The sequence below is a fragment of the Dromaius novaehollandiae genome, chromosome 3, assembly GCF_036370855.1.
Source record: "Dromaius novaehollandiae isolate bDroNov1 chromosome 3, bDroNov1.hap1, whole genome shotgun sequence".
NCBI classification, from domain to species: Eukaryota; Metazoa; Chordata; class Aves; order Casuariiformes; family Dromaiidae; genus Dromaius; species Dromaius novaehollandiae.
The window spans coordinates 63376364-63502908 of NC_088100.1; the positions used below are offsets into that span (position 1 = coordinate 63376364).

General features: G+C 37.9%; 2 protein-coding genes and 1 long non-coding RNA gene across 11 annotated transcripts in view; 1 reads left to right on the forward strand and 2 right to left on the reverse strand.

Moving 5' to 3' along the window:
• The window catches only part of LOC135328028 (uncharacterized), a 6456-nt gene extending 1078 nt beyond the window's left edge, over positions 1 to 5378 (forward strand). The window contains exons 3-4 of the long non-coding RNA XR_010388755.1: positions 4660 to 4731; positions 5282 to 5378. This is a non-coding gene — a long non-coding RNA (uncharacterized LOC135328028). The remainder of the gene's footprint in view (positions 1 to 4659; positions 4732 to 5281) is intronic.
• A 27981-nt stretch (positions 5379 to 33359) lies between these two features.
• On the reverse strand, positions 33360 to 50381 carry ALDH8A1 (aldehyde dehydrogenase 8 family member A1). 5 transcript variants are annotated; one of them, XM_026120742.2, is made up of 7 exons: positions 49768 to 50092; positions 45340 to 45487; positions 44753 to 44908; positions 43205 to 43354; positions 42287 to 42543; positions 41612 to 41824; positions 33360 to 40256 (listed from the first exon to the last, which is right to left on the reverse strand). In XM_026120742.2, the coding sequence occupies exons 1-7, from the start codon at positions 49930 to 49932 to the stop codon at positions 39804 to 39806; spliced, it is 1542 nt and encodes a 513-aa protein (XP_025976527.1). In that variant the 5' UTR covers positions 49933 to 50092; the 3' UTR covers positions 33360 to 39803. The 5 variants fall into 5 exon arrangements, with proteins under 5 accessions (XP_025976527.1, XP_025976548.1, XP_025976538.1 ...); XM_026120763.2 differs by having other exon boundaries at positions 38961 to 40256; positions 44753 to 44881; positions 49768 to 50381; XM_026120753.2 differs by having other exon boundaries at positions 38961 to 40256; positions 49795 to 50088.
• A 2102-nt stretch (positions 50382 to 52483) lies between these two features.
• Positions 52484 to 118468, reverse strand: HBS1L (HBS1 like translational GTPase). 5 transcript variants are annotated; one of them, XM_026119727.2, is made up of 18 exons: positions 118241 to 118435; positions 114134 to 114199; positions 112046 to 112183; positions 109164 to 109358; positions 79178 to 79286; positions 70976 to 71232; positions 70388 to 70553; positions 67989 to 68106; positions 65079 to 65225; positions 64335 to 64409; positions 63445 to 63562; positions 63187 to 63255; positions 59827 to 59931; positions 57727 to 57817; positions 56034 to 56142; positions 55332 to 55432; positions 54215 to 54359; positions 52484 to 53130 (listed from the first exon to the last, which is right to left on the reverse strand). In XM_026119727.2, the coding sequence occupies exons 1-18, from the start codon at positions 118281 to 118283 to the stop codon at positions 53119 to 53121; spliced, it is 2064 nt and encodes a 687-aa protein (XP_025975512.1). In that variant the 5' UTR covers positions 118284 to 118435; the 3' UTR covers positions 52484 to 53118. The 5 variants fall into 5 exon arrangements, with proteins under 5 accessions (XP_025975512.1, XP_025975530.1, XP_064365077.1 ...); XM_026119745.2 differs by lacking the exon at positions 118241 to 118435 and adding an exon at positions 115927 to 116012; XM_064509007.1 differs by lacking the exons at positions 112046 to 112183; positions 114134 to 114199; positions 118241 to 118435 and adding an exon at positions 109859 to 109920.
• Between the last annotated feature and the right edge of the window lie 8077 nt (positions 118469 to 126545).

A 126545-nucleotide genomic window follows, 5' to 3' on the forward strand; every position in this document is an offset into this window, starting at 1 on the left:
CGGGGATGAGCTCTGGTGATCTATGAGTGCAACGTATCATTTTCCCTGTAACTGATGATACCTCCATTCCTTTAAAGAATAGTTTTATTCGCATGTCTGTCTGCCCCAGTGGCTGATACTGGTGCAGCAAGTGCAGGTGCATGAAGGGAGGAGGACTAGAAGTACAACAAAGGGGACTACAGAACAGACCATCTCTACGTGGCCCTTGGCATCTCTACATGGCACTGTGTAAAGGGTAAAATCTAGGTGTCTAAAAAAGTCAAAGGGAGTCAGATAAGTGCACTGCTCTTTCAATGTCCTTTGCCACACGGGCTGAATAGGAGCAGAGATGTGCGTAACTAATGCATGTGCAAGTATTTGTCATGAACCAGCACATCAGATCATTTCATTCCAAGTACGTGATCTGTGGGAGTCATTAGGGGTGTGTTTGCATGAGCCTATCTCAAAGAGAAAGTCTTATCTCAAAGAGAAATGCTTATCTTCTGAGAAACTGGAAGCCCCGTGAGCTGGTAGACACCAGGACACATTTCCTCTCAAAATCAGCACTGTCAGCTGCAAACTAGATCAGGTCAATAACCTTCAGTGCAGTGTCAGTCTACATCATGGTCAGACTAGGTTGGGCAGTCTTGCTAAATTTGCTAAACTGCTTTTTCATGTCTGCTCTGGCATCTAATTTCCATGTTAACCCCTTGCTCGCCACAGTTAAATGATGCCTAAAACACTCACTTTTTCTGGTTTGATTGAATCCTGTATCCTCCATCCCTTATCTATTATAATGACATGTTGTTAAACATGCAAAGATTCAGACCTAATGAAGTTACAGAGATGGGAATGTTTCCAGGGAGTACATCTGTTTGTTTATTGCGCAATAATTGGACCACTGATATAGTAGCAATTAGACTGTTAGGTATATCATGGACAGGCTAATGTTCTTCAATGCATGCTCAACCTATAGTCTCATTAGGTATAATCTACCATTATGCCCAATAACAGCTGTGCAAATGCTTGGGTAAAAAGTCTGAGTGTCCTTCAAAAGTGACAAGAGAATTTGGCCTCTGTTATGCTCCTACCTTCTCATGCACCCTTTCTGGAAATATTCAACCATCTGTTTAATTAGGTCAAAAGATCTGCAGAAGGTGAAGTTTATGCTTACATGTTCAAGAATTTTATATTTTATCTTTATTCACATTTATTTATGTTTACTCCTACCAGGGATCTGGTAGTAGTTATATTCCTGCATATAAGTGCAAAGGACCAGAATCTCCCTGATCCGGGATTTCAGCCCTGAGCTTGCATTTTGCATTTTCAACTCTGAAAATGCAGGGTCAACAAAAGTTGGGAACAAGTTTATGAAATCATTTTGATTGGTGATTATAAGCTTGTTTGCAGCCCATTGCTTCATGAAGCACACGAAGTATCAGTGGGAGGTGTTTCTAAGGGTATGAGTCAATGCTAGTACTTTCAACAATGAAAAGTGTCCACAAAAAAGAGGCATAAGTATCACTAACAGTGTTCTTGACCCATATCACAGAAAAATATTTCTCCAGGATAACACTAGATGTACAGGATATTCTGAGGAACCTGCTGGCAGTCAGGAAACCCAAATGTTTATTTGGGTGTGGTGATTACAGGGTTCAGCTCTAATATACTCTGACATGAGCAGGGGCACACACATCATCTGCCTTTAATTCTTCACATGCTAAATGCCACATTGACACTGGTGACACTACTCCTTGAGATAAGTCTGAAAGCAAAAAGTGACATAAGTCTGTGTCATCATGAGATGTCTAGAGGTCCATTAAGTTCTGCTCCTAATAGGTTAGCAAGCCCTTAAGAAACAAATCATAAGTCTCCACTCAACTCCTATAGCTCCTGAAAAGATCAGTTGAGCAAAATGTCCCATCATCTTGCCTGTGTTTCCTTCCAGCTCTTGCTTTCTAATGACCTGGCACAATTTTTCGGCATGATTGTCTTGGCAAAATTCAGTATTTTCAAATACTTGCAACAGACCCACAGTCTTTTCCATCATATCCACATTTGCACACAGATACCTTTCATTTTCTCTTAAGGATGGATTGTAGGTGTTATCTTTATTCATGGTTAAAGACTTGAAAGACACATTCAGGTGTCTTTTGCCTAGAGATACCCCCCATCCAAATAAATGCACAGCTTTGAATGAAATATTGGGCGTTACCATATGTTTTAGGTGTATATGCCTGCTCAAGACTTTCACCTTCAGCATGGAATATCCATTGGCTCAGTTACCTTCAGCCGTGCTTAGCAAATAATTCAGCAGGTAGAAACCCATACCCCTCAGTGAAGACTGAGTGCTCCATATTGGTTCCTGAAGTATTCATCTTGACAATGGTCTTGTCTGCCCAGGTTTTGAACAGAGATGATCAGATTAAATACAGTACATACTGTATTGGCTTTAAGCCAGAGTAGCTCTTCCAGCTAAAATATGATAGCTAGAAAGACTTATCTGCCAAAAAATGGTCCATCTGGAATGATGTAACGTCAATTCTAGTCTGCCAGTACCCACCCATATGAAATATATGTGTCAACCACCTTTGGATTTACTGAAAGTGGATTTGCCACAGCTGTTTATAAAGGATCCACTAAATGAAAAGTCCATTCATTATAGTACAGCCTTAATTCATTTCAGGCTCTTTCCTGCCCTGTCATGTTATGGGTGTTCCTATTTCACAATCCAAACAACCAAAACAAAACAATCCATTCTTTGGTTTGCCAAAACATTCACATGAGCTGATGACAAATATCCCACATGGAAGAAGTAAGAGTTTTCACACGGTGCCAAAAAAAGAAATGTTAAAATGGAGACAAGTTAATAAACAATTTTAACTATTTTGGACAAGTATTGGCACTCATCAGGAAATAAAACACCCATTTTGTTTTTCAGCTACTCATGAGAAACAACAACAACAAAAAAAAAGAGTTTATGAGAATTCAGAAATACCACCAACTCCCTTCTTTCCCCTGAAGTTTGTAAATTGTCTGCAGCAAGTGTCCCACATATACTGTACAAAAATGCTTATCACTGCCAAAAATAAGACAAACTGTACTACAGAGAAAGACTTAGACTGAAGAGGAGGGAACTGACTCTTCCATCATACACTGTCTGAAAGAGGACTGCTGCTGATTCCCGAAGAGACAGAGCGGGACCAAAGAACAGCTTTCCCTGATTCTTGGAGCAAGGGGCATGTGGCATTGCTTCTTTCTCTGTATTTCTTTTCGAGTGAACAGTTGGAGTGTGAGGAGCATGTCACTCTGTGCTGCTCCAGGAGCCATGCAGCAGACTCTCATCACTCCACATGGAGTGATTCAGAAATGCAAGATAATAAATAGTTAACAAGAGTACTGATGAAAGCCTAAGGTGCTTTTAGAGCCTTTTAGGAAGTGTCTGCTCTCATCATGTATCTCCTTTTTCCTTTCTTAATTTCCAGATGGAATTTTCCCTGGTGCTAACAGTTTTGGGGGTTGAATTTTTAAACTCTGCACAGGGTGTTTTACGCTTTCCCTTCTAAGTTCGGCCAGATGTCTTAAGGAGTTCAGCCTTGAGGGCATCACCTGTACACTGCAGTGCACCAATATCTATGTTGAGAGGGAATCTCTGTATTACAAAGCTGTACACAATACATCTTTAATTTCATATTTATTCCACTGCTGAGCTCTCAATATTTTCCTTTAAAATCTTCTTTTTCCTTTAATTTGGCTCACAATAAGCTAATCTGTATTTAAAAGCCATTGGCAACAAGGAAGCTAGAGCAGAAGTACAGTAAACAAATACAAGAACAGGAGAAGTGCCTTGGTACATTTTTTGGTCCTTATCTTGAAGAAGCTTTACAACATACTTTGAAGTCAGCAGAAGGGTATTTATTAATCAGATTGGACAGTGATACTTAAGCAAAACAACTGATCTTATATTCATTTTTACTTTGACTCATAACAATTACTATGGAAACTTTGAAATAAACTCTGCTTGGCCTGACTCACTCTTTGAACGGACTAAAAAACAGAGCGAGGGACTGCTTTACCACAAAGCAGTACAAAAGTCAGATAAGCCATTGCAGAGACAGCAGGATTACCCAGTATATGTCCCTTTTGAGGACATGCCACACTTGTGCTCCCCGCTAGAGTCATTTCTGTTGAACTACCTGCAGAAGATGACACAGAGGATGCCTCTCTGATGTCCTCAGTCCACACATCTGACTTGCAACTTGACATTCTTCACTCATCAATCAACTACAGAGTTACATCATGGGAAAGGGACCACACAGTATGGAAAAGACTGTGTGGCATAAGCAGGATGGAAAGAACTGTCTAACAGACTCGAGTCTGAATCTCTGAGGGGAGAGAGAGTCTCAGTTCTTCAATTCAATTCACTAGGGATGAATGAGAAAATGACTTCAACCACTTCTTTGGGTAGGGATTTCAGTAATTACCTAAGGCAGGAAGCACTGGACCACAGGGAGCCTAGATTTGTTAAGGGATGGGTATGAATTTAAAACTAGGGGAAGTCAGGAAGAAAAGTAAACATGAGTTGCACAGACTGAATGAAGGTCTTTCAGCAACAGTATCATTCTTTCCCTCTCTCTCAACACTCCTGCTGTCCCTCATCTCTTTTTTCCTTGCTATTAGGTCACCTAGAAATGGAAGCAAAGCAAAGCTTACAACACTCCAGAAACCCATACTGCTGCTGCCAGCAATGAGGTAGGAAGAAAAATGCAGTTATGTAACTTTATGAGCATTTTGCTTACACATGAAATTTAATCAGTAAAGACACAGTGTACTTTAGGACTTCCTAAATAGCAACTTTATCTATAAAAGGAATGAATGCTATTACATTAATTCCCCTTCTGAAGGTGGAAGTATGGAAGTATATTTCATGTCTATTGCCTCCTCTACATGCCTATAAACACTGCAGTATTTATGGGCAATGAGCTCCAGGTCTACCAGTCACAGAATATTTTATTTGGGTAGCTCTTAAACTCTTAAGCTCTTCTGAACGCTGTGTGTTGAGTGACTCAAGAGGTGAGTTTTAATGCCTCCTTAACAGAGGCAGCTCCTTTTTTACCCATGGATTCTCCAAGTCACCAATTGCACTCTAGCTTTGGTAATGTGGCTGCTGCCTTCTTTGCTATCACTTGCAAAGTTTATTTGTTACCTGCGCTATCCTGAAATCTCTACTATTCCAGAGTTACACAACTACGAATCACATTACAAGTCTGAAGTAACAAAGTCTTCCGCTGTTTTGCTCCAGGTTGCAGCATCCTCGACATTGCCCAGGCCCCAGCTCCATTTGATGCAGAAGAGAGAGGAGGCAAAGCTGTGGTCATCTGTTCTTTGGAAAGATATTTAGACAGTGTTTAAGTCCATGCTGTTTTCTCAGTTTTCCACCCATTCAGGGGAGTCATGAGAAAAAAAAATAAAGCAGAAGCTGTAATAAGGCAATGTATCCTGTATTAGATTTTTCTCTGAGGCTTTTCCACAGCCAATTTCCTGGAGAGTTCCTCAGGCAGCTCCAGGTTTCTGACATACAGGAACTAAGTAGCTTCTTAGCATGTCTTATGGCACTCCGCAGGTACCAGATGCTTTACTGTGAAAATTAAGGTATGGGAAAGATAGCTTATGTTACTTCATTGCTAGGCATCTTTTTAATTATGGCCTAAATCAGCATTTTTAACTTTCTGCACTTACTTAAAAAGAAACGAACTGATAAATGAATCTTCTGAACATGCTTCTTTATAAGAGTCAGCCTCTACAGGAAGTGCATATAGTGTTTGAACATGAGCCTTTGCTACACGCATACCCATATGTGTATAGAGCTATGCACAGAATGGCAAACTCATTTTATGTATGCAAAATGAGTTTCAGCTTGGTAAAAAAAAAAAATCATTCCTGTTCCTGATGATCCATCTCTGGCATTACACCCCTGCTGTCTTCATTTTCAGGACATTCTTTTCAGAGTCAATTCCACTTGCTTATCATACATTTCTCTTCACCTAGCTCACTTTATTTTGAAGGATATTTACATAAAGACAGATGAGACTTGCTTAGCCCCTTGCATTATTAATTGATAGGTTATTAATCATCAGCCATTACACCTGTACAGTTCTGTGACTGGTACTACAGTTGGCATTTTACACTTCATGCAAAAGTCTATGTAATTAAAAAACAAAGAAAATGCAATTGGAAAGACTAAAAAGACATTGGGACAGAATCATTCAACAGAACTGCATTCAATGGAGTCTGCAACTTCAATAATAATATTGACATCCTTCAGGCAAAGTTTGTATGTAGCCTTTTCTAGATGTACTCAGTCCTTTTATCCACTCGGCACAGGTTATTACTGGTTGTCACTAGTTCATATATAACCATGTCAACAATTCAGTATGGATTTTATAATACTTACTTGAGAATTTCCCAACAAAACAGATTTTTATTGGAAAATACTGATTGGTCAAAACCAAGAAGTTTTGGCCTAGGTCTAAGGAAACACAGTCAGGCATCCATCAGGAATTTGATTACTTTCCTGACATTTTTCCTACTGGTCACCTAAAGATATCAAAGATTCCAAAGTCTCAGACACTGGAGCATTTTACCATAATAAGCACTAACTCACATACCCACCAGCTCTCAAGCTCTGAAGCTCCTTGCCGTAAACTTGGGAGCCTAAGGACTTCTCAGCTCCCAGTTCCCTATCAATTTTTCCTTCTTTGTGCATTTTCCTTGCATATTTCCTGCACTAAGCTAGCCCAGATGACCAGATCAACTTATTTTATATTACATTTCACATCTTCCAGTCTCCTTTTCAGTTTCAAGAACAAAGTATGTTGCTAAAAATAATGGAGATGCCACAATACATATAAAGCAGCAAGCTTTCCACTTGAGAGCAAGTTACCTCCCAAGACAGCACAACACTGAAATTGAGCACATTTCTCATTTTGCCTTATGCCAGTATAATCATTGTTACAAAGATCAGAGGAGACAAGTTCTGCTTCTCTGGATGAAAATTAAAATGTGATGGGCAATATGCTGGTCAAAATAAAACTACACAGTCATGCTGCATACTCGTAAGGCAAACAAGCTCTATTTGTTAGACATGCTGTTGAAAGAAACAGATTTAGAATTAGTTGAAAGTGTTTGAGAACATCACCTCAGGGTTAAAAAGAATAAGTTCATTGAATGTAACTTGTGCTATGAGAAATACAGCACCAGTGCCCTACCAGCAGTTACATTAGTAGAGCACCAGTAAATGAAAGCAATACTATGCTGGGGCACCACAGATGAAACAGACCAAATGAAGAGCACATAAATGACATCTATGTAATTGATCATTAATCTAAAAAGATAGGAGCAATATTCATCAAACCTTCAACTTATGCCATTAAAATAAATCAATGCTTTCATGAGCTTGACATCTCTGGAGAAGAAAACATTGTGTATTTAAACAGAGAAATCCCACAGATTCCAATCCCACACATGTTAATGAGCTACAGAGAACAAATGCAAGTCTTTGAGGCCCTAAGAATAAGAATAAATAAAAGTCACGAGGGAGATCACTGGGAAAAGCAGGGATGGCTTGAACAGTCTTAATTGCTTTTAGATTACACTAGAGGAGAAGAGAAGTCCAGATTTTGATCTTAATCAAAAATTGGCAACTTTGCCCTTATATATATATATATATATATATATATATTATTATTATTATTATTATTATTATTATTATTCCTGTTCTTGGGTGTTGATATAAAACTGAAAGAGAAAAAAAGGAAATAAAAGTAACAATCTTGGAATCAAGAAAGAATTTACTGTGTGTTACTATACTACAGATACAACTGTGACACAATAAAAATCACATCCTTAATATGTAAGGATATGCAAAACTTTGTAAAAAAGGGTGACCACAATGCTTTTGGTGATCTTTCTGAGAATTTTTTAGTTCTTTTAACATCAACTGTTAAGATGTGAAAGGCAAAGATACGAACAAAAGCTCTTAACTAGACTCCCACTGATTTGTCAGGTGGCATTAAATAAATAATAAACAGTTCAGGTGAATTTCCATTTTAGAAAGGAATATCAGTGTGAAGAAAGACACACTGGATTTTTTATTTTTTTAAAAAACCAGCCAACTCTGACTTTAGTGGGGGGTGGCATAAAAAAAGGAAATGAAAGTTTTAAAATTTCGACATTTGAATACAGGTTTGTCATAAAAAGTAGTTCTAGCTAGAACAAAATGTTTCCTTTCCAAAAGCTGCAGAATGAAAGTGATTTTGACTTTTTTTTTTTTTTTTTTTTTGAGTAGAAAGAGGTAGATCCTATTTTCAAGATAGCTGTAGTGTTACAGTGCTTTCACTGGCAGAGACCATTTATTGTACTGCTGTGAGTTTATTGAACCTAGCTAATTATAAGGCCCTCAACACACACCTCAGAGCACCTCACGATCTTTTAATCTATTTATCATTACGGCACCCCTAGGGAATAATGAAGTGCTGTCATCCCCATCTGTTAGGTGAGCCGAGGTGCAGGAGCCAGGCCCTTGCCTTTGGGCGCCATTTGCCATGTTGTGCACCTGAGCTCCCAGCACAGCAGCACAGACAGACTCCATGTTGCTGCTCAACAGCTGCACAAACCACATGTGTCTCCAGTGTCGCTGGTGCTCGCTTGAGTATTCATAACCTGGGCCATGGTTCTCCAAGAGTATACCCAAGGCATAGCTCTTGCTCTGGCCTCTCCTGGCGATTGCACCAGAGCAAAGCTCTGAGCAGCCGAAAGTCCAAGAGCAGGGTGGTGCCACCCAGAAAAGTGGCAGGGAAATGTCATCCCTAGGATGAGGGAGGCCTAGAGTCTTTGTTCCTGATTAAGCCGAGGGAAGAAATGAATTCCTCTCTCCATCATCTCAGATGTTTTAAATGCAGCTTATCGACACCTCATGAACCTGGCCCACTATCACAGCCCTGCATTTGAGCAGCTGAGCCATTTCAGAAGGACAGTTCCTGGGACACGTTCACAGATAAGAGTCTTGTGAAATAAGTACGTATCTCTGAGCAGGCATGTTAAGCTGGCACGTAAAACTTTTCTGCGCATTTCACTCATGACTACCTCTCTGTAGACAACTGCTTCTTCCTCCACACATTATAGGAAGCCTGCACCTTGAACTCAGTGCTTGGGGTGACCACGCAGGAGGTATGCTTTGCAGTCCTGAGGGGAGGACCTGAGTCCAAGCACCTTTGAGCATCCAGGCCTCAGCAGTTTGCCAGTGATAATAGAAAAAAGGTAGAGAAGATGAAGCAGGAACATAAATTCAGGCATTCCTGAATTTATTTATAAATTCTAATGTTCCAGTTGCTGGACTATCCTCATTTCTGGGCCATATAGATTTTTTAAATGGAGATGAGAAACATTCCTGCCCTGACAGTCCAGGACTGTTTCTATCCAGCAATACGTTCAAAATCTCTTCTCTCAACCATCTGGCAGCAAGATGAGCACACATGGGATGGGAATGTTAATCCATGACATTAGCTTCCTTCACCTCATCCAACTGATATAACCTGAGTTTACAGTATGAGGGAAGGATTTCTGTGGAAAGATTAAAATCATTAAATGTGTTTAGCTTGGCCAAACAACTTCTAAAATGGGAGGTGTCTATAAATGTTAAGTAATTTGAGAGGCATAAAAATGGAGTAAGGAAATTAACTAAGTAGGATAATCTAAATTGGGTGGAAATTGTTCTGAATAGTGTTTAGGTACTATAGGTTTTTATACTGGATTAGCACAGAGATTTTTATTGCAAAAGCCCTATTTTCACTTAAAGCTACCTCAAGGCATGTATTGCTACCGTGAGGTAAACTTTTCTCAGTTTCAGTAAATGTCAGGCTCACAAAGTGCATAACTAAAGGGCAAGTGTATGTTGGTGAGGAAGGGATTCCTCTTACATACCACTATACTAAACTATTAAAGACCCAAGCTACTGCCCACGCCTTTTCTATTGAAAGGCAAAATGGACTGCGTTCATCCCCACTGCCACTTCGCCTCATCTCACAGAGCTGCAACACAGTGCAATTTGACCAAACCCCAAAGGTACTCCTTTTGCCTTCACACTGATAAAAACATCTTCATGAACAAGCAGCAACAGCTCCTAGCAATCCCACCACCCTATTAATATATTTTCTTTTTCACTTCTTTGATTCTGCATGCCTTTCCCTAGTTTCCTGTTGTGTTTACACTGTGTGAGACCTTCAATCAGCAGTAGAGGAAAGCCTAAAATAAAGCCAATATATATCCTAGGAGGTAAGAGAGTGACACTTCCAGGCAAATGATCATTTGTATTGCAGATGTGTTTAGAGGGTCCAGCTGCTATGTGCTTCACATGTAGCAAACAACTATCCAGCTCAAACAAACTTCACTATTAGCTGTGTCACTGAGCTTGATTCCCATTATGCTCGGTTTAGAAAATACAGTTAATGAAAGAAGAGCTGTCCCTTTGAAACCCACTTGAGATCTGAGGTAATCACAGTGGAAGCTACCTCTCTGCCCTGTGGTCTAAGCAGACAATATGGACAACGATGAAAAAGGAAAGACAAGAGTAGGAAGAGATATGCCTCACATCTTCCAGGAGGACAGTGGCATGGAAAGCAGGTGAGCTTCAAGTAGCCTGCTCCTAGGTCAATGCCTTGTGCTTTACCCTAGCCGCCTGGATCTCCCCATCTGAATTCTTGCGCTGCCTATCCCAAACCCTCTTTCTTTCAAACTTGGTAAAAATGATTCTATAAGTAGGAAAGACCATTACTTCTCTCTAAAATATAGCTATAAATAAGCATTCCAGGCACAGACACATCCTCATTATGAATAGCTCTGTGAATACACACTGAAAGAGCTTTTACAAAGATTGGTCTGAAAAATCATGTTTAGTGCATCTGGAGGCCTCTCTACTGAATCTTAGGCCACAACAGGCCACAGGTTTCAGTCAGTTTTCTGCATGATACACACTGCTTCATTATAAAGGTCTGACTGATGAAGCATGCTTCCAGGGCGTTAGAAGCACATTAGCAGTAGGTTTTATACCTGGGTGCAGGCCTTGGCTGTAAGGAACATACAAACCTAACAGAATCAACAGTGATCTCACAATCAATTAGCTGTTTACTAAAATACCCACCAATTATTTACTTGTTTAGATCTGAGGTTCCCAATCTGTGGTGCGTATGGCACAAGCGGTAAGAAAAACTCCTCCAGGTGGGATGTGCGAGGCAGGTGGCAGCAGTTCTTGATGATGGCTGCATGGAGGTTTCCACAGGAACTACTGGGTAAATCCCTCATGATCCCACAGGGGAATCAGGAGCTGACACAATTAACTCCCAACTCAACTATACCTGTAATTCCAGCTCGAAGGGAGAAACCTGGCAGAACAATGTAGGAGCCCTAGACTGAGATGGAAGAAAGGCTAGACCTGAGGTCCTGCTACCAAGCAACCAAGAAGGAAGAGGTATAGGAATGGAGTCCTTGTAGTGGCAGGTGAAGGTATATAGGAAAGGAGAGGCAAAAGTAAGAACCAAGGAGTGAATCGCAGCTTATGAAAGGTGTGTAGAAAGAAGCAAGGAGCTTGAATTTGGGAAGGGAAAGTGAGTAGGAGTGGAGTCCTGGTTTGGGAAACAAGAAGGTACATGCAACCTGCCCTGAAAGCTAGCATCCATTGCTGCCTCGAGTAATGATTCCCAAACAGCTAAGCCTGGAAACCCTATTTCCAACAAGTTTAGCTTGGGTCAAATGAGAATATAAAGTGAATTTCAGAACAAAGGGGTCATCACAGGCAACTCCCTACCCACTCTCCCCTCCCTTTTTTTTTAATTATAGGAAGAGGAGTCAAGAGAAGGGTCCAGCTCTGGAAATGTGGCTCAGCTCCCAGCTCATTTAGTGTCAGAAGTAACACCCTAAATTTTACCCGCGGGACCAGTGGGAGCCAGAGCAGCTCATAGAACAGGGGTATACCACACTCCCTCTCCAGCAGGCTGCTTACTGACATGCTGTTTTTAGATTGAGACTTAACTGCTGAGACAATATCGTGGTTTAGCTTCTTGGTCTCTATATGCAGAGCAATCATTGTAAAAAGGAAAAAAAAAACAACCCACAATTCTGTGTATCTACTTGGAAATGATGCTAGGGAAGAGCAGTCATGAAAAATCAGTATATGTACTTTTTTTTCCATTGGCTGCTAATGGACAATATGAGGATTTGGTGTCACCTAAGAAGAGCTGGCCCCTCATCCCACACTTAGATGCATTTTGATCTAGTTAAGCTGACAGCTACTAGTCCTGTCTTCAATAGAAATCAATACTTAACATTAAGTTCATCCATAAGCACTTGCAGAATCACTGTCTGTGTCCCCGTAGTTAGCTTATTCAAATACAGTTCAGAATACTGCTAGAGAATTGTGTTTAAAAGTAGTATGGCCAGTCTATCTAGCTGGTAACTCCTATACCTCGGGATACATAATTGCAAAAAAACTATTGCTTAAGACTTGTTTTCCTGATCCACAGTTGTTCTGGTCATCTGCTTTCTTTTTCCTAGTTTACTGGTCACAATTTAATTCATTAAACAGAAGCTACTTTCATTTTCTTTACGTTTACATCCATCAGGCTTGCTTTGCTCAATTCCATATGCGTATTATTTATGATATGCATGTTTGGAAACATATGAGCAATACTCTCACTAGGGATAGAAGTTATCAGCTTCAAAGGCTGTCTGCAAAGCTCCAAGTATGTTAAAAAGCTCCAAATGCTGTCCGTTCCATTATCTGGGTTCATCAGCAGAAATCTCATTAATGAACTCTATTCTAATACACAGCCAAGTAAGCAATCTTATTACCTTGTAATGGGAGCTGATTTTTCCTTATCTAAATCTCCATTAATTCTGTCATCTCATTTTTAGTCATTTCCCTCTTATAGATGCTTTTATGTTAAATTTCTCCAGGCAGACAAGAGAACATAATGCTTGCTTGATATCTGTTGCAAAGCCTTTTAACTGGAATGGAAATAAGTGTACAAAAGCTAGAGTAAGGTTTTGGATCACCACGCACCCGAAGTATATATATTCTACCTTGCAGATTCCTTCCAATGAAGGATCAGAAACAATCCCAATTCCAAAGCCAGGGATTAGCAAAATAAGATGCAGGCTCAGAAAAACTTTTTATTTGAAATTTTATTATTGCTAATAATAATAGCAAAAAAGCTTCAGAAAGGCTTTGCAGGTTCTTTTCAGCTGAATGGGAATCCACAGATCTGATGTAACATTACCATCCTAGAGTTCCCTCCTACGCACACGTAGAGATTTCTTGCTCTAACACACCTATGAATCTCAGCTCTGTTTGTGTTATTGAGATACATTTCCTGGAATCTATTTCTCATCAGAAGCTTGTTAAAGATATAGCTGTACAACCAAACCTGGATGAAATGCAACTTGCATTTGGCAAGTGCAGATCAAGCTAGACTAACCCAGCCATCTTTCTCTGATTGTCTAAAAAAATTGATCATAATTAAGCATAGTGATAAGTGATACAAAGTCTAGCTAGAGACCAGTCACTAGTGGTGTACTCCAGGGGTCAATAGTGGGAGTAAAGAAGACAGACTCTTCTCAGTGGTGCCCTGTGAAAGGACAAGGGGCAATGGGCACAAACTGAAATACAAGAAATTCTATTTAAACATAAGGAAACAAAACGTTCTACTATGTAGGTGGTCAAGCAACGAAACTGGTTGCTCAGAGAGGTTGTGGAGTCTCCATCCCTGGAGATATTCAAAACCCAACTGCACTCAGCCCTGAGCAACTGCTCTAGGTGGTCCTGCTGTGAGCAAGGGGTTGGACTAGATGATCTCCAGAGGTGCCTTTCCATCTCAGTGATGTTGTGGTTCTGTAAATTGCATTGGATCTACTTTAGCAAAGCATTTGATACAGTAGCACACTGAAGATCAGTGGTTCAGCTGGAGAAGACGAGAGTTACTACATTGATAAGGAACCTGTATGTGCCTATAGACAGCACAGGAAGAGACATCTTGAGCCAGAGTAAAGTTTTTAATTCAATTTCTGATCTTTGAACAAATCTTTCCTTACTATTTTTTCATTGACCTTGATAGCAAAAAATAAGAATAGAGGAAAGAAATTCACTGCTAGCAAAGTTGGGAGATACTGTTAGTACAGAGGAGCACCAGAATATCTTCAAGGAGAGACTGAGTGCCCTTGAAGAGTGGAGAAACGGAAATAGGATAAGTAATAGTACAAATACAAACTAATAATCACACTCTTGCTATCACAGTTGGAAAATGATCATTTGGAAACAACTGAAAAAATAGAAGACCTGGATGTTTTAGTTAATCACAGAATTACCATAAAGCCTATCCAAAAAAAAAAAAAAAAAAAGTAATCTTGAGCAGCATAAATCAAGAGGTTTCCAAAAAAAAAAGCAGAGATGTATTAATATTAACAGCACTGTACAAGGCACTACAATGCTGTGTATGATATTGTATTCCAGTAACCTACATACAAAAAAATGTTCTCTGCATCAAATGGGAAATGGGGTCAGGGGTGGGGGGGCTAAACTAATGAGGCAAATGGAAAGCCCACTTCACAAAAGAAGACAAGGACAGCTTAGTTTACTTTAGCTTAGCAAATTAAAGGCTAAAAAAAACCTGTTTAAGCTAAGGAATAGTGTTGGCAAAAAAACAAAGGGCTTTGAATAAACTTAATCTGGAAAACAGCAGGTCTCTAACCAGCAGATCAGTGAGGTCCTAGAAAGTTCAAAGAACTCAGGAGAAATTAAGGAGAAGATATTCAGCTAGGTTTAAGGTGAAGGCTGAACAGTCTGTGAAAAAGACTATTGACATGGCTGTCTGTGGTAGCAAGGGACCGGAATCAGCAAACCAAGAGCTCCCTTTTAGCTCTCCATTTATCTAGTTCATGGTCCCAGTTCTAACATCAGGGCTCTGGTCCACATCCTACCCTGAACTACAGCACAGGGGCCAGCTCTGCAATGCTCTAAGATTAAGTGTATAAAGGATAAAAATCACCAAGTTCCATGTTTCATCCTAGACTGGGAGATTGGATAGACCATGCTAAGAAAAAGCAGTGGAGTAATTGCTATCTTAAAGCAAGTCTCTTTCACATATAGATACATAGATATATCTGTGGAGAGGGAGTGATCTGAGAAGCTCTTAAGCTAAGGCGGCCACCCTGAGCTGAAAATATTGATATTGATCTGTTCACCAGCTGTTTGATTTTTTTCTCATTACCAGCAACAATATGATTTAATTTTTTAACTTAACCTCAGATTGTGTGGTGGCGAGATATGCTGAATAAAATCAAGAGCCATTTCTTTATTTAGATCTAATTTTTTAAAAAATTAGAGGTGCCCAATTTAGAGCAGTAATATTCAGTAATATTCACAACAGCTAAAAAAGTACAGCCACCAGTGCTATGAACAGGCTTGGTACTGCTCCACACTCCTCCAAAATCAGCTTCTGGGTATCTCACGGTAGGCAGACAAAGGGAATGGAGGCATTTGAAAGCATGGTCATTAGCCTTTCTTTAATTAAAGAATAAGTCCAATCACTGTATGATGTTGCAGAATAAGAGAGCGTGTATGACTCAGATAAGCACACCTCTGGGTTCAGAGATTCAAAAGAGAAGGGTTTTTGTGCTAACAGGTTAGAAAATGAACTAACAATTGTGTCATGACAAGTATTTTAGAAGGAAAAGATTAACTGCCATAGTGAGCTAAGTGTTCATTTAAGCAATATTGCAGATAGAGGTATTAGTTCCTTGCTGAGTTTTTAACGATTCAAGGAAGACAAAATGGCATCTAGTTAAACACCAGAAGTGTTTGACCCTGACATCCAGCTCTTGTTGTGTTCACCAGAAACAGCCCTGGTTATGTCTACACCACCAATCTGGTTCAGAGCAGTAGTGCAATTTTGAAGAAAATGTCCTGATCATCCCAATTTCCCATGTGTCAGTTTAGTTTGTAGCATGTTTTTAGCACGTTCAGAATAGATTCTCTTAGGAGAGAACTCATCCAGCTCTCCTCCATCCACACATGCAATAAATTCACTCCAGTCCATAATGGAGACAATAAATGGCTGAACCAGCGACCTCAAGATGACCTTCAGTGACCTTCAGGTGGCCTCAAACCACATGTGAGATGAGGATATCGGAGGGCAGGATAAATCTAGTCCAGAGTAAAATGCCCAAACCATCAATAATTTAAATATATTAGTTGGGGATCCATCTGCCTCAGTCTACTGATCTGCTCTTTTCACATAGAATTACTTGCTGATGTAAACATGGCCTCAAAGACAAGAACATTATTTCTCCAGGTAAAGGTTATATGTCAACATCTCCATAAGATCTCTCACTGCCACTGTGGGGCTTTTTAGACAATGATGAAAAGATACTCACATGTACCAAAATGAAGGGATAATCAAGGTACCTTCTTTCTAGCAGACGTATATGTGACTGAGATTCGATTAATGTGGATTACTGGTCGGATGTCAGTTCCCTAGCAGAAACCAGTGCTAACAGAGAGCACAATGACAGCACTGCTTCTTATTCCAGCAATTGAAATGGATGTTCAGAAGAATTGCTTTGCATGTTATGATCCTATTGCTCAGTAGACGCTGTTCAGAATATGTGAAACGTCATGCCTCAGATCAGCAGAAAAATATTCCCACCTCTCAGTTATTGAGACTGCTGTGGGAATGAAAAGATCCTGTTAACAAGACTTACAGGCACCAGAGATTAGGTTTAGAGTTCCCCACCCCAGTTTCCATGGTGTTATGACACAGCAAGGCAGATGTTCAGAAGCGTAAATCGCATTTTGGCCTTGAAAATCACCCTCAGTGTCCCTATTACAAAACCCTAATGCATACCTCCATTTCATCTGTCTAGCACTACTATAATTTTATGCCTAAACGTGCCCGGGTTTTCTCCCTCAACAGTCAGTCTAGAATTACTTTCACAATACTGCAAAGTTGGCTCATTTTCTATTCTTGTTTCATCTTGTCCATTTTAGTTGTAGCAATCAATCATGTGAACTTCAAACCATATAATTGTTTCTCCACCTGTAAGGTAAGGAGACTTACAAGCTATATGAAGTGTAATCCAAAAGGGGTTCCCTAACATCAAGGTACTCCTGCACCAAGGAATCTGGACACCTCTCCTCCTTCACAATGCCCTTCTTCCCATTACATCTCTAGCCCCGCTGATCTCTCCCTGAACCCCAACCTGATGAAAATGAATTTACTTTACCACCGAACAAAGCCAATATTTGTTCTGCCTTTTCTGGCCCTTGACCTCCTCCTTCTCTTCCAGACAATTCAACCTTCTCTCCAGCATCCCCTTTTTCTCCAAAGCACTTCACTTAGACTGCCTTCACCCAGACTCTCTCAGTCATGGACCTAGAGCATGGCTCAAAACAAACTCCTCACTGCTATGGGGAACCACCATAGCATACCTGAAATAATTACATGGACCTGGAACATGGGGCTGTGGATCGCAGAATAGTGCCTAAAATCAGGACATCCAAACTGATAGCCTCTAATAAAACCTGTAGCAGATCCAGGGGCCCCTCTAGGTTCAGTAACCACTGAGTAACTTGTTTCACAATACCTCCTGGCTGCAGCACTCAGTACTGTCCTAGGAGGCATCATGCACGGGATCTATTCAGGTGAGGATAATGTACCATTGTGTAGGGCAGCTGCCTTCCTGTGCAGGCTAGGCTGCACTGGTGTCTGACCCATTTGCAGTTGCTATAGAAAGAATAAAGTGTAGTGAAGTATCACCTCCTCTAGTTGCGACAAGATCTTGTAGAATTAAATAACTAGTTGTGTATTTAAAGTGGCAATACAATAAAGTAATTATGAAAATCTGTGTCTAGTGACTGCTGGTAAACATGAACTACCTGACAAAGCCACCATCCTTTACTATCAGTTGGTTACAGCTCTGAACTAAGCAACACCCTTAGAGGACACTGTGCACAGCTGTGGCACCTCTACTTTCAAGCTTTCTCTTTTAAAGTTGAAATACTTGTAGTTTCAGTGGTGTTGCAACACAAACATGGATTAAACTAGCGGTAAGCCAAAAGTCACATATTCATGTGTGATGCAATTTCTCACAGACTTTATAAATAAGCTTGTCTCCCTCCCAGCAATGAAATTTCTGCCCATAGTAATTGTGCTGAAGCTACATCAGCACAATGGTAAGACTGATTCTCTGACATTGCAAAGAAGAGCTCAAACACCCACTCCTTCCAAGTGCTACTACTTGGCAATGTTTCCTGAAGACAGAAATAGTAGTATATTAAGATTTGTTGAACAGATAGGAAATGACCAAAACCTTTTCATTTGGGACTCCAACCAAAGTAAACACTTTAAGGATTTTCAAATGTTTTTTTCAATCACTTTACTCTCCCTTTCTGCCAAACTATGAATTTATAGATCCTGCCTAGTCATAGAAATGTTAAATTACTACAAGAAAGCCTGTAGTCATGAGACTTTCAGCCCAATTTCATAGGCTTGGTGATTGAAATTAATTTTGGTCAAGCCTCTGATTAAAGATACTTCTACTGAAAGCCATTTGCAGCTCATTATAGCAATAATTTATTGAAACTACAGCTTGGTGAACAATGCTATCTCTACTCATGTGTCAGTGGATGACTCTCTGTTAGTCTTTTATGTGCTAAGTACATCCATTTATTTTTATTTTCATTTGTTTTATGAACTTAGAAGCCCAAACAACATGCACTTGGGGGAATGTAGTCTTAAACTAAATATCCAAACCCACCTCTTCCACTGCACCTTCCAAGCCTCTTGTACTGGGGACAACAGGTAGATGGAAACCAGCAAGAAGAACAAACTAAGAGATCAGGTCATATAAAGTCTATTATTCTAATAGAAAGTCCCATGGACAAATGATTCAGGGCTAGCACTCCTAAGACTAGAGAGGGAAACTGCACTAAAGCACCTTTTAATAACAGATACGGGTTTGGGGGGGGTGGGGTTGTTTTGTTTTGTTTTTTGTTCCTGGTAAATACTGAAAGCAAACATCTGAAGAACAAAGAAGTAGGTAATGCTGCCTACATTCATTCCAGAGACAGGGCAAGGTGGTTTGTCCTACAGTGATGCACTGCCATCTAGTGATTCCTCTAACAGAGCCCACATCTTCTTTCACGAAAAAAAAAGATTTAAAAAAAAAACAAAAAACAAAAAACCTCTCCAGGTAGGTAGGGGAGAGTCTGGTCGGCAGCCTGTCCCCACAGTGGGGTGTGGGTGTGAACAGGTCCCCTCCTCGCAGGAACTGGCTGCCCAGGAGCTTTGACTCAAAAGTCACTGACCCCTTGGCCAGGCTCTGACAAGCAGGGCATCCAGGGTGTGACAGTGGCCTGAGCCCCCCCCTTTGGGGCAAGCTAGCTGGCAGCGGCTCTCCCCCGTGCCTTGCCAGCTTCAGGCAAGCCAGCAAGTAACTGTGCTCCAGTTTTAAGGGTCCCAGAGTCCTGTGCGAAAAGCAGCACAGCTCTGGCCTCTGGCAGATATAGTTGAAGTTCGCTTAACCAGCACTTTGCTTCCCAGGGTTTGATTAGGTGCTGTCACACTAAATAACAGCTCCCAAGATGCAGCGACACATCAACATGGTTAAAAGCTGGTGTCTGAGAGATCATGAAGAAAAGCTGCAGCTCAGTGTTAGAAAGAGCATTGCCACCGTGAAGCAGTTAAAAGGACTTCCTTCCCCTCCCCACCCCACCCCCATTCCTACCCAGGCCTTCTCGAGCTGTGAGGTGGGCTTAGAAATATGGGCTCTTTTAAAGAGCAGAAATTGAGGTCTTGTTCTTTGCTTTCTGGGCTCCTGCTCCTTTGGTGTGAAATTTGTTCATGTTCTCAGATTTTTTTTCTGTCAAATCACGAGAACAGGTTTGTTTGTTTGTTTGTAATAAAAGCAGCAACTCAGTCATTACTGCACAGTTGCAAAGCCTTGGAGAAAAGTATCAAATATTGCCAACTCTTCTGATTTTTGTCATGAGCCTTGCAGTATTGAAGCATATTTGCTTCAGCTACATATAGAAAAGAGGTATTTTATTCCAAAAGACTTATTTCACAGGTGTGGAAAATTATAGAAATGGGAAAGCAGGGTTTTGTTTTGGTTTGGTTTTGTTAATACAGGAAAGGAAAGAAGAAACTTCTCAGCATAGAAGACTTCACGAACACAGAGTGATCTCTGGATGCTGGCAGTTGTTCAAAAGCTGATTTATGCCAGTCCTTGTGAATAGAGATTCAAGTGTTGGTGTGGGTGCCCTCCAGAAGCCACACGTTCTCCTGAATTAAGCGCAGGGCTGGGTGCCAAGGAATGCCACATATTTCTGTTTCTGCATCCATCTAGCCTGAAGAAAGCCTTCCCTTGTTATGCTGCACAGCCACCCCAGGCCTAGAGACCAATGCACAGGGTGCAGGCAGGGGTGCAGTTGCATGGTCTCACCACTGGCACCTGACCACGTGCATCCACTGTGGCAGCAGATGCAGAGAGAGACCACTACCTCTCCCTCATCAGTAAACCTTCATCTCATCTTCCTTATTCCTACCTGACAGGAAAACTAGCTGGCCATCTCAGGATTTAGGAGTGCCCGATACCACTGCCTGCCCTGCCACAGACCATGGTGACCTTGGGTTTTCCCAAGCATGTGGGGCACAGGAGGGCAGCTCAGCTGCCAGGTACAAACACACACTTCATTTCCCATTCTCCACACACTGGTTTCCCCACAAAAAAAGTCCAGGGCACCTAGGAGGGACCAGAGCAAGTGACTAGAAGGCACAAGAAGGCAAGTACCCCTGCAGTACTAGTCTAGGCTTTTATTCTAGGCTTGAGTGCTTAATCTTGAAGTTGAAGTAAGTAGAGATGTAATGAGGACTCTAGGCAAAGAAAGCAGGCAAATTCCAAGGTAGAGTACAAGCTTGATTTTGACTTCAGCCTTGCATGGATGGTCTCAAGGCTGCTACCTCATCACATCTTTGTCTTTGAGACGAGGAAAGTTAAAAACATTGTTTCATTTTACAGATGAGAAAAATGAGGACTGGAATTAAAAGACAGTCATTCAAGAAAATAAGGTAACCAAATGGCAATCAAGACCTTCAGGCAATAAGTCTGTCTCAACACTGGCAGACAGCTGTGCCTCCCATCTAGTGGTACCTATCCCATATAGTGGTACCTTTGGCACATCAAGAATAGTTACGTGATATATAACATACATATATATACACATATTATATATATAACCTGATATATATTTACCTGAGATATATATGTATATATACGTATACGTGTGTGTGTATATATATATATAAATATATATATAAAATAAGGTACAGTCTGCATTTTCAACCAGTGTTTTCCTTCTTAGAATTCAAGAAGTATCAAACTACCCCTTCCCTCTGGGTTTCCAGCTGCAAAAGAAAGGAAGCTGTTGAGGAGAACTCATTCTGTCAGTCTTTGTATCCCATGGTGAAGATGTACTCAGCATGCAACTGGCATGGGAAGGGAGGCAGTGCCACCAGTTAGATATAATCAGGATCAGCACAGGATTGTTTATCTTTGCTCATTTGTGCCCAATGTACTGTTCCAAATAGCACTGTCTCTATCACAGCTTGTCTAATGGCACTATAAAAAACAAAAACGGGTAATAGAAATTTCTTGACAACTGCATGAACTGAAAATTACTGTTTAGAGGAGCAAATAATATGCATGTCAACAATTTCATGATTCACATAGAAAAGCTTAGCTTTACATTTGGAGATAAAAATTAATGGGAGCACACTAAAATGCTTAACATTAAACAATGTATCACCTTTCAAAACCATCAGGAATATTCAAGAATACTAGTAGTACCATTTACTATCACCTTAACAACACTGTTTCAAGTGTGAAATGTTGTAGTGAAAGTCAAAGTACTGACTAGAGCATTACTAGGACTTGCTAATACAGCACCAATGTAAATGGAGGAGGAAGGAATCCTTACAAATGCAAAGACTCAATCTGAGAAAAATGTTCTAACAAGGCTGACGTATTTTTATTTCCTGTGTGAGGATTTCAGGATTAAGCCAATACTGGGGACTTGGGGGGCCCTCCCACAGAAACATAGTTTTCTTTCTCCACATTGTAAAGTTCTGGTGAGGAGAGATTATATTTATGAAAGGATTGCCAGTAACAGTTCTCCTGTGTCCTTTTAGTGAGAAATCAAAACATCACAGTATAAGTCAAACTCCTGATGCAGAACCAGATAGAAACCAGTGCACATTTTGTGTTTGAGCTAATTTTTCCTCACTGATACAGTATTTACCTTTTCCCACTGCTACCATTTTTCCCTTCAGCAGGAGTCACTTCCCTGAAAAATATATTTTCTTTATTGGGCCATAGAAACTACACTGCTATACAGAACTGGAGAAGGTCTATTGAAAACAGTGCAGAAAAGACTTCTCAGACATAGAGAAACTGGTCCTAAGGGCTGTAATATGTCAGACATATTACATATATCAGTGATTATATATCTGGTCAGCAATACCATGCAAATATCATACTAAGACATACAAGCAGGATTAGTTTCCATGCGACACACAAAGTACTCCTTTGTCCTATTCTGTACTGGCAAGGCCCCATTTGGGTACTGCAGCCAGGATTGGGTACTACCTTTATGAAGGATGTGAAGCAATCCAGTGGAGAGCAGTGCGCAACACGAGTGATCGAGAAAACATGACATGAGGAAGAATTGCACATTGTAAAAATTATCTAGCAACATATAAAAAGCTACTGAAAAGTGGAAAGAAGGAAGATGATCTTCCCAACCATCGTGCATGGGAGGAAGATATGATGACCTTCGTTTATAGTAAGAAGAAATCAGGCTGCTTATTAGCAAAAAACATTTTAGCAGTACAGGTAGTGACACACTGGAATAGAGTGCCTGAGAGATTGTGGAGCGTCCACTATCAGAAGTTCTTAAGGACAAATTTAGTAAATATATAGGTCTACTTACTCTGGCCTTAAGCAGAAGCAAAGTTCATGAGGTTCTTCAAGCCCTGTTGTTCTATGGGCCTCTGATATTAAAACTCTAGCCTAGAGAAAATGAGCTTCCTTCCAACCGTATACACAGAATCAAATTATAAATACAGCCTGATTTTACACATATCAGTGTAAATCAGGAGTTACTCAGCCAAAGGCAGTAGAATTATGTTCCTGTAAAGTCCATAAAGATGACATTCAAAATCATTAAGCTAATGGATTGTAATGCAACACATGGCAATTTCAAAATATGTATTGTACCCATAATAGCTTCTCTGTTCTGTCCTATCCTGTTTTTTATAACAGTAACACTATAATCACCTCATTACCTTGGTATGTGAGTAATTAAGTAGGGTGGAAAATAACATTAACCAGGAGAGAAATAAGCTAATTTGATGCATCTACTCCAAGTTTAGAAACCTACTGGTGAAAGGTTTGGAGATCAATACATTCTTTAAATAACTCTGTTTAATAAAACAGTCTGTCTGACTTCTGTAGCTGACATGGTTCCACATAGCTTTTTTCTTTTTTTTTTTTTTTTTTTTTTAAGCTGGCTAATTTTGTACGTGATAAGTGTATTAATTAAACACAGAGTCAAATGGCTTAGCTAAATCTTTGATCACTGTGCCCCTGTTTTCCCTATCTGTAACATGCGGGTCATATTTTTCTCCCTCCAGAAGTCTGCTGGATGATTTGTTCATTAACATTTGTAGGGTGCTTTGCACATCCCCAAGTTATGAAATTAGATCATAGCAGATATTTCAAAACTATTTGTTGGACTTTTGATGGGAGACTGGGAGATCTGGTTTCTATTCCTAAATCTACATTGCCATCCTTGCTGAAAACAACTAACAAGTCTCCTCATGGGCTCAGTGGGAACAGGATCAGCTCACACTTTGTCTCCAGGATGCCTGACATCTACCAACACACCTGGCACCCTCCTATTCCTTCACTTCTGTGTTTGCATCCTGTCCCAGGAGAATTCCCTTGTTTTTCACCTTCTAAAATGCTAGGCATTGCCTTTGTGCATCTGCAGGCAGCTTTCTTTTCATACAGGGGCATTTAAATGTTCCTCCTATTTAGCATGAAGGGCAATGTAGTCAGTAAAACATCACAGGTGAGTCACAGATGTGATCATGTTAGTAATTTTTTTTTTTAATAACTGCCTTATTGATAATGATCAGCCTAATCATCTAGTGCCCAGCAGAATACACCTATCAAATTTAGGCATGGCCTAAAGCGCACTATGCAGGAGCAAAGTGGATGCATGACCTGCTTAGCCACAAAAACACCACAGAGTATCAAAAGTAGGGGCTTGATTATATTTTCTTAACTCTCCATGTGTGGACATTCTTATCCTAGAAATAACAAGGGCCTTTTCCTGTTTAGCCCACTTCTGAAGATAAAGTTTGAATGCGAGTTAACTAGGCAGGAAGAAGACTCTCATATGCCAGGAGCTAATAAGAGGAAAGTTTATCAGGGTCAACGTGAAGACAAGGCAGGGATGAGGTGAGAGATATCTGAAGCTATGGACATCAAGGCATGAACAAATCACCTTACAACAGTTGCCCACATTTGAGTAGACTCTGTATTAGAAAGTAGATATTTGAAGGTGTGAGGCAACGGCCCTTAATTCGCCAACAGTATCTGGGACAGGGTTTCATCACTTTTAACTGTTAATGGTTTAGACTCAGGACAGTTTGACCTATCATGCATAAGGTTATTCATACACCTGTGGTTGACAGGATACCAAACAAGGACAACTTTCCACTGAACACAACAACAATGTTATTACTTGAATGGTGCAATAACTTTGTGATTTCATGCATTATTTGACAATTGTGTGCTTATTTTTCTATTCTAGCACAGCTCCTGATTTCCCACTGTTTCTGAATATAATATAAAACTGATATAGGCACTCATTAACTTCAGGTTATTAACCATGAATGCTAGATTATGGTTTCCATTGTTTATTGCCACAACAGACTATTAAAGAAGCACCCCTACTCAGCTAAATTTAAGCTTGTCTTCATGCATAATAATAATTCTGAGACGTGCTTGACTCCAAGAAGATATTTAAGCATATACTTAAATTTAAGCATGCAAGTTGCCCTTTGAAGTCAGTCAGAATTTTATATGTTTAAAAATAAATCCATGGTTAACTGTGTAATCAGCCTTTTCTTTCAATACAATACAGCTGCTATAGCAACAATCAGTAGCATAGTGCTTGTGGTAAAAGGCAATGTGTTTGGATTATTAAAGGAAGATTCAGACCTTCAGAAGCAAACTTTTACTAACAGCTAAAGTCCTTCCTATTTGCTCAACAGTCTTTATTAGCTCTGATAAGCATGCACCAAGACAATGCTTCTACAACATGCTCTAACAGACAACTTAGTATTGCAGAATAAAAAGGAGACTCACTCACTGTGCAACAGCCCAAAGGTGACTCTATTGAACAGATATTTACTCTACAAGGGAATTATCTTTTCACTGGTAAGAAAATCATTTTCCTTCCACTCCTCAAAACATAATACCTAATGGACTCCATTATGCAAATGCTAATCAGGATCAAAGCAGGCATAAGGAGGAATATCCACTCCACGATCACAGATCTATAGTTTTATTGTGTATGCACAATACACATCCACTTTCTGTCAGAGCCTTACAGAACAAAGAACAGATACAGGATCAGCTTGTCTACTAAATGCAGAGAAACTTCCACAACTGACAAAAAGAAAAAATAGATATGTGGTAAAGAATATCAAAAGTAAGAAATACCAAATTATCAAAAAAAAATTCAAAATATTGATGAAGACAGAATAAGAAGGGAGCAATTATTGTCTGCTCGAGGGTCACAAACAAGTTTATACGAATTTCTGGAACTACTTTGCTGTGTTGAAAACCTCAGACTTCCTAAACTGCCTGCCTTTAGGAGATGTTCTCCAGATTGGGCCTGGACTACCTTTTGGGGAGTCCAGGAGGAAAACTCAGTTCTCCACAGTGCCCCCGTGACACAGTTAACTGAAACATGGTTGGGCTTTTGCAGCTTCCAGATCCCATCTGTGCTTTCAGTGACCATGCCTGGTATAAAAATGTCAGATGTCTTTCCTTCACTCACCCTAGGGTCATCCCTACCCAGGATGCTGATATCACCTACCAGAAATGCAGACGGGATTCATATGCAATCTGAATACAGGTTGCTGCAAAAGACAACATTGAGAGCACCAGTCAGGGGTCACGGGTGTCTTGAACCCAGCACACTCTGATGACCTTTCAAAAAGGTACAGTACAGACAATATCCCTGAAATTCAACTCAAATACACCTCCGATGGCACAAGGCATACACTAAGTCTCCGTGAGTATAGCTGGACAAAAATGTAAGTGCTTTTCCTTGCATATTCCTAAAGAAACCACTATTTATTCTGACAGTTTGCATGTAAAGGAACAGTCTTTTGTTAATCAAAGAAAATAAATACAAAGACTGAACAGTGTTAGTAAGTTCTACTTCACACTGGTTGCAAAAAGCTCACTTTGACTCTGCTCAACTAAGTTAGTTTTGAAATGTGAACATGCAGGTGGAAAATTCTTTTGGCTCTGCCACCTATTTTTGGACTTGTCACGGTTTCTCATAAAATTGGTAATATCACCTAGTCTTTTCCCATTTTCAGCTGATAAAATATTTATTGCTTTCCACCACATACTTCTTTCATATTGCTATACTTCTTCAGTCACAGTAACAGAGCTTGCCTTACTTCAGCCCAACTGTGCTTTGTAAACCTGTTGTCTGTAGTCCATAATATTAGAGTCAGATCTTGTCACACAACTGTGAATACCATATACCCTTCCACTTAAAAGACACCAGCCTGGCCAGGGGAAGCTGAAGAAAAGAACATAATAGAAATACTAGCTGCCACTAGAGATGAAGGGCTCTTACATTTACACAGGCACAGATTCACTCTAATTGTAGGCAAATTTCCAAAGATTTGATGTTTCAATGAATATCACATCTGGATTTTCTCTATAATCAATCTAAATCTTTGAGACAAGGGTCCTCACAGCAGTAACCTTCCTGCTATATTTTCAGTGCTTTGGCCTTTTGCTGCTCAGTACTTCAAATCTGCAGAGGCAAAGGTAAAGCAGACAAGAACAATGCTGTGATAAAGAGCTAAGAACAAATGTTTGGGTTGCCAGAAACAAAGTCTGGTTCAAAAAATTGGTGTACCTCAGGTAACTACTTATTTTAAATTCTTATTCATGACTATTAAACATCATCAGTGTCATTTGCTATCTTCAATGCTAGACACAAACCCCAGAGATCTGGTAAAGATCAATGGCCTATGAGATGGAGACCAGTGTCTCCTCCTTGCCCTGGGGAAAGTTGAAGAGAACTTCTTGTGAGGGAAACCCTCTTTGATAGGGATGTAGCAAAGGCTCCGAACATTGTTCTTCGCAAACCCTGGATCTTCTCCTCAAAACTAGGGAGGCCCTTTAGCCATATAGAAATGGCCTTAAAAAGTTATATGGGACCACTGTGAGCACTTATCTTCCCCCCCCCCCCACCCCGCCTTTTCTTTTATATTAGTCAGCATTTGCAGAAGCAGCACCACTGTTTCATCTATTCTCTTTTAATACATACAGATGTTAGGTTTTATATATATAGTGTCAGTCATGTTGTACTTCTAAAATTCCAGTTGCTACACAACTGAAATACAATTTCATGTAAGACTGAAAAAAGCTTGGTGAGAGAGTACAGGAAAGAACTAAGAGAACTTTCCTCTCTAATAAAGGATTAGTCAGGTAAGTTTTCCATAAGCTGTTAACAGTACTGGTTCAGGAAGACCTCTCTTTGTAGTTCAACAGTATTAAAATACACCATACTTAGTCCTCCCTGCTATTTGTTCCCAAAGAGGCTTATAAATATCAGAATATATGTTTGCTCTAGCAAAAGTCATGAACACATACAGTACTGGAAATGATTTTATTGGTAAAATTCCTTGCAGTGTCTGCGAAGAGAGACCCTGGATGGTCTTAATTCTGCAGACTACGGCAAACTGTACATTTAATAAACTGCATCCAGGCAGAAAGGAAAATTCATTCCTTGGGTCAAAAGTTTTTAATGTTTAGAAGTGGAAGGGATCATTACAGGCCGGGGGAGTTCCTTAGCTTCCTCCTATTCCATACAAATCAGTCAGCACTACAGTCCTACACGCCCTTCTGTGCTGCTTTATATTTAGAACTTAATAAAGAATAAAAAATAGCAAATCATACACCCACTCTGCTTTACAGAAACAAATGTGCTAGTCAACGGAAGATATAAATAATCACACGGTAACACAATGAAACGTCTCATCCGGTGGCTGCAGTGCAAACTGCTGTCCACTGTCCAGCAGAGCTGCTGAATGTACTTCATTAATCTCTTCTCTGAAGTTGTGGATTCTTTTTTTGGGAACTAGCCCAGTTCACTGAGGAGTCATTTTTTCCTCCATCAGCTGAGATCAGTCACCAGTAACTCACCACTTCTAATCCAGCCTGTGTTCTTCACTTGTAACTGAGACTCTCCAGCAACAATATTGCAACCGGCTTGCAGGAAACACCTCCGAACTCCCTATTCATAGCCTGGGCAGGGCAGAGGAAGGCGAGAACAGGCAATCAGATACAAAGTGATAGGAAAAGTGTGATCTTCCTTTCCCTTGATAATTACACCAGTGTCTCCTCTCAGCTTTAACCTTTCAAAATCATGCAAGCACATAGTCTCAACGCAATCTAGGCACAGTAATTCCAAACTTTTCTGTGCCTCTTTCCAAAACAAGCCCCATAGACCTGGGCATAGATGAATAGGCCAGAGAAAGTGAACAGGGCCAAATTGTTAACCAGTGTAAACCAAACTGCCAAAAAGTACCAGCTGATGATTCAAGTCTTACCCTGAACGTGACTGGAGGTGCACAGAGATAAAATAAGAAAAAAATATATATGCTGGGTTTATAGGAAAGGGAACTGGCATATTCACTGCTCTCCAGTGCAGTGGAGAACAGTGAAAAAAAAAAGAGCACTTGTATGGCTGACCTGTGCTGCTCTTAGTGAGCTCCTCAGTGGGGCGAAAAAAGTCTGGGAGTTTAATTTACTTGCTCAGTTGTTCCTTCTGGCCTTTAACGGGAGCAAAAGCAGCATGAAATGAGGGACAGGCTGCTCTGGAAAACCATCAGATGATGGGAATTAGGGAACAGAACGTGTGTTTATATACACAGCTCAGCAGTTAACCACTCTCCTAAGCCCTGGAAAAAAGACATGCTAGTGCTTCAGTCATTAAAGCAGAGTTATTCTCAGAAGAGAGACTAAAAAGACCCTAGTGCAATCCTACTGCACAGATCTGGTACGTGTCTGCATAGGTGTGTAGACACCCCCTGGTCATGGTGGCAAAACCACATTTTTATTACATCTGACAAGATACCTCAGAGCCAAGCATAAGCTGCAGGGCCCTTTGCTAGCTGGGCTGTTGCCTCAGTCCTGGATCAAGCTGGTGTAGCAGCTCAAAAGCTAATGCTGTCTGATGCCTTTTTGATTAGCAGCACAAAGTGAATTGGTTAGACCCAGCCCTAGGCAATAAGATGATTTCTGGCACCTTCCTTGGCAGTTTCTGACCATATTGAGAATGAGTTTCTTCTTTTCATTCATAGCAGGGCAGAAATGAGGCCCTTCAGCAGAATTTTTTACCTAATCTGCCTCTATTTGTAAAGAAGGAAACTTAAGTCTTGTGGGCTGCTAATTCTACCAGCATTTCTTCATAGCACTAAATTTGCCTCAGAATTGGGGGTGGAGGAGACAAGTCCACATAACCCCCATGCAAACATTTTACAGTAGATAGAAGGTACCACCCTAAAAACGGTGCAGAGCCATAATTTTAAATTATGCAGAGCAAGAGGAATGCCCCATTGGAAACTGTAATTTCAAGGTAATGAGGGTGTTGCTGAGGAAGCAGCGTGTGAGCCTGCCCATTTTTCTTCTCAAGAATAGACAGGAAGGTATCACAAATAGGCTGTTTCAAGCAGGAGCCACTCCTCATTCCCGGATGGTGCGGTGCAGTCTGCCTTACAACAATGGGACAAAACGTGGCCCCCGCTGCCAACACTCGCTTCAAGGAGCTCACAGCCCTTTTATCATCATGAACCTGTGGCAGGCAGATGGCAGTGCCAAACGGCAGAAATAGAAGCACGTCTTTTATCACCCCAGGCGGAGCATGCTTCATGCCACACAATGTGGTGGCAAAAGGTTCCTGGGCAGGGTAGGAAGATTCCCCTCACCTTTCATACAACTCATCACTTAGTTCTGACATTTACAAGAAGCGTGGGGAGAGGTTTCTCATTTCCCTGTGTGGCAATGTGACCCTAATCTCATAGTTCAGGACGTGGTCTTTATAAAGATTACACTGCCGTGGATACATCCTGAGGAAAGGGTGCAGTATCACTCTTCATGACCGCTGTCTAAGAACATGAACTACATTAACCTTCGGGGGGGTTTGTGGAGGGAAAGGGGGAAAAGGGGACAGCCACTAATCCAGGATATACAGCCACCTTTTAAACAATACTTCGGTCACATAACCTAATGACTGTCTCTTTACCTTTGCCCCCCATCCCACTCCAGTGGATAACTGTAGCTCTAAGTGGAAAGCTTAGAGCTGGAACTACAGATTTAACCTGTGCTCGGCCAAACTTCCTATTGCAAGGACCCAAAGCAAACTAATCGCAATGGGCTGACTCCTCTCAATTCTGCAAAGCTGGTCTGAACACCAGAACTATGCTCCCCTGACCAGACCACAGCTGCCACTTGTTGTAAGGAGACACCCATTTATGCTGGAAGAACAAAATGCTGTGCTTTAAGTCCTTTCTCAGACTCATTTTCTTCATTCATTCTTTTACATTAGCAACATTTAAGGATGGAGCAGTCTCCCCGACAGACAAATAAAAGAACAGCTGCTTCCATTCCTGCTTTCTCAGATGTCATTAATGATTTGGATGGATATGTACAGGCTCAGAAATTAGGCCCATAGCTAGCAAATTGTTCAGAACCATATACAAAAAGACAAGAGATTTCACAGGTGGTTTGTGAAACCCTGGGCAACTTCCAGTTTAGATAACGCAGCACAATCCTGATTTCTCATGCCTAGTACTCCCACTGCTCTGACCATAGAGGGCTTAGTCCATGCAAGATCATGGCCTTGATCCTATTTTTTAAATGCAACTGGTAGAATAGCTGAGTGGTCCACACATGGAAAGAGAAATAATGCTGTGAGTTAATCACAAAAACGATCTGACCTAGCTTCAAGGAACAGAGCTTTTTCAAAAGACATCAAAGCTGATAATATCCCAATTGTAGTTCCATGAAGTACAAGTCCAGCCCATAATGTCTGCTTCCTTATACAAAAACACCTTCAGCTCCTATACTGCTAATGGCCCTGAAATCCAAATGAAATTTTAGTATAACCCAGAATACTACTGTAGATTTGTGAGATTTTTCTGGCTCATGCTTAGATGTCAGCCAGCATTCTTTTCCTCTCTGTGTGCAGGTAACACCCTACTGCATGATCTGAGTTCTCTCAAAAGCAGGAGCCATCCACACCTGTAAAAACTTTTTTTTTTTCAGAGCCTAGTTCTCACTTGTGTTCTGGCTTCTTTGCATCTCTGAATTGTCTTGTGATGTAAATACAATCTACTGGTACTGATACTTTAAGGGTTTTTTTTACAATTCAGAAGCATATAAATGCATCTACATGAGCCACCTATAGTGAAATAAAAGCTACCCCAGAGGGGCAGCCTGAATTACAGCAGTATGTCCTCCCACTAATGGGAAGACATAATGAGAGCATGTGAGGGCATAATGAGAGCTTTCTCTCTTAGTTCTCCTGCCTCAGCTCTGCTCTAGCTTATCCGTACTGGGCACAAAACAGCCAACACATTTTACCTGGCGTTCTGGCAGTGAGAGTTTTCTAGGATTCCTGGAGAATCCATGTAAACCACTTTGCTACCAAAGGAAGGAAGAGGCAAGAAAATAATTTCACCCAGGAACCTTCTGCTTCCCCTCTCCAAAGCTACTTTCTTCTTTGGCAAGGCCGTCCCTGTCCTTTAGGATATGACTGCACAAGGGGAAAAAAAAATCCTCAACTCCCTTTGAATAAAATATCTTGCAGGTATTAGATTATCTTCTGTCCATAAGTTACCTCAGCAGTAAAATGAAAAATGTTTCACACTTCCAGATGTAAGATGTGTGAAGGGGCTTAATTAGCTAAAGGCAATTTACTGCTTTGAAGATGGTAAGACCTCTGAATGAAGTACTAAGAACAGATAACCAGAACCCATCTTTTCTGGTATAAAAACAGAAAAAGCAGATTGATGTTGCACAGAAAATGTATACCAGTAAAATTGTCCAGTCATAGGATTATTCATCAAGCTTTTACTCAGAGCCTCAGAGATTCTTTAAAAAACTGATATTTTCAAGCTGTATCTCAATCAGAGATATGGTTTCACAATAGAGCTTTGACAGGGACATTAGAGTAAATATTGCTAAAACACTATGACATTTTCTTCAATATTCAGGGCTTACAATTTTGGTTTTTAAATATACGAGATTTCTGACAGCTCCCTCACAAAGTGATCTTTTTTTTTTATGTCTGTCCAAGTACACAGTGGCCCAGCCTCAAACGCTGTTTCTGAAGCACAGTGAATATTTCCACTAAATAATTCATACCACTGACTAACACTTGAGAAAAATGGAACCTAGGAGCAAAACAAGTGAATCTGAGTGCATGACAGCTCATTTCCAAATATTAATTAGGAGAGGAGGAAAGATTATATACATATTTAAAAACCAGACAGAAAGGCAACCTCTTGCTCAATTTTGTTCTTGGATAGAACATTCTCATCGTCACGTCCAAACTCCATAAATTGCAATAACCTAGCCAAATCTCCAAAAGAACTCCTGGAGATGCACTTTTTCCCCCAGTGGTAAAAGACAATGTCTCCCAAGCAACGAAACACAATATTCATTGGTAAACAAAGCATGTGCCTAAATTCACCACTGTCCATTCAGGAAATACGTTTTTTACTAGCTTAGTTCTACCCCCACTGGGGAAAGTCGCTTTGATTGGACCCTAGGAAGAAAGGAAAAGTGAGTCCAAGTCAAGATGACAGCAAAAACAACTGGACCAAACCACCAGCTGATCAAAAGTAGATACCAATTTATATCAGCTGAGAAGAATGCCACCTCCCTTGAACCTTTCTTCTTAAGATAAGGAAATTTTATTATTCAAGTGAATCCACAGTGCTAAACACTACAAACAAATAGCAGTCTATGCTTTAAAGTGCTCAGAAATCAAAATTATTTTTCTTTGAGGCTGTATTCTCCCCATCTTCATTCACAGGAAGAAACTGGACTGGGTGGTAAAGTCTCAAACCAGAGTGAAAGTCTCTTTGGAAGCAAATGGATTAATATCTCAGTTTACCCAGCTTCGAGCAATACCTTTTCACTGAGTAAAACTGGATAATCTCTAGTCATAGATTGACTATGAGATTTCTTTTAAGTAATTATTGTAACTGGAAGACAAGGTTTTGGAACAGGTATTTCTTTGTTAAAGCACCAAAGTATAAAATTACATATCTGAATACCAATACACGCATATACATATATTTTAAACATAAAGCAAAGGTTACAAAACATTTCCCCAACAAAGGAAGCAGCCTGAAGCTTCTCACAGGAACCAACCAATTTAGAAGAATCTCAGAGTAACACTAACAGCAAAATCTTATTTTAATTGACAACAAACTTTTGCGCACAGGGTTGTTGCAGGATGCCATTTTTAACCCCTGTGCCATATGACTCAAAGCCACAAGCAAACAAGTCTAAAGATACATCTGACACTCAAAAAAAAAATCCAAACTGTGCATTTGAGGAGGCCAAACTGACAGCTCTAAGAAAAATGATTAACTGTAGGAATATAATTATGGGCTACAAAAGTATCCTTTCCATTCTCAAACAGCATAGTTCTTTTCTGGGAGCAGAATAGCACAGGAAGGAGGTAATTTCCTAATCAAATTTCCATGACTATCTTATCATAGCTACTCAATGTCCTGTCCATGGTTAACTGGCTCCAGTATCTCCTTGGAAAAGGGTGAGTGAAATATAACCATTAAGCAAGAGTGAAATTATCCATTTTCAGCTAACAAGTACGTGAAAACATGGATAATTTAGCACAAGCTCCCAAACAGAACCCCAGACTGATGCCCGGTTATTTCCACCAAAAAATATTTTGGCATTCCTCCTGAGGACAAAAGCTTGCATTTTCAGCAGGTAAACACAGTTAATTCACTCAAGCCAAGTAACTGTAAACAAGTCCATTTAAAAAAATTAAGGCAAGATTAAGAAATGTTTCTTTTATTTCCTTTTTTAAACAAACCTTTGCAAATGCTATTTTACAGCTGCGGAAAGTGTGACTTTTGCCTGACTTTTGTGTTGGCTCAGCCAAACTTGGAGAAAAACAAGAAATCTCTCTGTAATACAGTGTAAACCCTCACTTCAGTAAGTACTGTTCCCAAAGGAACAGAAAATTCAATTACTAAAATGGCAGTACAATCTTTTTTTTTTCATTAATTCAGGAGTGCAGAATTAATTGGACGTGTTTAGTACTTAGCAAATGAATCTGTGTCCTTACTTCTCCATAATAAATGGTCTATAATTACTTATAACTCTTCTCTGGAACCAGGAGATAGCTCTTAGCATTGCTCTCAAAGAACCATTTTGCTCTCATGGGGACTTATATAGACCTCATCATTAGAGTATCTGAACACTTCACAATGCCTCTGGTATGTAGGGAAGCATTTTTATTTCTTCTAACACATAACCACCCAAAGGCCCTGCTTGCCTACATAACTGTAATAAAGTTACATGAGTACTTAACTGTTTTGCTTGGTGGTACACTCAGAAATGCCTCCCTACCAGCTCTCATTTAGCATCTGCCTCACACCTACCTTGTCCCACAGTGTCCCTCTTCTTACCCCAGCTGAACTGGGAGGCCCAGCAGATGTTCCCAAAGCTAAACACAAAGACTGAGTGGTCGCTGCCACATCTCCCTCTTTCATAAAGAGCATGTTCCTAACCCATAACATATTCTGGGCTAAAGGGTTCTTTTGCTCCCTTCTGTAGGAGCATTTCCATTTTCTGGGAAGCGATTAAATATAGCCTATGCCAGAGCAGGGCATCATAAGCCAGGCCCTAGCCTGGTTAAGACACTCCCCCAAGTGAGAGGAAGTCCATCAGATGCACTCCACCACCCACTGTGTTTAAGAATTCAAAATCTGCTCTTCCAAATGCCCTCCTAATATTGTGCATCCACCCCTCACCAACCTCTGTAACTCCTGTTCCCTCAAGTTGTCTTAGTAAAGCTGGTGTTTCAGAAGCCAAAGGACGTCACAGCAAAGGGACTGAGGTCTAAGCCCCATACTAAAAGAACTTTTTTCCAAACTGGGAATCATTTCAGTTACTCTTTCCTCTCTCTGCTCCACATCCTTTCAAAGATATGAGAAATAGATGCATGACGTGAGAGTAATCCTATGTACAAACATAAAGATTTTTTGCACTTCCAGCACACTTCTGTTCATCCCTTCCAAGATCATACTGGTTCCTTTCAGTTGCAATGATGTAGCAGAGCTCATGCTGAGTTCTCCTCGGTTGAGTTGGCTTTGGCTGAGCTGGTATTCTCATAGTGACCGTGCTTTTTCCCTCATGACCTCCAAATCTTTTGTAACTGCTCATTTTCAAGAGGTGGCAAGCACCACACATGGTTTCACGTGCAGGGTGCATAATTAACTTTCAGTTGCATTAAAATGCACCCAGTTTACCCAGCGATCCAATAAGCGTGCAGGACTGCCCTCTTTTCATCATTATTCAGCAGTCCTCACATAATCTATAAGTGCTGCCAATGAGGATTTTACATGTTTTAGATTAACAAAGCTAGTGCATTGAGGGCCCTAAGGACAAGCATCACCATCCAGGCAAAAATAGAGCTGAGACAGGTGTTGAGCAAACATCCTTCCAGACCGCCTTGAGGACAAGCCTGACAAAGATCCACATCCCGTAAGTCCTAAGCTCCCTTAGGATCCTATTTTCTTTTTTTTTTTTCCTTGTTGGAAGAGGAAAGTCTTAGAGGTGAGAGATCTGACTCAACCTGTGAAGGTATCTTAAGGTATTGCTTTTTAAGCTTTGGAAATTCCAAAAATGAGACAACATCCTAACTCTCATTCTGGTTCTGTACCTGTAAGTTAAGCGGGAAATCTCATTTGACCCAATAAGGCAAGAGTCTGAATTCTGTTTTCATCACTGGGAGTTAGGCAAAACAAGAAGCATTTGTAAAAGTTACAAACGCTGTGAGAACAGGGATGTAATTTGATTTGAACATAAACACTAGAACTGATCCATCTCCTCTGCAGGCTGTAGCTAGAATCTCCCTAAGCAAAAAGTATTTTCAAGCATTATACAATAGCTAGATACAGATGTAAACATACTAAGAAGTGATCTGAAAAAAGAACAAAAAACCTATACTAACTGTGAGCTGTAAACTATAGCAAATACATGACTACCTACCCACGTAAAGTAATCATCTCACGCCAGTGATGTAATCTTCTGGTGTTAAGTAGAACTGTACTTATTCTATCTGTAAGAATTAACAGATGGAGCAACTCTCCATGGTTTACCTAACAGTAATTAAACAAATCCTCACAATGGCCACATGATTTCACTCACAAGCCAGGGCAGCCTACAAAAAAAACCTTTGCTGCAGGGTTGGAAAATTCCAGGTTGCCCAGCCCAGACAGCTCCACAAGACCTGCCAGCCTACTGTCTGGGATCCACTTGCCTCATCCTTCAGGATATCCTCTTTGCTGCACACCGAGACAGAGAGCAGAAAATTTAGGAACAAAGCAGCCATAGTAGTGACCATCACTGTTTACAGAAATTTTTTTTTTTCACTTTGACAACTTAATCTGAAAAATAGAAGAGAAAGTTATCCATGGACCTTGCTCTACTAGAAGTCAATCTGAATAAAGAAAGTATGGGAAATTTCCTAAAATTTAGGATGTAGAGAGAATTCAGCAAACCTGCAGACAGGCCTCTGTTACAAGAAGCTGGCCTCTCTCACACGAGCTGCTTTACAGGTCACTTTGCTGCCACAAGCAGCAGCTGCTCTCGAGGGCAGGGACCTGAGGCTGGATGTGAACATGTGAAATAATTGAATTCCCCTTTTCTACAGGCACAAAAAGAATTCTCCCTGCTAGTTAACACACACAAACACATACATACACACACATACGTGTATACAGACATATGTAACTATTCAGCTAAAGGGCAAGACAGGAGAATAAACAAGACGCTTAAACTGCACCTTAAGCACAGATCAGAAGGAAGGAACCATTATAGATAGAAAAATGCAGATAGAGACGTTTGTATTCCCACAGGGATCTTCTTCCGCCCGAATATAAGCATTATCATTATTGCCAGAGGACCTCCTTTACCTGTCTGAGGCACTGGACATCACAGATGACCAAATAGGTTGCTCCAGGAGATCCTCTCTGAGAAAAACCCACAGAGCCATGCTAGATATGGAGCCACCAACTCCATATCCCTCACCCAAGGAGCTCAGAAAAACCCCATCCTCTCTCCACCTAGTACTCCACCTCTCTGTAAAATACCTCGGCTATCTTGGGCCAGAAACAGGCAGATGACACATGCACATACTTGTCTCTTGAATTTGGAATATGTACAGATATATCACACCTCATCTAATGCCAAGCCAAAATCAACACCTGAAAGAACAGTCAGCTCATTAGAACAGTCCAGGTAGGAGAAGGAATCCTTCAAAACCTATTACTTGTGTAATATCCCATCTGCTGCTGTTGCTGAAAACTCCTGCTCTCAAACTAATGAAGCACTTCACAGCTTTTGGGTTCTTTGCTCCTCCAAATAGGGTTTGTAGGAAAAAAAAAATGCAGAGTGGAGCCTACACTAATATAGCTCTTCATTTCCCTCCTAGTAGAATGAATGACTGAGGACTAAAAATCAAAGCAAGGGTTCTGCTGCCACCACATGGTTATAAACAGAGCTGGACAGAGTTTTAAGATAAAATAAAACATTTGTGCTTCTTCACAAGACAACAATTCATTGAGCCTATCATTTTTATCTATTTTCTTAACTCATTTCCAGTTGTGGGTATTCATACCAAATCTATCAGATAACTAGTTCCCAGCCCATCTGGCAAGTCTCCCCTGCAACCAAATTGGAGAAAAAAATTTCAAGGTTCTTCATGCTCTCAGATCTTTTATGGGGTACATTCACCAGGCAGCCAGCAATGCCAGAACTGCTCAGCTCCCTGCTGTCAAAGACACAGGAAATGTGGATTTGGCTTCTGGCTCCATCTCATGGAGCTTCTTGCCCGTCACGGGTGGAATTAGAACTGGAAATGTTTTTTCTTTCTTGGGGTGCAGAGGAGCAGCAGAACAATTTGCTACTCTATTCTTTCACGTGTCTAATCAGTAATAATTTTTGTCAGTCTTTGTGTATTTTAGAGGAGCAGTTTCTTTCTCAACAGCTCTTAAAAATACCCAAATGACTAGTTAGCCCTTCTCAGAATGCAGGCTTTTGTAAAACCCCATACAGCTCTTTCTACTGTGAAGTTCAGCTCAAAATCTGAAAAACAAATCACAGATGGCTGCTCTAAAAACTCAGCAGGAACACAGTCATCTTGGGTGAGGGGGTTGTCTATCCAGATTTATTTCTCTTTTTGTGGAATGTGAACAACTTTGTGAGATATTTGATTTAACAAAAAATCTGTAAATGAATCAGGGAAAATTTCCAGTATTTTTACTTTTTTGTGACAAATATTTCCAACAGTTAGTTCTCTTAGGAGTCACTTCCAGCCTTTATTAATAAAGAATGACATTGTCTATGTTCTAGCCAAATCATTGTTCAGGGAAGTGAAAAACACCATCATTGAGGCATAGAAGTGACAAAAGGTTGTAATTTCAAAATAATTAAAGAACAAGTCTCGTGATGATTCAGCTATATACCATAAAGCAGGTTATAATTAAAATATTTATTGTCTCTGTACGTCATGAGAATTTCATGACCCTATAGCTTTATACAACATGATAGATTAAAGATACTGCTTCAGGCATTTAGGAGGCTATAGCATTAGTCCTTGTCTGACATCAGTGAAGTGTAAAATGGATTAGTACATGGAACATACTATTTAAAGTGGAAATGGGCTGATTCCCATTACAATATCTACCTCACAATGTACTTGCCTCTTTGTCCCTCATAATTCACCAACCACATATACAGTTGTATATCATCCTGTCTCCAGCCTGCCTTCGAGGGAAAGATTCTTGAGATAGGATTATTGAAAAAACATTAGGATCTGTGAGATAACCAACTCATCTGGTTTGGGATGGGTTGGCTGTGGAGTCCACACTGAACTTCCTGTCTCACACGAAAGGCTACATTCAACATTATCATCTGGGGTGACTGTTTTCAGCTATCATTGATATCACCTGACCAGAGTTTAAGAAAAAGCTGGCCACAATAGTAGTCTGTATTCCAGAAAGACATTCATGGTAACACAAATAACTGTCACTTATTTCACCCTAAATCAGTTCCATTGACAGGTGTCAGTGCTTTATTGTGATAGTTTTGATCTCAGTGAAGAACTCATAGGAATCCTTTGCTCCTTCCCTTCCCACACCTGAGGCTTTCATCCCACCAAATGGCAAGTTCAGGTCTCTAACAAGCCAGCAGTTGGTCCACACCAATCCAGACTGTAGTCTTTGTGCCACCCGATGAACGCGACTCACATTGCTGGACCATACAGTGGCTGCCAAGCCATATTTGACACCGTTGGCTCTTTCAATCGCTTCCTCTTCTGTATCAAATGCTACCACACATGTTACAGGACCAAAGATCTCTTCTTGCATGCAGCAAGATTCATCCTTGATTTCTGTGATAACTGTGGGCAGCATGAAATATCCTTTCTGGTTGCCAGCTGAGAGAGCCAAGGAATCCACTCCCTCTCCACAGAGGATCCTGGCTCCTTCGGCCTGGGCTTTCTTCACATAGTTCCTTACCTGGGGAAGCAGCAGTAAAATGTCAGTGCTAAGACACAAAATTCTGAGATTTCATCTTTCCAACCTGGATAAACAAACAGGAGTCCAAGAATACATCCAACTGGGTCACGCCACCTTTTCTTCCCTCCTAAAGACAGAGTCATTCCCTAGCTTTTGTTGTTATATTTCTGTAAAAGTAAGGCCAGGTCTCTCTTGCTGTAAAAATAATTGTTCTTCCTCTAAACACTTATTAGCCTAGTAGGCAAAACTGTTGCCCCTTTTCTTCTTCTACACGTTCTCAAAAGGGTATGACCCCTGGTGAAAACAGAAGTGGGTCCCAGAGTACACCTTGCTTCTTCCAGGAGCTTGGGCAATTTGTCACATACTCTGGGCCATGGTCCACTCATTCATTTCAAGAGATCAGTTATATTTTTCTATCTCATAGGCAGGCTTGTTAAATGTTTACATGACAACAGGATGATGAAGCCATGAATACTATAGAAGATATCATCAACAAATAATTAAGGCTGTTTCCATGACTGCTGCTTGAATGGCATGCTACCTTGAACACACAGGACACGCTATTCATCTACTTCTGCTGGTTTGGAATCATTGGATAGTTTCTCTCCCTACAGAAACACCACAGATATATGACATCTTTCTGCTTCTCTTTTTCTTCTTTTTACTGCCTTGGTAAGTTCGACTCAAAAGTCCTCTGTGGTGCTACAGAATATGAGGAACTCAAGCAGTGGGTGTTTTTCTACCAAAATAGGCCTGGAGGACCAGCTTAGGCTTCAGACAAAGTTTTGGCTTCCTCTTTCACTCCGAGGTTTTTCAGTCTGCTTCTTGCTCATACTAATTGTGTCAGGTAGTTTTGGGATATGAGTATGTTCTCCTGGACTCTGGCTGAGTCCAAAAAAACTCATTCATATAAGCCACTAAAGCAAATTCTGTTTAGCTATGCATTGTCTGAGCTGCCCTCTAAATATATGCAATTCTGAATTCCTGCAAGCAGTCTTAGATAACTGTTTTTGTATTCTCCAGCATTTGCCAAAGAATAACACGTAAAAATGTTATATTCATTTCTCTTATCAGGCAAATAAGTGAGCACAGCAAATGCAATATCGAAATCCATGAAAATGCTGCAGTAAAATTGGTCAACTTAAGTTTAGAATTTAGACAATTGCTTCACAACTGCTGTCTGTTGTTTAAAATTATTTTCTCACACACAGTTGATTTTTTCCAGAGTAATTCTGTGATGCCATATTGGCAATGGAAACTTTACCAACAGGACACCTTATAACAGCTTTGAATCGTAAACCCACAAAGTTAACCTTTGAGGATATGTGGACCTTGTCCTCAACCTCTGAAATCACCTTTTGTAGCCCTCTAAATGATGAGGTCAGCTGAACTCCATGTAACGTCACCTTTTCTAGATGCTCTTTACTTATTAGTGCTCCCATGTCGACAGTAGGATCTGAAGGGCTTCCAACCTTCCACTTCTTAGTCTCTTCTACAAACCTCTTCAAAAACTCATTATATATGCCCTTCTGAACAAAGATCCTGGAAGTGCAGAGACAGATCTCACCCTACCGAAAAACAAGAAAAACAAAAGTATCTGTTCACATTACCCTGTGTTATTGATGATTACCAGTAGTTACTTCCCCAAAATGGGACTTGTGTGCTACATCCTCAGGAGGGTGTACCTCTTAATTTATTTCCAGCATATCAGCTTGCAGCTAGAATTGTAAAAAACCTACTTCCTTGAGGGAATATACAGTGTTATCTATATGAGAGGCTAATGACATTTTGTTACTTTCTAATGGCTTAGGAAGAGCATACTCTTTATTATTTTGTTTCCCTGTTTCTAGAAAAAGAAGATAATTTCATATTCTTCTATTTATGGCTTACTGACAAGACCAGATCTTAAAACAGACATTGACAATTTAGGATGTAGATTCAGAGGCATATGTGCACACACACACACACACATACACACACACACACATACCCCCTTCCTGCCGTAAGCACAGTTCTGAACAGGGAGGTACCTGGTTGGCAAAGCTGGACCTTACGGTGGCAGGGATGCATTGGTTCAAGTCAGCATCATCAAAGACGAGGGCAGGATTCTTGCCTCCCAGTTCCAGGGAAAGCTTTTTGCAGTGAGGAGCACTTTTCTCTGTGATACGCTGGGCTGTGAGTGTGCTTCCCGTGAAGGAGATCAGCGGCACATCGGGATGGCAGACAATAGCTTCTCCCGCCTTGGAGCCCGTACCAAACACCATGTTCACCACCCCATGGGATATTCCTTGTGAGAAGAAAGGCACAAAGTGACTATACCTCCTTCTTTGCTCTGGGGTATTCAATTCATTGTGTTTTGTCTTTGAAGTTATAAAGTTACTAATAATTCTAGAGTGACAATGATTAACCCTTAACTTACATAGTAGCTGAAACACATGATGTTTAATAACTTTGGAGGGCATGGGTTGAAAGAAAAAACAATTTCATTGATCTGTCACAGCTGCCTGATATCCATCATCAGAGGTTCAGTTTTTAGTTATTCTGTCTTGGGGCAAAAGCAGTTATCCTCCAAATTTTTCTTAATAGTTCCCATGGACCAAATACAATGTTGACACAGCGACCAAGAGCTGATTCTCACTCTCTCACTCTCCCATGGTCCCCTGTGCTGGCACCACGGATGCTGAAAATCTTTATGGGGAATGCAGGAGTGGGGAAGGAGACACACAAAGACTTTTCGCAAGATAGTGGGAAAAAATGGGAAATAGCTGGGGATGGGGAGATGGAATAGCATGAAGACAGGGACAGCATTTTTAGTTCTCCAATGCAATATTCAACTACAGTAACCATCTTCTCTCAATTCTTCGCATGCTTTCTGATTTCTACAACAAACATAGTGCACAAATAAGCAGACCCACCCTAACCACTATCCCTAACACAAAGGGACTTACCTGCTTTTTCAAAGAGCTTACACAGCATCCAAGCTGTGACAGATGTCATCTCACTTGGCTTGGCAACTACAGTATTTCCACATGCAATGGCAGGAGCTATTTTCCAGGTCAACAAGTATAGTGGCAAATTCCAAGGACTGATTAAACCAGCTGCATAGCAAAAGCACAAAAAACAAGAGTTCAGTCTTATTGCAACAGAAAATTTGATTCTCTAACCTCAAGTAATTATAAAACCAATTGAGATTTATGAGGGGAATTGAGCTATGGCTTTTATATCCATACAATTGTACAAGAAATCCACAGCTAAAACTATTTCTCATAAACAATGATTTAAAAAGATTTGTGTAAATGATTACCTGAAGGTGATCAACTGTACCCTCTAAGTGAGTTTTGCTGCTGTTTTGGAGCAGAATCTTATGTTCACAGTTTGTTTTTTAGTGTTTTCTAGGAACATTAACACAAGGCTAGCCACTCAAACTATTTACATCAATCAGTCTGTGGTAATATCCTGTGTGCACACACTTCGCCAACAGCAACGGTTAAGGCAGTGCGAGTTAGCTCAGCCCACTCTTTCTTCTGTTCCTCATAGTTTTTTTTCTGATTTAAATATTAAAAGAGCATCCATAACATACTGTGCATATTTTCCTGCTAAATTTTAGCCAAACCAATTCATGTAAAAATTCCTATTTCCACAAACTGCTGAATCACTAAAATTTGTTCAGTAGCTGCCTTTGGGAATATTTTTGCCCCACACATTTGTAGCAAATAGTGAAAAGCAAGCTGTGACTGACAGGTGTGGCTGCTCATAAAACTCAATTCCTTGATGTTTGACTGAGTGGACACAGGAATGGAGCTTCACTACTTGAGTGACTTTTTTTTTAATGGGAGTAATTATACCAAAAGTCCTCATGTTCTCCATTGCTCACAGAAACTGTTAAAAGGATCCTCTAGCTTAGCCAATTTTATTTTTAAGAATAATTCAAATATTAATTTGGAACATTCATATATAATTGTATAAAATATGTAATAACATAATCATGAATCCATTTCTGATGCTGAGCACAGTGACTTTATTTCTGAAGCAGTAGCAACATCTAGTGGCTGACTAGAGCAATTCCCCAACTAAAAAAGCCTCAAACATCTGTCTACATGTCAGACAGGCTGAAATGTCCAATTGCATACTGCTCCCCCAAAGCCAAGAAGGATTTAGCTATCCCAAGAGAAGTAGCAGCTAAGGGTTCTGAAAATCCCGTTGATCCACAGCAGTAATGCACACTTACATACACAGGCACATGTGTACAAAGTACAAGAGAAATTGTGAGGGTGGGAGCTATTGGGGATTTTTTATTTATTTTTTTTTTTAAGAAGAATTATCCAAATAGCATAAATTATTCTACATTAAGTTGTTCATGCTTTAGCTGACTGGTCATGTTTAGCATGAAATCCAGATATAGTAAAAGTTAGCTTTGGAAAAGTCCTCTTTCGTTGTTGAGCTCTCCTCAGGGTAGACACCCTGCCAATCTTATCAGCACTTCAGAAACGCCATACCAATTCCCACAGGTGTTCTTGAAGTGTAATGCAGATAACCCATGGCTGCCATCTCAGTGCACTCTGTCGTGTGATGAAGGATGGAAGAGGCAAAAAACCGGAAGTTGTACACTGCCCGAGGGATGTCCACTGTCCTAGCAAAAGTAATAGTTTTGCCTGAAACATGAACAAGCACACTGCTGTATTACCATGACCAGAAAATAGCCCATCTGAACACCACCGCAAACAGTGCTTTAAATTTTGCTCTGAAAACTATAGCTTGCATGTTTTGGGGGAACTGTCTTTTGTTCGGTGCCCAAGTAATCCCTGGCACAGCGTAGTCATATGTCATGACAACAGCTTCCCTGTACTACTGCATTACAAGTAGATAACAGTTGAAGTCAACATTTAGAAATTCCGAAAAGCAAGCCTTAGACTGCCACAGGAATACAAGAATCAGTGACAACTTCTACAAAATTAGTGCACATCAACTTAAAGTTGCACCAACAGTTCACACTATACTAAAAATGAGGATCAGACCCTCAATTTCAATAATCAACAAGGCACTCATTTTCTCAAAATTTGAGATCAACAATTGCAATTTTTACCCTGATCCTTTGACTCTGCTTGTGCAAACACTTCCAGATCATGTTCTATCAGGTCTGCCAGTTTGTTGAGGATCTGAGATCTTTCCAATGGACTTTTTGAGGACCAAATTGGGAACGCATCTTTGGCAGCTCTGACAGCAGCTTCCACCTAAAAAAGTGAAGCAGGGTTGGTAAATATTCATGGAGGGCTTTAGAGAGAGCCTCAAACAATCAGCATATTTGAGAGGTTACTAATGCAAAGCACATTGTTCAGACGACTAGCTTTTCAGAGTTGTGACTGCTTGTAGCTTCTCCATTTTCTTCTTCTCAAGACACTGTCAATAATGTTTGTTAGGTTATGGGACAGCATCTCTCTTCTTGATGCTCTGTTTCTCTAACTCTTGCTTTTCTCTCCTTTGCAGTAACTTGTGGGCAGTCCTCTAGGCCTGGAGTGGCCAGACGAGATGGGTCAGCTGGCACCAGCAAGTGCTACCAGTCCAACCCATTCAGAACTTTGTTTCTCACAGGGGGAGCACAGGAATCTGCTAGAGAGAGTATCCAGCCGCAGACCAGTCACAGTCAGGTCTTGCCCTATGGGACTTACTGGGCAACAATGAAAGTAAGGGGATGGAGAAGGAGGAGTAGACTATGCCCTGCTAACCTTTCACTTCCTCTCCACTTCCGCCCACTTAGTTCAAGAAAGGTCTGAGAATATGTTTATGGAATAACCACCCAGAAACATTTTTATTCTTACCCAATCACAGTTGGAAACCCACTCATGCCCTCACAGAATATATTCCTTTCTGAACTCTTGGAATTTAGATATTTATCTCATCAGATATCTAACAAAGTCTGCAGAGAAGAAAGATTATTATATGCATTTATATAGATGCATACCATCTACATCAATGCTGGTATTCTACCTGAGATGCATGTAACTTCTGCCTATTGCTGCCATGGTTCTTCAGCCTACCCTTACTGAACAGTGGCAGAATATCAGCGTTTCTCTGAAGCGGACTAGGCTTTCATGAATTAAAATTTACCAGAAAGTTCTCTCTCTGTCAATCAGTTCTTCTGGGCTCTTAAATGAAAGTTATCTGGATCTATTGATTTACAAACTGTTCCTTCTAGATGTTTACCAGTCTCTCAGATTACTGAAGGTTACTAACACCCTTCCATATTTTAATTAATTGCTCTATTTCCCTATTTTTGCTTCTTACATATCACTTCTTAACAACTTCCACTGTCTGACATATGCATCAAGGTGGGCTTTTAGTTTAAGCTGTTTTCCTACTTGGTTTCTCATAATTTTTTTCATAAATTTCTTCAGCCTTGGGAAATCTTCCCTGGTCAGTAACTAAGAGGACGTTGATGTAATATAAATTAGATGGTTCTGGCCTGTTACTAATGTTGTCACATCACTTGTTTCTATGCAATCACCACATATTCCTTTCCATAAGTTCCACAAATCTGAATTCCAAAATTGTTCCTTCACACTGTGACAAGTGCCACAAAAATCATCAGAACTATAGACACTCCAATAATGTTTTACTAAAGGGGGCACAAAAGCTCAAGTAGGTGGAAATCCTCAATTTTTTTCCCCCTGCACATCAGACTCTATAGTCTACATAAAAATAAGAGCCAGAGGTGGAAGGACAGAGAGATACTGGTATGGAGGCCAAGGCGGGAAATAAACCAACATACACAAGGTCACACAGACCGCTGGCCAAGCCCAGAAACCTAGACTCTACTCTTTTGACCACAGTTCAACAACCCACAGCTCAGCTGCCAAAGCCTGCAGGTCATCAGCTATTGAACAGCTGGAGCAGGGCCAAAGCTGGTCTGCAAAAGGGGACCTGCAGCATGTTGAGCGAGTCGGGTATGAATGGCAGGAGCTCCTGGAGTCTGGTATCCTCTGACTTCTACATGCAGCAAGAAGGAGAAGCTCCTACCTCATGTAGAGGCAAGAGGTGACTGGCTCACGCAGAGCTTCCCAGCTCTCAACAGAAACTCAGTGGAACACATATCTACAACCTTGTAAAGAAAAATATGATCTGGCACACTATCCTGAAAAGGTTCACCCTCTAAACATCTATACCTCCCCTACTCCTTAACTTGTTCTTCCACCCTTCTGTCATTAGGTGCCATTGTGGTGCTGCGTCTCATCTGCTTTCTTCTTTGTTATCTCTTCCACCTGGTGCTGCATGCTTCAAAAGAGGGCTGATGTGAAGTTAAGGCTATCTGCACTCTTTAACCCTCCAGCAAGTTTTGAAGCAACAGGAAAATGCAGCATTTTCATAGACAGCAGAAGACAAAATTAGCAGAGCAAGGAATGAAGTGGCAGTAGACTGATCCAAAAAAGTAAGAGGAAAAAGATAATTTGTACAGAAGGACTCAGAGGGAAGACAGGTTAAGCAGCTGCTCAGTTTGCCTAGCAAAAAGAAGCAAAGAAAGACACAAAGAAAACATGCATGAGAATTCAGCTATAAACTTGTGTGTCTGAAACACTTCCTCCTGCTTTCCTCTTTTGCACATGAAAGACCAAACACCAAAGAACATACAATTCAGAACCATCATAAAAGGTTGATACTAAAATATATTACACATTACACATTATACAATAGCATTCTCAGGGTATTCTGTTCATTTTTCTGCTGGATGATGCAGAGGAACAAGATTCTTTAAAGGGAGGTTTGCCATGCCTAATTCGCCGTCACAACCCTGCGTTTTGGACGTACAGGGCACCTACTTAGTCTGCTTTGGTGCTGGCTTTCTGCAGCTCAGGACATCTGTCTAAAATCCTGAAAAACTTTGTGCTGGTGTTCTATCACTGAAATGGCCAGCGCAGCTGACCTAGTTTTAAATTCTGGGGTCAGCAACAGATTCTGACTCATTCCTATTTTGCCTCCTACTTTCCACTGAAACCAACCAAAAAGGCCAACAGGATGCTGAGTCTTGCTAGAAACTAGCAGCCTGAGTGCTTTGTCGAATCTAGCCCTCAATGCTTATTTTGATTGTACTTCAGCATGTTCCATCAAGCATCTGTGGATATCAGCTCTGCAGAGCCCTCCCTTTTTGTGTGGCTGACTAAGGGTAGGAGTAAAGCACTTGCTAACTTCAGAGGGGTTTAAATTGAGTTCCAGATCCCTCGCATAACCACTAACTTAGAAAGCTAAAAGAAAAAAAAAATCATTCTTTATATACCTGTTACTTTAGGTATATTTGGACTATAGTCCAGAATGGCCAGCAGCCTACTTTTGTTAGGCTGTCCTGGCATTCTCACAAAACTCCCATTTTAATGCTTCTGCAAATGAATAAACAGGAAGATTTGCACCTGCACATCAAAGAAAAGCCTTTGCAGGCATAATTAGTGTTGGAATGAACTTACACAAATGTATTCTAGCAAATCCAGCCTGTTACACTTTAACCCTTGGTCATCAACAACCAGCAAATATTTACCCAACTGAAATTACAGTGCAAAGGTTTCTGCTGAAAGAAGCAAAAAGCAAGCGGTCAACAAGACTGAAACACAAGTGAAGGGAACAAATACACACAGTAGCAGCTTGTTTAAAAAGTATTTTGAAAATGAAACAATGCTGGACACTATTAGTCGACATTTTCCGAGCCGTTTGTATGATCTAGCCTTTTCCAGTCATTTCTCTCCACACTGAATCTGAAACACTATGTTAGATGCACATTTTTTGGTCACTTATAAGTAGCATCAATGAAACTGCAGTTCCCAAAAATGAGTGGCATGTTGCCCTATCTCACTTGAACACATATAAGGTACCAAGACACATTCATCCCACTAGGGAGCACAGGACTAAAAAACATTGCATGTCTGCTCCTATGGATTGATGAAGACAACAAGCTACATTATAAAGGAACGTACACTCATTGCAGCCAGTTCCTCACTCACACTTAATATCCAGCTGCTAATTTCAAAAACAGAAAGGACTGGAAGGTTTCGACCATACTTTAAGGAAGAGCCAGCAAGACAATATCCTTTTAAAGGACAACAACAAGCAATCGTGACACTAGGGCAGAACATGTTCGCTTGCATACAGCGGCTCTAAGTTTGTTCACAGAAGAGACCAATAAAACCCTTTTCTCTCTTCCTGAACTGTTTATACTTACTGCCAACACAAGTATTGTTGGTAACCTATGTACAAGACATCTCTTTCTTGTGTGAGCTGGAAGAGCTACACTAAAGTAACTCAAGCTCTGTTGATTTACACCAGCTTAGGACTCAGCCTGTAACTTTCTAATTGCAAAATGTAAAAAATTAGAGGTATTCGCTGCAGCAGCAATAAATCACCAGACATTATAATACAATCAAGAACTTATTCATTGAAATGCTAAGGGCTTAGATGTTTTTCTAGTCTCTCACCTTTTACTCTCTACCACTCCAGGCACTCACATTAACTGCATTTAACGTTTTCTTTTTACCTTTTTGTACATTTGGATAGTACTCACTTCTTCTTTGCCACTGTCCGGCACCCTGCAGTAGACATCTCCTGTTGATGGATTATAGGAGTCTATGTAGGAGGAACAAGGAACAAATTTGCCAGCTATAAAGTTTTCCAGCACTAAAAGAGTCTTTGAGGAAGACATTGTTAGCAGCTTGCTTTATCTATGATTATTTTTTCCTAAGAGGCGTCAGTTTAAGATTAGTAGTTTTGTATGTGTTTGCACTGCTAGTTTGAACTCCTCCCTCTCTCTCTCTCTCGTCTTCTCTGCGTCACTCACTCAAAAGTGGGAAGAAACCCCAGCAGCAACAGCAGAAACAAAGAGGAAAGGAGGAATAATTACTGTGTTTGTGATACTTGTTTTTTCTCGCAGTTTAAGCACAGAGGCAGAGTCAGCTAAGATCTTAAAAACCTGCTCTTTTGTGTGTGCAAAAAATAAAATATTAAAGAAGGGGGGAAAATAATGGTTTGACAGGTAAATTTCTCCCTGTCACAGTTTTTCAAGGTACAGAAAGCAGAAAGTCATTTTGCAACTATTATATCAAATAATTCAGTACCCTCAAGCCCAGTTTGGGACCTGCTCCTTACCATCAGACTATATATATATATATATATATATATATATATATATATATATATATATGTATATAATCTCACAGAGGCGCTTGGACTGGCATCTCTATAGCTCATGTTTACTGCTTTATCATCAATAATTTTGCTTGTAATGACAAAAAACAATAGTTCTCTTAAAAAATACATTTTGAAAAATAACAAATTATCTTTTTCAATGAAAATATCCCCCAAATATGGGATGCCCCAACCAGTACAAGAGGCTGAGTGGTCCTTCAGTTAAAAACTGTTGAGTTGTGAAGCACTATCCTACATGGTACCCTTTCTGGTATGCTGCTTAAATCTAGTTTTTAAAAAGAAGCTAAACAGGGGCTTTCATGCTTTCCTGTCCATGGATATTCCAGTAGAAAATTTCTTACTAGAGAAGCCTGCTACACGTAACTAAAGTTTTGCTTTAACTTCCCGAAAATCTGAAGCACCCCGTAACACAGTAGAACACACTAGAAGACATTTTTCTCCAACATATATTGTTTAGATTATCATTCATTGTTCTAAGACTATCCTTGCACTACCCATTTATTCCAACCACCACAGCCATTTTAAAGAGTAGTATTTTATCCCCAGGAGACTGTGAATATCTAAATCAGCAGTTTACAAATTAGACCCTACACCACTGTCAACCCACAAAACTTCTTGTGAATCAACATGCAACTGCATTTTGATTAAATAAAGGTGATATGGTTTTATTGCCCAACAACACATTTATTCATCAGCTATCTGGAGCCTCTGGGTAGAGCTCAGACCAGTGCTGAAAGGTAATGCAGCCATGTGTTGAAACTGGAATATTGGGAAATACCTCTGGCTATCCCAAGCTACAAACCAGGAAACCATGCAATAGCTTTTCTGCAGTCACAGAATATAGAGCCTTAAAATTTAATGCATCCATATGTGAAAGGGGTTACCAGAGATTCATTCTCAGAATCATGTTACCTTACACACAAGCAAAAAGGATTATACTGAAGTCTTAAAACTGAAGACACATGCTTCCACTTGTAGAATTTCAGCAGACTCCTGACTTGAAACCAACCTAAATATTTTCTAGGTTCGAAGGCAAGTTCAAGGGGAGCAGGTTCAACACAGGAGTTCGGCAGCATCAAGTTCTGGAATCCTACAAGCATGGAAATCTTTATGGCTGGCACCTAAGTATTGAGAAGTATTTAAATGAAATTTATGGACTACGGGAAGTCATAACAAACAGTGCATAATTCACAAGATAGCTTCAGTTTGGACAGTAACAGTTTTCAGATAATGTTCATTTGTAAGATTTGACATCAATTCATTTCAACATACATCATCATGGATACTTCTACAAACATGCACGCAGTCAACAGTACAATTTACGTATGTCAAGTGCGCATATGTGATGAATTGAGGCTAAGCATACAACTGCAAAAAAGTTACCTCTCACTAGTGTGGGAAGAATAGATATGGACAAGCACAATTACATGACTTTGCACTAAATAACGATCATAGTTTTCTGTATTCTTTACTGCTCAAGGCATGGCTTTACTTCAGTTAACCGAAGTAACTGATGCTTTGGAGCAAGTTCTTTCCCTGCACTATAAGCTAGGATCAAAATAATAGTCTTCTCCACACTGCATATGAGTGGTTCCTAAGATACTGGAGTCCTCTCCCAGTTCCTATAAAAAACTTTAAAGCTGTCATAAAATGTGCCTGTCCTGCATTTATGCTAGAGATGGCAGAAGGGCCCAAAAGAACTCATCTGTCAGGTGGTTTAGCTTGCCCTCTTACTGAAAAATGGGACAGAGTTACAGGCTTGAGCAAGCACAATAATCTGATTTTAGCATACATCCCAAGATTAACCTGCCAACTAGTGTTCAGAAGAGCACTAAATCTGGGTGAGAGAGAGATGTATATATTGGACAGTAGGTACACAGAGGAGTAACATAAGAAGAGCTGAAAATTAGTTCCACAGAAAGAAGTCAAAGGCCATTTTTGCATCTTAGCTTACTAATTTGTATTGAAACATATGAATTATGGAAATCAATAAATGATTTAACAAAATTTAGAAGTATTTAAACAACAAGAGATCAAGGAAGCAAAAATTATGCTCAGACAAAGCTATTTTATTATTCTTACATTTTAAAAAATAAAATTAGCCAAAGTTGGCACAGCTTCCACTACAAGCAAAAGAAACTTTAAATAAATTTTGGGAGAGGAAAACAATCCTGGGATAATACTACATGCCATTTTCTGAAAGTAAATAGTTCTTTTTTCCCTGAATATGCATTCAGCTCAAACCTCAAAATATATTAGACCGATTAAGTTACTTTACTGAATTAACGTGTGCAGCAAAAAAGCAAATCAAAGAAAATACGTAAACAATTTATGGCTGGAAGTAAGGCGTTTGTTTCGTGATGATTCATCATCTTATTCTCTAATTCAACTTTCTAAGCATGTTTCCATCAAGCTCTTTAAGGGGTTAATTCCACATGGAAAAATACATGGACTTCTGTGATGGGAAAGTGCAACATTAACAATTCCTTGTCAGTTGGCATCTTGTTCTGCAGTGGGAGGGACTGATGAAGGGCTCCCCAGAAGTCTAATACGATTTGACTTTCGTCATCATATTTTGCCCCCAGCTGATTGCACTTGTTGCTTCAACTGAAGTAACTGGATTCTTAAAAGTGTGGATATCTGATTGCATTTTGGTTGGATTGTGGAAGTTCTGGAAGCACTGTCATTCTTTAATCTATAAACAAAAGCAAATGGAAAAAACCTCTGGTGAAAAACAAAGTGCTAACTGTAAAGGTGAAAAACAAAGTGCTAACTGTAAAATGGTCATAAATTTTTCAACATGATACTGTGAACTGTGGGGGAAAAAAGTAATTCCTTCTGCTCTGAAATTCTCTGGAACAAGATCTCAAGTACTAAATAGTAATTCCCAGAGAATAGTCAGAGTTATTCAGTGCCCTGTTCTACAAACATCAAGTATCATAGATTTAAATAAGATCCTATTCACTTGAAGTTAAATTTAAGCATAAATGGGTGCAAGATTAAAGCCTAATTCTGGATCCTATTTAAGACTAGACAAGTTAAGAGCAGTAAAGCACCATAAGACACAGAGCTTCTGATAGACCTAGGACATTATTCCTATACACATTGGGAGAGGCCAGAAATTGTCAAGCTCTAGTTCCATTTTGACATTAAATGACTCAGCTCTGAGTCTCTGTATAAAAATGTGGTTCATGTCACTAAATTTCTCTCCATCAGACCTAAAATTTTAACTTAAGTTCTAATCCAAAAATGATAGCAAGATTTTGAAAATGACAGAAGGACCTTTGTATTTTATTCTCCTAATAGAAGGAGAAACATTTGTATTTACCTCCACAACCTGTGCTTTCACCCACTGAAATAGGATCAGAAAATGCCTACAGGTATCGGTAAGGATCAAATGCACAACTACCTTTAACATTCACAGAGTAAAATCTGGGACACAAACAAGCCAGAGTAAAAATGGCTAACACTTCTTATTTACAAATGACTTTTCATATATTTATACAGTCGGTTCGATTTCAGAAAGACAGATGCGTATTAAAATCCTGAGAGGTTATTTTTAACTGGAGAGAGGAAAAAACAACATTCACAAGTTCTAAACAAATGTTCCTTAATAAATTGAACAGAACTGTGGCAAATTTTCCTTACATCTTGCTGAAGAATTGTCTCTTTTTCAGAAGAATAAACTCATTTTTCAAGCCAAAGGGTGTAAAATCAAATCCTTAACAGTAAAATCAATTCCTTAACAGTACAGAAAGTCCATTATGAAAGCATCATACCTCTGTGATAACTCCGGCAGCAACAGTGGAACCACCGTAGCGTAACATAAACCTCCCAAGCTCTTTAAAATCTTTATACAACTCTAGAGCTACAGGTCTTTGAGTTTGTAGTTCTATTAAAGCATTCTGTCCTTTAGTCAGGAATCTGCAGGGTTAAATAAGCAGACAGTCCTATTGCTAATACATATATGCATTAATTAAAAGAGAACAATGAGTAAATGAAAAAATCATCCTGTAAAGCCAAAAGAAATTACAACCACCAAAGTCGATCTCAAATATAAAGAAGGCCACAAGACTGAAAACTCGTTTGCCTGCAGCATACCTTTTAAAAAGGCATTTCTGTTTGTTTCAAAAACTTCCAGGGAAGGGCATTCATCACAACATTTGGCAAATTGTTTCAAAGTTAATTATCCCATTTAATACCTACTTTTTACACCTAGTACAAATCTGTCTTGTTTCAAACCCAGTCCCAACAACTAAAGAGGATGTGGGGTTCATTTACTTCACCAGTTCATTATTCTGTAGAAGTCATGCTTTTTCTTCCATTACCTTTCAGCAACAATTTTAGCTGTGCATTTTCTGGTAAAGGATTATTCTGATGATGTCGTAGCTGTCAAACAACACTTCAACCCAAAGACAGCTTTAAATAACTAGGGGAATATTTCCATAGTTTAACTTAAGAATGGGAAGAAAACAGATTCAGAGAAACCTAAATCTGTTGTTCTTCTCCAATCCACTGCCTAGCACAGTTTATTTTAGGCAGTAACTCACTTCCAGAAGATCCCATCCTATTCCTATTTCAGGACAAAAAGGGATAATGTAAGAAATTTCTTTAAGTGCAGGGCTAGTGATCTGGAATTCACTCCTGACTCTGCAAGTGACCTCAGGCAAGTCATTTTCCTTCTTGGATGATCTGTACTTAGTACACAGGATTCAGAATTTCCACTTTATAAAGCACTCTGAAATCTAAATGAAACCACTACAAAAAGGAAAGTATATTTTTATGTCCTTATGAACACATTATTGCTTCATAACAGAACCTACTTAATTTGCCACATATTAACCAAAACTCAGTTGCCCATTCCTCATGTAATTATTAACTATTCAACACACTTACTTAGGTTTTTTCTTTGTCACTTCACCAGTGCTTTTGTGCAGGACGCTCAATAATCTTCTAATAGTAGCAGGTTCACTTACGGTTTGATAGTGTAAAAGCACCTAAAAGAGATTTATTTTTTCAGTTATTAAACTTTCTAAAATAAACAGAAATCCTAGTTGTCAATACTTGAAAACATTAACTTCTTTTCAGACTGATTTTGTAAACAAACATTCATAAAACTTCTCACAGGAATCTGTACCTCACATTCAATAACCTTTCTTATTACCTAATTTCTTTATCTCTGCAGATATGACAAAAAGGTCATGTATTATTTAATTATAAATACACTTTTCATTTTTTAAGTGTTTTGTTTGTGCCGTGTCAGTATAGCTCTGTAGCATGAATGATTTTTTCAGGTATCTTGCAACCAGGTGCATCACTATAATCTTATACATTGAGTGCCTTCTCAATGAACAGCCTAACCTGACTCTGATGAAACATCATGTTCTTTGAAATTGCTTAGCTACATATCAAAAGCCAGTATAAGTACGCATGAGCAGCCAGAATAGCACCTCACATCCTCTTCAAATTACAGAAGAATTAGGTATTTCAACCAGAGGGGAAAAAAAATTTTGGATGCCAAATGCATCCAAAATGTGGGAGAGAGGGGAAGGGGCTGAGTCACATATAATGAAAACAAGAACTTTCAAAGACACTCACAGGAAATCCTTTAGTGATCGGAACCTCAATATTAAAGATGAGAATCCGAGCTCTGAAACGAGTACAAACTTTAATGGGTTCCTTGGGATCACAAAATACACAGCCAACACTACAAGAGGGGAGAACAAAAGAAATTGATGCACATCATGACATAAAACTGTTAATCACTGCACTGAAAAAAGATAAATATTTAAGAGCAGAGACAACAACACTTCAATATAATTAAAAAAATATCAGAATATCTCATTAAAACCCATAGCCAAATTAATTCCTAGATAATGTCTATGGTATTTTGTGGGTATGCATGAAGAGGTTTGTCTAGTTCAATGAACAATTACATCCATTGCTAAACAGTTTCTAAAAATGTCATTGTTTCCTGTACTTAGGTGCTTTGAAGAATTAGACTTTCATTAGAGATTATTTGTTCCAGATCAACAGCACAAAATGCTGTGCGTTGCCCAAAACTGCAGTGTTACTGCCCACAATTCAACTGTTTGTTGAACAGAGGAATATCAGAACCAGGACTGTCAAAACTTAAGGTCTCTCATCAGCACTTACTTCCAAAAAATCTAATAAATCATGTCACGAGAAAGCTACTGCCTTTTACAAGTCAATAAGGCAGACCAGACACAGCTTTTTGAAAGCAGCTAATTTTCACCATCTAAAACAAAAGGAAAATTAATCCTACACAGAAAAACATGACCAAAGAGAACACACAGCACAAACCCGTAAGCCAGATGAAACGGAATTTCATCAGACGACTTAAAGCTTAGTACCTCTTGTTGACAAATCTAATGTACCCCCAGAAGACAAATGACATCAAAAGTAAAATATTGATCCAAGCCTCCATTCAACAAGTAGAACAGTATTTCTTTTCCTCATTTATCACAGAGAAACACACACCATTATGAAAAGGAAAGACAGAAAAAATCCTGTACTTTTTCCTCAAGAGAGCATAACTTCGCAGAACCATCAAAGCAAGGAGTTTTTCCAAACAGCAGCTTGAAAGCTTGATGTTTGAAGTCCGACTAATATATAGAAAAGCTATTCAACTTATGGATCCAACTATCTAGCCCGAACAACAATTGACAGACAGCAAATACGTACCCCTAAAGATTTGAGGCTATGCTTAGCATGAAACCTATAGACTAAAATATACACTAAAAGCTATTTGCTAAATGTCTTACTGAATACATTTAAAAAGGGTCAGCAAAACATTTACCAAAACAAAAAGAAGATAAGTGTGTTAAATAAACAGCTTCCCATCAGTTAATTTGTCCAGTTTTAAATACTGGTACGTAATGGCAGTTGTTTCGATAAGTATTGTTAGAATGATTATGATTTGATAAGCTCTTCAGAAATCTTTTGTTTCATTTAGCAACTAAGAGCTAACTAATTAAACAATTAAGGTATCTGAAGAGAACTCTTAAGGAAAAAGTTTTGGAAGGTTACCAACATCAGCACTAGGACCAAGTAAGAACACTAACAGCACTCTTCTGAAGTTGCCGTTGTACATATAGCAGATGTTTCCAACGTTTGTACATGCAAGCCAGGTGATATGCATCACTTTGGTTTTAAATATCCTGGTAGCCAAATCATTCTTCAAGTAAACCGCTGATTGTGAAGTGTAATAGTTATAAAGCATTTCATTAAAAACAAACCGTTACTTAGACTGAAACTCAGTTTTGCTCACTTGATTTTGATGATATCCATGCCGGTCAAAGTGAGACTAACGTGATCTCCTGCTGCAGCCCAATCAACTGGTTCATCATGCAGTGTAATTCCTGGAAATGAGTAAGAACAGAACCTCACAGTGAAGTACCTAGGTTCTGAGCTACAAACAAACAGCTCTGTTTGGGCCATTTGTGCTTCATCAACCATTACTCATCAATTTTCAATATGAATGGGTTGAGAGTAAAAGCTTTTTAACTGAGAACACTGAGGAAGCATTTTTTTTTTCCTTGGTGAGGACACACTATTCTCTCACCCCACCCTGCACAATAACATGGCTTTATTTAAGCCAGAAGAGGGGACTTGGCAGTGCGGATGACGCAGTCCCGAAAATACCACAGTACTAATATCTCTGTCTGCCCCACCCATCCTTTGATGCACACGCATGCCCTAGACCGCATCTTTCATATACTTTAATAGTACTGTGTCAACTTTCATTTACCTTAAGTGGGTTTGTTGACTCTTTCATAAAAAAGCGTAACAGACGCCTTTCGTTCACAACGAAATTGCATCTATGAGAAAGCACCTTTAAAAGTAATTTTATTCTGATTTTTAAGTGCATTCTAAATGCTTTAAAGATAATCTGGTTGATGGGTGAAGATAAAACTAATTGCTCCCGACTAAACATTCTGAAGTTTCCGGTAGATGCCAAGAAACACATTTCTCAGCAAGAAATCACATTTTATAAATACTGCACACATTTATAGGATCTAGTTCTATTTCATTGCAGATTGCATTTATTGATTTGCAAATCTGTTCCCAAGACCACCTGTCAAGATATGCCAGAAAACGTCAAATGTAAGCATGTTATGCACTGTTTTTTAAAACAGTGTTGATAATTACTTCACATGTGTCACATGTAATTATAAAGTTCAGCCTCTTGAAATGAAAAACTGGAATCCTAATGTGCACACTACCTTTAGTTAACATTGTATGATAAACTAAATTACCCCCTCTTTATACTACTAAAAGTACACGCTTAATGAACTAACTCTCAACCTTTATCTACATTTCAGCCATATGAGATGCACTACACATAAGAAAAATCACAGAACTGTATCATCAGGGGATTCTCAGAGAAAATATCTTTTTCCATGCCACTTCCCCCACTCCCACAGCTGATTGAGGGCTGTGACTACAGCAGTCCGATAACCCATACTCTAGTTATTGTAACATTTCCTTGCATTGTGAGCAATGTTTACAAAGGTATAATCCAGCATACCAAAGAGCTTCCCAAATTAGCACTGAGTAAACCAGTTTTCGAATCAGAACAGTATAGTTGCATCAGCACATTGCTGGATCCAGGCTAAACAGCTAGATTCACAAGCCCATTCATTTATTTGGAGGGCTTAATTGTTAATTGATTGGTCAATGTTGTAGGAAAATCATAATTTTACCTTTGATTTTGCATATGAAACAAAAAACTCCACAGTACAAAGACAGCAAGCTTAATTATGAAACAGCTAAACATTTAATATCCTGACTTAACTATTCCTCTTTCCATAAATCAAATGTGTTGATAGTGTTTTAAATCCAATTTTCTACCCCTTTTTAGCTGCTCAAGACAATTATACACTAAAAGTTCATATACTATAAAAGGTTCAGTGGCAAATATTATGAACAGCACAAACTTAATCCTCAAGTTTTTTGCATCTCATTTGTAAGATTAATTTCTAAATGTCATCCAACATCCTCATACTTTCTTACAGCAGTAACACTCCACAGCAAAGCTGAATATTAATGATTCCTGCACTGCATATTTTTATAGCCATGAACCGTGGAGCTCAGATGTTTTTATGGATTCTTCATGAAACAATGTAAAAGTCATGAGGCTATAACATTAGGAGTATCTGATGCTGTAAAAAAGGTAAAAAGCATGCAACATTTCACATACTCTTCACAGACATATTTATACAGACACAGTCACATCTAAAGAAATTCGTTTTATGCTTTCACATTTTATGTTTGACAGTTAGTATCAGTTTGACAATCTGTTACCGTTTCAGTAACTGTTTCTAGCCCTGTATTGACCTGAAAGTAAACATGCTTCTAAAGACTGTACCTTTTGCAGTGCAAGTTTCATTGGGAGGCATTGCCAGAAGTCGTTCTCCAACCTGAATATAGCCTGCTTCTATTTTACCAGTCACACAAAATCCCGATCCTTGGTCTGTAATAACAACGGTAACAATCTGAAATAACTTCATAGTAAGGTCAATTTCCCATCGTGAGTTAGCCCTTCAGCAATGTATGGACAGTTTTAAATATAATAAAGCCTTTCCCCCAGTAGCGAGTTCAGCACTTGCAAGTTAGCCAGCTGTGCCTCATAATGAAAATGAAACATTAAATTCAAAACCTCTAGATCTTTTATTTTTCAGAACTAATATCCTTCTTTAAACAAATGTAGGTGCATGAAGAAGTATGTTTTAGTTTTTCAGTATTAGATTAAGCTTTTTATTTTCTAGCAATTTTACTTATTTCAGCACTTTCTCATTACAACTAGAGACAAAAATATTTCGCAGACATCTTATAAAAATTCTCACAAAGACAGACCTAAATTCCTTGGCTCTTTACTGTTTAACTGACTCAGAATCCTGGAAGCTCCGTCTGCAAACTACTTCTACTCCTAGAAAGTCAAAGGTTGATTCTGTCCTATCTAACAGGAGAAGTTATTGTAACAATGGATGACTTGATATTTCCGAGTAAAAGATCTACATATGATTTTCTTCTTGAAAGTCCGTACACTTAACTAATACCCTATTCATTATTTTAATGATAAATTGGTTATTTTTTTAAAAATGTGCAATACAGACCCACTCTGTACTTCTCCTGCTACACACACACACATTTATACATACACAACTGAAGAAATGCCTCATCTCCTTAGCCCTCATCTGCAGATATGTTTGTACAGAGTCCTCTGAAGAGATTTTACAAAGATTTTCACTGTCATTCCAAACGGCAAGCAGACGTTTTGCTGAATATTAAGAATTCGGTGATAAGCATGCAACTTAGTATTTTGTGTGTCATATTAATCTTGAGCCACATACTACCAATTCCATCTTTTGCATTCATTAGAATTATTGATGAATACTTTTCCATCTATCTAGCTGGAAAAGTATTACCAGTATGCCTATAAGCTAATTTTCCTCTATTCATTCCAGCAAATGAGATGAACACACTCAATTAACAGATAACACAGGACATCAATAGAAAATTGGAGAAACAGAGACATGCTCAAAAAAAAAAAAAAAAAAGCTGCAAATTGTGGTACAAATACCACCTGGCTATTGTACACAAAAGAACCTGAAGCTGGCTCTGCAAGCATTTGCAGACAGTCATGAACTTGGTCCAGGTTCCCAACCATGCCCTGCTCTCACCCAGAAGGAATCAGGAACCAATTCTCCTTCCTTTAACACCATCAGTTCTGGCTTGGTAAACCCATATGTTGTCTAGTAAACCAGTATGTTGTCTAGGACCTCACTTTGTCACATGCTGACTACTTCCTGCAAAGTGAGAAGCTCCTTCAGCTCTCACAGCAAATGATTGCAAGCACAAATGTATAGGGGCAGACAGAACCAGGCCACAAAAAAAGGTCTGATTTTATACCCATCTTGATACTTAGGTTCTGCCAGGACATGGTTTTTGTCCACGATTTTTGGCTGCTGGACAAGGCTGTTCTAAAGTCAAGTCAAGTCATACCCTTGACTGCATTATATTTTAAGTGGGGACTGATACAGAGGTGAAGGTGCATGAATTTAGAGGGACCTCTTGGGTCAGGAGATAGTTTGACTGGAGAGAATACTAGGAGGGCTAAGGGGGACAGCAGCTAAAATGAGCCTGAGGTAGATGAATCACATGTAAGATAATGCATGTAAGATAACCTGAATAAAGGAAGGGGTTTTCCAAACTACGTAAGAGTAAGCTCAGCACTCTCACTTTTCATATACTTCTATGGACAGCTCCTCCTGAGTATGCGCACCTGTTGGTACAGGGCTGAGAGCCACTTTGCTTCACATACTGGTACCTGTAGCTACTTCACCAAGATTGGGGGAAGAGGGGGGATACAAAACTGAAAAACACCTAAAGGACACATAAAAGTGATAGACCTTATATTTGTAAATTGAGTTCCTTTCCAAAGCCATTATTTGTTTGCTTACTTTGGCCTATCAGACCTTTTCCCCAGAGTAGGTTTAGTCAAAATTGCTCATTTTGTGAAACTAAACTCAACACAAAAATGATTATTGCAACAAAAAAGTTGGAATATTATTTTGAAAGATCTTAATCAATAGCCTCAATGCAGTTTCCCACAGATCACAGGACTGAAAAAGAAAATACAGTGATAACCTTCATGAAGGAATTAGTGGTAACGTACTGGGGCAAGTTCTCACATAAGGTTTCAATATTTAACATCATAGCTTCAATACCCTAAGCTATCCTAGATCACACATGTCTAATCTCTTTCTGAAAGACCCTCATCAAAATTGCACAGAATTCCAACTATGATCAATATTTTGATCTGGCTTGTTGGTATATCTGCTGTAAAAGTCCAATATATAAAGTAAAATTTCTATTAAAATAGTTAATTTCAAATATCAAGTATTTAATTACAAATAGGCACAACATTTCAAATCATGCTCTCATTTAGTTTGCAGTGTTTCTTGGGGGAGTTACAGAAAGTTTAAAACAAGGTAAGAGTGTTACAAACCTTATTATTTTTTTCTAAATTAAACATAAATGTAAATGCATTTAGCTGAAAATAAGATCAAATTTACTACAAAAACCTTAACTGCTCACAGCAGTCTATTTCCTCCAGACAATGGGAATAAAGGCCGATTATAGTAACTGGCTGCCGCTATTCACAAAATTAGTTCTAGGGAACAGCTAGCTACCTTTAATTACATTCTTAGCTGGTTATAACAGCCTCAACACCACCACCCTTTTCTTCATCCCCCTAAAAAGCTGTAATATGAAAACGGAGGAATTTATCATCACTAAGAGCTACAACCACGAACATAAAAGCACTAAGTCAAACTCTGTCTAAATCTAGGAATGGAATATAAAAGAGCCCAAAGACACACTTGCAAAAAGTTGAGAAACATTCATCTAAGGAACAAGAACCAATTTTTTTTTTTAAAAAGTCCCAAATTCTGTCCCACAGAACCATCGACTCATTACACAGCCAATTAGCAAACCATCTACATTTTCTTCCTCAATTTCTTTTTCAGTGTGTTTCTTCAGTGGTACTATATAAAATCCCTCAAATAACAGTGTTTGAAGGCTTACTATTCCTGTTCAAGTATCCTGACATACAAAGCTTCTGTTTTAAAAATCATACTTTTACATCATTTTTCAATATATATCTGTTCATTCATGTGTTAAATATCAGTGAAATGATGGTAAAAATACTATAAATACAACCAACCTTTAAAAACATCAGCGACACACAACCTAAATGGTTTATCCACTGATCTTTGTGGTGGCTTGAAAGAATCTGCAAATAAATTGATAACACCTTTTAGAATTCCTGTATTCAATGACTATCTCAACAATTTCTTGTTTAAGGGCAAATCAACTATATTGCATTCCAAAGTCTTTGTCCCACTTCTTCCCCAAAAGTTCTGACATGCACGCACACAACTACAATGTTATATTAGTTTCAAATTAGAAAAATTGCACTCACCAATTTGCTCTAACAAGCATTTTCCTTTATACCACTTTGTGAGTTCATCTGACTGACCCCTTGCGACTAGATTTTCTCCACCAAGACCACTTGTTGGGATATAAGCCACATCAGACTCCTAATTAAGAAAACAAACAGAAGTTAAACATACATTATAACAACATCTTAAGAGAAGCAAGGGATGCATTTTTCAATATTACGCTTCCAACTTATGAAAGAACAGTTAGCACAGCTGTATTTCCCCTTATGGAAATGGTGAATTCTTTGGCCGATACATTTCCATTCTGTTCATCTCTTTGCTGGTCCTAGTGCTCTTTACCAAAGCAAGGAGTCAGATATATCTAAAAATGACGACTGAAACATTATTAACTAGAAGCTGAATTTGACTAAGAAACTCCAACTCCATATTTGACAGGCACATTCCAGATTGAGTTGCTGGTTCAAGCATAATAATTTCAGGAAGGCCACAACCTGTCCAAACAGATAGGAGTTTGAAACAAGGAAACATGATAACAATAATCAAGAATGACAAATAAAGAATGTTCTTACTAGCTCATAATTCACAATGAAACCTGCTCTGATACAAAACCATATACTGTAATTCATGTAATTCTGAACATCCAATGGACTACAAAATAGGTGAGTACAAAAGATTCAAAGGACGTAAACAAAAAGGAGGAAACATTACTAAAGAGTATCAAGAACTGACTAACCTTATCCGAGGCTCAATAAACACCCTACCAACAAGAAGGTAATCTGCTACACTACATGCACATATTACCAGCAGGAAAGTGACACAAAATAATAACCTGCCTGGTACAATATAAAAACCTCATCCTTTCCTCACCCCAAAGCCTGAACAAAGTAAAGACCTCAGAAATTTATGTTACCTTAAAGCCAGCTTGTTTAAGAAACTGGCCAAGCTTAGTGATAATTTCCTGAAATCTTTCCTGTTGCCAATTGACCTAAAATAGAACACAGATAATGAGAACAAAATTCTAGATTGTTAAAAATGCAGTTTTACATTAAGCTTGAGACTTGAACAAATAGCTGCATGCCATCAAATCAGTAGGTGTTCTTTACCCACGGCATCTAAGGATGTTATAAATGAGATTCTTCCAGGTGGGTCAACAGTGGAATGGAGCTAGACCATACCTATTAACACTTAGTGACAGCAAACAACACAACCTTTAATTTCAAAGTCAAATTCACACAAAATTCAGATTCAGCAAGATCATACGTGACACAGCAATAATCCAAAATGCAAACAACAGTATTTAACACTGTTTAAATGTCTGAAGAACGCTCTTGGGGCCTTGATCGGGATGACCACCCTTGCAGATGCACACAGTTAGTTGCTTATCTGAAATCTAGAAGGAGACTTTGACACACACAGGAGGGAATCCCCCTGCTCATTTCAGCATCCAAACTGCCCTTCCATGTGCTTTGAAAAATACACTGATGAACAGAAAGAAAAATATTGTAAAGTCTAAACACAAGTACTGCGAGAGCTGAGACTCAAAGACAGAAAGGAACAAACTTTTTTTTAGTTCTACAAGTACTGACCCTTAAACTTAAGGGACCACAATCCTGGAAGGAAGTCTTTCCATTAAACAGAAAAACTAAGCATGTACCTGGTCCATTTTATTGACTGCAACAGCTAGCTGTGTCACTCCAAGAGAACGCACTAGTAATCCATGTTCTCGAGTTTGCCCACCAGTCTCAAACCCTGCTTCAAACTCTCCTCTGCTAGCATCCACAACCAAAATTGCCACATCGGCCTAGATTAAAAAAATTAAAACTAGTTAAGAGGTAGAAATAATCCAGGTAAATATGTCAATCAGCAGCATTTCACACAAAACGTACTTTACACAAAAGGAATACTGATATGCTTCAAATGCAATTGCAACTGCTTATTTCTATCTGCCTGTTCCATGCTCGTATCAGTGAAGTTATGGCACTACATCATCTCATGCCATAAATCACAATTTTATGTTAAACAGTAGCCAACTTTTAGTTTGAGGAGCCTGCCTTCTTCAAAGTACCCACCATGGATGTCCACCACAGATTTCAAGTTAACACAAGTGGCCTGCACTCCACAAGCTTAAGAACGTATATGAGAAAAATATTCTGTTCTGCCTAGTGGGTATGCCCAAAACTCTGCCTAAGAAGCCTGAATATGGACACATTCATACCAAGCAGCAGCAAAAATAACAGATAAACCACATCATTGTACAGTTGTGATAGTGAGTCCACTCCATATTGGATGTGGACATTTCACAGTCTACTCAACACACTGGAGCATGCCAAACTCATGAGGTGGTAATCGTGGCTCACACCCCCAAAGCTCTCAAGAACACCAGATGAAAAGTGGAAAAGCTTAACTAGACTATTACATATTTTATCATCTAGGATAAATCTCTGCCAAGATATTAACAGCAAATAGGTATCATGCTGTCTACAGCACCGTACAAAAGCTGGCATGTAAGCATAGGAAAAAACAGAGATTGTGCAGACAGCCTTAAACGCTGCTAGTATTTCTATTTCATTAAATGCTGCTTATATTTCTATTTCAGTAGGTAACAGCTAGTTATACCATCATCACCTACCAAACAATGGCAACAAATATGAACAAGAAAAGCACTGGTGTCAAAAAAGATTCAAGACAGTCAATTTCACAGGACAGATGAGGTGGACATAATGGAAAGAGGGAAAAAAAAAGCAGTGCTGTCTCCCTTTCCTTATATACACATGCTTCTGGATACCAGGAGAAGAAACTAAACAGAGCATGTTGTCCTAGTTCTGAATTCCCCTCACCTCAGAGAGCCTGGGCAAGTGTGAGAACAGCAAAAGGATGAGGGATGAATTTCCCCACAACTCAATCTCAAATGTGCACTGTGGTAAACCCTTTCCTCAAAAAGGGACATCTGCATTTTCTAAATTGTAAAAAACATACCTAGGGACTAAAATGAACTAGCCATTTATCAATGCTATGAACCAGAGGCCAGATCCCAGCCCTGATAAGACTGATTTGCATTTTGCATCACAGCAGTTGGGGATTCACCTTGCAGTGGTGGAATTCCCAGCGATACAAAGGCATGAGGGTCATTTTCACATTTGCTTTCTTTCACCCATTTCCTCAGAGTGCTCAGGCTACTCTAACAGGCAGAGAACTTCCAAAGCTCCACTGATTCCCTTAACAGATGTCAGAATAGACTGGCCCCTCACAATCCTGAGAATTGAGGGAACACAGAGATATGTCAAGTCTTATTTGGCCAGCTTCATCTTCTGTTGAACTGATACAGCTGCTAGTAGATCTTCTCTTACACATGTTCTCTGTATTATTTATTTCGAAAGACAAACCAGTTTGAATTAAAATTGTAATGAAAACAGTGTGCCTAAGTCAACATTTTCCAGTGTTCTGAAACTACAAATCCATTTCTAATTAAAAAATCATGAGCTTCCTGTAACATGTGCTTCACAGTGCAGATGGTCATACAAGCCCTACACAATTTGAGAACCTCTGACTATCCTGTGGCCTAACCACTGAGCCACAAGATCCAAATTCTTACCCAGGCCCTGCTACAGACCTAGAGCACAATTTGGGGCAAATTGGTCTTCCTATAGCATAATTTCTCTATCTGTAAAACTGATAACCATACTTATCCAATTTTGCAAGGCATACTGAGATCTTAAGATAAAACTCTCATTTGAGACTGATAACAGCACACACAAAAGAACACCTCTAGACAGTAGCTTGCCTTAAGGGGAAAAAAACCAACACTTTCATCACACCAACTTTTCTACTTCTGAGAACCGATTCCACTATTTTAAAAAAGGGTGCCTTTTTAAATGGGAAAAACCACTCATTTTATTTCACATAACCAGATGGATTACGCACTCCATTTGATTTATTATCTGCATAAATTAAATAACTGATCTATATGAGAACGATAAATGCCATACTGAATACAATAGGTAGTGCCCAACACTTCAGACTTTACCCACAGTTCCCAAAGCAATAGTGGCATGCAGTCACTGTGAATGTCCTACTGAAGAATATATATGCACTCTGTATAAGCTGCATCTACATGACATTTAGTCATCCCATACAAAATACTTGCTTAAATCTGAGAGAGTCTTGTGTTTGACCTAGGCCAACCTTTTTCTGCTTAAGCTGAAAGCCACTTAAAATCTTCACCTAAAAAAAATTTTCACAGAATTTCTTGTTGACTAGAACTGCCACATTTGAATAGCTTTAAGAACTCGACTCTTTGATTTATCTAACTGTAACTTAGTATTCAAATTACTTCCCTAGTAAGTGTGAAACTCTCCTCCAAAGAGCTAACTTACCAAAAAAAGAGAAGTGACTGCCTTTAAAAAGTTTTAACACATTTTTTTTTTTTTAGAAAAACTCATGAAAACTTCAAAGCTATGTTAGTGCCAATGATTCTATTTCATCTTAGATTTAAAAGGAATAAAACTTTTTTTTTAATGTTTTATATAATAAAGCTATTGTAAAAAGAGTTTTAGAATATATCTACCTGTGCGGCTCCTGTGATCATATTTGGAATAAAGTCTTTATGGCCCGGAGCATCCATCAATGTAATTACTTTAGTCTTTGTCTCAAATTTGGTCATGCCCACATCCATTGTTACTCCCCTTAAAAGAAGCACACATGTAACACACCACTAAAACTGTTTTGAAAGCTTCATAGAAATACAAAGAAAGGTAACGCAGTCATGAAATTATACGCATTATAGCTTTAATCTCATTTAGCCTGCACCAAGAGATTGAATGGAACCTACTTGCATGAAAAGCAGACCTCTAGAGTTACCTCTAGGTAATTCTAATTAGGAAGAAAACAAACACCTAGAATTAACAATACTAACTCCACGCCAATGGACTATGACCCAAAAGCACAGTGAGAATATGAAGAGAAAACTTTACTGAGTATTTGAATCATTAATTTTATTTTTAATGCTTTGCTCTTCAGGCACCATACACTAGCAAAAGCATAGCCAAAGACAAACAAAAACAGAAGGCAGGGACTACAGAAATAAGGTTATAATATTTGCAAAGATCCACGCTCAGAACTACTAATTTTCAAGAAGGGATCACAGCTCTTGACTCATTTCCACATCTCAGTAACCACCCTGTTTTCTGCATGGCACAAAGGATGGATTCACCTAATCAAATGCAGACATCTGTCATGCACATGTTGGTATCTGAGCTAGTCACCTGCATCTCCCTTTACAGCCAATGAAGAGAAACAGGCACTTAAGTTGCAAATCGACTCATTTACCACAGATACTTAAAATATTCCACTTCCACAGACAAGAAACATTTAAAGATGGTTCCATAAAACTTTAAAAATGCAAAACTCCAGTAAGGAGAAAATAAAACCAAGCAGAATACCACTTCAGAATGCTTTTTCCTTAATAATTACAAATTATCTTCAGAAAAAAGGTGTGGTACCTAAATGCATAGCTTCATTGAATACTAAAAATTCCTTAAGTGATAACAATTTTATGGTCATTACAATTTTTCACAAAGCTTACCTTCCATTAACATTTTATTTTTCACAAGCAATAAATACTTGTCTCTGTCTCTGGTTTCACATGTTAATTACACCCTATCATAGGTAGCTTGTGCTAATAAAATAACATGTACTTAATTTGATGTTTGTTTATTCTATTACAGATCCGTGAAAAGAACTGAACTTCAAATTTTGTCCATTTTATGTCAAGCTATATCTACTGGTATAATAAAAATAGTTACCTCTCCCCACTAGCTTTTCCTCTGTAGCATCCTTAGACTATATGGTTACAACAACACTGCTACTGCAATACTATATGCCTTATCTGTTGCAAGGCCACTCCTAAATTCTGTTTATGTGCTTCTGGATTGTCCTTCCCCTCGCGCCCCAAACACAGGTTTGTATGTTCCTGGTGTAAATGAAAGTAGTGGCACATGCAAAAGTTTACTTACAAACATGGACCCTGCAAAAGTGCATCTGCCTTTAGAAACAGCAATAAAGTTACACTTTCTAGAGGCACTGCCTTACTCCATGTTCTTCAGCATCACTTGGCATTGTCAAGGTTATCTTTGCAACCATAGAGCTTATATGCTATGAAACCATCAGTGATGAGTGACTGTAAAAAATATCTATTATATTAGATAAATAAACTTGGCCCTGTGGTTTTAAATACACACAAGATAAGGAATTAAACACACTATGGTAAAACAGAAGAAAATGTGTTTACTATGTTGTAAACAAAGAATGTTATCTCTGTAATTATATATGATTTTCTTAAAAGCCCTAGAGCATTTTTTTAAACGCGCTTGACTGCATCCCCCTTATATACTTCTTCAGTATGATACAATTTAATTTTAAATTTGTTATTTCAAGTTAATAAGTTACAGGCAGTGATCAAAAAGTAACAATACAGTTAATTTATTAGGAATAGATTTGATATTTAATGCCATGTAAGTCACATGCAGCAAACCAAAATTTCACAGTGCCTAGCTTACAATCCTGCCACCCCTCATACAAAGGATGTTACCTAGACCTTTTTTAAAGGGAGATAACCCACCAGAAAGAAACTTGGCAGCAATGAATCAATAAGACAGCTTTAAATGTACTAACCTGGGTACTAGAAACATTCTATTTTGCAGCCCTACACTGCAGGCTACAACACAGAAATATTTGGAGAAAAACTCAACTTCTCAATCAGATTCTTATTATCAAAACAGGATATTACTTTTTTGGATAAGGTATGCTTCTATACATTACTATTAAAATATTTGTTAGTAAGTATTGAGTAAACAACATTAAACATTTACCGTACTTCTACCAAAGCACGATTAGTAGAATTATATTTACTAACAAATGCTTTTCTTTCAAAAAACAGTAATTTCCATTAAAAGGTAATATTTCTACCTTTCTCTCTCTTCCCCAGTTTCATCCAAGACCCATGCATAGGCAAACGAAGCTTTGCCAGCCTTCTTAGATTCCTGCTCATACTTGTGCATAGTTCTTTTGTTCACATTTCCCAAAAGGTAGAGCAGATGACCCATTAAAGTACTTTTACCTGCATCAACATGCCCTAAGGAGAGAAACAAACATTATATTAACCTTACTAATCTACAGATTTTAGAGAGTGCAACCTGAAATATACTGAAAATACATGTATTAATAATGCTTATTCAGTCCACAGGTAATTTGCCTGACAGCCACATGCACCTCCAAATTCATACTAAAAAAAGCTGCAAGAATGAAACCAACTCAAAGCACATTTTACTATACTTTTAAGACTAAGCACCCAGTCAACCTCATTCTAGTCAATGTAGTCTGAATGTGTCTCCCTCCAAAGAATAATGGTCAAGCAGACGTGCTTGAGAACAGTATGAGATCTCTCTTCCCTAAAGAGAAGACAGTTTCACTTCTGTATCACCTCCAGATTCAATCAACACAGTTTTTAATCTCTATACTTGGCCTAAAATGTAAATATGTAATTAACAGTATTACCTATTACCACCAAATTAAGCAGTTGCTTTCCGCCTTGTCTCTTCTCCAGCTCTGCTTTCACATCTATTTGTGGTTTTGTCTTGCTTGACTTTTTCACTGAAGTAGGCACCATACTCTGCTCTTCTGAAATCTGCACTATTTGGGGTGAAAAAGCAGATTTTGAGACTGCCTCAGGTACCCCAGAAGTTACACTGGCATCTTCAGTTAACAGTCCTTTCTGAGGTGTGTTAACATGGCCATTTTCTTCAGCAATAGCGCTAAGGGAAGCAAAGAAAACACATGGAATAGAAATGTCACAGAAGTTGTACAAACACAGGAGAAAAAACAGCGTTCTCTTTACTCTGATGTAAGCTCCAGACAGAGTATTTTGTATGTAACAACAAGCCTATTAAGGTGGAAATGATAAGCAACTGCACACAAACTACACAGATACCAGCTCTGAACTTGTCTAAAAAGTACTGTGTATAAAAGCAAGATAAGAAAGAATCCTGTATAACACATCAAATTCAGATAAACAAGAGCTTCTCACAGACCCTTCTTTTAACAGGGAGGGAAAGGACAGCTGTAAAGAACAGCTACTGAGAACTAGTCCTCTCTGAAACAAGAAGCCCATGTCAACTTCGAAGTATCAGTCCTAAAACAGCTTTCATTTACACTGGCAGTAATGCAGCTGAACATGGTGGTGTTCTATTGTGAGAACACCAGCAATAAGGTATAAAGAGTAGATACTAAGCATATCTGCAATGCAATTTAGGGTGCAATGTTTATACAGAGCTGTAACGGTCAAATTATGTTCATCAGGACAGAGAAATGTTCTATGCATAAAATAACAAGGCATCTAGGAGTAAGGAGATTTGGGTTTCCCAGATCCTCTCTTCTTCCACCCCATTCTATCACAGATCTACTGTACTAATCTTAATACTGAATAATCCTAAAAACATTATTCTCTCACACTCTCTCATGCTCTTCCTCTCTGATTTGTAAATGAGGGTATTTTCCTAATTCACATAAATGTTCTGAGAATAAATACGTGACACAATTTTTCACCTGCTGTGGCAAAGATGACCACTAAAAGCAATATCTGCAAAGAGTAAAAGCTTTCCTGCTGGCTGACAGACCTCCAAGGTAAGGCATTAATGTACACAGCAAGACAGGAACCGAAGTAGTTATTAAGGCATGACAACATTACACTATAGCATGCTTAAATATATAAGCCATTGACCATTACAATATTTTGAAAATTCCTACGAAATACAACATCTCCAATAAGAAGAGTCTCCTTCCTTGGAAAACGGGAAATCTTTTCCAACTGCAGCTACACTGTGCTATAGGCTTCTTTTTGTGAAACTTATTTCAAGCAGCCTCTCAGACTTAAGTGCTACAAAAGGAAACAGAATTGTCTTCCTGTCCCATAGTGAACTTTTCTGCCTCCACTTTTCATTTACTTAGAGTTTACTTCCCAGGTTTCCTCTCCAACTTTTATAATAAAAACTACTTATTTTGATACTTCAGAATCCCCTGTCATAACATCTCTGCTTTTATTTGATAGAAAATAAGTTTCATAGTGTTATCTGCTTCAGTCCTAGTAGGAGTATTTCCTTTGTATTAGTCCCTCCCCATTACACATCTCAAGAAACAATACAGCTCAAGCATGTTAGTCTAACAAACAAAGCAATTTAAGAATTATGATCTAAAAACTTAAACCTAGAAAATGTTCAGACCAAATGTAAAATAAGCCCATTATTGTACCAGTAAGCAACACTGGTATTTTACAGGTCTCATTTTTTTCCTCAGTTTTAGAGCCTGTCTAAATATCCAGTACTGTACCAGTGTGATATCCTGCCGATTGCGCCACCCTTTTGTTAAGATCCCGACTCAGGCTTTTGCTTGACCGCCAGTAGGACCCCAAAGTAGAAATGTGAGCATCTGTTTTTGGACTGCAGTTCCACAATCCAAGGCTGGCTCTTTCATCAAGGCCAGATACAAATCTCATTTCTGTCAAATTAGTAAAGCACAAAACTTAGTTTATACCAGCCAGGCTGGTTGCAGGGGGACAGATGATACCTGCTCTTCTGCATAAACTCTATTCACAAAAAGTTAACCTATCAACACTTTCAAAACCATCTGAAGGAACGAATGAGTTTATATCAAAATTACTCCATTGGGCCACAAAACCACGACATTTTTGATTTAATGCTCGGAAACCAGCCTTACTGCATCATCAAATACAGCCCTAGACAAGCTTCAGTATACAACATATATCTAGACAAGCTAAATTCCCTTTAAAGAAGGTACATTTAATTTCCTCAACTCCAAAATTAATAGTTCATCATCACTGTAGATGTAATTACACCTGAACCATTCCACAGAAGAACTAGTTATTTGCACTGTCCTTTACAGAAAACTTAAGTACCTTTCTATTATGCTGAACAGAAGTCTCCAGTTTTAAAACTTCTTTAAATAGCACATTAAGTTTAAGCTGAAAACCTATTCTAGAGTTGTGCAATAATTATCTTCTCCAAGATCTCCTCAGAGGCATTTTACCTCATAGAAGTTGACTGTAAACAACCAAGGTAATAGAAAGCAAATATGCACAGATCTGCAGTGACAAATCTTTCTACATATTGTAACAATATTTTTTAAAGCATCTGAATGTTATAAAGTACACCAGACCAGTTTGGCCTGAAGCCACATATTAAGAGTCATACGTATCCACAGTTTATTTGCATTAGACATCTTCCATCAAGATTAACACTCTTCTGGTCTTCCAAGTCATTTTTTTTTCCAGACAGATTTCACAGTGTTAATATAACATCTGTCACTTTCACACTGAAGTATTATGGCTATTGCTAACACGCAAAAGCCATACTGTAATGCAGATATGGTATTTTACACTGGTATCAAAAGCTTTTCCCTGAAATGCTGACACTTGAAGTTCTAGAAAGAAGTATTCATATAACAATATTTGTATTTGTATAGTGATATCAAAATAGCCTTTGAAGTTGGCAACCCAGTTTTTTCTCCCTTTCAATGTCTACACTATTTCCCAAACCAAATTTTCACAACCAAAAAAACTTAAAAAGACAACATTAGATGAAACTGGAATAAATGTAAACCAAAAACTTAACTCATGTTTTTCTACAGCTTTCCAAAATCCTCAAAGACTGTCACATCAAGCCTATCAAAAGACAAAAAAAAGTATCCTGAAAGACAGACTACTAGTAAGCTTCTAAATTCTACTTGTTTAGCTAGGTAATGATTTTTTTCTAGTCTTAGATTCTCTTGCAAGTCAAAGCATACTTCAGTAAGGATTCCATAAAGCAGGATGGATGCTGAGTTGCAGAATCCACACAGATTACAACATCTCAGAGAATCAACGTTACTGCCAGATAAATAATTGCTCTCTCACACTAGTAGCTTTTATTGTGAATACAATATGGCTGCCAAGTAGTTTCTATTTTGGGCAGTCCAAAGAAAAAGTGCTAGAAATAATGACTGAAACTAAGTCTACCAATCACAAAATTAGGCCTTGCTGCTATTTCAAGGGTACAATATTTGAAAAGTTAAGATTGCTCCATTTAGTGTTTTCCAGGTTTCAGAAACTACCACGTTTTGGAAGCCTGAAAACAGTCTATGCCATGATCAAGCAAGACTAGCTGTTTCAGCGGAGAAACATACTAATAACGGAGAGAGTGTATTATCTACTTACAGATCCTCTTTGATGAGAGGATTCAGCTTTCCGATCAGCCATGTTAGGGGAAGAAGAGAGGGAGTTTATTGATAAGTACCATTATACAGTCCCTCTCTTCTAGATAGGGAGATCGGCTAGTGAAATGTACAATTTGAGTCTCGCAAAAGCATGCCTAGAGAGATCTAGCCTAGAGAGATCTAACAAATAAGACCCTGATGGTTATATAACCCTCATGGCAACCAGATGAGTAATTTATTGAACAGCTTGGTAACAGCTCAAAGAAGTTCAAACGGATGTTAAGGAGCTTCATCTTTAAGTGTTGATGAAAAATGAATGACACTGAAAATGTTTTTCAGTAAGTCTTCTCCACCGAGATTTTTCAAAATTACTTGATGCTATTGAACAATTTGCCAGAAGACAGAGCATACAGGAGAGCACACTAGTACCTAGTATGCTCCTACCGTACTTCCCAATCAACTGTTTTTTCCTTCATAAGAGAACTACATAGAAGTGCCAAGAGCAGTCTCAGTGAGCAGTGTTCTATTAGCCAGCATTTGTGCCTAGCACACCTGCCAAGTCACTGCTAGCTGCTGCTGCACTGCCGTTGAATTCATCAACTTCCAACTTCTTTCAAAAGACAGAACTATTAAGTACCTCACATGTGCACTGAGGTCAGGTACCAAGAAAGCTTGACCACCAGCTACTCAGTCCTAGAGGACAAAAAAGCTTACCATAGCTTTTTGTTAGCAAATCAGAAGAGACATACAAAAGTCTGACAAGGACGAAGACTTAGTCAAAATTAGACCTGCCACATCAGAAACTTCCTACATTCTGTCTTGCTGACAAGGATAAGAGTAAACTCAATAAAATATTATGGTTACATCACCATTTTCTGGGAGAACCAGGAGATAGAAGAACATAGCACATGCTGTTAAAAGCAATGCTAAAAGTCACTCATCCTCACAGAAGCGTGTTCAACGAAGTTCACACTAGCATGCATTCAAAGAAGAACCTGAAAAGTTTATCTGGTGCAGACTAACTCTGCATAATTTAGCTTTTAAGCATTATTTTCAATCTTCTAGTCTGCATGCTTAGTGAATTATTTTTATACAACCGACTCTTTCGGAGTACTTACAGTCATTACAGAAATGTCTACATTTATTTCCCCTTTCAAAATTATTAATTACACAATATTGGTCAGGCTGGTTAAAATAATCACCCTTTTTTGCTAATATCTTTTCCTGACTTCCTTCATGACTAAACAGGAAGAAAAAGCCTGGTCATTAGTTTTGCTAGAGTATCAGAAAAACAATTTTTCAGAGTCGAACAAACCACATTTTCCATAGACAATCCTATTAAGAATACCTAGCGTTGGCATCAAAGGCAATCAATACTCACAGCAATTCATGACTCCTAATAATCCATTCATATTTTAAGAAAGATTCACTTAAGGAAGGGTCATGCCTCATAACAAGACTGAACTGTACAGACTGTATAGCTAGTCAAAGAAGGGTTATTTTTGTTAATGTTAGCCCACTGTTTTAAAAACACAGTCCATGAATTAAGATCCCATAAAAGGTGACTACAAAAGCTAGTTCATATATACTATGTAATCTCTTGCAGTTGTTAAGTTTCTTATGGTGTCTGCACCAATGCCGCACAAATATTGAGATGAGGGAGGAGGCAGCAAACTGAAAAAGCTGATAATTTATTACAGGTGCTTTAGAATCCAAATTTCTTATAGCTGCTATGAAAAATTTGTAATCCTGTGCGTTTGGTCAGATCTACACTGCATAATCAAGAGATCTTTATTGTCTACAAACCCTTTGCAGTACAGTTACCAACACAACACCAATGAAAACGCGGACTGAAAAATGTTTAGTAGAAATAGCCTTAGATGTTACTAAACACAGATTCATTCTGTTCCCTGACAACTCACTCTTATGCTGCCAAATTTCCAGGAAATAGCTACAGAATTAAAAACCACTGGTACTCAAGGGGTTGGGGAGAGGGGTTAATGTTCTGCTTCCTCAGATTCAGAAGTGGATATGTAACAGCTACAAAATCATGCTAAGCTTGTAAGAGAACACTAGTGTTCAGCTAACCATACCATATTTAGCACATCAGCAAGACTTCACACAAAAAGGGTGGAAAGGAGCCTATAGGTAAGTAAGGAATCAGGCAAAGTCCACTACCCTGCAGCAGGGAGAGGAATAGTTCAGTGCAAACACTATCAAGGCCTCTTCCCCCAAAACATGCAGATTCAGAACTGTGTAAGAGCAAAACCACAGTTGTGCCTTGGTAGTGCCTCCACAGTGGCTGAGGATGAAAGAGCAAAGGAGACTATTACAGATTCCTTGAAGCAGGGGTCTTTAGACATGCAGATAACTTTCTAGTTTCAGTTGGACTTCCTTCCATATTGATTAGCTGTGCTCCAAATCGCATACTCTTCTTTTACAAACTGTTCCACTTCATTCCTAGTCTTCCTAGCTTGAAGCTAATGCCAACCCCTATGACAACTCCTCTTCCATTATTTTCCACTCATCTAACCCCTCCTAAATCTACATCCCTAATGTGGCTAACATGGCATTTGCAACCATCATGCTGTTCATGCCATACTACCCTGTGCTCTTTCCTTATTTTATCTAATCTAACTGAAAATTGTATAGGATAAGGACTGCTACTATGTTCATCCGATTTCTAGAGCAATAGAGGCTTGGCAATAGGGAGTTTAAACTACCTTCACAATGATGAGGATTTATACTCAGAGGGATTACCAGCAGGTCCTCAAGAGTTAATCTTTTCTGTCAGAAAACCACATGTCACTAAAATGAAAGTAAGCACAATGCTAACTGTATTTCAGGGTCCCTGAAGAGAAGGAGAGTGGCTAAGAACCATGTTAGAACCAACCATTTTTCTCAAAGCCTAAGTGATCGCCCTAGCCTATCAAGGAATTATAATAGCTTACAGATGGGGAAGCATTCTTCTTACCTCCTCCTTCCCTGAGGAGTGGGCCCACATATATAAGATGTAGCAGTCACTAAGTACTGGGCATGCAAAATTCTTTTTTAAAAAACATTTTAAATGGTGATCATTACAGCCAAAATATTCTATCACTACCATCCCCACTGCACATTTCAAGGCCTAGCCTGCAAATCCTTTTCACTCCTTTGAGATTGTTTTTTATAAACTTTTATTCAAGTGTTTTTAATCCACTGAGAACCCAATGAAAAACTCCAGCTTATAAAAGGTTTAACAGAAACACTAGGGATGAATTTTCAGGAATGTACTGATCAAGTTCTGCTGTCCTTTCCAGAGTTGCTAACTGGGGGGGAGGGAATCTATGCTCTCTCTTCTGTATCACGAATCTCAAATACCACAGAAAGTCGATTTTGAAAGGCTGAAAAACTTTTCACTTGGAGTTTATTGCATCTAGGTAGCTAAGAGACATCACTTTCATTCAGCAATTGCATTTGGCAGGTTTAAGGAAGTAACATCAGCCTCACACCTATCAAATACGCTTAAATACTAAGTAGATATAACTGCTTGCCTTCCATGCAGTTTCATTAAGGATGAACAAAACACAGTAAAATAGAGACCATGATACCCTCTTGCTCCTAAAAATGCCTTCCAAATAAGAACTGCAAGTACTGTGGGACTAGGAGGGGAAGTATGCAGTGCTTATGCTTGCTCATCTTTTTCCTGTGGATGAACTGTGGAATTTCTTGACACAGACACACTGGCTATCACAAGACGGGGTTCGAAAACAAAACAGCACATCCAAGTAAAAAAAACAAATAGAAACACCCTAATCCAAAAGAGGATGCATACACCACAGAATGCCACATGCAATGGTATTTCACAGAATGTATTCCCAGCACACTTGACCTGTCCTTATCTATATGTTACGTACTGTTGGCTACTGCTGAAGGTGGACCCCAACCCAGCATGTCTTTTTATGCTCTTACAAGATACATCCTAACTTGGAACTGTTGAATAGTATTTCTAATTTTCTAAGAAGGACCAATTTCTTCTCTACAACAGTTGTACCCTGGCCACCTGTTAAAGTTAATAAAAGCTGCAGAGGAAGGCAAAATTTAGCAATAAGCGATCATTTTCCCCATAAATTATTCTTAAATGTATTACTTCCTTTGAAGAACAAGCAATTACAGTTAAGATTTATTGATTTCGTAATTCCACTTAGAGAACTAAATTTAAAATAAACGAACCCCAAGAAAGTTCAGTATTCTATGAAGCGGATGTTTAAACAATCTGACTAGCTGATATCTCTCTGTACTATTCATAGTGAAAGGATTTGTTAAACTCAAAACGTGAGGTACCATCTTCTGAAAGTAATTATGAGTCAAACAAGAAGCTGAGATGGTTAGTTCTGGAGAGTGACACTAAAACTGCTGTAAAAATAGAAAAAAAGAAGAAGAAAACTTGCTACAGGTGCATCAGTCTGAAAGAAGGGCTGCTGATGTACCTTGATGTATGAGGGCTTGGCTTACCATGGAACTTCAAATCCCATAGACTGTTTCTTCCCAGACACTGTCATTTTGGTAACTTTTGGAACAATTTCAGATTCCATTCTGGCTGACTGGGAATCCCTTGATTTTCCTAGTAATAGACAAAAAGTAAGTTTGAACTTATGGTTGAGACTAAATATGCAGTTTAACAAGTTACATTCCTTCTCTTCAACCCAACGATACCAGTCTGTGATAGTAATGAACCCTCACAGTTTTCTTACTTGCATTTATTACATATTTATTCAAGTTAATCTCAAACATTTTTTGTGAAAATCTCATCTGTTTCTCCAACCATTCAGATGACAGCTATACCATTCAAGAGCTTTACTATTTGATAGGAGTTCTGCAGAATTCCAGTAGTACTTTATGCAAGATAAGGAAGATGAAGAAAGGTTTTGCAGCTGCTCACTAGCTGATTAGGTTAGTTCTCATTTAGAGTTCTGCTTTTACCTTAACATCACTGAGCCTCTAGGCTACTGCATGGTAAAACGTCTAGCTCACGTACTGCTAACAGCAGCACAGAGCTAAGTGTGGGCTACCAAGTTTCCCTGAAAGCTGGGAACAAATAGTTGTCTCATACTGAATTATGTCAAAGTAGCCAAGCAATTCCCGAGCTGACTAATTTAAAGGTAATTTAGGAGCAATTATCAGAGTTGAAAAACTTAATTCCCTTATAGGTACAAATTTTTACTGTAGCTTAAATGAAAACACAATTACAGTAAGGTTTTCTTTTTGAAATTACATTCAGACCTAATAGTGCAGTTTCTTGGAAATCTGTGAAAAAGTGATTTACCTTGGGGGAGGGGGGGGGGGCGCGCAGAGGTAAACTAGCTCTTACCTTTCCACAATTCCCTCTTTAATATCTCATGATCCCTCCTCCATTTAAGAAAAAAAAATCTAGCTTTACAGCATGAATGACAACTTTGCCTTGTGTTCTAAATGATGTTATGTACACAGAAAAGCAAAACAGAATAATCTGAATTCAAAATTAAATTGTAATTTTTAAGCATTCTTCACCTATTGATGAATCTGAAAAGAAAACTGGAAAAATGCAGCTACCCTTCAAATAATCCGGTGATTCTGATAGCCATAATCACATGAATATTTTGAATACCAAATTAATATTTTAAGTGTTTTAGATCACTACTCTAAGATGAGCTGTTGCAGTCATTTGATCCTACTCATGTAGGTTAACTCTACTGTGATCTAAAATACGAGAGCTATACCTTAAAAACCACATAATCATATTGCTAGACAGGTTACGTATAAAGTTGTGGTCAAGACTGTTGAAGATATGTTTCAGGTAAGGAAACAGAATACCACAGACAGGTCTATAATAGACAGCACACCAAAATAGCTGAGGTTTTTGTTTTTTGGTTTTTTTTTAAAGAATCTCACAATAGATTGAGACATTGTTATTTAATTGATTACTTAGTCTTCATCTTCCTCATTTGTTTCATCTGCTGTTTCTCATATTTTATTTGTATGCCACCTGAAGATCCATGGAAAAATTAATCTGTAGGGGTATTCTTAACAGTTGCATACAAAGTACACTGCAAATAAGGAATAACAGTAACAAAAAATATAAAGGCAATAGCACAAATTATGTTTTACAAAATCACAAATCCTGTAGCTGACAAAAAAATAGCCAGGATTAAAAAAACTCAAGTCACTGGACAAGGATCACCAGTTAAATACGAGGTTCTCATTCCATCTTCAAGTTCCTAAACAGGTCACCTACAGCATTTCTTAAGTTAATCACTTGAATTACATTAAAAATTACACCGTTTTTGTTGCCAACTTAGTTTGTTTCTTTCCACTTCAATTCTAACAACTTTCAGTCAGCCATCTCCTTCAGCTGCTAGTTAAACATGAATCCTTAAATGTCATTTCAAAGCTAAATTGCAGATAATTCTCAGAAAATACGCTGTTTGAAATCTGGCTGTTTGGAATTAAAAATGACAAAAACAATTATGAAATTGAAATGAGATTAGTTGAAAGAAACCAAGGTAACAATTGGTATCACATAACTCGGAATCTATTAGCAATATTTGTTACATATGATCCAAAAATTAAGTGCTAGAGGTTTTGCAAAACACATTTTCTCTAAATGATTTAGAACTTCAGCTTCACTCTGTACAGCAATCATTGGGGTGTCTGACACTGATCCAAAGTTAAATGTACAAGGAGACTGAAATACATTCAACGTATTAAGTACTTGACATGTGTTTGAAGGAAAGCAAAATAATAATCCTCAAAAGTATTACACTTCTCATTTTCCAGATAAAATCCACAACAATAGACAATTCATTAAAACTACATGACTGAGACAATCATTTATTTCTTTACCATGCAACAAGCATCTGAGATAATGCACATTGAAGAAACATATTTTATACCACTGTACAGTAATCAAATGATGCTGTTATGAGAGAAAGTTCCACATGCAAAATACCTAACAAGGTTAAGAAAACAGGGTTTGAAAAACAAAAAACAACAAAAAATGAAGCCTAGAACATTCACAGTATGCAACATACGACAGCGCAGAAACCTAAACCTATAGATTAGGAAAATAGTAAAAGTTGTCAGAAGGTGCAAAAAAAAAAAAAATTAATATGAAGCTCAGGACAAAATAAAACTGTCCATTGACAGCACTGAGTGATTTTGTTTGTTTGTTTTTAAGCACTAACACTTCAATATAGGGTGGAGCAAGGAGGCAGACCAGGAGCATAAAATGGCAAACCAAACCACTAGAAGATAGGTCTCAAAGAGTAGCATCCAAGTAGATGCAAAGACAGTACAAGAATTATCAGTAAACTTGCTGACAGAAGGAAGCATCTAACAGCACTTCTGACTTCTGTGTTTTTGTAACCAAGCACAATAAAATCAAGCAATGCTACTCACTTAAGGACCAAGCCCGTTTTTCGAAGAACTTTGTGCACTGCAGACACCATTAAAGATTATTACCATTATCAAGAAAACGTTACTCCATATAAATAAAGTCTTCAAATTCACAATCCTTTTCAATGGCAAGATGGGAGGACAAACCAACTGTCCTTGTTTTGTCCTCCTAAGTTCAATAATTATGAGCTTCAGTGTGAGGGATAGAAGTCCAGGAAAGGAATATACTTTACTATCTACTCTATAGGGCACTGCAGAGAAGTGAATGATAAATTCTTATCTGCTTTAGCAGACAAGGCCAAAACTAAATAGCACTTAACAGATCAAATGCAAATCCTTAAATTGTACCTTGGAACTCAATGGAACTCAACACACAACACTGGTACAATTCTTAACAGAAGTACTTCTTAATCATGAAGCAGAGCATACTATGGCAACTAAAGTGTACTGCACCCCTGGAAAAGGTCCGGTAGCAGTAATCCCAATATAATTAGGACAAGAGCAGCTGTGATAATACCAGCCTCTGAAGGGAAAGGATAAGCTTTTTGCCAAGAAAGTCTTTATAAACATCCTTCAGACCTACTGTCATTTGGGCATCCTTAGGCACAAAAGTAAGTAACTAAAGGACAGTATGTTTCCTAAATCAAGAAGATACATGAAATAAAAACAAAAAGGGCATACTGACAATTGCATCTTTATTAAACTTATTATTATTCATACTTTTGCCTCCTAAGCAAGCCCCAATGCCTCCTTGCTACATTTAGCTGAGTCAAGCATTACAAAAAACAAAAACGAGAGGATCACATACATACAAAATACATACACTAATTTGCCAATCTGAAAAATTCGAGAGCAAGAGATTTTACTGAAAAGGAGATTCCATAAAAATGCTGCCAATTAACTAACTTAATACTAGGAAACATAAAGAAGTCTTCCATCTATGAAAATAGAAAGCATACATTTGTAAATTATAAAAATAAGTGCTTGTTGGTATGACATTTATCACAGTTCAAAATGTTTAAAAACCAAACTTCTAGCCCTTCCTATTTCAAGAACAGTATTTTTCAGACAAATACTTACTATTGAGACTATACTGACATCAGCATAGCTGGACTACAGCATATCATATCTACAAGATAACCACTACTACAAAACAAAACATCCACTAGTACACTTTCCTCAGTATTACATTAGGAGGAGCCTAATACCAAAGGGAATAAATAGACCTGTACTGACTTTACTCCAGTACAACTACGGCAGTACTGACAATTTGACAGACAAGGAACTTTTCCCTTTATTAATCTTCTCTTTGTTTGCTTTTACCTCTCCTGTGACTGCCCTTTGGTCTTCTGATTGAAAAGCTTTTTGATTTGGTCAGACATGATTATATAACAGTACCAGCTCTAACTCCAAACTTATTATGACTACAACCCTGAAATCTGACTGTGCAATAAAGTATTTGCAGATTGAATAATAAGAAGTTTCACACAGAAATACATATACAGGAAGCAAACAAAACATAGGGACAGTGCTTAAAAATGAACACCCAGAGAAACTTTTCAAGCTAGAATAGCAGAACTATATGGATATAATCAACCACATTCCTTTACCATAAGCAACTCCCTAGATTCTGGATTTCCTTTGTAAAAATGATTTTAAAGGTTACCTGCAAAAATTTTTTTTACCAAAAAAAAAAATAAAAAGTTGGGGGGGGGGCGCTTCTTTATCACACATAACAGGCTTGAGAAGTTCTTCTTTCCAGGGTGGGTGGGTGTGTGTATACACACACATGTGTGCGCAAACACATATATATACATACATACACACACACACACACCCAACAGGTAGGTAAATACCAGTCTTTTCTCTAATTTTGTTGGAAGTAGGAGATGCAGCTATTTTTTCAGTGCTTGGAACAGTCAATTGCTAGTCTACTTTATTCCCAGGTAGTTTAGAGGTACATAAAAATAACAGGAGTCTGCTAAACAGTGACCAGCTCAGGTGACAAATTTTGATACCAAATAGAGAGCAACAAAGGGGTTTGCTGGCATATTCAGAGAAACACAAACTAGCACTGAGTATTCAAATCTACTCTTAGTTCAGATGACTGCATCTTTTGACCAGAAAAACAAAATGCCACTGATTTCTATTCCTACTCTTACACAACAAATTCTCATACATCTCCTTCCAAATTGTATTCCTCTCAGTAAATTGTACCATGGAACTGGAACTTCCAGTCAACTCCACCATTACACAGAGAGGCTGCTTCTGATAAGACAAAGTACAATTTTTATCATGCCAGAGTTCAGTTTGCAAAACAAGAAGGGAAGAATACCAAGGTGTTAGGCATGTCTTGAATCCACGCTTTCTCACATGGCAAACTCATATTAGTAAGTCCCATCTACTCTCCACAGGGCACCCATCTGCAGTTAAAAAAATACTTGGTGTTTGTTTGTTTGGGGAGGTTTTACTTTATTTCAGCAATTCTTTTTCAGTATATTTCCCAACAGTTGGCATTGCTACAACTGGGAGGGTAGTAAAGCACCAAGTAATCTCTAAACCTAGTTTTGTCAGGGAAAAAGACAGTGTATCAAAAGAAGATACCCATACAAAATAACTAGCAGTGTATTAGCACTGGCAAAGGAGTGCACATAGAGTTATTAGCTCCTTTAGTTCTATTAGCAACCAAAAACTTCTTCCACTTTTTCTGACAGACATTTCTGTACTGAAAGCTAAATATTCCTAAGAAACCCCATTGAATTCAAATTCATTTCTGTGACAAAGACAAATATCTATTCTAATACTAGAGATAATCCAATTATCATTTTTCTGTGCAGCACAATCTCATTGCTGGAATGACAGTATGATTTTTCAGTACAAAACTTTTTTCCAATATATTTTTCTAGTGGTGTTCAATAGTAAAAATTTGTATTAAACACTAATATTTATCCCTCAAACTAGAAGCTCTATTTAATAAGCTTCTTATGAATTGCAGTAAACTGCACTCCAGTCTAGATAAATCACACTTAAAAACAACATAAGCAAACAAAAAAAAGTATAACCAGCACCACCATGAAAAACATATGCATGTAACCATGCCTTCTGATCTGGAAGATACCGTTTGCATCCCTTGCTCTGCTACAGACTTTCTATATAACCACAAACAAGTCACTTACACCTTTGTCTACCCATTATGCAGCAACATCCACCAATTAAATAGAAGATAAAAGACAGCGCACTGGTTTTGTGCTTATACCACTGTGTCATGAGCTTGTTCCAACTATGTTTTGTGACTCACTTATTTAGAAAAAGAAAAATCTGTTTTGCTTACGCTACTGGCAATGTTCAACTGTTGAGTGTATTAGTAATAATGGAAGCACACTCAAGATATAATTCTGGCTGAAAAGCAGACAATAATCAAAATCTATGTCAAGATAATATTTCCCTTGCTATGTGCTGTGCTATCATTTAGAACTAATTTTAAGGCATTACAATTGTGAAAATCTTCTAAATATGGACAACGCATGAGACAACAGATGCAGAGATGCCAGCCTGACCACATGCAACTTCACACTCGCAAGCATTTATCTACGACCTGTTTGCCCACATATATGGCAAACATTTTTACATTAACATCTAATTACACACATCCATCATTGTAACCAGCTATTTTGAAATGCTGACCAAAACCTACCCAGCTGACATGCTTCAAACTGTTTACATACTTACATATATGCCATAAAACTCAACAGTTCTAACCTAAACAAAACCCTTTATTCTCCTTAAGAGTACAGCAGTATCTTTCCACTTCAAAATTTCACAGTGCATAAGAAAAAGAACGCTAAGATATATAAAGTACGTTAAATTAAAAGGAAATACAGTACTGAATATGATCATTTTTTGTATAATTTAAACCAATTACGCGAAACTATCACAAATTCTACACAACACTCTTTAGTGAAGCTTTTCAAAGAGCAGATGGGATCTTCAGTGGCAGTTATCTGTATTACTAACTCACAACATACAAATATCTTGGCAAGAGACTCTTATGGTATAGAGAGTTAGCAATATCAACACATGACAGTGCTGGGAATATAGTTCAGAAGTTCAGGATTCTCAACCATATGCTACCACCACAGAATTTAGAACTTCCCAAATTTCCTGAATTTACACAGTTTGCTAACCTTTAAAAGATTCTGCCTACAGGTAATTCACAATGTACTCATCCCTATATCCCAGCATTTAAACGTCTTGATTAAAAGCAAAAGCTTAGTGACAGTCTGCTGCACATGTGAGAAGCAAGAAGTTCAAAATAAAGAAATCCTTTTTCTTGTAAATATATAAAGCAATACAGGATAATGGGAAAAGGAAAACTTTAATGATTTTTAGAAGTCTCTCCCATTCTTCTGTTATTCTAGGAATGTCAGCAGCTCTCTAAAGAGCATCTCAGATAGCAAAGAAACACCACTTAGCTCTAATCAATATTGTTGTTTAAAAAAAGTAACATATTACTCTCTTGTATCTAAATTCTACCAACTCAAAACACCTACTTTTAGGAACAGACATGATAACCAAATATATTATTATGAACTGCAATATACAATTAATGCTACTGAATATCCAGCACATTTAAATGTAACATAACAGTCCAAAATAAAAAAGTTAGCATGCTAAATCACCCCACAGTATTGAGACACAACCACCCAAAAGGTATTATTAAAAACAATTCCCCAAACAAGAACATTTAAGTTTTTCTTTTTAAAAGAAAGGTTATTTCCTAATAGAAACCACAGTCAGGGGTTTTCCAGGTAACTTCATCTTGTTGTTATAAGTATTACCTTCTCTGCAAAGTTTCAGAAGGTGATTTTTTTTTCATGAAATTGGGAGTAGGCATTTTCACTGAAAATAAAAACATTTACTAGTACCTGACTACAAGGTATTTTTAAGGTTTTGATACATTGAGGCGATACAGCAGGCTACTGAGTGATTTTCTTAAGTACCACCAACATGGGCCAAATTCTCTGTGGAACACAACATCCCAACAATTTACCACCCCAAGACTGGAGTTCCAAAAGAGTTTCCTTAACTACTTCCAGTTCCAGAAAACTTCCAGTTGCAAAAACTGAATATGCAGTAGGCACAGTCAGAAGGGCCAGCAGCCTAGCCTGTTACAGTTAGTCAGCACTTTTCATTGTTAAGGCTTTGCTTTCAACACATTAACACATTTCAACACATTCAACATTTGGCAAGTTGAACTCCTTAGTTCAAACATTTATTTGTCCAAGTGAAATGCCTATCTGAGGCTGAATTTTCTTTTTTCAAGAAGGGGAGAATAGGGAAACTGCCATCAGACAGAATGGTTCATTTCCAAAAATGGCATCTGGAAAAAAATAATTTGCATAAATTAAATCCTTCTAGTCAACTTTCCATCTTCTAAAAATCCACCCAAATTTGGCCTTAGAAAACTGCTTGCACATTCTCATATGACTTCCTAAAATTTAACAGCTAAGTTTCCCAAAGACTTCATTGATATTAAGTACGCAGCTTCTGCACAGATTTGGGGATTGGGTTTTGCAAGTGCAGCTATTCTTGGCCAGGCCGAACTAAGTCCTCTTACCTAAACCAAGAGCAGATCCTGCCTCTCCTGTGGTCTCAGTAATTTCTTGCTGCATCAGAAAATTGAAGGTGAGAATCTGCCTGGGGTAAACAAAAAGTAAACAAGACTGGGGGGCAAGGATAGGTGGCATGCAGGGCCCAAACTGGATGCTTGATTCAAACACAATGAAATAAGAAGGTGAACAGAGTAGAGAAAGATACTGGAAGCTAGTAAGCAGAAACCAACATTAAAGTAAATGTTGGCAAGGAGCAAGACAAACAGATTAGCAAGGACAGTCAAGGACTGCAGGAATCAATAAAGTAGAGAAGACAGCACGAGAGATGTAACAAGGAAAAAGAACTTGATCATATCAGTCACAGACTAACACATGAAACTTGGAGAAAAACCATGTGGAAGGAAAAATAGAAAACAAGAGGACACATACTTCAGTGTGTGACAAATTACTGCAGAAGCTAAACATGAACAAAGGAAGCAAAAGAGAATCAGAGCTGAAGATGAATGCAAACTATGGGTAGAAGAAAGTGAACAGGCAAAAAACCCATGGCCAATGATTGGAAATTAGAGAGGAAACTGGGAATGGCTAAGCAAGGAGTTTGGAGCAATAAAGCAAAAAGCAAAAAACAAAAAACAAAAAAAAACCACTGCAACAAAAAATTTGGAGTAAAACACAACAGAATGTTGTGTTTAGAGCAAAAAATAGGAACTAAATGAAAAACTGAGAACATAACTAAATAAAATAGAGGAATAGGCTTGTTGAGGAGGAGGATATGAGAAAGACAGAGGTACTAACATAAGTTCAAGTTGGAATGGAAGGGGCACAATGAGTTATAACTAGGCAACAGCACATTTTCTTTCCTGTCCAGAACTTAGCCAGAGTTTTCAGAGTTTTACCATTCCTCTTGCCATTAACATTTCCACCCCAACCAAAGCCAGATGATACAGAAAATAGCAGTCAGCTACTGCAGCATTCTCTTGCTCTTGTTAGCTGAAACAAAGACTTTTCAATGGAACTGTTTGGGCCATCAGGGCTTTTTTTAATTAATCAAATCATATGTATTCAAATACTCAAACATTATAGAATTAAGACTGCCTATGAAATCTATTTTTCACTATGACCCTTTATCGTACTCATTCCATTGAGTGGTATTCATCTAATGAGCTACCAGTATTTCCTTTTTTCTCATTCATTCTATCATTACACAGTAGCCAATCCTTACTCTAGGACACCAAACAGTTCGTGTTTTCATGGATTTTTCTTTTCTACTCATCACTACAGTATCTGCAGGCTTCACAATCAACATTTTCACCACTTCATCTTCTCACATGAGGTAAAGACATTGTGATAAAAAAATACTAATTTGGAATATCTGATGTCCTACATGAACATGATGTCTTAGAATAGCATAATACTTTTTTTTTAATATCGAATTTCTTACTGACCTCTGTTACAGTTGTAAGTATTCCATTTTTGAGCAAATTAGAATTTGTTATGTCTCAAGTTCCAGATGCTTAATATAACACTCCAATCATCAACCACCTTAAAGAAGTTATATTGAAACAACATTTGTCAACAAAGGAACCCATATGTTAGCTCTGTATATAGACCACTTGTATGGTCTATCCACAAACATGGATAATTAGTCTGGCTTACATTCACAGTTAATATATTAGAGGAAAGAAAGGCACTGTTATTGGAGTAAAACTCTCATTTCAGAATTTCCAGTTTCATCAAAGCAACACCTAGTGTGAAAGAAGGGAGGTCTACTGTACAGAAAGATGGACTGTGGGGTGTTTGTTTTTTCTAGAGATTACACAAATATCAGCTGTCCCCCTTTGATGTTTCTGATACGTAAAAATTTAAAGGTCCAACAGGAATACACAACAATCAAAACAGTGACTTACTCATCCGTCAATTTTGTGACAAGAATGTCCCTGTGGTATTTCTCATACCTGCTGTTTATAGTTAATGGACTAAAATCCAATCTTTCACATGAATATAACTCAGTACAACTCATTCTGTAACTACTGAAACTTTATTTGTGGGAGGTGTACTTCTTTGCACTACTCTCTAGCAATGCCAAGGTCCCTTCTCAATCCGTTACTGAAGTTATGATTTGCTGTAAAAATAACTTATGTATTAGACATTTGCAGTCGTTTTGTAACAGTGCCCTTACTCTCCCACAGACGTACAACTGTGAGTCGTTGGTGGTGTTTTCTAATTCAACGAATTTTTCTTAAATGACTGTGAATTGTCTTTCACTGAGATTTAGAAAAAGCTCGGTCTGATATTTCTGAAGTGCAGCTTCCTACCATAAATGGTCATGTAAAGAGCAGAGTCAGCACTGTGTGCAGAATAGCCCTAAAAAGATATATCCATTAGCTAGCCACTTAATTGAACAGAATGCATGTAGTCCATGCAAATTAACAGAATTTCTGTTAAGACTTTGGCCCAAAATGAGTATGTAAAACTGAAAGTACAATATGTACATTCTATTACAACTATATTCAATTTCCAAAAATAACAGACAGCAATTTCAGATTTAATCTTTAACTGGTATTACAGTACCAGAGGATGGTGCTATTTGCCTGCACACCATCCAGGTAATTTAGAAACAGAAACATGAGTTTTATATACGTACCGACCTTAATTACGCAGGCATATTCCAAGCATATGTGCAAGCATGTATGTTGATTGTATTACAGGAGTGCAAGGCATTTTCAGCCTTCCTAATCCACAAATTCTACTTACACACCAAAATCCTTCAGTAAGAAAGAGAAGTTAGATCACACAGTAGGTTTAAAGTAAAAAGAACCGTGAACAAGAAAAGCACACTGGCTGTTAGTAAACAAAAAGTAAAATCTTCTTATATCTGTTCAACTCCTCCAAATTTATTTAATAAAGTTTCTTCAGAAACACAATGAGGTGGCCTTTCTCAGTTGCAGAAGAATACATGTCTCTACTAGTCCTACATAAATATGTATGTTGAAACTGTAAGTAAATAGCTGGTAATTTCAGCTTTTACATATTCAGGAAAATTGTATTTTGTCAGCTAGATTCCAGTGCAGTCAGAACACTAACGTAAGATTAGTTTAAGCCTTATTTAATTTAGGTTCTCTGAACTTCCAACTCCCCCACCACTCTGCTTGTGAAATTACAACCACATTAGATTCTGACTGGGTCAGAGCCGACATCTGTGAGAGAATTCATCAATGTTTTCTTAAAGACAGCCAAATTTGACAGTTTTTACTTTTCCATACATTTGCTTTTCTGTTTCTCTGCAAAGTTAGCTTTCTATAAGAAAGATACATTTACCTGATGTCCCTCCACGTTTTCCATGATTTAAAGAATGGCAGTAGATTGCAATGTCACAGCATAGCGTGCATCAAGGTATTTCAGAGTGGAAGATTTGTGACTTCAGAGGACCAAAAGAATAACCTAATCATACACCAAGAATTCATTAACTACTAAGAGCAGCAGTGTCAGGTCTTATCATATAAGGCATTATTGCAAAGAACCAGCAATCTTCATGAATAGATGGGAGTATGGTTAAAAAAGGTTACGGTCAAGCAGTATAGTAATAATTGAAAACATTACATACAGATATATAAAGTGAGAGAGAGAGAGAGAGAGAGACAGAGAGAGAGAGAGAGAGAGAGAGAGAGAGAGAGAGACAGAGTGTGTACACACACATCTTAGTAAATCGAAAAAATGTATTTAATCATAAAAACAGGAATCATACATGAGTACAAAGGAGATAGGCTTACTAACTGGCATTGACTCTGCATTTTCTGCTTGCAAGGTTATGCTAATTTAATAGCAAATTCTCACCACCGCCCCCTTTTAGTTTGTGTATTTTTCTTTAAAAAGACAAAGATAGACATACTCTACTTACATATTTTACAAAGAGCCAGCAACAGACTCCAATTTTGAAAGCTTTACCTATAACGAAGATGAAAGGAAATGACAGTATGCGTTAGAATTTCATTAGTGGTGAAGCCAGAGATGGTAGGAATGGTGGTACTGGTTCTGCCAAGAGAAATGGTGTTGATGAGAAGGGAGCGCGTTATATGGAATATAAGTTCACACAGTACTTCAGCGTTTTACTTTGTATCATCACAAAACTGTCTTCTTGATTATCCTCACTGCCTCTCCCACCCAAGAGAGACAGAGAGACATCTTCCCAAACCAGTAGTTAAGGTATTTCTCTGGAATCTGGTAAAACAAGGCACAAAGTCCTTACCATACCTGACAGAGACTCTTGACAGACCTTTTTTTGTGTGTGTTTTGGTAAGCTATCACCTTCCAATAAAGAATTATTTCAGTATAGACTCCTAACAACCATCACTGTGTGGAATGTTCAGTACTTGTTCATATTAGTAACTTACAGCAGACTGATCTTGCATTTTTAATACAAATTTTTAAATGCTCATTAAATTCCTCAGTCTATAACCATACTAGAGACATGAAGAACTCAAAAATAACTGTCAGGCCATTGCTCTGCTTCAATTAACACTGAAAATTGTTGCAGTAGAAAAAGATACTATGGCACAACAAAGACTGCTAAAGTTACAGAACTGTTTCTTTATGAACCAAAAGTGTTCTTACAAAAAACAATATCAAACAGTACAGCAACTCTATTGAGAGCTACACTCGGATAGAGAAATTCAAAAAAAAAAAAATAGTAGTTACTGATAAAGAACTGTGATACGATGAAAGCTATTATGCTATTAAAAATCTCAAAATAAAATTAAAGACATCATTGTGACCAAAGAAATTAGACAGTGATTTTCCAAGTTACTGCAAAACATAGTTAGAAACGATGCATGTTTCGTTCATGTATTTCTTGGCCATGAGTGATTTTAATAAATTGAGGAAACTGCCAGGGAAAAAGTTGACAGTATTTACCAGAGCAGAAATAATGACACTGGGAGATAGGGTCAAAAGAAGACAAAACCAGTAAAAGGCAAAACCGATATTCTAAAAGATGGCCTACTTTGCAAAAATGACAGTGTTACATGCAAGGCCTCTGGCTTACTATATTCAGTGCATAAACAATGCCTTATAATCCGGATGGAAAAAAGCTTCCAAAGAAACAAGAATGAGCAGTGGAAAATGAACTAGTATGGTAGCACGCATATCAGGGCTCTCACATTTAAGGCAGTCTAACAGAACAGAACATTCCTGCATGTGCCCCCAAAACAGTGGGAATTTTTTTTAGAGCAAGTATTCATAGTTGGGCATATGGATCCCTTTTACTTAAGTAGCTACCTACTATAAACAGAATTTTTAAAGAAAAAACAAGATATCTGCTCACAAGAACTAATAATACAGCTGACAATGTAAAAAGTATTTCTTATAGCTGACCAGCTAGCACTATAAAAGAACTGCTAGATGTACCACCTGACAAGCCCTGATTAAGTATAACGGAAAGAGCTATACTAAAAAATAATGATAGAGCAAAACTATTTTAGATATTATATTTTACAGGGTTTTACAAAACAACATAGCACATAGGTGGCACCATAACTTGAAATTCCTGCCTCTTTTATTCTTCCAACAGGTCTCTTAAATATTCAAATCTTAAAAAATCATTGGAAATGCACAACCCTGAAAGAACTTAAATAACAGAGTTGACTTCCAAAAGTTTTGAATCTTAAACAGTTCTTAATACATTCATATAAAAGGTATTTTGAACAAAATTATTTTGAAGAGAAAAAGGTTGAAACGGGTTTAGATTTTTATTATTTTTAATGTATCAAAAAGAGTAGAAGTTAAGAAAGGATATGTGGGAAATGAAAAGAATTAAACATGCATTGTTCTCATTTGCACATGTAAATTAGATAAAGTTAAACATTTCACACAAAATCCAATCAAATAAAATTTGCTGAGTGAACCTACACCTTTTATAGTATTTGTTTTACTAGGATTAAATTTAAAATAATGAAGCAAAACACACTTATCCAGCTAAGCAAAACAATTAATGAGGTGCTGTTCCCCACCACCACCAAAATTCCAGAATGGTATTGATGAAGTACCTGCTCTACCCCTTCCTAACTATTCCATGGTTTTACATTAACAGGAGGTGTTTTATACTGTTAGATCAATTTTACATTATTCCTCAACTACAAAAAATTAAGTAGATTGAAAAAAAACCTACTGGGTCACAATTCTTTAACAGCAATTTCAGCAAAGTTACCCAACAAAGTTTTAACACTTTCTTTTCAGTTTTTGACTTGAGTTGCATGTAGGAAAAGAAATGAGATTTATAAATGATTTCTATGTAGATGAGACAGTTTAACTATTCTATGAAGACACTCAACATCAATTAAACAAAAGATAACACCAGGAGAAAATGCTTAAGACTAGCCGAATTCTGTTCTCGACATGTACATATATCACGATACCAAAGGTTGGAGGTATACCATCAAAAAAAAGGCTTCTACAGTATGCCCATAACCTACCACTTCCAATACTACAGTTTACAATCTACATTGTGCTATTCTTCCCCATTTTTATATTAGGAGCCACTTCTCAAGTCAGAACATTTTCCCAACATTATCCAAAGTCTTGCACCTTTCCTCAAAGCTATTTGCCACTTGTGGTAGAATATCAGAAGAGGAAAAAGGGAAGTTAGGCTAAAGTCTGGTCATGTTCACATCCACCAGCTTTTAACTAGGCCATCTGTATCAACTGGGGATCTGAAGATGGTTTATTCCTTGCGTCACAGCTCTCCACAGGAAGAGCCCTTAATATGGTTGTCATCATCGTAGTAGCAAATCCGCATTTTTATTCCATCTTACTACTGGAGTTTAAAGTTCAAAGCACAGCTTTTCTGACCTAGGTAGCTACATCACACTAGGAGCTCTTTGCTGGGAAACTTTACAGATATTCCTGTGCTGTAAAGGACTTTTCCTGTAAGTATCTCCTTAAACTCTAGCAATTCCTACTACTCAGGAAAGAGTACAATCCAGTTTTGTCCTCAATACTACACCAAAGAAAGTTCAGTAGTTGTGTTTGGTTCATTGAACAGCAATAACCTTTAAACAAAGTCCTAAAGATATTCTTAAACATCATTAAACACATCTCTCCACTAATGGAGGTCTACATAACAAGGTCCACAAATGGAGGTACACAAGAAGGTCCACATGACAAGGAGGAACACATTCTCAAAGCATGGCTTGACAGGCGAGCTGTTACATACAGCAGTTTGAAACAGAGGCATACTTTCCTGCCAAGTTATTTTCCTCTAATTAGTTTTTGTTAATTTTTCAGTTCTCTTATTTGTCAAGTCAAAAGCCTTCAACATTTACTTTAGCTATTTCTTTTAATTCTAATTTTAGAATTTAAGGCATCCTTCTCCTTTTCCAAAATAAACAGAATTAGCTTGCCACTCTGCTACCTTGCCCTCTTTATAGAGGGAGCATATCTGAAGGGCAAAATGCAGAGGAAGCAATAGCTATTAAAAATACCAAGATATGGGGAAAAAAAAGCTTTGCCATTCTTTGTTATTTAAATGCGTTAGTGGCAACACATTTACAAGCAAAGGATCTTTGAAACCTGGGTGTGAAACTGCTAAAGATCTTTGAATCTAACTTGCAAAACATAAACCCAAGCTGTATCAACGCAGCAGGCTGATTAAGCATACCGAAATTATCTACATTCCAGAACTTCTGCAGTATTAAAAACAATGTATTAGCAGTAAAAAAGGCACACAGAATTCACACATCTATTACTAAAACTATGGTGACAAATTATTCAAAAAAGCTAAGAAGGCAGTTTTCATGGATCACCATTGTTTTTACAAGCAGCTACAACAGATTATGCAGGAGGAGGACACCATTCCATAAGAAACACATTACGGAAGCTACCAGTAACACTGGATACTGTTAGGGATCTGGTGAATCTAACATTAACTAGATGATAAAGCTGACAGTAATGGCTTTCACTAACAGGTATGAAGCTCTAGTATTAAGCTCTAGTTGTACTTATCAGGAAAACTGCAAGGAGAAGTGGCGATATCAGGCAAGTCAAGAGATTTAAGTAGCTATTTCATATATACTGCATCAGATACCTGAGGAGCAAAAGATATACACAAAATGTCAGTCTTGCATTAAAAAGCTAGAAAAAGTTTGTAAGAATTTCCCTATTCTTCATTTGAATTGAAGCTTGTTCTGCATTATGTACATTACATTTACATTATTTATCTACATTATTTCTCTGAGAATTTAGCTAATTATTCCAGTTTCCTATAAACGTAAGTAATCTGGTCCCAGCCAAAAATACCTTAATTCCAGTGTTACCAAAGATGAATTTGCCTAATAAAGTCTACAAAAAATGACTCGACATCACCATACTCTGAATGAATAAGGAAGTCCCAAATCTGGAAAATAACATCCTGTATTTCTAGACATGAAACACAGCATTAGAAGCTTTATTTTTCATTGTTAAAATTACCTAGAGAAGCAAACTGATTTATAAAAGGCCATGTATCTACTAAGACTAGAAAAAGACTGGATATATTAAAACACAGAATAGTTTTAAGTAAGCTTTGTAGAGTTATATCAGGTAAAAGCCAGGAAGAAAAGGTTCATTTGTCAGTCTCAACAAGTACACCTCACTCTACCTTGATTTCAGAGAGGTACCTGCACAGACTCAAGTTCATTTTTAATGTTTTCTTCTTCCCCATGGAAGAGGAGTAAGACACTTCACAAAGCAGCAACTGCCTGCATACAGAGAGCATCCTCAACCTTACAATAGTTAGCACAGATATGCTACCAGAAAAATGGCATTAAAAGCATACAATTCAAGTAACATTTTTGCCTGAAAGCATTTACTTAAAAAAAACTTTTAGCTTTCTTCACTGTATCAGCAATTATATTTTAAGTGGCAATTTTCCTCCTTTTTTCAATCTAAGCATTCAGTAGCACTTTGTGTATACTCAGTTTCATCATTTCACCCAGTTGACAAGCAAAGTTAGTCATTTTCCTGTTTATGTGGGCCAACAACAGGGAAGAGGAAAACATTAGAAAAATAGGAAAATGTGATTATAAAACCACAAAAACTGGTAGCGAGCACTCAAGCAGGAGTGGAGTAACCAAAATAACTTCAATTCATATTTTGGAATCCGTTAGATATAAAATTTCCATTTACTCTGACCTTCTAAATGCAGTAAAGATATGGAAAAAGAATTGAGGCAACAACCAGTTATTCCCTGCCTCTGCTAACTGGACATCGCAGGTTCAGCAGACACAGATATATTCCATATTAAAGTTACTGGCAACCCAGGTTTTCCAAAACTTTTGGCATTTTAATCATGAACACCTACCAAGGATTCTGACAGTAAACTCAGAATTTATGTTTAATAGCCATAAAGAAACACATTTCAAATGTCACAGGTATAACAGAATAAGTGAATAATCTGGGACTTAAAGCTATCCACCCAGTAGACTGAAATGCTAGTCTTATGAAGGAGTAACACAAGAAAGACGAAATGATAAAAAATTGATATATTGTCACCCAAGACCTAAGGGGTCTGGGTGCAAATAGAGGCACACAAGTAATGGGTGGGTAGCATTTCTGTTGTTACATTGTATGTGATAAAATAAACTAGACTATGCAACTAATACATTTTATAACAATGTTGAACCATATAAAATACAAAACCTACCATACAGTAAAAATGTCCAGGAGTACACAGACCAGGTAAGTTTTGTTAATGCAAATTTTACAGAGGAGGAGCAATAGTATTTGTACTGAGAGATGCCTAGCATAAATAAATATCGTAAAGTAATTCCATGTTTTAAGTTTCCATTGTTATATCTTGCTGTATTTTAGCTTTTAACTTAATTTCTGAATGTTTACATGCATTTTCCAAGCCACATGTTCTGTTAGTATTCACACTCCTTTGCCATGGGTAGCTAAGATATTTTAAACTTTCTTTTGCTCACACAGTTTTGGATTTGATATGCCTCCACATCTGATGTCTAAATGTCTTACTAGTTTCTAAAGCTGTAATGTATTTTTAATACAACTCTGAACTACTGCTGTCTCCATCAACATGATTGCTTTAATTATAACATCTGCATCTGATAGCTTTTGTGTAGTCAGGTGCAAACCGTAGGTAAAAGTTTCAACTTTTAAATTGACACACACAGCAGCAATCATTTCTCCTTAAAAATGTTAAGTGGTACAAGCTTGCAAATAGCTGGTCCAGTCTTCAGAAAATAGTATCTAACCTCAGAAAATGGACAGATAAAATGTGCACTTTTTGCATTAAACTGCTTTTAAGTGAAAAAAAAAATCACTAAAGCAGGTCTAAGTGAAGATGTGCTTCCTACTGGGCAGGGTTTTCACTGGGATTGGGGACGATAAAGAGAACATTCATTGTTTAAGTTCAAGAACTCAATTATCAATTTAATAATTCAGAAAAACACCAACTTCTCTCACAGATAAAACACACAAAAACCTGCTATGTAGATGACCTGAGAAAAACACTACAAAATGAAATGATAAAATAAGCTTATTATGAGAAATCTTGCTAGTCTTAATTAGAGGAGTATTTCTTTACCTTTATTTTTTCTTTTTAAGAAACTGGGAGTTCTTTATTTACCATATGGTTAAGAGGTTGCACATAATCCTACAATCATCTGTTCAGAGCTTTCAAATCCTATAATGAAAAGAACTTCTTCCTTCATTTCCTCAGAAATTTTCAATGTCCTCTATCCATTATAATATGAATTCCTCCTAGCATGTTCTGCAGTACTTCACTAATTATTCAAAATGCTGATACAGAACCAGTGTTAGACTGACTGGTGTTCTGAGCACCATTTTTATTCAAGAATAGAAAGTCAAATACTATGTAAATTATATATTTAAAACCTAGATATTTTGAAATATTGATAATGGGCATTCAACACTGGCTGTAACTCTTGAATCAAGCAACTTTAGATACTTGGTTTATCCAGAGAAGAGGAAATGCAAGGATGGAAGCAGTAAAAGCTTCCTTTTCATACAGTTCCTAATTTTTATACCAACTTTCCAATGACCATCTTAAAGGAAGAAAGCTACTCCTCAGTACTCATGGTGAATCTTGATGTGGTTAAAATATTTTCCAGACCTACAGACAAGTCTCACATGTTAGCAAAGAATGATTCATATACATAAGAATCTCCCGTACACATGACAGAAAAAGGTATGCCTTACCAAAACTGGAAGAGTAGTACATTATCTTGGCTACCTTCAATTTAACAGAATTCAAAAGAAACATGACTCCAATCATTCCTTCCTGGCACTCCAGCAATCACATGAGAGAATTTAGTAAATTCTTTGCTTTATCTTCTAAAGACACAGAGGAAACTAAATGATGGTTGATCATTATCATGACTTGAAGGGACTGAGATAGAAGGCCACTGTAAGCAAGAAAAAGCAGAGTGCCTGTTTTCCCAGGATCTCCTGTTCTTTCTGAATCTCCTGAGGAAGTTCTGAAGAGGATACAATCATTTTTTGATTTATCTAAGCTCTCTTACCTTCCAAGCCAAACACCCAACATATGTGATATAGTTAACTATGAAAACGATTGACCTATTTTGTATTGCTTTATATTCTTTGTTTGAAAAATAAACTACACTAGTGTTAAAGGACCATATAAAAAACACAGAAAAAGCCTGGAGTGTCACTTTTTCCAGTGTAGGTGTACAATATATATGAGGAGAATCTCAAAAAGATATCTCAAAGGATTTTAAAAAGCTTTTCATTGCTGATGACACATTTTTCCCTGAAATAAGCCACTTCCTTTCTAAAACCCACACAGTACCTTAGTGTTGAGATTCAGTAACTTCTCTTAAAGTCTGTGTATATATTTTTCTTACATAAAACACGGAAGTCTTAAATTCTCATTATTTTCCATGATTTAAGATATAACTAAATTACCGGTCTTGTCAGATTTCAAACATTTCCATTCACTAAAGAATACGTTCTCTCTGGCACAGACTGAATTCATGCCATATCTGAAAAGCAGTAAGTACAATGGGCTTTCAGCACTACAGCAGGTATTTGAGAACTGTCAAGTTATCAAATAATTAGCATAGCCAATAAAAGGTGGGGAAAAAAATTCTTCTGAGCTGAGTGTAAATAACTGATTTTCAGACTTGTAAAATCAAAGCATTACAGGCCAGTATGATAACTAGAATTAAAACAGGTGGATTTCTAGGCTAATGAAAATATATTATACACCACCGCTGAATTTCATAATGCTTTTTCCTCCAGGATTTCTTTGGAACCCTAAAAATAATATGTAAAACCTGAACACATGCATTATTAGTAAAAATCATAAGTGAACAACAAATACCAATAAACAAGTATCTACTTCTCTATTAACATCTGCAAACAAAGCAGTATAGTCCAGCATTCAGAAAATTTAGCTTGAGCTTCTGAGACCTGCACTCTTTTCCCGGCTTTTCAACTTCTGTAGCTTTCTTGCAAACAACCCTCATGTTTATCTTGTCAATTTTGACTCTTTGCTGTGAAGCTTATTTCTTATTAAATATTTATACATATAGTCCTGTAAAGGCCCTGTTCCTGGGCACAGTACTGAGAAACAACCATAACACAAACTAGCCATTGCCCCTACAAGGACAGTTCAACTATGAAAATGATTTCAAAACAAAACAAAAAAAAAATTCTTGCTACCCCAACAGCTATCAAATTGAACATGCTCAGTTCACAGTATTTTTTTTTCCTGCAAGAACTGCACATTTAGAGATTTGACCTCCTTCTTGCTTACGCATCACTAAAACCAAAAATCTTGGTGTCATAAAGTGGTTAACAATTCCGTTAAAGGTGCCTGAAAATGGAATAGAATCTAGCTCACTCACCAGTATTTGTTCTATAATACTAACAAGAGTAAAAAGAAATGAAAACGTAATCTAGCTAGAAAAAGCAAGCAGAAATGAAATGAATATATGCAGAATGCAGATCCTTTTGACTAAGAGGGTACTATTTTAAAATAGGCATTTTTCGGAAGTGTAAACTTTTTCAAAGATTTCTCAGAGAAGCCATAAACATCAGCTAAATTCCATCCTCCCCCCAAAAAAATATTTGCCTTGCTTATCCAATTATAGTGAAAGCAAACATACTACAACAGTGCATTCCAAATTGCAATCTCTGAACATCACTAATACCCATTGCTGAGAAAAAGGTGAAGGACACTTGAGCAATGCTACATATATATGAAGAAACATAACAAACATAAATAACAAAACAAGCTACTAGTTAAGTTTCAAAATTTCACTCTTTGTATGTACAGAGGAGACTCAAACCAGCCATTTTAAATACTAAAAATGCCTACCTTCATCAAGTATTAATTCCATACATTGACATGACGATGAATAAATACTTCACTAGTAAAACTGTTCTTTTTCATCAAGTATTAATTCCATACATTGACATGACGATGAATAAATACTTCACTAGTAAAACTGTTCTTTTTCATCATCTATGTTATCCATAGTCTCATTTCAAAAAAAGCAAAATGCAAGACCATTTTCATTATGTCTTTATAAATCTGAAATTCTTAAAAAAATTATTCAGGAATTCTCTCTTAAAAATGTATAATTGTAATCTTTGCAGTCCCCAACTATTTTACAAGTTCTAGTCATCCTCTGGTCATTTTATTGCCACAAAGTTCTGGAGATGGGCAATGAGTTATTTCCTAAAGTAATACTACCATGACCAAGCATCCAAATCAACTACAACTTTTTGTGACCAGGAAACCATTAATATATCTCTGAAGTCAGATTACTTTTCAACTCGTCATTTACAAGCATGCAGTATAACATTTTCACAAATCAGGTGAAGACCACTTTCACAGCCACACAGCTACCAGAAACTTATCCACCATTGTGCAAAAATCATTCTTCTCAACAATGACCAAAAATCACAAACTGCAAATAGCTTTTAATTTCTGTTACAATATCTACTTCAACAAACAGTAGTCTGAACAAAAGAGCAATTGGCTATATAATACAGAAATATTAACTTAAAGGCCCATTGCCATTGAATTGCCCCATTAAGATAGCATTTGGGAGCTTGCTGCCAGATGATGAACATTTTTGCTTTTTGTTTTTGTCTCTTCCCCTCCCCACCAAGTTCCTCTTCCTTTCACAGAAAATCCTGTAAGGTCAAAACCATTAGCACACAGAGTAGTACAGATATCTTGGACCAATGAACATTGCCTCATCATCTAAACAGAAGCTTGGACATAGTGAAATTAACTTTAATCTAGTAAGATTAAATCGACTAAGAGTTTCTCAGCTGCCTATACATCATGCAAACCAAAAAAAGACATGTGATCAACAAAAACTCAATTCAATTTCCAAAGAAACAAAAAAGTAGAGAAGCAACCTTTCGACACTAAAGGAAATTTACTCTTACTGTGTAAGTTACAATACGATAAAATTTTTGCTTCACTGTTTTCTCCCAACCACAATTCATAATCAACATTTTACACAAAAACTGTTTTAATAAGAACTTTGTAAAACTGCAAGCTGTAAATTTGAGATACATGAATAATGATGGTATCTTGCATCTGAATAATGATTGTATATGTTAGTATAATCCAAAACTAGTTCCCTTGTACCAAAGCACTGTAATAAACTGAATATATTCCATAAAGACAATTCATATCATAGCTCTATACAAATATTTTGTACAGCTATTTATTTTTCCACTAGCTGTAGCTGCTCTATTAATTTCTGCAGAACTGCTGACATTCAGAAATTGCTGATTACTGGAAAATATATTTCAACTACATGACTAGAGAAAATGGGCCAAAACACAAAAGTGCAAGACTATCTCACTTGGCCAGTTAGTGTCTTAGCAGTAAGACTTAGAATTTTTATTGTGCAATTGTTGCAGGAATTCAAGTAGGCTGCTACCTCTGAAGCTTAAGATCCTGAAAACTGTCTCAACAGTTCAATGAGAAATTATTCATATAATGTATTTTTGAATAAAAATTAATAACTAGGTATGTCAACTTTTAATACCATATGCTTCTAAATTTGAAGCACAGATTCCTCATAACGTTCTATACTTTTCTCAAAAAAAGTAGCTTTTGTTATGTTAAAAAACAGTAAAATAAAACTAAGTTAAATTACACCCTAAAGGGTACAAAGCATCAATAATTTCTGATATCCCACTGTGTGTGGGGAGGGGGTAGTTATCTTCCTACTATTCTCATACTTCATATTCATTTGACTTTCAGTCTGCTCTGATTTTCCAAAACAAGTTCAGCTAGAATTCAGCTAGATTATAAAGCCCAGAAAAAGTAAGCCTAAAAGAGAAAAATGGAAGAGATTCATAAACAGTTTTTAAACAAATCAACTGTAGTAGGCTCCTGAAATAATCAATTTCTACAGTAACAAAGAGCTTGAGAATAAGTATTAGACAGTTATTTTCTTATTTCACTGATATGCCATCCTTTTTAAGGCTCTAATAAACCTTATAAATTCTATCAAATGATCTGAAAACAGTTCTAGCCAAAAGGAAACTGGAGCCCCAAAACAGTATTGGAAGACAGTGGCAGATGCCAGTTTTTGCCTTACTTTCTCCCAAGAAATCTTCCATGGGCAAAAGTAGTATGCCTGTGCAAATCTAGCCAAGAACTGGAGCCTGCTTGCACAACAGAAGCAATCATTATAGTCCATTCAGTCACAACTCTATTGTGTAAGTTAACAAAAAATTGCAATTAAATCAGTCCTTTGAGAATACACATTTTATTTAGGTACATAAAATAATATCCATAAGACAATTATATTAAAATATTTGGCAGACACTAATTAAAAATTATATACAAAATAAATTTAAGGTACAAAATACCTTGACAGTATACAGTCTGAACACTAGAAGTCATATGTCTATGTAGTTTAATATTTTGTTCTGTACATCCGTATGAGGATACAGGTACTTTTACAATATTAATATGTGAATTCTGAAACAAATACAGCTAACCCGTATTATACAGACACACACTAACTGCAAAATGGGAGAAGTTGATTGTTCTAAGCATAAAAATTGACAGATTTGGTTAACAACAATTTGAGCATTCATTAGGCAGAAACACTTCAGTGCAAAGACCATATACACAGCTCTTACACAGAAACACTCTATACCATAATATTATGCAGCAATCTAAGAAAGTTAAAACTGTCACTGATCATACAAACCTGGTCCTCATCAAGGAAATTATTAACTTACCTGTTTCATTTAAAAAGCAGATACAGTAACGCATTACCTTTTGTTTGTAAAAACTAAACTGTGAAATGTTCCATGCATTGAAAGAACGAATCTCTGCTGAAAATTAATTAGAATTCAGGCTTGTCCATCACTTCTGCACTTTTGCAGTCTTCACCCTGCGGGTCTGTACTAATTCAAGGTTTACGTCAGGACTGAGGATTGCACACTGAAGAAAAATCCATCCCCCCACCAATGCCATCAAATATTTATATATGAAAATCTAGCTACCTAACAAGATCCAAAACATACTATGCTGATGCTGTCTGGTTTCAGCCATTTGTTCAAAACTTTCTCTATGTAAATCCCATGGCAAAACACAGTTCCAAGTACACATATTATCTATACGTACTTTCCAAATGAATCCACAGGATATAATTTAGGTGCACGTTCAGTATTTGGCTCTAAAATTATTAGAAGCGCTAAGAAGTTTTGGGCCAAGAAGAGCAGTTAGGGGAATGGGAAAACAGACCAAAACAATGAAAAAGTTCAATAAGAACAAAAAAAAGATTTGGGAGGAAAAAAAAAAAAAAAAGCTATCCCATGAAAATTTAGAAAATGTTTGTATCAGAAATCTCTGCCTCCAGGAACATTAAGTAGGGCCCCAGGAGTATCTGGAACATAAGAAAATCAAAACATCTAACAGTATAGCCAGGCAGGACTGTACCAAACTTTGCACTTTATTTAAAAAAATAAAATTTCTCTATTAGAAGAATACACTTCATTTTTGAAAAACTAAGCATTAGCTGTAAACACTCCAAATAGGACCTCTCATCCTGATGAGAAAAACAGACTTGCACTTTTAAGCAGTGAAAAGTTCATACTCGGACTAACTGCAGAAAATGGACTGCTGAAGTGAAAAGTATAACATACTGTTCAAAAAGCAGAACTAGCTATGAAGACTGATTAGTTATACAACCAATGTACAATCAGTATCAGCCAGACTTCCACAAACTGTATTCTTTCAAATCTTAAACAGGAATATAACATTCTACCGGAGAAGGCTTGAGAAACTATTTGGATGCCGGTTTATGGAGGAAAGGGAGGTCCTGAAGCAAAAGGGGAAGTAAATCAATTCTGCTCCTGAACTTATCAGAACATAGTATGTACAATCAGACCGTACTATTTACACTTTAAACTTTTAAGGCACCCAAAATATGCAAGAATACAGATGGCTAGATTTAAAAACATGTCATCTAGAACATAAACACTGCAACACTGTCATTATATAAAACTTTTATTAGCAAGGATAAGAAATGAAGTTCATTCAAGAGATCAGAGGTCAAACTATTATAAAAAACTTAAAGTATGCACTATTCATAGTCCCTAAATGAGACTATAGCAAGGTGTCAATCAGACAAACAAGCAAAATATACAGGATATGGAATTTGTACCTGAGAGCGCTGGAACATGTTTTATTTTTATTTAAAAATAAAATTATAGTGCAACCTGAAGTCAGAAATAAATCTAAGTTTCTGTCATCTTTTTGACATAACATACTGACCTAAAATTAGATTTAAAATTGAATCTACCGTTCCATATTAGCTGCCAACTTTAGGATGGATAAACGTATGGCAATTTATGAACAAATGTATTCCTCTACTCGTAGCAGTACCTTTACTGCACCTCATGGATATTAGAGACACTGAAAGTCTATAAAACAATTAACATATACCAATACTCAAGTTGAAACACACATGCACTTACTAATTTGCCTAACAGGTGCATCAGAATCTGGTAATTATCAGCTAAAAAATTAAGTCCAAAATGTCCTAATTCTGATCTTCTAAAGCTTCAAAGTAACAGCCACGGACACCAACAATAGAAGAGAATACATTTCCATTACTAAGGGAGCTTTGTCCAAAACAGACAAGACAGATACAAAGAGCACCTCTGCTTTGCCTGAAATTGTTTTTTTTTTTTCCCCATTAACCCAAGACTCCAAGGCCTAAACTGAAAGAACTGTTATTCCAATACTTCTCTAGAACCTCAAAGACTCCAGAACTCACCACTGAATCCTACTGAAACGCCTCATGAAACATATGCTACATGGAACACCTGCAAAATAAGTGTTCTAAAATTCTAAATATGCCATTTTGACACCTGATGGGAAAGTGAAGGGGTGGGACCACACAATTTCAACTTTAAATGCTGCCCTACAAATTTGGTCCTATCAAAAGCCATACATGTCCTATCACAACCACAACCATTAAAAACAGAGGTTAGTGAGGCTTTTAAAAATTGAAGGTAATTGTGTTTTAACATTGTTACCAGAACAAGCACAGAAAAGTGACATCAAGTGAAAATATCAATTATGAGACTGACAGTTTAATAACATACCTTATCAGAAAATTTAACTTTAAGAACATTTAATAAAGTAAATCCCTAAGATAAACAGAGGTTCCCCTTCTCCAAAATATACACCACATAGCAAAACTAATGACTTTAAAAAATAATTCAGTGTTCTTCCCAATGAAGTACATTTTGAACACCGAGAAAGGTGTTTAAAGAAGTCTACTGGTGTTTATAGAAGTTTATACATGCAATTTCTAGATATTGAAGTTCAAGATATTCTAAAAGTTAAAAATGTTAAATTGTCAGTGAAAATTAGGCAAAAATAAAGAAATCCAGTGCAACAGCTTAAAAGTTCACATACAAATTCGTTACCAATCCAACAGTAAGAACTGTCATATGTATTGTTAAAAAAATAAACAATTTTAATTCTGGAATATAAATAGATCCCATATAAAATTTATTTCTTAAATTTTTTAAGATACCAAGATATAAACACTGATTCTTTTCCATGCTTTGTACTACTCTCTTGTAAAAGCTCTTTTTTGGTTAGCTTTCACAATATCATCAGGAGATGCTGATTTGAAGTCAAATGGTGTTATGGCTATTACAGGACCAATTTCCTTGGGTTTTATATCTTGCACTTGTCTATTGTATAGGAAAGTTTTATGCATACCAACCACGTGCCGCTTATAACCTTTTGGAGGGTAACGGAGACACAAGGTTAAAGCAAAAGCTGAAGGTCTTGCACGCAGCGCCTTCATCCATGACAGTGACAAATCCTGCCTCTTAGGAATAAGCCCTCTTTTGGGTTTTTTATTTGTTTTAGCAAAAATAGAGCATTTCCCTTGCTTTAAATTTAAAAGTTTAGTTTCTGGGATTAAGGTATTTGATTGCCCTACTACATTTTGTTCTGCTGATACATCTGCTTTTTTTATAATGCCACTTAAGTCAATATTTGTTCTTTTAGGGGGCCTCATCTTGGTTACACTGAGCATGGAAAAGTCCTTTCCTTGTTGAGTTTTATCTACTTCAATAGTCTCCGCAATTAAATCCGACAGTGACAAATTCTCAACTTCCTTTACTGGAGAAACTTTGGAGAGGGCTAGAGAAGACAAAGATCCTGTTAGCTCTGGCATCACACCTGAAGTCTGAGGTTGACTTACTAGTTGTGATAATGGTGAGATTCCCAATTTCACATCTGCGAGACTTGCTGTTGACTGGGCATAAAGATCAGCCAAAGAATAACAATGGCTTGCACTGCTTTCCTGATGCTCCTGAAGTAAGTCAGCCAGTGATGTACTTCCACACTTTGACACTGGCAAAGCAGCCATCTCTAGAGAGGGGCTTTCCTGTTTTCTACCTTGTGCAAGTGAAGAAAAATTTTCAAGAAGTTCATTCTTTCTATTTACAGTATGACTGACTTCATTATCAAGAGCCAATTTTCCTAAAGCACTCATTAAACAAGGAGGACTATCAAAATTTGCATTACTATTACAATCAGAAGTATCTGAAGAAACAAAAGGCATGCTGTCTTCAGGAGTCAGAGACTCGCAAATCACATTCTGCATTCGCAAGGATTTCAAGTCCTGTGTTTCCTTGCATTCCAGCTTCTTAAAGGAAGAATTTCCAGATGTGTTACTTCCTATACTAAAGCAAGCATTTTCACTGTCAAGAATCAAACTTACTGCATTAGCACTTTCTGGTAGTTGATCCTCTGCCTGTTTATTCAGAGGTTCATATAATGATCCTTTACCCAAATCAGCACTGAAAGAAGATGACAGAAGAAGTGAAGAGGATTTCAATCCTTTCTTTTCAGATAAAGGTATATTGGATATTTTAGCATTAAGAAGCATTTTGTCATTTGTAACTAAAGAGTAACAAGCTGAATTGCTTTTGGCTGTCAGGTTTCCAAGCCCAGATGTGTTGGTGTTGTCAGCAGCATTTTGTACTGCACAAGAGACGTTGTCTGTATTAATAAGTATTTCTGGACAACAAAGTAAGTCTCCTTACCTTACAATAGCCAGTAATTTTCAGATGGAAGCATGGTCACAACGAAATATCCATTTTTTTTTTAGTAGACAGCAGCAGCAAAATCAACAAAAAACATGGAAAGGCATTTAATTACTAAATGTTATTGAAAAATATGCATTATTCTATAGTTACAGAATTGCAGAATAGTTGAGGTTGGAAGGGACCTCTGGTGATCATCTGGCCCAACTTCCCTGTCAAAGCAGGGTCCGCTAGAGCAGGTTGCCCAGGACCATGTCCAGTTGGGTTTCAAGCATCTCCAAAGACAGAGACTCCACAACCTCTCTGGGCAACCTGTTCCACTGTTCAATTAAATAATGGATATTTACTCAAATACCATGGAAGTTTAAAAAAAAAAAAATCAGCTAAGAAATGCTAGTACAGATGACCAAGGTTTACATATGAATCAAAACAAGAAATTTACTGCAACACTATCAAAAAAGGAGAGGTATCGGGGGGAAGAAGGGGGAAAGGGTGGGTGTTGGCTCACCAAAGAAACAACGGAAGTGCATAAAACTTAAAGATGTTGTCCAACTTCTAGGACATGTATTCACATGGTTAAAGTCACTTATTAGAAGACAGAAATTTACTGTGAACTGCAGATTGTTGCTTAGAGTTTGCATTTAACATGAGATTAAGGTTTTATTCTGACTACCGGCTCAAGAAAAACTGTTTCCTTTAAATGTTTTTAGAACACAAGCATTTAGAAAAGACAGTCTCACTTAATTTTCTCATGAATGACTAATGCAATAGGTATCTTCACAGTTTTTAAAGCCAAAATTACACTGTACATAGAAATGAATCATCCTGAAGCCAAACATAATTAAATAGAAGTGTACCTTTTGTCGTCTTTCCTATGATCACAGCATCCTCATTCTTGGTCTTCGTGTTTTGCTTACTGTCTTGTGAAAGCACAAGATCCAAAGCCTTCTGTACATCAAATTTACTATCCAGTAATGCTTGCACCATTGTTTGTTCTGGTACAGACTCTCCCAAAACTTCTCTCATTTGATCAAGGCATGAATTAAGACGGGCTAAAAGAGACATATTACTGTTATAAGCTACAAAAGAAATGTTTTAATAAAGTGGTCTAACTACCAACACCACACATCTGATAACAAACTGCAGAGAAATAACACGTTAAGAGATAAAACCTCCATAAAGTAACTTCAATCTCACTTCTTTCCATAACAGGCTTTACCCCCAAAACCTGGAGAACATTTGATTCATTTAAAATATTGCAATATAGAACTATCATTAACTACAATATATTGATCATTAAAGTCTCAACACTGAAATATTTTGATGCTGTAAAATTAACTAGCTTTACTGCTAAGAAGTGGTGCAAATAATCACCTTAAAATTATTCAAAGTAATTTAGTAAGTCAATGTGGAATTCCATTTAACAGCACAATTTAAGTGTCTACAGATGCTATAATTAACATCCAAAGTAAGCAGCAATTTTTCAGGTCTTAACAAAGGAAAAATTCTAAATATTAGTTATTCTGGATCAACACTCCAGCTTCCAAATTACCTGCAATCTTTACCTTTCCTAGAACTGTAATACATTTTGAGGGTCATATAATCCATTTTAATTTGTAGCAGGCTTCTGTATTCCTATCAAAAACATTTTTGAATGTAAATAGAAATGAAAATTTCAAAAATCTTAGACAATCAAATCCTACCACAAAGATATATACCACAATTGTTTTCAGAATTTGAGCAAAGCTTACTGAAGGAAAAAGAGACTACCCTAAAAATCGTGCTCTCAAAGGTTTCAAAAAGAAGTAGTTTTCTCAAACATCTTTCATTTTTTGATTTAAGTCTTATGATATAAACATTAAATTAGTGCTTAATTTCTCTTCTATTGTCACTCCGACCAACCTCTTTATTAAAACAAATATTTATACAGTTTAGTAAATAAATTTCCTTATCTTAAGGTAGCCAGTAAAACATCAAACTAGTATAAACCTTGACTAAGATTAACATTCTTGACTTTCCACACAACCAGAGACTGAAAATTCACCAGGCTGCCATTCATAGAAGTAGTGTGCTGATCAGACATACAAACACTACAACAGAAGAGGAAAAAAAAAAAAGAAAACCCTTTAATGTCAGTTTCTGCCAGTTCAGTTTTCAGGAAGATTACTCAACACCACAAAGATGACTACAGATAATTTGAAAACTTCACCAACGATGGTAAGTTTTAAAGAACTTTGCTAAGCAAATTCAACACCAATTCCAACTTCTGCAAGGTTACTTAAAGCAGCACCCTCAGCCCAAGCAGCAAGTCAATTTTCCCCAGGCATTTCCTCTGCAAAACAAGTACTGGCAGAGCTCCACAGAATATGTGGTCAGCCATTGTATTATCCAGCACTCAATATGAACAAACCTTTCAAACTCTTTGCAGCCAGATTGATTAGAGTCCAAAATTTTGCATTCATGGCCAGCACTAACACATTTTTTCCAAATAACCTGCAACTATACTGAACAAAGCAGGTATTTTGGCACCACTGCTATTAAGACAGTTTTCACAGTGGATATGGTTATCTTTAGGTTTCTTTTCCATCTTTCCAAGTCCAGAATACAACTTTCCTTCTTGTTCCAATACCATTTAACTCCTTAAATAGCTGGTGGATCTTATCAAAAGCATTCTGAAAACCCAGTATACTATATTTACCACCTGCTTGCTGACTCTTTCAAATTGATTATTTCCTTCTACAAAAACATGTGGATTACACTTCAATTTATCATATTTACTCATATGTCTAAGCATTATCATAGCTTCTACCAGTTTATTTGATATTGAATCTAGAATTATCTGCTGTTTCAGAATTTCATGGAAGTTGCATTTCAAATATTAAATCTGATTCATTCATTTTATTGCCTAGTCATTGAGCAACATGCTTTATTCTGTGCTTGTTAACACAGTAAAAATAACCATGATTATTCCCACAAAAATCACAAACTAAGTTAGCTATTCCTACTTAGGAAAGAGAGTTAGGCATCTTTTTCATGAAGCATGTAATTAAGCAATAAGCCAGCAAGTTTAAAAATCAAGTATTATTCCCTCCACATAGAACTCAGCTTGTAACATGGATTTTATGGCCGCAAGACTGAATGGAAATCAAAGTCTAACAGGTTCAGAACAGGATTAGACAAGATTGTAAAGGATGGAGGTATCCAAAGCTACTGAGTATTGGCTGAAGGAAATGTCTGACTTTGGAACCCTGTCAAATACTGCCAATTGCCATAATCTGGAAGGCATTACAGGCAAAAAAATCATTATACAAATACTCTGTTTCTTATACTCTTCCCTGGGCATCCATTTGTGGAGTAAGGTTATTAAGCTACACGAAATCCTAGTCTAAGCTGGTAGAAGTGTTCTTATGTTTGAACTTCTTATCAAATCTCACTGTTTCCAGAAACTCGGAACATATTCTAGACTGTGCAAGCAAATTTCAAGTAATATATGAGAAAGTGGCTAAGAGCTTAAAGAGTCATTGTTGAAGAGGTGTTTCTTATAGTACTCCACCAGCTATACTCATGAAGGGTGTTGTTCTAGTATGAGATTCCAAAACAGTGAGCGGTTTAAGTCAGACAAGTAACAAATGCTAATTTAAGACTATTTCTTTACACATTACATTCTTTACATCATTACTATGTCTTTACATCATAAGAGAAACTGCTCTAAGGAGAATCATTATTATTCTGTAATTACCTGTATCAACTCCAGACAACTGATGATTGGTTGTAAAGCAACCAGCAGTATCTTCTGCACCTTCATAGCCATATTCCTCTTCTAATGGCTCAGCAAATGCTGCTGGTTTGTCTCGTCTTGAGTAGATAAATTGAGCTGCTACATTAGGAAGAAAACAAAGTATTAAACATATTATTACACATATTTTAATTATTTTAAATATTTTTCTTCCTTTAAAAACAAAGCCTATCTACAGAAAAGTTCGGATGCTAGCTTGTTGCAATGATTTGGGGGGGGGGGGAGGGGGGGGAGCAGGAGGGGGCAGCATCACTGTATAGTGACCACTACCTGAAGAACTGCACAGAACATATAGCAGCTGACGATAGAATATAAGTACCGGTAGTTCATCACTAAAGTGAAAACACCACAGGCTGGACAATATCCTTGTATGTCTGTATATAATGCAATAATTCTAGAAAGTTCAATATTCAAACAGAATAAAGATATTCCAGGTTTGAAAGACAATTTTTCATACCGAGTTACCATCTATGACCTAACATTCTCTTCATAATCTTGTTCCACAAGTTTTTTTACATAGCCACAGCCAAAAGATTAACATGAAAATAAATGTTGTTTTTACTTTATGACACTGTCCAGCTATCAGTAACAGTTTATCTAAATTAAGCACATTCTTCTATTCTTGGGCCTGAATTAGAAATACAGGGCATCCATTAAAATATATATTCACATACAACTTTAAACAAGGACAAAATTCCATTCCAATTTGGCAACATGTTTAGGCATATATAGTTAAAACTCTCTGCTGAACATGAACTCCAGTCATTACATAATCTGAGAAGTTTACAAAATACAATGTGAACAAATGTCCTCATGTGTTATGTAGTATTTTCCTCAGATCTAACATACGTACTGAAAGCTTTAATATCCTTCATTTTTTATCCTCCGTACTTTAATATCCTCCAGTTAAGCAGTACAACCTTGGCAATGGTTTCACAAACACATATCACTTCATATTCAATCACCATAGCTGAAGCAACTATTAACACTAGAAGATTGCTACACCATCAAGATTAGATTATTTTACAAATGAAAGCTTATGTAGAAAAAAATTCTTAGGAAAATCAGTATGCACAAACATCAGAATTACTTTTATGATCTAAAATTAAAATAGAAAAAAATAAATTAAAATCAAATATATCACATTTTCATCACAAAATAGAGGCTCCCTTATTTCTTTTAAAGTGACTTGAAAAATTCTCACAGTAAGGCTTAAAAATTAAATGTGAAACAATCTGCATTTTAATTAGAGAATGTGACTACAAATAATACAAACACCTAGACTTGCTCACCTAAAATGAACAGGATGACACAGCACCACTTATTTCCACGTTAATCCTAGAAGGCCTAATTAACTGAAGCACCTGTGACCAGATGTCAGAGAATACATCAGAGATGCAGGGGATTTAGATCAATCCTAGTTATCTGCAGTAGCACAGCTTCACATCAGCATCAACTATTTTCAGAGCCACTTCAGCTCTAGAAACATTACAACCAAATTTCAAGAAACCCAGAACACACAATCTTGCCAGAGGCATGTAGAACACAAACAACCCAATGGTTCTACACAGGGTCAGGTTAAATTCAGCTGGGCTGATCCACTCCAATTATATCTGACCTGAGCACACGGCATCACTATTTGTGCACCTACTTCATGACATCCCAAATGACCATCCACTATCCAAGATAATACACTTGAGTGACTGAAGATCTGGAGAGTTGCCTAATGTGACTTTCAAAAGCACACAGATCCCTAGCACTACTTAACTGACTTTAACAGGAGTTAGAAAGCTAGGCACTCTTGAAAGTTTCACTAGCTGCCTTTAAATAGTGCTTTCTTCTCGATATAAATAATAATTTTACTGCAGTTCTTTAACCCAAAATCTCACTGCATTACTTAGTCAGCTGTTTATCAGTTAATATCTTAGTTATTTTCCTCACCAGCAAGCTGAAGTTGTATGTATATATTCTTCCACCTTAATCAAAGTAGGAATCAATGGACAATGCCTATAAGTAATCTTTTGAACTAACCTGTTGAAGGAGAAATGCAGTAATCATCTTCTACCGATTGGCCATACACATCATCATCTTCAAAATCTACAAAGCAGAGAGAGTAAGATTAATTTATGCAATTTTTAAATACTTAGAAAGTCAAAGGATGTTTTTTATATAAGGTTTTAAGAAAGTTATTATGCATCTCCAATATTCCAGAAGTGTTTATTTACATAGGTAAGAAATTCTAGGTTACAGTAACAGAACTTAAATGTTGAATAGTCTACTTATTATGAAAGCAGAAAAAGTTCAAGAGTTGCAATGCTTCACCATTCTCCTCTTTTAGCATCTCCTTTGGAAGACCTCCTTCATAATTCAAACCCAACTTTCTACAGTTCCACAGACCTTCATCCATGGTCTTGTACTTCTCTTGATATTTCCACTTGATCCCTCAATAGCCTTATGCACAGACAGTTCAATTACAATCTTTACTCCAACAGTTAAATTTCTACTCCATACCTGTCTACCTCTCAACTCCTCTCTCTGATCTATCTTCATGGACAGCTGCATGTCAACTCAAATTCAGCATGGCAAAAACCACAATTCATAACGTCCTCTAGCTATGTCAAATTGTTTTAGGCAAAAGGGAAGAACCTTATTTTTAACGTAGCCATAATCTTTCCTCGATTCAAAAAGGACAACCACAGCATCCTGGCAAACTCACTTGTCAAATCTACACTGTATGAAAGACTTCTCCAATAATCAATTGTCAAAGAATAACTGTGTAGTCTTCCTTAGTATAAAGTATAGGTATAACTTTAATAATGCTATAAAAATGTTTTGCTTTTGGCCCTTTAATTTAAAATCAATTTCTTATCTCATTAAAACTTTTACAGTATTTAATTTTCTGGCTCTCCAGATCATGTTATTCTGCTTTTATTTCTTAATTTCACTCCATTTTTTCTTTCCTCTTTATGATTTCTTTGCATATCACACTTGAAATGTGAAGGAAGATGATACCTGTAGTCTCTCAACACCTTACATGCAACTTATTTCTTCCTAAATATGCTGCAGTCTTTCCTCTTATTAATCCCTCACGTAAGGCTTGTTCTCGTCTAACAAAAAATTGTCACACCTAGACCTTCAAGTCCAACATAATCTTATACTACAACTTTTATGAGAACGAGAACTTTTTGAATTTCAGGAAAGAAAGAAATGAAAAGTTACCTTTAAAAGGTAACTCTTCAACAGTTGCTGTCTATTGAATTGAAATTTTTCCTTTTTTTTTTTTCCTCCTGAACAAAGATTTATAACATCATTAAATAAGTAACAATCAAATCCTTAGCAGAATAGTTTTTGGCCATCTTTGGGTGAATCGAAATCTACACACAAAGAAATGGACAAAAAACTGGAAGCCAAGGCTGTCTTATTTTTCCTAATGACATACACCTCCTGATTCAGTTCACCCTCTATAAAATAGTAAAATATTATGACCACTGATTAAAATAACAACATTTTGGATATGTGAGAGCTATGAAAGATTATTTAGCTATGGGTACCATTATCAGGAATCACAACTAGAAAGTAAATTATTTGCAATTAAAAAGCTACTCACGTATTATATCAACCTTGAAAATAAGTTATTCTGGTATTATGTAAACCTCAAAAATAAGTTTACACATTTTGCACTAATAATGAAAAATACAAAAAAAGTAATCAAATATTTTTAAAGATGCTATTGCATACTCTCGGTAGTTTCACAAATAACCTTTTAAAAGAATCAGAGGAACAAGTAGCTATAACACTTAAAAAATCTGCACTCTGATACTAACTTTTAGACCATAAATAGAGTAACATCCCAGTTCTATCTATGAAAAGCTCAGAATTAGCCGAGTAATGAAAGGTTCGTTTGTCTCTCAACCTGAAATGAGAAAAATCAAAGTAAACTTAACTCTATAATCCACTGTAATTTTCCAAGAATGGTCAATAAAAGCAGTGACTAAAAGGGCTGACACAGTGTATGAGAAGTGTAGTGAAAGACCAGAGACCCAGGAAGCTACTTTGGAAATTAAGTATCAGGGAACAGACAGACATATTTATTGCAGATATGGGAAAAAAATCTACTTTTTGACCATGATGAAGTGAATATACTGCCTCCCAGTTCCACACAAGGATCAATTATTCTAGAAAGTGGTCTAAAGAAGAGCAATACAACTTTTTGAAGTAAGGACACTTTTCACAGTTTGGCCAGGACTTGGAGACTACCAAGAACCCCAGGAGGACTTCAGTGAATGGTTAACAGAACAGCAGGTGAAATCACAGTAAGTCTTTCATCAGTGCACATCATTTGAATGACCTGTACATCTCATACAGTTTTAATTTCTAGACTAAGAAAAAGATAATTTGTGAAAACTGCTCAGCTTGCAGTCACCATAAAAATAATTACTAGGCAATGGTACAAACTACTGAGGACAGATTAGAAGAGAGGGAAGCATTCCACAGTATCAACACTTACATCATGAGCATGCTCTCAAATGGAATACCATATTCAGTTATGATCATACTATTTCAAAAAGGAGCCAGCAGAAACAGAACAACGTCAAATAAAGGCACAAGAACTATCTAAGATCTCGGAAGCCTTCCTATGAAAGCAGACCAAAAGTATTGCTGTTATTTACTTTAGAAATAAAACAACTGGGCCAGAAAAGGCAATACAGAATCAGAAATGGCATTACAGGAACACGTGGCATTATATTAAATTAAAAAAGAAGGCAACAGTGGTATTTGACAGGCTTCATTTGAAACCGAAATTTATTACAGAAGCATACAGAATGGACATAAAAATCAAGGTTAACCAAAAGTATAATGCAATAGTAGTTTCAGGTAGCAATAGCAAATACTCAAATGGTTGCAGCAAGTTATTACACATCTCAGCAATTTCAATGAGAAGTTTCTGATGAGGGTACAAGTGTTGAAATGAATTCTACAGTTTGGGCACTCAACTTCACAGAGGATAGAGATTCAGTTAAAATCAGCATTTCAGCCAACAAAGCAAATCTCTAGAGGTGAAAGAATCAAGCAATAAAGATTTTGCCTGTATTAGCTAAGTCTGCACTAGCAAAACCTGCTAGGTAGGCTGACCCCATATATGCAACAAATGGTTCACACGCATTCAACTTACTCCCAAATAAGCTGTGAGAACACGATAAACAACCCAGTTTGTGCTACTGTAATACACATACACACTTCGCACCTGTTCACTCAAGAGCAAAAGACCAGAGGCAGGCAGAAGTATTTCTTGAATTTTTTATACAACCTGACACAGACAGCCAACAAAATAGCTGTACCAATACTAAAGGACTCTTTAAAATAGTAATACCAGCTGGAAGTATGTTCATTTTTCCACACCCCAAGCCAACACAAACAAAACCTTTGCAGAAAAGGAGCAATTAACAGTTTGCCTAAGTTAATGGGACAGTGCACCAAAGAAAGCTGCAGCGGTACACGTACTAGCTTAGTTCTTATTCAAGAGCTCATTCAATCCAGAGGAGGTTAAGTAAAACATGACAGAAATGCATCTAAAAAACAATTTTTTCACTGGACACTGAACTCCATCCTCAAGAGCTACATTCCTTCTATAAAGAGTGGCCATTGCCTCTTTTCTACGTTACAGCTGAACATCAGCAACAACCTGCTAGTGCGGGACAACAAACACTTAGAAGATGAAACAGGGACGGGCCCTTTTGCACCGGGGCTGGTTTTCAAGCCGCTCGCACCCCGCTCTACAAAGCGGCCCACTTCACCAGCTTAAGGCAACGTGGGCAAACCCCGCCGAGACCTCGCCGGGGCGCCAGGCCCGCGCCTCCCCCGGGCGGGACGGGGCGGGGCGCCGCGCGGCCTGGCGGCGCCGCACGCCCAACCGCCGCCGCGCGGAGCGAGGGGGCTGCCCCGCTCCCCGCCCCCCGCCCCCTCCTCTCACTTCGCGCGGGCCCAGCTACCTCCCGCCCCGCGGCCGCGCACCCCGGCGGGGCTGGATGGGCCCGGCCGGAGGGGGATTGGGGTGGGGGGAAGAGCGGCGGGACGGCTGGGAAGGAGTGGGCGGAGACGGCCCTCGCAGTTCCGCCGCCAGCTACTGCTCGCCACTACCTTCGTCGTAGTTATAGCCTCGGACGTTCCTGTGCCGGGACATGATGACGACGGCTGCGTCGCTCACCCGCGGTGGCGCTAACACCGGCGGACCTAGGGCGCCATGTTGGTGTTCGCCGGGGGCCTCGCGGGAGGCTCGTGCGCAGGCGCGCGGCGCCGCGCTTTCCGCCCTCGGGACGCTGGTGCGCAGGCGCGATGGCGCGGCGGCTTCCTGATTGACAGGTTAAACGCGGCAGCGCGAGGCGGGGCCGGTGTGGGGATTGCCGAGCTGCTCGTGCCCGGGCTGACTCCGCCCCTCGAGTAGGGCAGCGGTTGCGTCACGAGTCTGGGTACCAGGCGCGCCGTGGGCGACGTCAGCAGGGCTGGGCTCAGGCCTCCTGGTACATGTTTATTACTGGAACGTTGAAGTTTGAAATGGTTTTGAAGTGAACTAAGTTTTTGGCTGTGGACCTAAAACACAGCCCGGCTTTGACCTGGCTTGTTGGTGACAGTAACCATTACTCTCTGGTGACTGTCTAGTGCCCAGGATAAAATGAGTTGGCTGTAGGTAAACAGTCTGTATTAACTGGCATTGCCATTTGTAGCATTAAAGAGCAAAACCTTGAGGTATCAGGCTTTCTGGAGGTATTGATTTGACTTCATCGGCATGCTTCCAGCTGTGGGCACCACTGAAAAGTGAGTCTCAGCCTATGTGTGCTGTTGCAATGTCTAGGGATCAGGTAATCAAGGAACATGCTGACAACTGCCTCTCTGTGGGTCTGAGAGAGAGAGTGGAGAAGCCACTAAGCTTCAGTGGCAGAGAGAGAGGGAAGAGGAGCTAGTAGTGGCTTCAGCTCCCTGTTCGCAGGCTCCACAAGGCTCCCCTGTGTAAGGGTCCCATCCACTGAGCTCCAGCTCTGACAGACTCAGTTGCCTCACTCAGCTGTTCCTCAGATACCTGCATTCATCAACTTGTTCAGGAGCTGCTGGGCAAATCATCTGGTTACTATTTCTCAAATCAGGTGTCTCCATCTTCTAGTTAAGATCTGTAGTATTTCATTTGCCTTTCCAACTTTTTATCTTGTCTTGACAGAACCAAAAATCTAGCCTCCTCCAGCTGCCTGCATAACCTGTGTGTCCTCAGATATCACACCTTCTAGCCACATACCCCTACAAATCCGCATAAGCTGATTTTCTAACGAACGTGTAACTGTTGTCTCATCCTGGCCCACATGCCAGAACTGTCAATACCTGTAACTCCACATCCTTCCTGGTCACCGCCAAAGGCAGGGTGTGTTAAACATAAGCCAAAGTTTGTGTTCTTATACAAATTGTATGCAAATGTGCAGATTGTTTCCTTATGTTATTTGCATATTTCTAATTAATTTGTACAGAACAGCACATGCAGCTGCACGAATTTACCATCCATACAATGTCTTTCATGTGGTGCCAAGAGTAAAATGGAATTGAAAAGTAAGATTTCTAATTAATGCTGGTTTGCTGTTGACCTTTAGTGATCCAGTGTTCTCTATAGAGGTCTGGCAGACATTGTGTTGATCTTAATCTGTCCCAATCTCTTGATATAGGTCAAAGATAAAAAAGTGAAGAATTACTTTGTATGTTATGATTCAATATTACAGACTCTTGTTGTATGGTCAGTTCCACATGATACCAAATATTTTCTGATAAGTCTTGAACATTTCCAAGTCTTATTTTTAAAGTGTTAAAACTGTTGCCAAAAAATTTCCAAAACTTTTTGTAACAGTGGTGATTCTCTGCAAAAATGTGTGACATTTGTAAATAACTGGTTCCCATTGGTGCTGACAGCAGAAGGGAATAAGTGATCAAATTGATAAGTTTAGAATAAGTTTGTAATAAGAACATTTGTAGGAAATACTAAAATGTGATGCCCAGGTCATTCTTAAAAGATTTGTGTAACAGCATGTAGTGCTAAGCAGTATGCTCTGCAGTGTAGCACACTTCTAAATTCAAAAGCTGATTCCAGCATGTGCTGCTTCCAGCTGTGCCTTTACTGAGGTAACTTAAGATACCATAGCACTACACCCTCACTGCTTCCTGCCAATCTTCCTCCAACAACTTTAACCTGGCAGTAGCACTTTATGGCTTTTTCAACCCTCAGAATTACTTAGTTCCCAATCACTTTTCAAATGTTAAAATCGCCAGAAAATCTTAATCATGCAAATATAGTATAATTTCTCTTTTAAGCAGTGGCATTTCTCCTTTCAGACCTGACCATCATATTGCAAAGATGTTTATTTTATACTTACTAATCATGCTTTTAACACAAATCATCAGCTGCTCATATTTTTTTTTCACATTTGAATTTTATGTTCACATTCACTAGCTTATCAGTCCTTGATTTTCAGTGACTGTGGCCTCAGCAGATATGACCCACATTTCATTTGCCTGATATTCAAATACAACATTGTTTTCAAGATTTAGGAATTAATATTTTAAAAAAGAAAACATATAATAGTTGTAAAAATATAAAGATTATCTCAGCCCAGGGTAGGAGACAATATACATCTTTGCGTGATATTAACAGTAAACTTGGAAGGCTGCTATTTTTCTTAATTTAAAGTATATCTTCAGAGAGTCATAAATACACTGTCATCATTCCTTTGGCACTGCTAACTCTGAAAGTTATATAAATATTTTTGGGAAGGCAGCCAGCTAATGAAGTGTTTAAGAAATAATAAGCTTTGGTTCTCAAGCTCTGCTTATAGCTCCATTTAGCTATAAGCTATGTAATAGCTATTTTTTAGTGAAAGAAAAGTTCATGAAAGGTATTCATCTAAGAGCAAAGCAACGTAAGTATTACTCTCAGCAGCAACTAAAGCTCCATCAGAGAACCACATCAGCCTGTCTCTAACAGTTCTAACCTACAAATAACCAAACAGGTCACTTCTGCTGGAAGATACTATGATTGCTTCCTTCTTGCCCACTGAGATGATCAGTTACTTTAAGATGTGTTCATTAGGAAGTGGACTGAGACCACCAGTCTCAATCCAAGTGCCAGAGAGTAATAACAACCTAAAGCTGTTATCGACAGACTTAATCTGTAGCACTTAGCAGTAGTGGTAGTATGTCTTTTTAGCAGTCCCCTTGAGTGCCCTCAGCCTCAGCACTATTAATTTTTTGAAAACACTAAGAATCAGTTAATATTTCAGAATAATTTATTTTAGCTAAGCAGAAAATCTCTTGGATGGTGTTATTTCTTCTTAAAGTGAAGTTACCCAGCTGTTTAGTAGTTTTCAATTTCTTAGATAAAAAGTATTCAGTCTATTTCAATATTGTTTCCTTTTAAACCACAGTTAAACAGGACATGGTTTGGAAAAAATGGCATTATTCCAGATGTCATACCTCACAATGAAGTGTGTGAGTTAAGTTTTAAAATACAGATATTATCAATGTCACTAAGTACTTTTCCAGCTGATAAATGATCTGACCAGATCAAAAGAACTGCAGCCAATAAGTGAATGTCTATTTTTATTTCAAATGACACCATCTAGATCAGAAGCTGATTAAGAGTCAGAAAGCAAAGAGTATTAACAAATGATGATTTTGTACATACAGTAAATAGTAAGTGTCCGCAATTTTCCACATTATGAATGAGATTGTTTAATATATTTATTGAATGGGGAATCTGCAGAACAGCAAATTTTGCAGGTGAGTTAGAATGATTTATATTAGTCAAGACTCTATACAATTTCAATGGGATCCATCTAAGTTAGATGAATAAGCCATATAATGGCAATTTGATCTGAAAAAGTTGCATATTCGGGTGGTTTAATATGGACCATTTGTGTTTGCCACAAGTATGTAAAGTCACTGTTGCAATAAAGAAAAAAAGACTCGAGCAGCTTCAGGTATGTCTATCCTTTGCTGTTCACTTCGGGTCCAGTCCCAAATTCCTGTATCATCATACTGCCTCCCTGCTGGCTCTCACACTGTTTCTAGTCTGGAGTGAGCCAAAAGGCCATCCACAATGGGAGGCTTGGTCATTAGGTACAAGGATGGGGACTCCTGGACCAAATGGCTGCAAGAGCAAGAGTCCGAATTCAAGCACAGTTACCAAAAACAGTGGAGATATAGCCACTCTGAACCACTCACTGAAAATCTCTGATCAATTGTTTTTGCCACTGAATGCAAATAAAAAATTAAGATATGGTGTGATTAAAACTTAGAGTAATCTGGCAATATTATTGTGCCATTACTTATGTCAGCACTGTGCCCTCCCTGAAGCACTGCATTTGGTTCTAATTGGTTTATAAAGTGTGCTATTGATATGGGGTGAGACATGAGTGATGAGAATCATGAGGGGCATGGAAAATTTATTACATGAAGAAAGATTAAAAGGATTAAGATTTTGTCTTACCAAGGATATAAATAAAATGGAACATGACCAAAATATATACTAGTAGATGGTTCAAAAAGAGCCATTACTTTTCTTTCTCATAATAAAAGAGGGAATTCCTTGAACTTGAGTAGAGGAAAATTTTAAACCGATAAAGGTAAACAATTTTCAGTCAGCAGAATTAGATTCACTGCTAGAAGAAATGATTGAGGCCAAAAACTTAGCAGGATTCAAGCTGCTTAGGTACCTGTGTAGATGACAAGAATACTTAAAGTTGATTACAGTAAATATTTAAAATTTATGTAAAAGTTCTGGATAAAAATCTCCATGTTAAAGATTCAATTTGCTTTTAATTGTTACAGATGACTGTCAGGATAAATTAGTGGGAGCTACAGACATAAGGAAGAGACAATTAAAACATAAGGTTGCCATTATGACTCAGGGTTAAATATGATGCACGTGTCTGTGCTAAAGCATATTATAATGACTGACATACATATGTAAAAGCAGCATTCTGTTGTGTATGATTGTGTACATTAATTTAGCAAGCAGTAAAACTAAACTAAAAAAGTTTGTCAGGGATCCTAGCTACTACAGCAAACTGTATGTCTTCACCAACCCATCTGTGGTGCAGTGTATTTCTTGAATGTAGAGACTCACTCAAGCTTTGAGTAAAGCCAGTGGGATCTTATCCTGTTACTTCAGTATAAAAAAAAGAACTTAGATTCTGGAAAATACCCTTTCAGAAGCATTACACAAGCACCCATAGGCATAAATCAAGTCAGGATGAATACAGTTTGAAAAATCCTTCACTTACCTGGATAAAGTCATGGAACATATAAATCTTAATGGGACATTTCCCTACCAATCTCTTCATGCAAACTTAATTTAAAAAATACACTGATGCTTGCAGGGGAGAGCAGCTATTATAGTTGGTTTGTTGAGAAGGCAGTTTATTAAACTCTAGAACATTAGTTTGTAATTACTCTGATTCTGTTTTCTCTGTTCTGCACTTTTAAATCCTGTGGACCAGCCATTGGCAATCCGAGCTATGTATGCTGGGCAGGACAGACTGAATGTGTTGTCAAGGAAACTCCATATACTAGTCTCTCTGAGACTTTACTTTTGCACTTTCTTGCTTATTGCCCTAAAGAAAAGCTATCCAAGAGGAAAAAGAAGTTTGCCTAACATACAGAAAACATAACAAAGATCTCCAGCAGAAGAAGAAATTCAGACTTTCAGAAGAAATGCTATTTGGTATTCCTATACGAATTGTGGCTCTGGCAAACTCACTGTATATGTATCCATGTCATTTGAAGTGCAGATTCACACAATGGCTGCAGGCAAGTCCTAGGATATCCTGAAAGACAAATCTCAGGTACATGGTGTTCATTAGCCTCATTCCAATACATCCTTACTGGCAGCATGAATTGACAAGCACACCAGTGTTCGCACAATCTGCTGCCCGCTGCTATGCCATCCTAGGAAGTGGGGAGCAATATCATGTATCCACATCACAGGCTATAAAGCTGTCTGCAATTTGTAGGGAGCCTGAACTTTGGCTACCTTTACATGATGTAGAGGGGTCAAATGACAGGCATCTTTATGGCTGTGATGGCACAGCCACTGAGTCAAGGAAACCCTAAATACTCACCTCTTTTGGGGATCTAGTACCTGCAGAGTTTTACTGAATCACACTTACTTGCACATGAGACTCATAACTGAACCTGGAGAATTCTGGTATGTCAGGCTGAAAAGAAATATATGGTATTATGACTTCATAAGTTTGACTAAAGTATTTTTGTTTTCTTCAAAAACATCTTGATTTTAAAGGGGTAATTCTACATGAAATTAGCAAGTCCCTCTTTCTCTCTCTCAAATAATTCTCATTTACTGCAGACTTTGAAACAGCAGACATTGCTAATTCATCCTGCAATCTCAGGAAACAATGCACTTCAGATGTTCTTTTATTTTGCTTTCCTTGTTTTGTGATCTGGTTATGTTTTATACATCCTAGACTCAAATTGTGTAGTCCTGGAGCATAAAACAGTGACACTAGTAGGGAATGGAAACTTGGCCTAATCTTGCACAATATCCTTTTAGTTTAGTTTTGGTTACTGTATCTGATAACCAGGAACTACTTAACAAGATGCTAATTTACTATCTAGTTTGGTTCACATTTGAAGTACAAAATTCTATCACTCACTATTAGAACAAATGTCCTATCTTCCATGGGCTAATCTTGTATGGCAGATGCACTTTCTTAAATGTATAAATCTACTTAAAAACCAATCTGATAAAATTTTATGCCTGCAAAATGATGATTCACTTATATCAATGTACTTGTCACTCAGACCTTTAAAAAATGCATATAATACCACAGAATTGGGTGGGTGCTGAAAATATGCAAGACCTTGATAATAGGAAAACATTAGCCACAAAGTGTAAAGGAGAAACACCAATTAAAAAAAAATACCAGTAAAAAGTTTCCTAGTCTGTACATTTTATGTTACAAAAAGGAACGTGTAAATTTTTGGTCCTATGGTTCTGCAACATCTACCTTGTGTGTGATGGCAGGATTTGATTTTAACTGGAGATATCTTACCTCCCCAATTTTCTTATCCACATCATTTATAAAAAGAAACATGACCCAGCCTTTATGAATGAAAATTTTGATACTGGTGTCAAGAACTTAACTGATATAGCTGTTCTAGTTAAACATTGTTCTACCTCCACTCTCCTGTTAAAAGACCATTGTCTTGCTTTCTAAGCTATCTCTGTAGAGTGTAGCTTAACTACATTCAAATTCCGATTAATACAATTGAAATTGTAACTTGCTGTATGTGAATTTGTTGCTGATTTGAGATGTGCTGAACTTCCATCTTCCATTAAAGCTTCCATTAAAGTTTTTTATGTTTGTATTCACGTAGGGAATTCCCTGAAAGACACAGCAGTGTTGTAGTTGCTGAATTCAGTTAGCACAGAAGTCACTTTTCCCAAAACATGCATGAACACAATGGAAGAATGGTTCTTTCTATCCCTCTATTATACATAATTTCCCACAAGAGTTCATGCTGAATGTGTACTGTGCACCGATCATTCCTGCAGATAACCTCTGAAGAGACTACCACATTTAAGTTCTAATGACAACTGCCTGGTTGAACAGAGCAACAAAGTCTCTTTCTCCTTTGTATTCATGGAATTCAAGAATTAAGTTCATTTTCTTTCTACATGCAGTAATCCAGTCACGTTTTTTCACAACCTTCTGTAGGAACAAGGCTTATGGAAAAGAAGTTCTCATATATTCCTTCAATTTTCATAAAATTCAGTGATAAGATACAAGAGAGGAACTCAAATTAGTACTCACACAGATGGAAAAACATCAAAAACTGAACCATTACACCTTATGCATGTACGCAGTTTCAAGTTAGCCATAGCATATGCCGTCTTTTGCCCAGTGACGGTCTCACATAGATATGGCAAGGGCTCTGGTTACTACTGTGAAGGGTAGTTAGGGGACAACAGAGGCAGCACAGAAGAATCCAGGTCTCGTCACTTCACTGTTTGCTGAATGGCTTGTTTTATTTGGCAGAAACTGTTCCTGGTGTCTTGAGTATTTAATATATCTAGTCGCAGTCTATCCACATTAGTTAAGTTGATGGTAGGATATTCAGGACATAATGAAATGACTTCTATTCAGTGTTTAATAATTGATACTCAGCACTATTAAGCATGGATGAATTAAATCAATATAATTTATTTGGCAAGGCAGGTAAAAGTGACTTCAATGAAATTTAATCAGGAATGAATTTAACCTCATAGCAGTAAATTTTAGCATCTACTGGCCATTCAAAAACCTTATTCTGGTGAAACATTAGATAGATGCATCAGTGCTTTGCTGGTTTTCAGGCCATAACTTTGAGATTGTAATTTATAGCTATGATGCAA

What these genes read in the sequence shown, in the direction of transcription:
- HBS1L (XM_026119727.2), bottom strand. Translation starts at nt 118,283, where the DNA reads ATGTCCCGGCACAGGAACGTCCGAGGCTATAACTACGACGAAG. An exon ending in AGGCTATAACTACGACGAAG is followed by an intron (nt 114,200 to 118,240) that starts GTAGTGGCGAGC and finishes TCTGCTTTGTAG; the next exon opens with ATTTTGAAGATGATGATGTG. An exon ending in GCTTAATTTGGTGGTAATAG is followed by an intron (nt 70,554 to 70,975) that starts GTAATACTGTTA and finishes TTCTCTCCTTAG; the next exon opens with GGCATGTTGATGCAGGTAAA.
- ALDH8A1 (XM_026120742.2), bottom strand. Translation starts at nt 49,932, where the DNA reads ATGTCTTCCTCAAAGACTCTTTTAGTGCTGGAAAACTTTATAGCTGGC. An exon ending in AAGAACACCTGTGGGAATTG is followed by an intron (nt 43,355 to 44,752) that starts GTATGGCGTTTC and finishes TTTGCTATGCAG; the next exon opens with CTGGTTTAATCAGTCCTTGG. An exon ending in GGTCCAGCTTTGCCAACCAG is followed by an intron (nt 41,825 to 42,286) that starts GTACCTCCCTGT and finishes GTTTTTCGGTAG; the next exon opens with GGTGAGATCTGTCTCTGCAC.